At 35.6% G+C, this 132,860-nt stretch overlaps 11 protein-coding genes, 2 long non-coding RNA genes and 2 pseudogenes across 20 annotated transcripts; 4 read left to right on the top strand and 11 right to left on the bottom strand.

Annotated features, from left to right (window-relative positions):
- Positions 1-1,539: 1,539 nt before the first annotated feature.
- On the bottom strand, positions 1,540-3,336 carry LOC143453016 (general transcription factor II-I repeat domain-containing protein 2-like). The gene has a single exon (XM_076954167.1). The coding sequence runs from the start codon at positions 3,334-3,336 to the stop codon at positions 1,540-1,542; it is 1,797 nt and encodes a 598-aa protein (XP_076810282.1).
- Positions 3,337-15,208: 11,872 nt separating this feature from the next.
- Positions 15,209-33,610, top strand: LOC143452684 (putative ATP-dependent RNA helicase TDRD12). Its single transcript, XM_076953737.1, has 32 exons — positions 15,209-15,323; positions 15,433-15,576; positions 15,677-15,807; positions 18,155-18,274; positions 18,556-18,614; positions 18,723-18,805; positions 18,873-18,973; positions 19,082-19,148; positions 19,436-20,160; positions 20,427-20,655; positions 21,150-21,404; positions 22,846-23,051; positions 23,479-23,614; positions 23,690-23,803; positions 24,407-24,584; positions 24,843-24,970; positions 25,222-25,334; positions 25,741-25,861; positions 26,074-26,217; positions 27,035-27,195; positions 27,297-27,435; positions 27,499-27,630; positions 27,735-27,833; positions 28,232-28,398; positions 29,365-30,158; positions 30,886-31,175; positions 31,460-31,627; positions 32,124-32,320; positions 32,493-32,581; positions 32,663-32,727; positions 32,961-33,060; positions 33,244-33,610. Exons 1-32 carry the CDS (start codon positions 15,231-15,233, stop codon positions 33,306-33,308), a joined length of 5,613 nt encoding a protein of 1,870 aa, XP_076809852.1. The 5' UTR covers positions 15,209-15,230; the 3' UTR covers positions 33,309-33,610.
- A 3,281-nt stretch (positions 33,611-36,891) lies between these two features.
- On the bottom strand, positions 36,892-39,094 carry LOC143451889 (uncharacterized). The gene is made up of 2 exons (XR_013114918.1): positions 38,331-39,094; positions 36,892-37,826 (listed from the first exon to the last, which is right to left on the bottom strand). It is a non-coding gene; the product is annotated as an uncharacterized LOC143451889 (long non-coding RNA).
- A 784-nt stretch (positions 39,095-39,878) lies between these two features.
- LOC143451868 (ubiquitin carboxyl-terminal hydrolase MINDY-3-like) lies at positions 39,879-43,348 on the bottom strand. Of its 2 annotated transcripts, none has more exons than XM_076952626.1 (12): positions 43,119-43,345; positions 42,851-43,021; positions 42,424-42,540; positions 42,171-42,264; positions 41,952-42,066; positions 41,680-41,753; positions 41,458-41,537; positions 41,022-41,246; positions 40,784-40,856; positions 40,466-40,556; positions 40,309-40,383; positions 39,879-40,233 (listed from the first exon to the last, which is right to left on the bottom strand). In XM_076952626.1, the coding sequence occupies exons 1-12, from the start codon at positions 43,201-43,203 to the stop codon at positions 40,084-40,086; spliced, it is 1,350 nt and encodes a 449-aa protein (XP_076808741.1). In that variant the 5' UTR covers positions 43,204-43,345; the 3' UTR covers positions 39,879-40,083. The 2 variants fall into 2 exon arrangements, 1 of the variants encoding a protein (XP_076808741.1); XR_013114916.1 differs by having other exon boundaries at positions 40,199-40,233; positions 40,449-40,556; positions 43,119-43,348.
- On the bottom strand, positions 43,337-45,427 carry LOC143451867 (pre-mRNA-processing factor 19-like). The gene has a single exon (XM_076952625.1). It carries the CDS (start codon positions 45,334-45,336, stop codon positions 43,828-43,830), a length of 1,509 nt encoding a protein of 502 aa, XP_076808740.1. The 5' UTR covers positions 45,337-45,427; the 3' UTR covers positions 43,337-43,827.
- Positions 45,428-50,600: 5,173 nt separating this feature from the next.
- On the bottom strand, positions 50,601-51,934 carry LOC143452791 (uncharacterized). The gene is made up of 2 exons (XR_013115101.1): positions 51,693-51,934; positions 50,601-51,632 (listed from the first exon to the last, which is right to left on the bottom strand). It is a non-coding gene; the product is annotated as an uncharacterized LOC143452791 (long non-coding RNA).
- A 1,092-nt stretch (positions 51,935-53,026) lies between these two features.
- Positions 53,027-60,171, top strand: LOC143452298 (enoyl-CoA delta isomerase 2-like). Its single transcript, XM_076953210.1, has 7 exons — positions 53,027-57,125; positions 57,206-57,286; positions 57,366-57,511; positions 57,790-57,962; positions 58,080-58,290; positions 58,532-58,675; positions 59,317-60,171. The coding sequence occupies exons 1-7, from the start codon at positions 56,390-56,392 to the stop codon at positions 59,467-59,469; spliced, it is 1,644 nt and encodes a 547-aa protein (XP_076809325.1). The 5' UTR covers positions 53,027-56,389; the 3' UTR covers positions 59,470-60,171.
- Positions 60,172-61,580: 1,409 nt separating this feature from the next.
- Positions 61,581-66,370, bottom strand: LOC143452090 (uncharacterized). Of its 4 annotated transcripts, XM_076952929.1 has the most exons (7): positions 66,027-66,150; positions 65,499-65,948; positions 65,222-65,402; positions 64,761-64,906; positions 64,120-64,237; positions 63,621-63,701; positions 61,581-63,446 (listed from the first exon to the last, which is right to left on the bottom strand). In XM_076952929.1, the coding sequence occupies exons 3-7, from the start codon at positions 65,364-65,366 to the stop codon at positions 62,746-62,748; spliced, it is 1,191 nt and encodes a 396-aa protein (XP_076809044.1). In that variant the 5' UTR covers positions 65,367-65,402; positions 65,499-65,948; positions 66,027-66,150; the 3' UTR covers positions 61,581-62,745. The 4 variants fall into 4 exon arrangements, with proteins under 4 accessions (XP_076809044.1, XP_076809041.1, XP_076809042.1 ...); XM_076952926.1 differs by lacking the exon at positions 65,499-65,948 and having other exon boundaries at positions 66,027-66,370; XM_076952927.1 differs by lacking the exon at positions 65,499-65,948 and having other exon boundaries at positions 65,228-65,402; positions 66,027-66,370.
- Positions 66,371-67,949: 1,579 nt separating this feature from the next.
- Positions 67,950-75,110, bottom strand: LOC143452088 (uncharacterized). The gene is made up of 8 exons (XM_076952925.1): positions 74,820-75,110; positions 73,895-74,075; positions 72,530-72,675; positions 71,379-71,496; positions 70,342-70,475; positions 69,483-69,636; positions 69,137-69,220; positions 67,950-68,857 (listed from the first exon to the last, which is right to left on the bottom strand). The coding sequence occupies exons 1-8, from the start codon at positions 74,976-74,978 to the stop codon at positions 68,109-68,111; spliced, it is 1,725 nt and encodes a 574-aa protein (XP_076809040.1). The 5' UTR covers positions 74,979-75,110; the 3' UTR covers positions 67,950-68,108.
- A 7,162-nt stretch (positions 75,111-82,272) lies between these two features.
- On the bottom strand, positions 82,273-88,296 carry LOC143452759 (interferon regulatory factor 4-like). Of its 2 annotated transcripts, none has more exons than XM_076953847.1 (6): positions 87,920-88,296; positions 86,243-86,423; positions 86,000-86,124; positions 85,436-85,625; positions 85,111-85,191; positions 82,273-84,856 (listed from the first exon to the last, which is right to left on the bottom strand). In XM_076953847.1, the coding sequence occupies exons 1-6, from the start codon at positions 88,100-88,102 to the stop codon at positions 84,045-84,047; spliced, it is 1,572 nt and encodes a 523-aa protein (XP_076809962.1). In that variant the 5' UTR covers positions 88,103-88,296; the 3' UTR covers positions 82,273-84,044. The 2 variants fall into 2 exon arrangements, with proteins under 2 accessions (XP_076809962.1, XP_076809961.1); XM_076953846.1 differs by having other exon boundaries at positions 85,424-85,625; positions 87,920-88,291.
- Positions 88,297-89,564: 1,268 nt separating this feature from the next.
- Positions 89,565-95,620, bottom strand: LOC143453128 (glycine amidinotransferase, mitochondrial-like). Its single transcript, XM_076954287.1, has 10 exons — positions 95,383-95,620; positions 95,063-95,140; positions 94,802-94,912; positions 93,900-94,095; positions 92,833-93,023; positions 92,616-92,753; positions 91,078-91,242; positions 90,842-90,905; positions 90,473-90,589; positions 89,565-90,174 (listed from the first exon to the last, which is right to left on the bottom strand). Exons 1-10 carry the CDS (start codon positions 95,449-95,451, stop codon positions 90,065-90,067), a joined length of 1,239 nt encoding a protein of 412 aa, XP_076810402.1. The 5' UTR covers positions 95,452-95,620; the 3' UTR covers positions 89,565-90,064.
- A 4,698-nt stretch (positions 95,621-100,318) lies between these two features.
- LOC143453266 (uncharacterized) lies at positions 100,319-105,753 on the top strand. Its single transcript, XM_076954534.1, has 7 exons — positions 100,319-100,571; positions 100,787-100,973; positions 101,093-101,265; positions 102,967-103,153; positions 103,366-103,524; positions 104,040-104,135; positions 104,892-105,753. The coding sequence occupies exons 1-7, from the start codon at positions 100,410-100,412 to the stop codon at positions 105,500-105,502; spliced, it is 1,575 nt and encodes a 524-aa protein (XP_076810649.1). The 5' UTR covers positions 100,319-100,409; the 3' UTR covers positions 105,503-105,753.
- Positions 105,754-109,710: 3,957 nt separating this feature from the next.
- LOC143457923 (U5 spliceosomal RNA) lies at positions 109,711-109,820 on the bottom strand (annotated as a pseudogene).
- A 3,172-nt stretch (positions 109,821-112,992) lies between these two features.
- On the bottom strand, positions 112,993-113,873 carry LOC143452030 (acyl-CoA-binding protein pseudogene; annotated as a pseudogene).
- A 6,679-nt stretch (positions 113,874-120,552) lies between these two features.
- LOC143451858 (interferon regulatory factor 4-like) lies at positions 120,553-131,399 on the top strand. 3 transcript variants are annotated; one of them, XM_076952613.1, is made up of 8 exons: positions 120,553-120,675; positions 121,079-121,216; positions 123,375-123,571; positions 123,852-124,044; positions 124,550-124,755; positions 124,942-125,167; positions 125,681-125,782; positions 129,364-131,399. In XM_076952613.1, the coding sequence occupies exons 2-8, from the start codon at positions 121,144-121,146 to the stop codon at positions 129,996-129,998; spliced, it is 1,632 nt and encodes a 543-aa protein (XP_076808728.1). In that variant the 5' UTR covers positions 120,553-120,675; positions 121,079-121,143; the 3' UTR covers positions 129,999-131,399. The 3 variants fall into 3 exon arrangements, with proteins under 3 accessions (XP_076808728.1, XP_076808727.1, XP_076808729.1); XM_076952612.1 differs by having other exon boundaries at positions 120,554-120,675; positions 124,939-125,167; XM_076952614.1 differs by lacking the exon at positions 120,553-120,675 and having other exon boundaries at positions 121,084-121,205; positions 124,939-125,167.
- Positions 131,400-132,860: the final 1,461 nt, after the last annotated feature.

Here is a 132,860-nt window from a genome sequence, read left to right as displayed (position 1 = left end):
GGTGTCGACCTCAGCATCTGTTTCGTCCTCTACAATGACCAGGACCTCATCCAAGTAACGTCGGATGTAGCGCCTCTTCAAGGCGCTAATAACCCCCTGGTCCATTGGCTGTATAACCGATGTTGTATTAGGGGGCAGATAAAGGACCCTTGTCTTGCCGTCAGCGCTTACAAGCTTCTCTGCACTAGGGTGCGCTGGGGCATTGTCGAGTATTAGAATCGCTCGTACATCATCAGGAGAAATCTTCAGCACTTCTTCTTGATATTTCCGAGTCGCAGGCACAAAATGCGAGAAAAACCAATCAGTGAATATTGCAGAGTTAAACCAAGCTTTCTTAGAGTTGTAGTAAACTACTGGCAGGTCACGCTCGACGTTTAATCCCTTAAATGCCCGTGGTTTCTTCGATTTGCCCACCACGACTAGCTTCAGTCGGTGAGTACCGGTCGCATTGGACCCGACCAGGACCGACAACCTTTCCTTGCTTGTCTTCTTCCCCTTGGTCTTCTCCTCACCCTGACGGACTTGAGAATTCTTCGGGATAGAACGCCAAAAAATTCCCGTCTCGTCTGCGTTATATACTTGAGATAGGGTGAGGCCTGCGTCACTAATCAGCTTTGTTAATTTTTCGCGAAAGGGGGCCACACTTGCCGTATCTGCATCACCAGCCTCGCCATGCAGAACCTCGTTAAATAATCCGTGGCGATTCCGGAATCGCCAAAGCCACCCATCACTGCCCTTAAAATCGGTTAAGCCAAGACTGGTAGCAAGTTTAGCAGCAGCTGCGATTAACTCTGTCCCACGCACATTCACTCCACTGGACCGTTGTTGAACGTACCACTTCATAACTGCTGCGTCCAAAGATTGTTCCTTACCCATCTTCATATGTTTTCTGTTGCTCACTTTACCACCCTTGGAAGACGCCGCATCAACACAATAAGACGTAGCGTATTTCAACAGCTTGTCCTTGCTCTTCTTAATGTCTGACACTGTTTGTTTTTTGACACCATACTGATCGCAAACACTCGCAACGCTGGCCCCTTTTTCAAGCTTTTTGATCAGTTCTAATTTCTGCATCACCGACAAGTTCACACGTTTACGTGTTTCATTTGGCTTAGACATTATGCACCGTACTAAACACATGCAGGTTCTAACTGATTCTAAGGTGCACCGAATGAAGGCTCTTGCTAACAGAGTACAGAGTACCCTGATAGATCACAATACGCTGGTATTGTGACGTACACAGTACGGTGATAAATCACAATACGCTGGTATTGTGACGTTGTGAGAGACAGCTTTCTTATCGTTTCACGCATTCACGCAAGTAGCCTGCCGAATTCCAAAACAATAAAAACCGTTCTTTTGGTACATTCTTTTACTCATAGATCTGCGCATATTGAGTCCGTTAAATCCGAAGTCCGTTAAATCGAGGGTTGACTGTAATAAAAATCCCATGCGAATCATACAGTTGAAGCTATTTTATGTAGTATTGAAACATAAAATAACAAAAAATAAAAAGAAAGATTTAATAAAGTTTCTTGCTTAGTGAGATTTTTGGAAATTTTTTCTCTTGACTAAGCGTTCAATATTAGGTCGAACCGACGATGTAGCAACTCTCAACTGCATACTAAGATTTTCGTCTGTTAACCTCGACCTGTAACGACTTTTTGTAATGTTCAGTTTAGAAAAGAACTGTTCGCATAGGTACGTGCTGCCGAAAACAGATAACCATTTGAGAGCGAAAGCTCTCAAGTTTGGAAACTCTTCCTTTGTAAAATATACTCGATAAAATTCAAGCAGTGGCTTGTTCAGATACATCGCTTTTAGCGCGTCATCACTCTGTAGTTTTATCAGTTCAAGTTGGAGCTCAGAGGGTGCAGAAGCAGGTGTAACATTAAAGGGGATGGAGAAGATATCAAGCTCCAGTTGTTTGCTTTTGATATCCTGAAATCTAGCTTTAAAGCTCTCCAAAAGACTTGAACATTCCAAAGCATACTGAGTACATGAAGTTGGATTGTGTTGTTTTAATGTGGGAAAATGTGTGCAGTTGTTATCTTTCAACTGATTTTCCCAAAGGCTCAGCATTGACATGAAAGATTTGATCTTGGAAAACATCGTGTGCAACAGTTGATTTGGCCCTTGGAGTTGTACATTTAATTCGTTTAAATATTTCGTGAAATCTACCATAAATCCTAAATCGCACAACCAGTTTTCATCTTCTATCTCAGTGAGAGGACACTTCTTCAAATTTCTAAATTCAATAATTTCTGGTAGAAGAGAATAAAAGCGTCTGAGCATATTACCACAACTTGTCCAACGAACAGCACAGTAATAAAGTAGATCATCATAGTCAGCATCAAAATCTTTGAGAACTTGCTTGAATATGCGGTTGTTTAGATCCCTTTTTTTAATGAAGTTAATACAGTCTGTAACTACCGATATCACATGATCAAACTTCACCGATTTTGCACAAAAGATTTGCTGGTGAATAATGCAATGGCAAAATACCAATCCATCATGTCTAATTCCTTTTGCACCCATTTCCTTCTTCAACAATGATACCAACCCTTTATGTTTCCCAACCATTGCTGGTGCGCCATCAGTAGCAACACCACACAGCTTATCTAATGGCAGGTTGAACTTGCCTAAAGCTTGGAGAAGCTTCTGTAGCAGATCCTCTCCACGAGTAGTTCCGTGTATCGACTCGAGAGATAATAAGTTCTCTTCAATATGGAAATCTGATGTTATCCCTCGAAAAAAGATTGCCAGCTGCGCAATGTTCTTGATGTCTGTTGTTTCGTCGAGACACAAGGAGAAGTTAACGAATTTCCCAGCTCTTTTTTTGAGATTATCTTCAATATCTTGGCCCATTTCTTGTATGCGTTCACAAACAGTGGGCCGGGATAAACTCAACTTCTGGAACAAATGAACCGACTTAGGAGCCAACTTTTCAGCTGCTTTTACAAGTATTTCCTTGGCCCATGTCCCATCGTCATACGGCTTGAACTTGTTAGCGATCATTTCCGATACTTCATAACTTACAGTGAGCACAGCATCATTTGTGCTGCAAAAGGAAGTCATGACACTTTGCTGAGCATGCAAATCTTTCTTGAGTTCTTTTATCTTCATTTTTCTGAGTTCCCCATCCAAGTTTTTTAACTCAGAGTGGTTGGTCTCGTAGTGACGTTTTAAATTTTCTTTCTTCATGACTGCTAATTCCCTTTTGCACTTCAAACAAAATGGTTTTTCTTTTTTCTTGATAAAGAAAAACATATCAGTCCATTCCTCCTGAAATACCCTTTTCTCATCTGCAATCTTTCTTGTCTTTGCTGAAGACATTGAAATTTGTATTAAATTGTTAAATTAGGTTAAAATTTTGCAGAATAATGAATATTATGTTTAATCTGTAAATTAGTAAAAAATTGGCTTTAAAATGTTTAAAAAAAAATAAATTAGTAAATGCAAATTTGCACCACACCGACCTGACAACTTAATACAGAAACAGAAATAGGCTAAGCCTAACGTACTGCCGCTAAGCCTAACGTACTTAACTTCAATAAACCTAACTCAATTAATTAATTAACAACTCAATTCAATCAATTAACTTCAAACTAGGTTGTAGACTTGTAGTCAAAGCTTTTCAACTGACACTTCACAGACTTTACCCTTGCCATGAGAATGCAGTCTTCTATTAAAAGAATCATTCATTATGCTTTCTTTGTGACGCGATAGTAAATTTCACTCGTGCATTTTACGAGTACCGTAGTTGAAAGTATAAGACAATAGAAGTGTGAAAAAAGGTTTAATTGCGCTCAGCGGGAGTCAGACTCTACGTAACAAAGAATGTTCAAACTTATTAAAAAGTGTAAAACGCATAAGCAACGATACTCTTTTAACCGGTTAACCGGCAGATTTATATCCGGATATATATGCCTTGCATGTATGGGCGTTTGTCAAATCGTTTGGTGGGCCGCACAAAATTGTTTGGCGGGCCGCAGGTTCGTCACCTCTGCTATAGACGAAGTCAAGGTAAAATGGCCGCAGATGACTACAGTAGAACTCGCATATAACAGACCAGTCGGGACCAGCGAAATTCGTCCGTTATATGCGATATCCGTTATATACGAGGTATTTTACATTGTTTTCCTCAAAGGGACTTGAGAATTAGTCTGTTGTATACGGTTATCCGTTATATACGTGTCCATTATATGCAAGTTCTACTGTACATAGCGATTGTTGAATCAGCTACTTCAGTATGGTACAATACAAAACTATACAATAGGCTACTGTCAGAGCTACTACTTTCCGCAGCTTTCACGACTTCATATCTTTCCTTCAACGAATACGTTCTTCTCTTTAGTGGCATTGTACAAACTTAGAAATTTGTGCTAGATCGACAAACTATACAATGACAATCAACCTGGCTTATGCGGAGAGAACTGAGATCACAACTCACAAGAACAAAAGCCTGGAACTAGCCTAGCAGCCACAGTAGCCTACGCTTTTGTTACATCACAATTATGAAGCCTGCTCATAAACCTTTTCTATCATCTTGCTTGCGCATTTATAAAGTATATATTATTGCATCACAAACTAACGAGTGTCCTTATACAGAAATTTTTGAGCCCAAGGGACAGAAATGTGGTGTCAGTGTACGCAAAGTGTTCTTATACACGAAGTCACTATAGGCGAAGTCATTTCTACGCAAAACATATGGTTTGCAAACGGGACTTTGCAACAGGTGTCACTATTGGCGAAGTGTCACTATAGGCGAATTCTACTGTAGTATTTAACAGTCCATTCCTTATTGAAAACACGACTTTCGTCTTCAAACTTTCGCTTCTTAACAGCACTCATTATTTTAACAGAGTAAAAACATAAATCTTTTATTTTTTAACAAAAATCCTGTCGAAGTAGAAAACATTAAACTGTGCGTCTCAAATAACAATGAAAAGCTATTTGGAGGAAAGTAGAAGTACTGGTAGGCCTACGGTAGCCGCTACCATATTTGTATTTTATGATCAAACAATTGAATCAAACAATGCGTGAGAGGTGTACGGCTAGTTCAGGGGTCGGCAACCTGCGGCTCTTTCATCCTTCTGATGTGGCTCTTATTAATTTTATTGCTACAGTAGAAACAAACAGAAGAACACTCGCGTCTTTATCTCACTGAGCACATTATGGTAAATGAAAGCATAATCATTCTGGTCGTGACGTCATAATTAGTCGATTAACATAAAGGTTGTTTTTAGCAGTCTACTAGCAGCAGTTAGACTAGTTAGATTAGAGCAGGGGTTCTTAAACTTTTTGGCACACGCCCCCCTTGACGGTACCTAAAAATTTCGCGCCCCCCCTTCATTGCAAAATAAAAAAGCATTAAACAAAACAGCAATTTATTTTCAATTAACTTTCATTAATGAGAAGGATGTAGTTGTTTTTGGGAAACCAAACGTTTAATTCGAGGCTTTGTGGAAGATAATGCACATCTTAGGTCGGCTGCACAGTCAAGTTTGTTCCTAGGTTTTGTCTTTATATTCATGAAGATGACGCTGCAAACGACTTGGTCTCAAAACGTCGTTGCTTAGCTTTTCTAAGCATATCACGCATTGCGGTACGACTTTTTCGTTCACTGTGGTATCTATACAGCCATACGTCAGATAATTTTGGTCATACTTTCTCTTTTTTCCACTCAATACAATTAGTTTAATTACTAAAATATCTGGTTATTAAATCAATACTAAATTTAAGTTTTACTTCATTTTACGGTTTTAATATTGGCTGACGTTGGTTTTACCGTATTCAAACCGGGTGCGCGACATTTCTATTTTTATTATGTGTGGCCGACACTGCACACAAGTTTTCAATCGTTAATGACTCGAAAATTATACGTCGTAAGCTGATCGGATATTTACAGGTTAGTAGCAAAAACATCTGGTTTCCTGTATACATCATTATTGTAAAACTAAAGAAAATGCATTTAGTGTAAATTAAGTATTTCTACAAGTGATACATTTGTAAAAGTTTTTCTTGTTACACCGCCCCCCGTTGTGAGAAAAACAGGTCGCGCTAAAAGAGAACAGTTAGTCGAGCTAGGATTGCATGAATGAGTAAAGGAAAACAATACGCTTCAACGCGGAGAGACACCAAATATTATGACGTAACAATTGACGTATTTCAGAATCAAATTTCAAAAATACAATTGCCATCGTGACACACTTTAAAATTTTAGTAAAAATGAACCTATAGCGAAAGTCAAGAAAGCATGTTTAGACATAGCTCATATAATAAGACAGTTTGTCATCTCTCGCGCCCCCCTTATGAATGTTACACGCCCCCCAATTTAAGAACCACTGGATTAGAGAGTGCGCAGGCTGTAACAGCCAACCAACTATAAGTGAAAACGTTTTTGGACAGCAAAGAGCTTAATTATCCTCAACTGGAACAGGCGGAATGGCTGGAAAAACTACACTTTATGGTAGATATGACAGCTCACCTAAACGCGCTCAACACAACTCTTCAAGGGAAAGGACGCACAGCCCTGCACATGCTGGAAGATGTTTTGGCATTCGAACGTAAGTTCATGGTATATGCCAGAGATTTACAGAGAGGTACATTATCTCATTTCCCTTGTTTGAGAGAGTTTAAACAAACTCACAGTGGCATTACAATAAATGTGGAATATTTGCAATCCGCAATCATAGCAATGCAATGTTCATTTGGGAAACGCTTCTGTGAGTTTAGAAAAGAAAAGAAGACTTTATCCTTCTCTGTTTCTCCCTTCAGCAGCGATCCATCGGAACTAAATATGATTGCATTATCAGTAGGGCAAGTTTTTGCAACTTTTGCAACTTTTTTTTACAGCTTCCGGCAGCTTCCTAAATACTCACAATTTACGTAGAATGATGTTTTAAGCTGTTTGTAGGAATTTTATATTGCAACTTTTTGCAACTTTTTTCATTTTTTCATGCAACTTTTTACTGCAACTTTTATCAAGTATTGCGCAAAACGTAAAGGAGTGATTTAAAAAGCATGCTATAAAACTATTTCTAGTATGGTTCTATTCCTTTTAATTTGCATAACAAAGAGCTATGTGATGGATTAGCTGCATCTCAATGTTATCTATGACGCAACACTTGGCTTACAAGCTAAAAGTTCACCAACCCGTAGAAGTTCACCAACACCGATTGTTGCGCAATAATGCTTCTGAGACTGATTGAATGAGGTTAGAGTGCTAGTTGTCAGTTAGGACACTTGTTTTTATAGTGCAGTGTTGATTGACTGTTGGTATTTTTTAAATTATGTGTTTGCCAGGACAGGGTAAGCATTTAGCCTGTCTAACAATTTAGTTTGGACATCCATGGTCTAAGGCAGGGGTGTGCAACCCGCGGCCCGCGGGCCAAATGCGGCCCGCAAAGGAAAAATATGCGGCCCGCGGAGAAGTGACAATTTTGAACGGTGTGCGGCCCGCGAAACGAGTTTTAATTTAGTTTAGTCTGCTATGTGCAATCAATTCCAATCCCCTTGCAGTGCTGAATCAAACCTTGGCTGAATGTCTGTGACGCAACAACACCCTAACCGTTAGGGTATTGTTGCGTCACAGACAGACGATTAGGGCCTAACGGCTAGCTTGTGCAAAGCAAGAACGCAATTCACAAAGATGTCAATTGCTGAGCAGTTAGCATTTCAAGGAAAATGTAGACGCTGTTAAATAAGTAAGAAAGGGCAATTGAAGGTTAAGCAATTAGTAAATAGTCTGAGAGATACAGTAGCTAAAGTATGTAACAGTCTTAACTAGCACCTTGAAATGACTGACTTACTGTAAACTGGTTTTCAGGTACAAACTTTTCACTCTGCAAATAATTGTAATATATATCAGATTTACTAATCACTCTGCAATGGCTAATTTTGTAGCAAATTTGCAGCAGACAAAAAAGAGAAAGTTGGAGGATGGGAATCGAATGTTTCAGACAAGATGGACTTTTGAGTACTTCTTCATTGAAAATACAGATAAAAGGCCTTTATGTCTTATTTGCAAGCAAATTGTTAATGCTACAAAAGAGTGCTTCAAAAATGGCACTTTTTGGCTCGACGTATTTGTGCGAACAATTTTTTTCCAAAATGGGCTTCATGAAATCCCCCTATCGATCGGTTTTGACAGACGAACACTTGGAAAATGGACTTCGAATTGCTAGCACTTCCTTTGAAGCAAATTTGGAAAAAGTCGTCGGGAAAATGAGCCAGTTGCAAATTTCTCACTGAATTCGTTTAAAGCGGGTGTGACAATAAATTTAAATTGCAGTTTTCTTTAGAAATTCCTGCGTCTTAACTTATATTTCTGCAAGGAGATAACCCCTAATAAAGTCACAAGACCAATAACGAAAGAAACTGTTATTGATTTTGTGCTTTTAACTACGTGTATGTTAATTAAAGGTGTGGCCCGCGGTTTCAACCAGTTGTTGGGATCTGGCCCTCTTGTACAAAAGGTTGCACACCCCTGGTCTAAGGAATAGAGCAGTCAGTAAAATCGACTTTTTAGGCTACAGATACCTTTTTAGTAAAATATTTATACAAGAATGCCAAAAGAAGCGGAATCGTCACTTTCCAAGGTGCGAGCCTACGTAGCACGCTACCATGCGGAATTCATGGCCACTGCTCGTGGAGAACTATTTTGTACACTATGCTCTACAATTGTGTCGCATGACAGGAAATTTTCAGTAGACAAACATCGTCAGAGTACAAAGCATCGCAAGGCCATGTCGTCAACATCGCAGCAACGACAGCAGTCGCTAAGCATACCAACAACTAGTTTCGAGTGGAATGATTATGTTGGCAAAGTGACAGCTGCTTTCCTTTCAGCAGATATTCCCCTCTACAAGCTTAACAATCCTGACCTGCAGGCCCTATTTAAATATATTGGTCAAAAAGCTCCATCTGAGTCAGCATGCCGAAACCGAATTGATAATATGGGTAAATGTGAAGTTAATCGAATTTGCAATATTCTATTAGATAAGCTCATTTTCATGGTCATTGATGAATCTGATATTTCAGGATCCAAATATTTAAACACCCTTGTCGGAGATATAGAACAGCCACAAACAAGTTATCTTTTGCATTGTAAGATTCTTGGCACATCACCAAATCAGCAAACCATTGTACATGCTGTAGAATGTAGATGATGCAATACGCACACTACAAACAGACAGAGATAATTTTATCCTGTTCCTCACAGATGCTGCAAGGTACATGACAGCAGCAGGTCGTGTTGTTAAAGAAACATTTCCAAGGCTGTTTCACATCACCTGTGTAGCTCATGCGCTACATAATGCAGCCGAACGAATCCGGAATAATTATGAGGATGTTGACAACCTAATTGCTGCAGTAAAAGCTGCAGTGGTGAAAAATAAAGATCGACGAGCAAAGTTTTCAGCAATCAACAGTCCCCCACAACCCGTAGTCACCAGATGGGGAAGTTGGCTGAAGGCAACAGAATACTATGCCAAACATTTTCCGCAAGTTCTTGAGATTGTTAATGCTTTTGAAGGTACAGGGCTGTTAGTGATGAAAGCGAAGAAAGCAGTTGCGGCTGAAAGCCTTCCTAGAAGCCTAAGAGAAATTTATCAATGTTATATTAAACTTGTTGATGAAATACAAAGAGCAGAGAGCACAAAATATAGCGTTGCTCAAGCCTATGAAAGAGGTTACACATTTGAGTTTGGCAGCGATCCATCTGGAATAAAATTGTATTTGGATCATCGATTTGAACTGAACAGTGATCTAAAAGCAATTGTGGAAATGACCCGACCAAACATCAGTCCAGAACTCTATACCAAATTGTTAAATTGCCAAGCAACTTCATGCTCTGTGGAACGAAGTTTTAGCATGCTACGCAAACTGTTGGCAAACGATCGCCATTTCTCCCCAGACAATGTGTGGAAATATTTGGCACTATATGTAAATAGATCGCTTGATTAATTCACTATCGTTTAAATTTGAGTTATTGTTCAGTTATTTGAGTTATTGTTGAGCGTTATTTTCTTGCTGCGTACCGGCAAAAAATGAATTTTCGGCGGTCTAAAATAAATGCAACTTTTTACTGCAACTTTTGTTAAAAATAAATGCAACTTTCTCACGTTTTTAGTGCAACAAAAACTTGCCCTAATTATCAGGTGTGAGTCAACCAGATTTTGAACTGGAATTGGCCGACATAGCCATGTGGATATCCAAGTTTAGACGCCTGACAGCTGACCTTGAGGATGTAGCCCGTCAAAAGGCCGATCTTGCTCAGGATCACAATTGGAGCAAAATTGAAAACCTCCCAAAACCAGACCAATTGATTTTCGAAACATGGAATGCTCTCCCTGATACGTATGATAAAATAAAAAAGTATGCTCTTGGGACCCTGTCGATATTTGGATCCACATACGTATGTGAGCAACTTTTCTCTAACATGTACTACATTAAAAATAGATACCGCACACGTCTCACAGATGACAGCTTACAATCATGTGTGAAGATGAAGATGACATCCTACAGCCCTAACGTACAGATGCTTTGCAATGAAATGCAAGAGCAAAAATCACATTAATTAAATCTTACTGAATTAACTGCTTTAATAAATGCGACACATGACAGTTTTGTTACAGAGTGTCGTTTTCGTTTTATTGTGAAAATAGTTTTGCGGCTCCCAGTGATTTTTATTTTGTGGAATATCGGTTAAAATGGCTCTTTAAGTGCAAAAGGTTGCCGATCCCTGGGCTAGTTGCTGAGAGCATGTTGCAATACATGCGCGACTGACGTTTGTGTGTTTACGCACTGAAAGTGAAGAGAAAAACACACTCGTAAAGGGAATAATATTTTGTCATGTAACCTGTTTAATTAAAACAATAAGTGATGAGTAGGAGTTTCTGCAAGTGCCGGCGGGCCGTAGTTTGCCCACCCCTGTTTTAAAGGAAACAAAAACGTCCGGAACACTAGGGAACCTACATATCAGCCTTAAAAAGCCCAGTTGTACTGACGAGACCTGATAGGTTGAAACAGTATAGGCCCTGCTGTCTACAACTTTGAATAAAATTTTTGACACTTTTTATCCAAATGCTATACTTGTTCTAATTGAAATGAATTAAATCAATACTGTGAAAGCTCGCGGGCCTGTAGTTGGACCACGCTGGGCTAAGCCATGCCTTGCTGCAAAACAGCAGTATCATCAGGCCACGGAACTGAAACTAAGTTAATTGCTGAACCTAAAACTCTCACCTGATTTCATTAGTTAATTTCAAATTAACACTCATTTGGTCACAACAACTGCACCGTAATATTAAGACGTAGCTGTTCAGGCAGCAAACAGATCTGAAAATCGTCATGATAATGATTATTGTTATGCAGTGAACCGTGACCGTGTCAAATGCTAAAAGTTAATAAAAGTAATAAAAATGACGTCATGAGCAAAAGCGAAGTTTCTAGTCATGTGTTTAAATCTCTTTGGTGCGACCAATGACAAATAAACCAAGACGAGAAAGTTTTTCAGGTACTCTCGTTTTCCTTCTTCACGGTCACGCTCCAGTGCATACATGGATCTAAACAAATCGGTTGTCATTAAAGAATGTTCCAACTCGCAAATTCATACACATTTTTTACAGGAGTAAAGGTTGTCACACAATTGTTATTGTTTGGGGCAAAAACTCATAATTTTATCAAAAACTTTGGGGGCAGGGCCCCCTTGAGCTACGCCTATGTTTCAAATAATTGTGACAGAAGTAAAAATAGATAATCGAACCCCATTTTGCTGACATTTGTTGTTGGCTTTTAGCTTCGTTGAATGTAATAAATGGGAAAAATTACACCAAACGTCATAAAAGCCACTTTGGTCGTTCTACAATCTAGGTAGTTCAAAGTTCCTTTCTTGCTCTAATCCTGAAAAACCATTCGATTAAAGACAATAACTTATGTAGCGTCTCTGATGTCTGTTGACTCATTAAAATCATTGTAAACTTGGTGGGTTCATTCTCATACATTACAGTGTTTGTAGGTAATTGTAGGTCTTATCTGAAATTTCTAAAAAGCATTCCTTTAGTATTTCTCCTTCCGAAAATGCTTTTCCTTTTTTGCCAGGAAACGACTTGCTTTGAATGAAGCTAAAGTAGTTTTTCTTGACGAAGTACACAACCTTTTTAGACTATTTTGCTGTCCAATTTTGGATTTTATGAAATTTTTAATTTTAAAACTGCTAGCCAACAATTGAATGTTTTACGTTTCGTCTGCCCTGAAAGAACACTTGTGGCGTCCAACGCCGATTTTATACGCTTTGTCTCCAATCTTGTAGGCTATGGAGTAACTGAACTTGGGCAAAGCGGTCGGTTGATGTTGGTTAGTTTTTGTTGCTTGGGCACAAAAATCAAACATGTTTGTTCCCAAGCGATTGGTTGGATTACGCTTCCAGTCGGGTCGATAGCCAAGTGGTTCAATAGCTGGTCTCGCAACAAAGGTGGCTTGTGCTCGATACCCAGTTGCGCCATATCGTTGTAATACCGGCAAGGCATTAACGACACTTGCTCCTGTTCAGTGCACCTGGCAGACGTTCTAAATTCGAACAATACTACACAAAGACGAGTGAAAATCGCAGCTTGCACAGAAGCCTAGATCGGTTAACCGGGGTTCGACCGATGGCCAGATTTGAATCGTGCAAAGACTTTCTTCAGTCCTAGGATAAACATTACCATGTTGTAGTCTCGTTTAGTATACAAAGAAAATTGTATTGTTTATGAGTTTAATGTCCGTGCTAGTTGTTATTATTGTTAAATCAATGAGTGTTGAGCACGTTTTAAGCCTTTTCGGCTTTTTCCCCGTTCCTTGTCGCGTGCTAGTAGAAACTGGATTGATTTTAATCCCCACCACGCTTTTGAGGAATATTAAAAAGATTTATAGTTTATTTCCGCCATTGACCGTGTGAAGCAAAAAGTAGGCTATGGTGTTACCCTCGTTGTAGACTGGTCAAACAAGAAATTGTAACGTAATCTGCCGCGAGTCATCGCAAATGACGTTTTTCATGCGAATTGCATCTAATGTGCAAGCACGTTAAGATTTCCATGAAAAAATTGAAATTTCCCCCAACGAATTTTTCATCCACACACGTGTTATATTCTCCTTTTTCTCTTATTTCATTGGACTCCGCCCCTACAGCATTTTGCTACAGGTACCTTCTTCATTCTGATTCCAATAAATCCAATTTCGTTGTATTTCAACTTAGGTTGGACAGCTTTTTTCGCGGTACTGTATTTGATTCAGATACTTACTATTACTAGTCTCGCAGTTATAGGAAGTGAAAACGGCGGTAAACCCAGTCATATGAAGGCAACCCCTCTGTAAGGCCCTACTCATCTACTGAACAGTTTGCATTCAGTGCGCCAAAAATTGTAATGCCAATATTTGCGGCCTACGAACGTATAGACTAAAGGACAAAATGGCAATTCTGCGTCAGAATATTGGCGCGTGAGCAAACTTTCCAGGAGTGTTTTAAGGGCCACAGAACATTCCGGTTGATTTGCCTATTTAGGTTATTTGTACTTCTCATATTTTGGCGCATGCTTAGGGCGTCTAGGCGATTGTAGTTACATTCAATGAAATTCAAGTGGTATGGTACCGTCAGAGGTTCTAGTGTACAAGTGCACAAACAGATTAAGTCACAAATTGAGTACCTGCTGGAGTCTAGCATACAGAAGCATCTTGTGGCCGTGCACTTGGTTAGAGGAGGAAGTGTGGCACAGCACATGCATGCGTTGAACTGTTACACATTCGCACCAAATTTTATTAAACAAAAAAGATTTAACGCTTCAGTGCATGCAGGCATAAAAATTGCCATACTTTCCACTAAGGGGTCGAAGATAAATGTGGAAAGAATTTGTTTGTCTTCACCATTGATTAACCTAATTGTGGAGTGAAAAGGGTGACCAGTGATATCGGTTTTTCAATAGTGGTGCAGGTTTTCATAACTAGCCGAGGTCTGTTGCAAAATGATGCATGCCAAGAAAACCCATTGTAGAGCTAAGAGTATACAGAAGTTACAATCATTTAAGACGAAAAGTTACTCGACACATCTACATAATGCTGTGTTTACGTCAGGAGTGCCCAATATGTGGCAGGCCAGCTCTTGCAAAAATTCATATTTTAATTCTATGAAGTTTGTTACACAATTCATTGTTTTGATTTAATAGACTCTTTCCAAGTTAATGTGTCGATGGCAATACTTTTTCAATCACCTATATTTAACAATGGAAAATTTTGACCCACTTTGATTATTTTTTAAATTACGAGCGTTCTGGGCATTAGAATGTAAAGATTTTCCTCGGGTGAGTTGCCTATGAATTCCTTTCAGCCATAAAATTTGAATATATGTTGCATAGTTCTTTACTTGCAATGATTTGAATTCTATGTACTGGACTATTTCGATACGAAGTCACGTTCATATCGAACATGTCCAGTGCGTAGGTTTTTCAAATCACTGTAAAATAAGAACTATTCAACATTTTTGTAATTTTTTTTATCACGTAAAAGTATCCATATGCAACTCTCCTGAGCAATATCTTTACAATCCAATGCCCAGAACGTTTGTAATTTAAAAAAGGATTAAAGTGGGTTGACAATTTCCATTAAGTATAGGCAATCAAAACTTTGCCACTTTGGGTTACTGTGTTGTAATATAACATTTAAGTTAGGTAAACAAGAAACTGTAAAAATTAGCTTTGAACACATGAATTTTCTATGAAATAGTGGCAGCTAAAGTGCTGGCTGTTCTTTTGTAATAGGCTCGACTCAATTTTATGCAGCTAGAAGAAAATAGCGTTTATGATATTTTTGGCTTTTTAAAAAGTACTGCATGTAGAAAAATCAAGAAAAATAAGTTATATATTGTGGCAACATATCACATCTGTAGTACATGGTTTCGTGCTAATACAGTGAACGAAAGACATGCACAGCTTGTATAGCAATTCTAATCTCTTGCATTCAAGGTTTGTTGAAGCCTTAGTAGAAGAATAAAACATGTAAAGATCTTAGTGCGCTGGTTGATGCTTAAAGTTTATAGAACGGAAAACAGCAACTTGCGTGCCTCAAGCAATTTGTGACGTGTGTAATTTAATCATGACGGGTACTTGATCGAATAATTTTATTCTATTTTGGTTTTGCCCCATTTCTATGTAACAATAATAATCTTCTTATACGTTTACAGGCTTAAGTGATCAATGGATTTTGATTGTTTTACTCGGCTGCACAGCTTATCCTTAAGAAACGATGACAATGCTGATGATGCTAGAATACAAATAGTCATAAAAAAGGTGTAGTGCTACCACTTCCAAGTTTTAAAATACAATTAATTACACAAAGTTAATTTAATGATTCTATGTGTACTTCAAGTTTGTTTATAGATAGTATACAAAAATGCAGGTTCAAAATCCATATGACTTTTGGGGAGTCCAAGTTGATAAGCCCGAAACTTCAGCCTTTCATAAGCTAAAAACCGAAATTGAAAGTTACTTTGGTGACGAGCAATTTTTTAAAACTATCCTTCCTAACCCAGCTGAAGGCAAGGTATTTGAAATATGCTGTATAGGTAATACCATAACATTGTGCTTTTTTTAAAATCAAATTTCCAGTAAGTACATACCTAAGGAATTTTCCTGTGTTTAAGAAATGTATAGCTTACTGGTCATCTGGTTGGCATCGTGCAAGAGTGGAAAAGGTCCTGGTAACTCATCGTGGTTGTCGTGTCCGTTGCTTTCTTGTCGATAAAATTATGTCTATTCTTGTACCCTCCACAAGGTATAGTATTATATCTGGTAATTGCAATTGCAAATCTTTAATTGTACTAATGCATGGTAAAGGTATATTGTTCGTTATGTAGTTATGTGCATTTTTGTATACACGTTACTAAAAGCTATATTTCAAGTATAAATTCAAAATTTTTAATCTTATTTATTCAGTCGTAAAAACAAATACAGCAGAACCCCGGAAAGCTCACTACTATTTGTGGGACCGTTGTCAAAATTAATGGTCATGTTAGTGTAGTTGTTGCATTAGTGAAAGAGAATGCTTTACATTGCAATGGAACAGAAGATATTCTGGACCACAATTAAGTGGTCGAGAACCGGAGTGGTTGTCAACTGGGGTTCTACTGTACTAACTCACTAACTTGGTATAACTGTACTGCGTTTTACCCGTGACGCGACACTTAATCGAAAGACACTTTATCGAACGACACTTTATCGAACGACAGTTTATCGAACGACACTTTATCGAACGACAGCTGATCGAAACGACAGATGATCGAACCGACAGTTGATCGAACGACACTTTATCGAACCGACAGTTGATCAAACGACACTTTATCGAACCGACAGTTGATCAAACCGACAGTTGATCGAATCGACTGTTGCTTCTCCCGCACACAGTCATAGCAAAACGTGGCGTACAGTTGCATTGTTTGCTGTAGAAAATTGAAATTTGGTGACTTTTCATAAAAAATGTTCAGCTATCTGTCCATGTTTGTTTGATAAAGTTGGATTTTGTAATTTTTGAGATATTGTGATATTTATATAATTTTGCTCTCTCTCCGCATTGAAGCGTATTACTCATTTACGCACCAATAACTTGACTAACTATTCTCTTTCGTTCTCTTCTCTCATCAGTCTACGACGCATAGTTTTCTAGTAATTTACGATTGCAAATGTGTGTGCGGGGTCGGCCACACCTAGTTTTTTAGTAAACTCGCGAGCCTGGTTAGGATAGGGTTAAAAGAACCACAATTTAACGAAACAACTGACGATATGCACTGTTAAAAGAACGACAATTTATTAAAAGAACCACAATTTATCGAAACAACTGACGATATGCACTGTTAAAAGCACGACAACTGACGAAGTGCACATTTTAATCGCATTCATTTAATTACAAGTTGTGTGCAATTGCTCGAAGATAACTTTTTATGTCAATTTTCGTTGAGTCATAATTTTCGACTATGCTCTTCAGCCGTTGGTTGACAGCGTCGTAGCGCTTCTTCCGAGGTGGGCCAGCAATTCCAGCACTCAGTTGCTCAATAAACATTTCGTTGGAACCTTGTTCCCGCTTAATTTTTTTGACGAGTCTGCGAAGCGTCGGATGGGATATTGAGACACGCTTGCTGAACGCATTGTGCCATCCTTCAATGCTATTATTCGTTCGTTCTTTTGCGCTGTCGGTCAAGCTGGGATAAAGAACACTTTCAAGAAGCTACTTTGTGTAAAAGTCAGGCAGCGATATGCCCCTTGCTATGAAATTTTGCCTTCAATTCCTTACTCTTTGTATCTATAACGACTAGTCTAGTCTACTGTACAGACAATCTCGTACTTAGTGATTCTCGTGCGTATTCTTGTGATAACTTATTAATATGTTTCGGGCCGGACGATTTCGCATGGCGGGCCGGCCGCCATGCGAAATCGTCAACTTTATGATACAAATCTAAAATATAGATGTAAAATATAAATCGCTTTACGATACAAATATAAAATATAGATATAAAATATAAATCGTCAACTTTATGATACAAATATAAAATATAGATATAAAATATAAATCGTCAACTTTATGATACAAATCTAAAATATAGATATAAAATATAAATCGTCAACTTTATGATATATACATCACAATTCATTAATGTACACCATTACAAAGACCGCACATCACAATGGCTTATTGTCTCAATGTTTGAGAAACACGCAAAAATCTTGCTTGAAGCTATTGTCAAAGTTTGTCGTTCGATCAACTGTCGGTTTGATCAACTGTCGGTTCGATAAAGTGTCGTTCGATCAACTGTCAGTTCGATAAAGTGTCGTTCGATCAACTGTCGGTTCGATTAACTGTCGTTCGATAAAGTGTCGTTCGATCATCTGTCGGTTCGATTAACTGTCGTTCGATAAAGTGTCATAGTACCCGTTTTACCATCTACTTAAATTTCTAAAAAGCTAGAGTTAAACATTTTTATGCAAAATCAGTTATTGAAGCATTTTTTGTGTTTTCTTTTCTGTGCTGAAAGTAAACATTGAAGTAGTTTATATTTTCTGCAGTAAGCTATGGTATATTGACATTATAATACTTATATTTTTATGTAATAAACCGCAATCGCTTTCAGAGTATTTGTCAGTCCACCCTGGGTTTGGGAGATACCCAGTGTAGGAATAAAGTTTTCATTACATGGAGTGCATCCGGTTGGTCTCTGTACCGATTACAATCAAGACAAAGTTCAATTTAGGTAAGAATTTCTTGTTTCATTTGAGCCCGAATAACATACACAAATACAGCACATACTGTGTCAATTTTTCTTGCTAAGGCTAGTACTAGTAGATGCAGTTTAAATAACAGTGCACTGTGTATGCTTTATCATTATATAGAAATATGTATGTATGAATTTTTAAAAGAATCATATGCAGCAGAAACATTAATTTACTTAATCAAATGTATCGTATATGTTTTTATAAAAACATGATAATGTGATAGGTTCTAGTTATGCCTTTAGTATTTTTAATATTTTAGGTCATGTTCAAAATGGCATTCCAGTGCAGTGCAGTATTTCATCCAGCAAATACAAAAGAGTAGGTAGAAAAATTAACATCAAAGTTTTCCTGCTTTTATTTCTTTTAGCTTCATGGGTGCTATGTTGGTGGCATACTTTTTTGCAAAACGTTTTAATTATATTTTAGCCAATGGCGTTGCCTGTGCTACAAAAATCCGAATCAACGAATCCGGTATTCATTTTGTTCACCTGTTCCTTGAACTTGAAAATGTAAGTTAAGTTATAGGCCATCAACGTTCAGTGTTGGTAATTACACCTATGTCCATTTGCGTTGAAGGAATTCAGGTGCATCAACGACATGCTGATCGAAAAAAACTTTGCAGCAGTTGTCGAGGAAGAATCGCTCACTGCTTCTGAAAAGGAAAATTATGTTGCCAAGTTAGTTGTTGTTAACAACTATGTAGTCAACAATGTGATAATATTGTTCTATAAATAATGTCTGATAATATCAGATGAACTTCATTTTCTAAACTTGCAATTTTGCAGCAATGTTGGCGTGTCATCGAATGAAAAAGAAATTTGCCGTGACCGCATGGTTGAAATTTTCAAGCAGGTATTTTTACTAGGTTTGAACTAATTACTACTTAAAGTAAAGGGTAAAGTCAAATTTGTCATAGAGGTAGACTAAAATTTCTAATAATGATGTGATTTTTCCAATTTCTTTCCCAAATTACTCAAAAGTTCTATAAAACTTTCTCCAAATTTTGTGTCTAACTGAATCAACCTGATCAAGATTTCAAGAGTAGAATTGAGTTTTTTTTTTGCTGCATAAACTACTTTTATCAAAACTTTGTTAGTTAATAGTTCACAATTTACTAGTTTAAAACTTTATTTTAATAGGGCTTGGCAGATTTAAAATTAGACACTGTAACTAACCCCAATGAAGAAGATTTAAGTTCAGATCATTTTGACACCAGTTCTGTCTCTCTTTCATGCCAAGGTGATGAGAAGTCTTCAAACTCTGCTCATGATTTTTCACATAATATGTCTGATTCTTGTCCACAAAGGACTAAGCAATTAAAAAACAATGGAAGTGGTGCTGGAAGAGGAAGAAAAAAATTGGAGATAATACATTCTGTTGGTGACCATTCTTCTTGTGGTAACAGTCCTCAAAGAACTTGCAGAGAAACAGAAAGCCTTGCCAATCCATCAGCTGTTGAAGACAGAAATGAATTTAATAATGTTACACCAAGCCTAGAAAAGAATGTGAAAATGCAAACTTCAAAAACTGATTCAAGTGATCTTGACGTTAGTAGCATTTCAGAAACCATCGATCGAGTTACTTCAGCTCAAGAACTGCCGGATCAAGATAAATCTGACATCTCCTGCTTCTTGAAAACTTTATCTGAAACATTAGCAGAGCCTGAAGGCAAAGCAGGCCAAGAGTATCCTGGAAAGATCTCTTCAGTGCAGAGGAGGATTTTGCTCCTTGAAAAATTTCTCATTGAAGCAAAAGAAGAACAAGCAGGTTTTAAAAACCACTTGCAAAGTGGGGTTGGTAGAGGGTTGCTTCTTTCCAATAAAAGGTCAAATGTAAAAAGGCAAAGCTTTCCAGATGATGCTGAGTAAGTAAAAAAATATGCAGCTAATGTATATATTAATTAGTAATTACTATGCTACTAAATGTTAAATTTATTTCAAACTTATGCATAATAATTAATAATATAATTATTTTAATTAAGTGTCACCAAATGATGTTAGAAATTGTATATGCATTAGTTACTGCGCATACCTATTCAAAATATGAACATAGGTTATATTTTAACTTAGCAGTATACAATACTTAGAGAGTAAAACAAATATAATCTTAAATACTAACTTAACTATTCAGGAGCCATCTACCCACTGCAAAAGGGAAATGCAAATACAATAACAAAAATGTTCAAAAATCATCACCAAGCCACAACAAAAAACAGACATTTTTTACGTCAAAAACCTCGCTTGTGAATAACTACCGCAGCACAGGAACAATTTTAGTTCAAGGAGTAAATCCTCCCAACCCATTCGGTCTGTTTTGTGATGTCCCTTTTCCATCCAATTTTATTGCGTTAATGGAAGAAGTAAGCTGAAGATAATTTCATTTTGTCATGTGTTACTTATTTTCAATACATAATACATATATCTGTTTATTCTAATATATCATATCTATAATGAACGGCCTAAATGTAATGGCAGTAACATACATGTCACTAGAGATGTGCCGATGCTGATGTGAAACATCGGAAAACTGATCTATCAGCTACTTATGATGCATCAGTCTATGTTTTATATAACTTTTGACTTATTTGTGGAACTGCTTTTCTGTCTTTTATTAACTCATATAATGAAGACCATTTACTCGTAGTGAAATGAAATTTCTTAAACTTTTAACGATAAAGGGCTACACATCTAGAAGGTTTAGAAAAATCTAAAAATCGTATATTACATGGCGCAGCGCGCAAAAAAAATACCACATCGCATTAAAGGTTGCTTTTTTGAAAGGCCACAAACATCAGCATCCGTACATTTCAACATGTCACATTATCAAATCTGTGTAATTATGGTCTTTACACAGAGCTTGAAATACCGTGGGCCATACTTCATTCAAAGCCATGCATGGGCAGCCATTCTTGAAGGACGTAATTTGGTTGCACTAGCACCTTCTGGTGGTGGTAAAACCCTGGCTTATGTTGCTCCACTGGCTTCGTCACTTCATAAAAAAGATAATATGTTTGTCGACAAGACATCGCTCAACCAGTTTGAGGCTTCTTTTTTCACCTCAAAAAGCCCGATTGTCATTGTGTTATGTTCAACATGGAAAAATGTTCACGTAAGTACTGTTTAATGAATGCTTTACTTTAGCTGTGTGGACAACTACAATAGTTTCAGTATAACACAGGGGTGGGCAAACTACGGCCCGCGGTCCCATTTTATGCGGCCCGCCGGCACTTACAGAAACTCCTACTCATCACTTATTGTTTTAATTAAACAGGTTACATGACAAAATATTATTCCCTTTACGAGTGTGTTTTTCTCTTCACTTTCAGTGCGTAAACACACACACGTCAGTCGCGCATGTATTGCAACATGCTTTCAGCAACTAGCCGTACACTTCTCACGCATTGTTTGATTCAATTGTTTGATCATAAAATACAAATACGGTAGCGGCTACCGTAGGTCTTTGTTTGCGTAGCTTTAAACGTAACTGAGTGTAAAATGCAAAAATTGTGTTTAATATGAATATGCGTTTATTTACACATCGGGTAAATTTTCCTACTTTGTAATGAGAGTGTGCGGCCCGCCGACTGCAACATTTTTTCTAATGCGGCCCTCAGTACAAAAAGTTTGCCCACCCCTGGTATAACACATTGACTGCCAATGACAAGATAACTCATGGTTGAAATTCTGGCAATAAAGAGTTATCTCATGAGTCTTGTTTATCGTCCTGCCAGTAAAGTTGAGTTTTCTTTTCACACACACTGAACTGAACCCAAGTGTGGCATCTGGGACAAGAACAGGAAAAACCCTGGCTACAGAAACAAATCTTTTTTGATGAGAATTGCATTGAAAATTTAGAAAACACGAATGAACGAAATATTGCTGGTACCAGAGACCAGATAGGCAAGTCAGACCTTGGCAGTCAACGTGTTAATACCTAGTCAGCCCAGTTTTTTTTTAGTTGTCCACATACCTGTTCAATAACCGTCAAAAGTTGTTGTGTAACTGTCATGAAACACAATAAAATATTACAATTTACCAGAGACATTTGTTGATTTTGCAATCAATAACTGTTGTCTAATACTAAAATCGTGTAAAAGTGACTACGAAAGCAAAATTCAAGAATCCTTCAAGAAACAAACTTTCTTGTAACTTCCAACTGACACCTTTTTGACTAACACCTGACTGACTGACACCTTTTAAGTTGCACTACTGTTTTGTGGAGTGTTGTATTTTCTTCGTAGTCCATTTCATATTGTTCACACCGATATCTGTATTGTTCAAACCATTTTATGTCTTAAACACTCTGAAAACTTGCACAGGTAAATATCCAAATGATGTTTTTGATGCTTGAAAAAGTTCATGTTGGAACTCATTTTATTTTTGAGGTTCCCACGTCATCAAAAATGTGGATATATTATGTGAACACATCTACTTACATACAGTAGATTTACCCATTTGAAAGCCTACATCCCTTACCCAGACAAGGCTATGTTTTATCGAAGTGTCGTTTAAACATGGAACAAAATAAACCCTTATTTGTATTGTTACAGATGGTTGAACAGAGATTCAGGCTTTTTTTGGGTTGTATTTCTTGTAAAGATAACAGGAAGCCATTACACAAGGTAGTTGGTATTATTGGAGGCCCAAATGCTGAAGAATCTCAAGCCATAAACCTCATTGCTGGGTCTAGTGTCCTTATTTGTTCACCCCATACACTTTTAAGGATATTAAAGCTAAAATACATTGACCTGAGCAGGTAAAAGGCCTTCAGAAGTATTTACGAATGATAGGCTATGTAATTATAATACTAGAGAGCCCACTACATCGTGTTGGCATCATCGTCCAGCCCAAACCTTTGTCTTTACCATTGTTGTGTATTACTACTGTATATATATAGGCCTTTTAGATGTTTTATGTTCTGGCATTATACTGTTCCCATTAATTTGTCGAACTTAAATTTTTACCATGAACCCGTGCAATATATCATGATTCAAGAAATTATTTGCTATATGATAACAGGGTAAAGGGTAAACCAAATTTACTGTGGATGCAATCTTAAATTAGCTCTTTTATTATTACTGTATTTGCAATGATTTTTCCTTGTTCAATGGATTTGCTTGATGGTTTTCCAGGAAAATATTACACATTGTTGGTGACAGATTTTGGTGGTAACATTTCCGCAGGTTGGAAAAGTTAGTTCTTGATGAGATGCACGTTCTGATTGAAGACTTCACTTCTCAGATTCGAGATATTATGGGATTGTGGTCAGAAACCTTGAATGATGTTGACAGACCTACCATACCTAATTACAAACTTCAAGTAAATATACGGCTTTATACAGTTGATGAATACATGTAAGGACAAACTGTATATTTTTCATACTTCACCCTAAAGATCCTTGGATTTGGAATACAGTGGACAGCAGGCATAGAAAGTTTTATGAAGAAATTCATGAATAAGCCACTTCTCTATATCAGTGATCCCTTGGAGGCTGCAGTTTATGGTGAGGTAATGGAGACTTTACATCTGCTTCTGTTGCAGTTGATGTTGTTTGTCACTGAGGTCTTGTAAGTCAGTTTGTACAGATATTTTGTTATTGGGGGTGTTAAAGTGGGTTCTTTAAACCACTTTTATCCGGTTAATCAGAAAGTTTATTAACTAAAATCTTACGTATGAAACGTCTTCATTAAAAACTATTTTACGATTTTAGGTTTTCAGTCGCCATTTATAAAATAAAGAAAGCAAACTGTTTAGCGATTCTGTTGTGTACTAAATTGATTTGGACAATTTGTTGATGAAACTTAATCACTTGGTGTTAAAACAAGTAGATTTGAAATTTATTGATATCTGTTGACTTTCATTTGCATGATATTCATGGCACATATGTGATAGTGGCTTCAATCTTACTTCTTTCACAGCCATTAACGCTCGTTTTGGTTTGTTTATGTTTTGCTCATGCACTGGGTAAAAACAAAGACGGGCACAACTTGTGTGCTAGTCTTTGGCATCTGCATCGAATCAAAACTGAAGTAATGTACCTTTAGTAGTTTGACTCCCTTTTGCTTTTATTAACGACGAGTGTATCTCAAAAATAATTAATGATAAATTCAGGTACAACATGAAGTAAAAGTGTTTCCAAGATCCGTGCAACTAAACGACTTAGTCGCATTTCTCCGTGACCAAGAGAAGAAGAGCAGAGAGGGAGGAATTGCCATATTTGTATCATCTGTGAGGGTCATGAGAGCATTAGCACACGGTTTGCAAACTATGAGCTTCTATTGTCAAGAAGGTACGTTTGTTGCACTGAATTTGATTATTATATAATTGCTATTTCTTTTTACTGTGTATAAACATTTTCACCTTAATTTTATGATAAGTGTAAACTGTAAGTGTTTCTAATATTCTAGTTTTCATGTAGGAATATGTTAGTATCTGTAGTCTACACCATGATAAGCATTCTTTAAGTTTCGGTCATGGCAGTTGATTGTATTCATTAAGTTGCCGTTTACCTGCTGCTTGTCTTGCTTTTTGTATATTTTCCAACCAGCATACAATTGTATGCCTGATTCTGAACTGCAAGAAATCCAGAAGGCATTTGAAGAAAATCCTTCTTCTGCTCCTATCCTTGTAGTGTGTGATGATGTCTTATCTGTCTTGGAAATAGAAACTGTTGAGGTGTTTTTTAATCAAATTTTTCATCTCATCCTGCATTTATAAAAGCAACGTCATTTCTTTTTTAATAAGCAAAAGCAAAATTTGTCATTAACATAACATAGTATTAATGTAACACTGGGCTATTGGTTTTTTTATAAGTACACATGTAGTATGTAATTTAGTGAATTAGTGAATCAGTTCTAGATGATGTACCAGATGTACTGGGAAATTCTTTCAACTGTTTTTCATCTACATTATTTTGCTCTACAAAGTTTGCAGTGCATTTTGAACTTCCAAAAAACTCACATCAGTTTGGACTTCGTCTTTTTACCATGAAGGCTTTTTTCAACATAAACAAAGATAGGGACGAAACTATCTTGTCTAAGTATGTTATGTATTTTGGTTTAGAAATATACGATGTAATCCATAATGTAAACATTTGTTGCTGTATGTAGCAAATGATCATATTGTCTACTCTAGTTAGTCCTGTGATACATTGAAATAATTATTTGCAACCTGAAATGCCAATTCATTGTGCTAGATTTGTTTATTAATATTCATTTTAGTACATATGTACTATGTTTGCTTTTACATGGGAGGTTTTGTTTGTAACTGGGATTTCCGGAACGCATTTTGATTTAAATGAACTTTTTTTGGCAAACGTTGTATTACTTCTACCTAATAACAATTGTGTTAGGCGATAACTTTCAATAGTATTAAATACTCATAATTTGAAAGCTATGAATGATTATCTATATTCTATAACATATGGATATAAATGTAATATTAAGGTCTATCACTTATCTCACTGGACATGATGTTGCTGAATTACTTGAAATGGTGAAGTTGTCATCTAGAGTCTTGCAGAAGGTTCCTATGTGGTTACAGGAACTTGCACAGGCAGCTGTTGAGGTAATAACATTCCTAATATAATAAGGTACAAATTATACACAAAGTGGATGCAGTAAAAGCTGCAAAAGGGACTAGAAAGATTTCATTGAACCAACCCAAAAATTAAATTTATGATTATGGCTCTTACTAGGCTATCTTCTGGCATAGTTATAACTTTGTCAGTAACTCGTGCATGTATCTCATAAAGTACATATTATAACTACTTTTTATAGACCAAAGAAGTCTGCAATTTGAAAAAATCTTTGTGTCCATACTTCCAAGCATATGGCAAATGCAGAGACGTCAGAACTTGTAACTATCGTCATTTTATAAGTGAGAAGCTTGACGCACCTAACTTGGATCCAGCATTTGCTAAGGTGATTATCTGTTGTAATTTCTTGACTACTTGTTATAGCATTCGTATTCCATTTTCGTTGAACGGATTATAATTGTGTTGAAATGATATAAAGTGAAAGCTTGTTCACTTGAAAGCTGAATTGATCCAAATTATTCAAAAGATGAGTTTTCTAAATTTGGTAAAATTGTTACTGAGTAAACTCCGCTTAATTTGACCACTTTTAGATCTGAATATGAATTTGCTAGAAGTAGACCCTTATCAACATACTAAGCCAGAAAATGACCAAAAGCCCACTTAAACTCCATCATAACAGCTACATCATAAGAAAGAATACATTTGGCCGTGCTATAGATTGATGCTAACTTTCATGTGGCACGCATGCAGAAAAAGCGGCATAATGATTCATAGTGACATTTATGGTACTAAACGGTAATGTCTAAATGCTGCGACACGGTGCATGGAAAAAAAGAAGAAACTATGGAAGCAAAAAGTGTCAGAGTATCCTAAGTTTGGTTAATAAGCAGTGTTTATATTTAACAGAGATTATTATATGTAGAAAAGTTTGGGGTCACAATGAAATAGTCATATTTATCGATGGTTACATTAAGCGGTTGCATAGGTGGCATTCCATTGGGCTCACTCACTATATTTCGAATTTGGATGAGTTGAGTCTGTGAGCTTTCACTGCGTTATTGGATTGTAATAACAAGTTTCTACCTGATTTGTTGTACGTAGTTATATTTGCAACTGTATTCAATGCACAATTTATGTTTTATGTGCTCGATCCCGAAGAAAGTTTAGGATGAAAGCTTTTTAAACAACTCAATTTGGTACAGGTTCCTGAATATGGTCATGTAAGGGTTATCATCACAAGTGTGTACAATGCCACCTATTTCTATGGAAGGTTGTTGAAATATCGACCAGATACTGCTGCTCCAGCAATAACCTGTCCAAATTTATTTGATGAAATCTGCAAAAGACTTCTTGAATATTACAGGTTGAATGTTATATGTCTTTCAGAATATTCATTTTCCCCATTCTTCTATGAGAACTTTATATTGAGTTTGCTGTTTATATTCTAACGTTTATTTTCTACAGTGTGGATGCAAATTGCTTGTCCATTGAGTCCGGTTTAAAACCTGGAGATTTACTTGCAGTGAAGATATCTGGGCTTTTTTACCGTGCAAAGGCTGTTTCTCCACCACCAGCTAGTACGGACAGTGCTTCTTCACAAAAGGTATTTCAGCTTAACAATGTAGCATCAACAATGCTATCGCATACAAACATACTGGTTTATCAGGATGTTTGCTGGAAAACTCCCGCAGGAGTTACAAAACTTCGAGTTCATTTGGTCGACACTGGAGCATATCACATTGTTAACATAAAGACAATCTACAAACTCCCAGAATCCTTCCGTACTGATCCATTCCAGGTAAGAAATCACCAGTTGTTCCAGTGGCCTCAGAACAACCATAATTTTGTTTTTTGTGAGTTACTGGTTAATTCTATTGATGGTAATATAGTGTATTTTCTAAGGCAATCATAATTCGTGCCTGCAATATTAAGCCAGTCGACCTGGACACAGAGTGGCTCTTTGGTGCAACAGAACTTGTTCATCACAAAATTAATGGGAAGGTAATAAAGTGCTTCTCAAATGCCAGTAAACTAATATTGTACCACTAACTTTTTAAGTTCCTAGTAGGCTCATAAGCAAGTCTTAAATGTAACTTTTGTGGTTTAACTAGAATTTGTCATTGTGTAGCTTGTAATAGTGTTATATGTGTGAGTTTGGCCGATTTAAAATTTCGCATTTTGGAGACTCTTTGTTATATTAAGAGTTTTTGAAAACATTGCATTATTGTTATCAAACAACAGGCAACTGTTGTTTTCTTTATAAATTTCTTATCATTGGCATTGTTCATATTATATATTATGCAAACTTAGTAATTATACATGATATGTTACTCGTACAATATTTAAGTACTAATTTGGTTATGTAACTTTTAATGTGCACATTTCTTTTCTTTTTTTAGGAAATTGAAGGAAACGTTGTTCTTGCTCTCGGTCATACAATTTGGTTAAAACCAGTTGTAATCCGATCAAAGCTGCCCAAATCAGGACTTTATGTAACTGACTGCAATGTTGTTAATGAACTGCTGAATTCATCATTGGCTGAAAAGAATCCACAACATCTAACTAAGTAAATATACTGCCCTGACTCATTTTATGATATACTGGGGAGCAGATAATAATTATTCAATTACGTAATTATTTTAGTAGAGGTAATAAATATTTTTCGTCTTGATTCTCGACATGTTGCTATGTCACTCAGAGTAGATGCAAATATTTTGATTGTTGACGTTTCAATCAGTAACTACACTCGTTCTCGATGCAAGATAAGACTAACTAGAGTAGACAATGTGATCACTTGCTACTTATAGTTTGAAAAAAATTGATTTGGAATCATAAGGAATAGAACCGTTAGATATGATCACTTGAGCTCGTTTTTATCTAGCCTTGTATTAACATTTTTTTGTGTTTGTCCAGTGTTCAGGGCGCCGTATGTGAATTTTAATTGAAATAATATGGCTTGTACTGGGTATCTTCAGTGTTCTTGTATTTGAAATAGTGATCAAGGTTTGGTGCCTTGTTGGTATGAACGAATTTCATATGCTGGTCTTATTTTTCATGTTTAGTTGGTCTTACTTTCACATTTATTTCTGTGCTTAATGAAACTTTGGGTTTTGTTTTGATTCAACTGCAGTCTTTGTTGTAGGTAATGCTGTGAGTTTTGGTTGGTCCAAGAATATGTTAACATGAAAAGAAATAATTTTAGTTGGAAATCCATTATTTTTAGGTTGTTTTGTGATCGTGTTTATGTCGTTAATGACTGAGATTCTTGTGTAATAGGCTCGATTTTGTGGATTCTCAACAGGTTGACCTTGTATTTCATGGTTATGAAGCTTGTCCATTCGGTGTATAGGCCTGCATCCATATTTTGCGTTATATGTAGTGGTTATAGTTAGTTCTACCCTGCGTTGAGAACGAGTAGGATTACAACCAAAGACTTATGCAATTAAAATATTTGCATTTACTCTGGCAGCCTGGACTCTGGACTACTGTAGTCTTTTTGCTTCAGAATAAGGTAATTTGTTGTAATTTGCAGCATTATAATGGAATGTAAGGGAAGAGGAATTTTGCCAGATGAGTCCACCACCGAAAGAGAAAACGTAAATGCTGAAATGCCATCTTTACAACAAGGTGAAATCAATGCCGATTGTCTACATTCACCTCCTGCAGCATCAAAAGAAACTAACGCTGCCGACTTGGAAGATGTGTCAGATTCAAGCACTGATGACTCTGACATACCACCTTTGGTACTCAGCCCACCACACAAGTCCAGCAGTGCTGTCTGGAATAACTCTGAGACGCCATCACTTTCAGATTCTAGCACAATATGTACAAGCAATGACACTTGCCAAACAGACGTGGAATGCCAGAGTCTTGACAAAGTTCTTCACTTTAGAGAAAATGATTTCAAAGAGGGCAGTGACCTCCAGTTGGCTGGCATTAAAAAGGCTGTTGTTAAGTGCAGTCCACAAATGTTTTCACAAAGAACAAATCCTTCAAAAATCGTTCTCTCTTCAACGCCTGTAATTTTAACTAAACCCGAGTATTCTGAAAAGAAGGAACCAGTTTGCTCCAAGAGGATGCCTTCCAGTCTGAGCACTCCACCCCTTCAGACACAAGCACCTTTGAAAAATCTCATTCCTAATCCCTCTCCAAATCACACACCCAACACTTCACTTAATTCCATTGGGACCATTAAACCAGCAGATGTCGAACAAAAACATGGCCAGAGGCAGACAGACGATGCACGGGCATCTGCTGCAGATTTGTTAAGAAATAGATTCGATGAAGAACATGATCGTCCCCATCTTGGTGTGTCATTACCTCTCGGTAAGTTTTGTTTGCTTTGGTTGTTGAGCCTGTTAAGCAAGATTGTAATAGTATTTCTTCAGTTGGCTTTAAGCGATACATTAAGACATTGTATATTTTATTTTTATCTAAAGCAAGGCGATAATGGTAATATAAGTAAACTTTATACCAAAAAAGATTTGTCATTAAGTGTGTGGAATTAAATATGTTTAAATAATATTTAATGGAACAACAATTACCGCCAAAAGTATGTCGCAAATTTTAGTTAACGAAGCGCCTTTGATTACAACAGGATTTTTGTTGAATAATGAATAATAAGTGATTGCTGGTAGTTAACAACCAGTAGCCCAAAAAAGACTCCATTTTTGCAAAGTTAATCGTTAAAGTATTAGATGTTTTCCAAAAGTTCAATTACGATCACTAGTAACTAACAACTTTTCCACAACACTGTTCTTAATTAATTCAAACAGTCTGATAACTACTTTCTTTCCGAAAGAGTGAGTTTCTTAACTACTTAAAATCGGTATCGATATGAATTTAGAAAAACACTTGTTGCCATTCGCAATGTTGCCATTCGCAGTCACAGTACTTCAAAGGTTAAGAACCCCAGCATTAGTGGTTAGCGCCATCAATTGTGATGAGTATCCTACACCGTACCAAATAAATCCATGAAATACATTTCCTAACAATATACATTAAAAAGCAAATTCTTGTATACAATGCAGTAAATTGTACCGAATTATTTTAGATGAAAGAAAATCAAGTGCCTGCATCAAAAACAACCACCCAGACAGACCTAACTCAAGTCATTCACTAGCCTTGACTAGACCAATGTTGGCCCTTGAATCAGACTCAAATGGCTTGTTATATCCCCAATGCAAGCAGCTTCTCCGCTGCAATGACCATAGAGTGAGGATTAGAATCTGCGAAGATATTTATGTCACTTGCTCGGAATGCTATGCCAGCATAGCAGAGAGAGATCTTAGAGGTTTGAGTGATGCTCTGATGACGTCAAGACAAGACAGAGAAGCAGTCTTGGTAAGTTTTTTTATGAAATTATTTTCCAACTATTTCATTTGATATACTTTACTTTCACAAACATTTGCACCGAAAAAATATTGAGTTAATATTTTTTACTACTGTACCTTTTTGTTGTCCGATGATAATTTTTTATGTTAAATAATTTTGATTCTGCAATTGGTTTTTATCATCTTGAAATAATATGAAAGCATATCAGAACTTTAATCAATGTCATTTTTGTTAATTTGATCACTGTCATGAGGAGTTCAAAAACCACTTTTAATGCAAACTTAAATATGCAGCTTACTGGTGCAGCCCTGGCACTTGCTAAGTTGTATGTACCAGTCTTTGAATACCTGTCAATGTCGGATTTGGTGCAAAAGTGTTGTCTAAATCATCAAGAAGTCAGTTTCACGTTGCCTGAAACGGCTCTCACTTTATGCACAGTTTTGCTGAATGAGTTTATGAAGGTGAGATGCATTAATATCAAAAGCATGTGATGATTAATACTTTGGTATTGAAAGATATTGGAATTTCCAGGACACGCTAAAAGCCTGAAAGGCTGAAATTGCAAACAGTGTTTCCCAACTAGGCCTATTTTCTTCATTTCAGTCTTTCAAGATTTTAGTGAGATTCGAATTTCCAATCTGAATTTTTACACCTTTGTTTTGCTTTGTACTCAAAATAAACGCGAGCCAAGATGGTAAAAAACACAGTAATATATTTATTAATTATCTTGGCTCAAGTGTTCATTCTGTGTATCAGTCTCTTCCATCGTACCTTCCAACACTTTGCTCCTAAGTTTTGCTTCGGTTTTTAAAAATGCTATTTTAACCATTACTAATTATCACTATTGTTTTTAGTTACTGTTACTTTTTATCAAAATTGTTCTTGTTTTAATTTATTTAACTGTTGTTTTACCATCAATGCCTGAGAATTACTCGTTTATTGAACTTTGTTTTGCAGAATCAGAGCGAAGCCATTTTAACAGTTTGCAAACATCTTGTGTCGTATCTTAACCAAATTTTGAACAAAGGTCTCGATCAGGCTAAAATGCAACCAGTTATTGTGAAGACACTAAATCTCTTAAACAGCATATTTGCTCTTCATCACATGTCACTTGTTGAAGCCCGAAGTGAAAATGTCATCAGTACATTGTTAAGGTTTGGCAGAAGCACATCCGGTTAATATCATGCATTAACCAAGTTGATGAACCATCAGATATTTTTTCACTGTGTGAAAAATTGCTTTGTGTGCATAATTTGTTGGTTGACAAAGTTTTTAAACATTACTTCATACCCCATACATTTAATATTGCTCTGTGTACTTTTCCAGACTTGAACCAAGCACTGAGACAGAAATCCTACGTAAAGATTTATTCCTGAAACTCGTTGCGTATGGAAATCACGAAGAAGAATCGGATGGTAGCTGAAATAACTAATGATAACTTGGCAATGCAGACTTTATACTATTAACTAGAAAATCTTTAAAGTGCAACTTTTTAGGTGAGACGGCTGATCTTCCGCCATTAAAAGAAGTGAAAAATGCAAAACTACCTAGAAGAAAGAAGGTAAGATTTATTTATATATTTGTTTAAAAATGAAATAAGCTTTTTTCTAACACCTAACTTTAATAAATGTGTTAACGTGCAATATCAACTCAGTAATCGTGGTTAATCACAATCAGCAACAGATTAGCTAGAAACCATAGCCTGGATAATCGTTCTCCTGATCTACAGAGATTAAAACAACACTGGCAACCCTTTCGACTGTATTATTATTTTTTGTGAAATTTAACGTCCAGGTCTTCGATGCTCTCGATTACGACCGATTTAACAATATCGACACTGATACCGAAACCGGCAGCGTTTACCGACCATTCAGCCCAGTATACGTTAAGTTTGGTAAGTTAGTTTACGGTCTAGTCGTCACTTGTTACTATAAAAACGATAAATTTTCCAAGACTTTTAAAACTTTTGTGCTTGATACTCCAGCAACATATTGTTTCCAATATTTTTATTTTTTGCTTGTGCAGTTAAATGGATATCTTGTTGTTACTTAGCCAGTTAGTTGCATTTACTTGTTAGACTCTGAAACTGAGACCTGTGAGACAGAGACTGATGGAGACATTGATTGCTTTCCTGGAATATGATAGTGTTCTTCTTGGCATCTCTTATAAAGTTTCCTTTTCAATCAGCACACTATGCTCACTATCAATTATGTGTAGATACAAATTTTTGCCGTTTTTTTGTCGTTCTTTTGTTCTCATGGTGCAACTTTCTTATTTCATTCCAAGGGGCTCTTTTACGTTTCATATATGTGTATTTCTTTTTCGTTCAACGCAATACTGCAATTCAGTCGGTTCTTTATATGAAAGTCGTTGATTGTGTTCATGTATTTTTCTTGCAAAAAGGTCGTGTTTTTCGAATTTGAAATAAACACCGTTCGCAGTTATACTACTCGAATATTCAGATTTCAAGTTGGAGACTTGGGCCTAATTAGAAGCAACGAATGAAAGTAGGAACTTAAAAGGCATTTGGAATTGTATCTCTGAACGAAAGTCACACCATGTTTTCTTTGACAAAACTAAGTGTCATAGGCACGAGTGTTTTATGCAATACTCGGTTACTTTTACTTTCGTATCTGAGGTCTTAATAGATTTATGAGATGATTACAACCCAGTGATGTTTCAACAACTTAGTAAGCAAGGTGTTGTCATCGTCTCTCTTGCGTAGACTGTCCGAGCCATATGCTCCACACTGAAAGTTTGTTGTGTCGGGCGTTGATAAGGAGTAACAAGTATCATGTAATGCATTCTGACTACGGCGTTGCAATCAATAGACTATCAGCGAGATATCCTTTTTTATCTGAAATAATCATAGTAACTTTTCTTGTTTATGCAAAATCTGGTAAGGACGAGGCCGCTTTTTTTTACATTGCCGATAACGACTTTGGTTCCTGTTTAATAGACCTAGTGAACAGTTCTAAATTTGGACAATACTGTACGACAAGTCAAAAAACATGTAAAAAACGTGTGACACAGAGGCTAGCTCGGTAACCGTGGCTCGAGGGATAAGTTTAGGTCATGCAAAGACTTTCCTTAGTCCGAGGATAAAGATTTTTATACAAATTTTTTAGTATTATGAAAGCAACAAATTGAGCTTTAAAACCGTACATTTATGATGAACAATATCTATAAGGTATAAGCTACTGGTAATAATGTGTGCCATTTTTTGGAAGTACAATCTGGTTTTTTAACCAAATACGATAAAAAAATGACTTTAAAGATGTTTGCTGAAGTCATACTTACAAGAATATTAAACAAAAATATTTTAAATTTCTCACAGGTTATTAATCTAAGTTTTTCAACATTTTCGGCTTGATAGAATTCACAAACTTAACGATTTTTAAGCGTGAAATTTTGGACTCATGAGCGTGGTGAGAAAGTTATAACTTTCAAAAATTCTTTAGCAAATTTAGCTTTGATTGATGCAGAATTAGATTGGTCTATTTAACTTGAACTTTTTAAACATGACCAAAATATAATCAACTCTTTGATCCTTCTTTACAACACTTACCTCTGTCAGATGTCGGCATGCATTCATTTAGCACGAAGTTGAACTAAATCACGCACAACACAAGTTCGGTGGTCAGTGCCACATGAATATCTCACATTCTAAAATCTTTTGTTTTCAATAGATAAATGTACACATTTCTCTATAATTTTAGCATTCTTTTGTGCGGTTCCACGACATATGGCCGCGGGAAAGTGGCCGCGAACAAACTCACCGGGGTCAACTGAACGTGACGTAAATTGACCGCAGACAAACTGACTGTGACATAAACTGGCCGGCGATCAAATTAACCGTCGATAAATTGGCCGGCGATCAAATTAACCGACGACAAATTGGCCGTCAAAAGGTCAAAATTCTAATTCACTATCTAGTCACTATCCAGTATGTGTATTGCAGTCAAGGTTGCCACTCGTAGAGTTTTTTGGCCCCTTGTACGGTGACCCATATTCATAGATTTCTGATACTGATAAAACCGACACGTCCATGTTCGGGTGTTAAATGGCGAAGCCAGAACCAACAACAAAGTTGAAGGTCACCACAGTCTAATAAACAGGATGTTATCAATGCAACACCCAACCATTTGGAAATTTATAGAAGCTTTAAGGAAATTGCAGAACATAAACAAAAACAAGATTGAGGCGCTCTGTGCCCAAGGGCCTCCTGCCAAAAGGAGAAAATACAAGGATCTGGATGCGCGACTTCAAACCATCGTTGAAGATTTTGCAAACCGTGACATATTAGATTTTCTCAGAGGCATCGCCCACAACCTACAATTTGCGCAATAAACTTCCTTGTTTGTCAAATAACAGCTTGTGTAAATTTTAGTGCCCATATTATGTAGTGTCATATGTGTTTTGCAGTGAACGTCTTTTAATGTTGTTACTCGTATTTCTCGTATTTCCGGAAATATTTCTGTTTATTTCAATAAACGTTTCAATGTGTATTGAAATAAAAAACAATTTTGTTAAAAACAAAGGAAATAGTTACAAACAAATATTTACTTTACATATCATATACTACCGAGTTTAAAATTTTGACCTTTTGACGGCCAATTTGTCGCCGGTTAATTTGATCGCCGGCCAATTTATCGACGGTTAATTTGATCGCCGGCCAGTTTATGTCACAGTCAGTTTGTCTGCGGTCAATTTACGTCACGTTCAGTTGACCCCGGTGAGTTTGTTCGCGGCCACTTTCCCGCGGCCATATGTCGTGCTCCCCTTTTGTGCAACCTTTGTGTTCTTACGTAATCACTAGGGCAACCAAAAGTCAATATGGTCAATTTTTTTAACCTGCTCAGAATGCTATGAAACAAGCACAAAACAAATTTCAGCTTTGTACGACATGTGGTATAGAAGTTATTAGGTCAAATAAAGTCAAAATGTTACGTTAGGTCAAAATACGGTCAAATTGTTTCTTTAGGTCTTCTTTTTAGGTCAACATCTATTAAACTTGTAATTTTGTAACCATTTTGTAATATTATTCTTCCGTTTTTCTCTTTTCTTGTACCACAAACAATTCCAGTGCCCCAAATTATACTTAGAACCAAAGCCACAAAGAGAGGGAAGGCCTTTCAGCCCGTCTGGTGACGTCACGATGTGAAGGCATTGCATTTTAAACTGCAAGTTGTCAATCTTAATACGCAGAAACGAAAAAAAGTCAACACTAGAAAAGCGTTTTGTCAATTTTAAATGCAGCTTTAGATTAGAAAGTTGCTGTAGACAGTGTAGAGACTATCAATATAGCGTTTTTCAAAATAAGGTCAAAATTTAAACTTTTTAGGTCAAAATAAAGTCAAAATTTAAACTTTTTAGGTCAAAATTTGCAAATTTTAAGGTCAAAATTTAAACATTTTAGGTCAAAAAACTGGTTGCCCTAGTAATCACATAAACCAGTTTCGCGTGCACGTAATAACGAGATCGTTTAGATTTTTCTGAACGCCAAAGTTAAAAATTAGTTCGTGCTCTCTTAGGTAATAATACCTAGTCATAACTTATTGTAGGCCTACCATATTTTCAGCACCCAAAAAGAGGACATTTTTTTTGCCGGCAAGAAAAACGAAAGTAGAAATGTTACGTTTGAGTTTGATGATGTTTTACATTTCCTTGGTAGTTGCAGGCAAAAGTTACAAAAACAAAGCAAAGCAAAAGTTACAAAAACAGATACAAAAACAACAAATCAAATTTATTTTTCAGATTCAGCCCATGAATACTTTGCGGTTCCCTTAACTTTTGCCAATAAAGAATGGTCATTTTTAACGAGATCGTGAAATTGTTTACACGAAATATCATTGAAATTATATACAACCGTCAAGATGCTCGAAACTGATCCAACTAATAAGCTGTCTCTTTCTTTGCACCATCGTTGCTGCATCAAAGAAAAAATGCGTTCAACATTTGCATTATGGGCCATAATGCTAAAGTAAAATTGCGCGATTTTTAACAGTTCACTAAACATTTCTTCGGTTCTGGAATGCTGGAAATATTCTGTCCATTTTTCATGTGCCATCATTTTAGAAAATGCAGTTGCATCAGTTTCATGCCGCCTTTGCACAAATTTGCACAAGCCTTGGTACTGGTCGAACAGTTTAGCATCATCAATGTCAACGTTTTTCTCTGCCAGATAATTTACACATGGCTCAACGTTAGCCCATTCTTTGGCGTTGGACAGAAGCATCCAATCAAAACATTTGAATTCAGCAAATGAATTGGTCCATTCATCCAAGTAGGCAACACAAGAATCGTACAATGAAGATACATCTGACATGAACAAATCACATTCCCGATCTTTTCCCTCTTCTCTGAATTTTGTCAGTGTTGATTTTACTTGAATCGATACGAACATTTGTCTTTTCCTTTCTAGAATGTTTTGTCTTTACAGAGTTGAGACTAGCTACAACTTCAACAAGAGATATTTTTGATTTCTCGATGTTTTGAACTTGTTCATGAAAAACAGCCACAAAGGATTGCATGTGTCTCAAATAATGCTCACCCAATGAATTTTCAAAAAAATGTTTTAGAACAATAGGTGGCTTGTCAATGGATACGAAATACGACTTTAAAGCTGGATACATCTGGAGCATTCTAGACAGGCTAGGTCTAGGATAAAGTGAAAGCTGGTTAGCTGTGGGAAAGAAGTTTCTTGTACTCTATATCCACAAATAGACAGAAATCTTTCAACTCTTCTGTCCAAACAGTATAAATGGAAAAATGTTGGTAGGTTTTGTAGATAATACTTTCAACATCAAGACTGATATGATTTGCACCATGGTGTAAACCAGGGATGTCCAATCTGCGGCCCGCGGGCCACAGTGCGGCCCACCTGAGATTTTTGTGCGGCCCGCTAGTCATTTTCACTCCAAGTAGTATTTTGAACTTTGAATCTTAGCCTAATTAAAATGTACCAGTCAGCTCTTTATGTATCCATTTTTCTTGAAATTTAATAGGTTATGCGGCCCAATGAATTATTTCAAGTGACAATGCGGCCCACTATAATAAAAGATTGGACATCCTTGGTGTAAACAGTTACTCAAAATGTGTGCTGGGCAACCAACACCAACTAAAGCAGGAAGTAATTTTTCATATGAGTAAAAACGTTGTTACCTTTCTTTCGGCGCAGACCTCCAAAATTGGTGTTGCAGTTGTCACCAGCAAACGAAATACATTTGTTAAGCAGTTTTGTTTTTTTCAGTGTTTCTTTAATTTCATTTGCAATAGTCAAGGAAGTTTCATTTTTAGTGCTTCTGACATCAAGTAATTTAGACTGCAGACCTCCGTTTTTCCAGTCAAAATATTGTATAACTATAGGTAAAAGTTTGGTAGATTTTGTGATTACTGCCATCAGTGGCTACTCGAGATACTTGATTTCATGTTCTTCTATATCATTTAGCACATACTGAACAGACGTGGGAGCAAGTACATTATTTACGATAGCTTCAATCTTGGTGCGAGCACAAGAGTACCTTTTTGTAAAACCACGAACTTGTCGAGACGACTAGCGGTACTTTCGTTACGGTCTGTTAAGTTCGAACTTGCGCCAGAAAAATTGCGACAGATCCTCGCATGTAAAAAGGCCCAGATGTAACAGAGAACGTCGAACAATGTTTGCAATAACAATCAAGAAGGTAGGGCTGGTAGGGAAATTTGTTGGAAAACCTTTTTTAGACCAGCAATTCAGCATGTTTCATGGCTACAGTAATTTTTTGGAAATAAATACAACGTCTCGCCTAAAAGTCTTGTTGAAAGTATAAGCAACTAACTCGAAATGCGAAAAAAGAGGACATTTAGGCATTTTGGAGCGTCCTCGGAGGACCATTCACTTTTCTTGAGAAAAGAGGACAAATCCTCTTAAAAGAGGACATATGGTAGGCCTACTTATTGGGATATGCCAAATAGTAGGCCTCGAATGAATATTGCAAAGAAAAAACGCTTAAAATTATAATTGAAAATACGATATCTATCATAGATAAAAATTCGAAAAACGGCATTTAACAAACTATGCTTTTTCTAAACAATTTAAGCTCATTTGGTTCAATTCTTTGTTTATTTTGAGACTTCGATTAATTCCATTACGTTACTTTCGGTTTTGATTTTTTCAGCTTTGCTGGTTTTCATGTTTCTGTATTCCTACTTTGTAACTCAAACATTTTTTTCCTTTCAGTATATCTTAGCACAGTTGTTCTGTTATTACGATCTTCATTCTTTATTGTTTGCAAATTTCTTTCTTCAGTATTCCGGATTTTTCTTTTCTTTATTGCAATCTCAAACTTAACAAATTTTGTACTTGTACGTCGCATGTGGCTTTACTTCACACGATTTTTTTGATTCACTACACAAAAAAATGGTCCGCCCTCGTTGTTTGTGTGGTATTTACGACTCAGATCAGCCTACTTTGCAACATAAAGGCTGTTTGAGTAACTGTAAATGATAAGTAGTATATTTTACATCTTTGTCAAATCATCGACATTTTTATTGCTTTCACTTGCAAAATATAAACCGCGACTTTCACACCTCTTCACCTAAGCTTGGCTATAATTACATTAATTAGCCTAATCGTTTAACATTATTTCGAAGACTACAGCGAACCGTTCCCCATTGCTCTGATTCTTAGACAGCACTTTTGTCTGCAAACGCAGAAGTGACGTTAACAAGCAGAATGTGAAATAAATTTAATTTGACTAGTTTAATAATTTACTAGCAACTGAATAAAAGTTTAAAAACACATCAAATCGTTAAAAATATTAAACGGCAAAGAACATAAAAAGAAGTGGGACGCTTGACAACGTTTCAATACGGAAGGAAACACTTTTGAACAATTTAAAAATGAAATTTTGAATGAAAAATTACAAAATTCATATTAGTTCAAGGATGGTGCACTGCCATCTTCCCAAGTGATCCACAGTCCGGGCCATCTCAATTGCAAGCAGCTTTCGACCAATGAATCTGACGTTTTCCCACAGTTCTCTTGCCAATCTACATTGCGCGCTATTCCTTTTCGAAATTTTACCTATTTACATGTTTCGTTTAAAACCTGAAAGTGTTTTGAGAGCTTAAAGTAAAAATATGTGACACTTATACTCACAATATTGTCCTGGGATGACTGCATTAAGCCGTTGTAGTGAAAAATTTCAAATGATTGTGGCATGGAATTTTCATTCTAAAAGAAAAAGATGTTTTGGTGACATAATTAATTTTTTACAAAATACAGTAATTCAAGCTGACTTTAATTAGAAAATTACATCATCGTCGCCGAAAAACTCATCGAAAAACTTCGATCTAACAATAATTCCAAGATCTTCTGGGTCCAAGTTTTCAACCATAACCTGAACACTGCAATACACACGTACATTGAATTTCCATATATAATATTATTCAAAACTAGCAACATTAGCACAAAAAATGTTTCTGTGTGCCCTTAATCGTGGTCAACAATTTTCAAGAAAATAAATAAGTTTACTGAAATAGTGTTGCACACACAACACACTTTGAAAGAAATATTCCACACACCTAGAATGCAGACAGCAACTAGCTAGAATACAAAATGTACTAGCACTTACTAGTCAGGTTCGTTTACTAAATTCATTTCACTTAAAACATCAGGAAGCAAAGAGTTATGAATAAACCCATTGTCTGAAAAAAAGGTAAAATTTTAGAAAAATCATAATTATCATCAATTAATTGTAAGTTTCAAGCAAAAGCATTCTAAGAAAGCAAACTCTTATTTGAGATATCGAAAATTTCTTACAGCACTTGGTTGGTATACTCAAGGATATGGCATGAGAGCTTGTACAATACCTTCAGGATCAAAACGATCAAATATTTTATGAGCAACATCAAGTGGAGAATCAGGCGCAACCAGTCTCCTCTCCAATGAAAAAATCAGTGTTAAATGAGTTTCGCTGGCAACGATCCAGAACGGATATCGGGGTCTTTTCAGGTAATCGCCCACAGTGCAGTAACGCAATTTCTCCAGCAGGGTCAAGAATCCTATTGGGCAGGTGCTGGGAATTCCCCTGAGTTCTAGTGGGTAATCAATAAATGCAAATTGATCGGTGGCAAAAAGACATTTTTGGTTAGACTACATCTCATATATTAAGACCGGATAACCATAACTTCATTTGACTCTAAACGGTTTCACAGTCAATAAAAGAGAAATTCTGCTTCAAGCTTAATCACAACCCAATACAGAATTAAGTAGATAAAAACATAATCTTACAAACTTTAATCTCACTTAAGCCTCCAATATCACAATCTCCATTGAAAACGTTGGACACAGCTTGCCCACATAAGAAGAGGTTAATCAAACTCTGGCTAAAATAAATTGATTGGAAGTTATGATACAAATAGATATAATTATACAATATAACAGCACGTAATAAACACTACATCATATTGTTTTTTATCAACTGGATAATATTCAGATGGTGAAGTGCACACACTGCACCAGTTTCACCTTCCATGTCCATGAATGGAATCAACGAGAGGTATTTCGGGATTATCCAACTCACTTTCGACAGAAGTGATAGACTGTACAAAACAATAGACTAACAAAACATCTTACATAATTATGTAGTATGTTGATTTGTTGAGTAACATGAAAAATATAATTTTTAATATTCATTGTATGTGAAACAATTCTAATAACTTTTACTTAATTTTACCGTGGTGGTGAAACTTATTAATTTATTAGGTCTTACAGACTGCACTTTATTATGCAAAAGTTACCTTTGACATAATAGCAGAATAAAGCAACCTTATCACACCAAATTGTGTAGTAAAATATTGAAGATTTTTGCTCAGTTTCTGTTTTAATTCTTCTCTTTTACAGCACCTTTCAAACCTGCATTGTCAACAAGAGACAGGGCTTTAACAAAAAATAAGATCGATTAGATGACATAAGCCATCAATGAAGCATAAGCGAGCCATAATGTACTGTATAAATACTGTATAGTTGCATGAAAGTCTTCAAAAAATGCATCACAGGCATTTTCATGTTCGGAAAGAACAGCACCTGTTTCCTCTGTACAGTAAGAAACACCTAAAATAATAACGTTCGATAATGCAAGTCAGTTAATTAACTCACACGATCTTGTAATACTAATTTAATAACCATTCACTAATACAAATGAAATATTTTACAATATCACCAGTTTACTATTTGATTGCAAAGCAGCTGCAATGACATTGGACTACAAACCTGAAGAACTTTGTGATGATGAAGCACAAACAGGAAGACACAGCAACCATACACTGGAATTCATCATTAACAGTATTTCATATAACGTTTCCACAAATATCATGTCTCTTTCCCGATCTGCTCAGCGAGTAAGAAACACTAAGTTTTTATGCAGTAATTTTTGTGTGTCATGAATTAAAAATGTTCCACTTGCGAAACTTTTACTGAATACTGACATCTGTTTATACTAACAACCAAATCCATCAAGTAATGCCAAAACAAAAAATTTTAAGATTGTCAATAACAACTAAACATGAATTTACCAAAAGCATTAACACCAAAATATTTATTGTTTGCTAAACACTTTGTTCACTGTATAACAGAATATATGTATATTTATGTCACGAAACAAATACTAACTGCTAACAAGTTCAGCAAGGTGAGATACCTGAAAGTATGTTGAATTCAACATTGCTCAACACAGGAAGACCATCTTCAAATGTGTCCACATCAAAGAGAAGGCGCCTTAGAAAAAAAGCCTGAACTGGTACAATTATAGCGCATGGACCACCAAAATCCTGAACGAGGGCACATTTTTCAGTCGAGCTCCATTGAAAACCTGATATTAATTAATGCTAATAAAATCTATCACGTGATAAAAAAGTTAGAAATTTTTTTAGTAGCAAAGTTAGTAAATATTACAAATAATCATGAACCTTGTGACCATCTTTGAAAGACTCCTTCTGAAAGAGATGAGCCCCAGATCAAACTTTTCAATTTCTTTATCTCTTCAGGCACCATTGTAAATTTTGAGGACAAACCAGTTTGCTTACCATCACTTGTGAATGTGAGTGTAAAACGTCAAAGAGTATCTAAAGCAGTATATACAATGCAAGTATTTTTCTTGCATTTACAACAGCTTTGAGAAACTACATCTGTCAAAGATGCACAAGTCGTTATTCCAATGCTAATCAATATAAATTTAGGGCAAAAATTAATCAAGTGGCTGAGATTTTAATATTATGCACAATTTTCTTGGAAATGTTTCACAAAAGATTATGAGTCGTCATGGGCAAAACCAAATTTCCAACTGTTTGACAATAACATTATGTACTTCGTAACTGGTAGGCCGATAATTTCAAAATTGATACAAAAATCCAAATTAACCAAAAAGAATCAAGATGGTGGCAGTACTGACATCAAAAACTATATACACAATTTTGTTGTCTATAACATATACACAAAAAGTAGCCTTTCACACAACAAGTCAATGTCTTTAACAATCCAAGTATATTTCGCTTGGTCTATCATGTCAGCTAGTTTGATAGCGCAAGGCTACCTCATTCAGCAGGACTTGAATGTTTTACAGTACTTCAGGGTATCAGCATTAGTGTGTTTAGACTTATATGGCACTTCAAGTTAATCTCACATAATGCCATAAAATTTCAATGATCTGTCCATAGATGATGAGGCAATGAAACGAGCATTTTTTCCAAAGCAAACGCCTGTCGCAACACCAGTATGCTCGGTGAAGGTCTTCAGTTCTTGCCATTGCTTGCACAAGTAAACTCGGATGTCAGTTCCAGCTACAGCTAAGTAAGTTCCGGATTGATCAAAGGTTAGTGACTTTACTTCATATCTATCTTCCATAGTCAGGGTCTTGAAATTCTTTAGCTTCCTCAAGTCCCAAAGCTTGACAGTCGAGTCTTCGGCTGCAGTTGCAAGGTAGTATCCATTCTCAGAGAAAGCGATGTCAGTGATTGGGCCAGAGTGTCCTGGAAAGTTAGCAACATTTGTGCGTTCTTTGAGATCCCAAATCTTAATTTGGCTGTCAACCGTTCCAGTTCCAAAAATCAAGCCATCAGGGTGAAATTGAGCACATGTCAGGGCACTTCCAATTGCATCGTCAGTGACACGACACAATGTACGACCTGTGCGAATGTCGCTAAATGCCCAATGTTGATCATCACTGCAGCTGAGTAAATAGTCGCCCAAAGCATGCAAGCTAATTCCGGTAACAGCTTCCTTATGAGTGCGAATAACCGTTGAGCAATGACCATTTTGTACAGACCAAATACGAACAGTTGCATCAGGGGAGCAAGTAAAAGCAATATCCTCTGTTGGGTGATATATGACGTGAGTGATCTTCTTGGAGTGGCCTTTAAGAGTGCTTATTACCTGTTCAGTCTCCTTGTCAAACACAACTGCGGTCTTATCAGCTCCTCCAGTGATGATGCGGTTCGAATCAGATGAACAAAGATCAAGGCACAAAATACCAGGAATTGATGCAGAATGAAGACCAGGATGGGAAGCGACTTGCCTGTAATTGCGAAGGTCATCTGCAACAGCAAGATCCTCTGGCATTCTCTTACCACGCTTCTTTCTTTCCGTTGTGAGAACACTGGCCTTATCTTGCAACTTCTGGATGACATCCTCTGTTAAACCGATCGGCTCCCCATCATCCTCAGTTTTGTCAACTGCCATCTGCTGTGCAACAGGAGGAGCAGGCTGTGTTATTCCAGACTGGGGTTTCAAAGTAGCCAAAGCTTCCCTAGCAGCGGTGGCTTCCTTAGTAAGACGAGCAATAACACGACACGCAGCATCGTGCTGATAAAGAGCATGGGACAACTCTTGGCGCGTTGTGTGAAGCTGCTGTCGTAGAGTGTATGTCGTGAGCATGCATGCATCCCACTCATCTTGGAGTGACTTGAGGATGGCTGGAATACTAGTTGCTGATGGCGGTTTCGGTCTAACCACCGGATTTGCCTTGATATCAATAACTTGCTCCATCGACAGGGGTTCATTGTTGGTAGGGTCTGCACCATTGGTTTGTACAAATTTTTCCAATAATCTTCTTTCAAACACACACCCAGACACTGGTGATATGCAAGGTGATTCAGGGACCTCCCCAGAAATAGAACAAATTAATGACATATTGCAGTTTCACTCAAAAAGTTAATAATGGCAAAAGAAAACTTAATGTCAGGTGTTTGCAGCAAATCTGATGAATTAAACATTTTAGAATAATTAATCATTAAAGAATAGTTAAATCAAATCTAGAATTTTAAATCCTATTCTAGAACAATTTTCAAAATGTTAAAAACATGAGGTGATACCGTGCCTTTTTGTATCAATTTAATGAAAATGTGCTACTGTAAACTAAATACAAATTCATAACTGCTGGACATCTTGATTATTTTCCCAACTTAGCCTACATCGCAAATCATGTCTTTACAATAATAAATGATACAGTACTGCAAAAAAGAAACAGCTGCTCACGCATGAGGCATCGATGATCGCAGTGATAAGGGGTAGGGAGAATATCACACACAAATTTTCTCATTGTCACGCTCGACTGCTCGCAATTTGCAAGAGTAGAATAGAAAAACAAATCAGCTAAGTGCACTAATTCTATGGTGAATGCGTTGAAGAATTCTACAAGCAGTTAGTGTAAGAGAAATGCATGTGGCTGTTTTGATTTATATTTCAGTTTATTGGTGATTGCGATCATTTCGGTTCCAAATATTCAAAATAAATTGAAAAAAAAAAAATTTCCCACCCTCGGGCAAGTATGTTTTCTAGTGGTGAGTACACACCTATCTCCAAATCTGATTGGCCCGTTTTGAGGTTATGGCACTGTCCATAGCACAACTATGTTTACATGTTTCTGAGTTTGTGCAAACTCGCCAGTTGTTCAAGTTTATAGTTGCTATCATTACATTTTGTCAAAATGGAAGTAATGCCTAAAGAGAACACAAACATGGCCGGATGTCTTTCTATATTCTCTTTTAAGAAAATTAAGATGCACATCACTGGGTATTTACTTGATGTCCAACTTATAATATTCATGTCTTTCGTTTGTATGCATGACCTGGAGGTGACAATGACAATTGCTTTGTTTTTAAGCAATGTATTGGCGAGAATGAAGATAATGTTTTCCCGCATAATAGATTCGGTTTTACAACAACTAGGCTATCTGTTCTCATACATCATGGCTTTTTTCTTTTCCTTTGTTTTTGCGTCTGGACTATATAAAAGCTTGACATAAGGTGGCATTATTAGTTGTAACTGGCAAAATTGCTGATTCGTCTAAAACGAAACCGATGCACAAAAACCAACTAAAACCGTTACACAAGATCGGTTATGACTTGAACATCATTTAATAGACAAATAGATTTGTAGCGGCCATTGGGTGTCTGTTTGTTTAGTCGCTGGTTGGCGCCCTTACAATGCTCCCAGCAGGAGTTGATTTCAGCACTGCTCGTTCGTTTTACCGACCCATTTCGTTTTGCACCGCTTGTGCACAGGACGCATGAGTTTGAGTAAAGGTTAAACTCAGAACCGCGTGTTCATTTATTTTAATATATGAGCGAAGGAGACAGTGAACAGAAATAGCAACCTTCTGAGACAAGGAGTCAACAACGCAGCATCGTAACAACAACCTACCTTCGCCATATATTCTGGTGGCCCCGACGTGATTTGAACACACATCAGAAGGTTGCGTGTTCAAATCACGTCGGGGCCACCAGAATATATGGCGAGGGTAGAAATTGTTGTTGTTACGATGCTGCGTTGTTAACTCCTTGTCTCAGAAGGTTGCTATTTCTGTTCACTGTCTCCTTCGCTCATATATTAAAATAAATGAACACGCGGTTCTGAGTTTAACCTTTACTCAAACTCATGCGTCCTGTGCACAAGCGGTGCAAAACGGAATGGGTCGGTAAAACGAACGAGCAGTGCTGAAATCAACTCCTGCTGGGAGCATTGTAAGGGCGCCAACCAGCGACTAAACAAACAGACACCCAATGGCCGCTACAGATTAATAGCACAGTTAATTACAAGAGTATAAAGGCATTAAAACAATTTTTTGAAAATGTATTTCGAAAATAAGTGTTTAGCGTCAGTGTGTCAAGTGTGTTTTGTTTAACTTGCCTTTCTCTTTTCGAGCTTGTTTTCTCTTCTAACTCATTGGTGTATGAGAAATTCACTTTGAAGCATTGCAAAAAATATTCTTGGCACTTGCGGTTTGCACACTTATTACTAGGAATTTTTGCGTCAAACCAAAAGAATGTATTATTTTGTTCAAAGCTGAATCTATAGGAATTAACATAAAAATCATCTTATTTTGTGGAAGCAACAATAAAACTTACTTTGCGGTTTGAGCTTCAGTGGCGCACTTCAGGTGCGTTATTTTGCACTTAATGACCTGGACAGAACTTATGTGCAATCAATTTTCCTTTTTCAATTATTTAAAGATTGAATAAGTCAAACTGCATATGCATTACTGGGTAATTGCGCACACCTATTGATTCTGAAAATTTGGCGCAGCACAGTTGTTGATTTTGTTTGTTTGGCGCACCCAAGATGTTGCTGAAAACGGCCTTACTCTGCACTTCGGAACTAGGCCTAGCCTAATTCGGGTGTAGTGCAATAGTGCACAACCACAGGATGCCTTTGTATACTAGAGCCCAGCCACTCAAATTGCTATGTCATCTGCGGTTGTGCACTTCTGAACCAGACTCTCTAGCCTAATTCTTAGTTTAACAAATGGAGCCGAATGGAAACACGTTGGCTCGTACTTGTAATATTTGTATGCTTGTTTCTTGAAATGCCACGCTAGAAAGATTGAAGCTTATAATTACGCCAGTGGCGTTACTATAGTTCCTCCCTCCACAAGCCAGAGTTCCCAGCGGAAGAAACCAGCCCACAATTGACAAAACGTGATTTTGGATTGGATAAGGGTCAATACTGAATTGGATGAGAAAGAGAAAAAATGACAAAAAAATTAAATTTTAAAATTTACAAAAAGTAAAAACACTTTCTTGAAAATTATAACACATTTTAGCGACAAACGTTAAGAAAATTTCAGTGTTAATTAAACTAAGTAAATATCTACAAATTTGAATTGAAACTAATGGTAATCTACTAATGAGCGATCTAGTGTTTATGTAATATCTATGATGATAGCTTTTGATTTAGTTTTAGCAGTACTTACCAATGTGTCACTCAGTTGATCAATCACCCTCCCTCCATGGTGAGAACAAAAAAGGTTTCATGAAAAAAGAAAAAAAGTCATTATAGTTATTCATGGTCTTCTCAAATCCCGTCCTTTGTGCACTCGTTTTTTCGAGCGTTGTGCGACGAGATGGGGCAGAACACAATGGGATTCTCTTCTATTCACACATCCTCTGGCACCAGGAAAAGTGCTGGAGAAAGTAGCTAATCTACGAAATGAAATCGTTTTTTTTTAAATAACAGAATCATAAGCTCGCGGATCGATCCAGCGGCAATAAATGAATTGTCAAATTGCTATTCTTAGCCGATCTTTTTAGCCATTTAAATCAGCTGAACACTTCAATGAAGAAAAAATATATTCTTGGATGTATCGGAAGACATTGACGCATTTAAAAATAAAATGAAATTGTGGATAAGTCGAATGGAAAGGGGTAAGACAGCTTCTTTTGTATGCGTTTGTAGAAGAAGAATTTGATTTGCACAGTGTTCGTCGAATTTTTCTTGAGCACCTTCCTTTCTTTCCTTGTTGGATAGATAGATCCCTTCTCACAAATACAGTAAAACATTCAACTGGGTGCGAAGTTCTTTTGAGGTTTCGGTGCTACAGGTTCATTCAAAAATAGATTGCATTGCTGAATAGCTGGTTAGGCTGCAAAGTCCACAGCTGTGGAGAGACAAATTTAAAAATGTTTGTCTGACTCAATTTTGGGAAAATGTACATCCAATAGAACCAAATCTCTCTGATTTGTGTGGCAGGCACAAAAAAACTCGTTGCCTTTTCCAACGAGATACTTGTGTGAAGATGGTTTTTCAACACTTGCTATGGCTAAAAAGCAAGTAGGGTACTGCAATCAATTTCAACCAGAAGACGACATCAGATGTGCGTTGACGACAATGGATCCCAATTTCGACGAACTTGTGAAGCAAGTTCAGGGAAAAGGTTCTCAATAAAAATTGCTAATTAAATGCGAGCAATAAGTAAACCAATTTTGTAATGTTAATGTTTGTACAGTTAAACCAATTACTGTTGTACCGTGAGTCCGCGAAAGATTTACGCTGGTGCGATAATAGCCCGTGCCTCAAAAAGGTTAGGATACATTGCCCCAGGTCGATACCGTTGTAATGCCCTTGGGTAAGGCATTAACAACACTTTGTTCCTGTTTGTTGGACCTGGTGGACAGTTCTAAATTCGGGCAATACGATATCAAAAAATCCAAACCAAAATCGTTTGATAATTGGAACTTGTACAACAGCTTGCTTTAGTAACTCAGTAACCATTGATGGAACGATGACAAGTTTTCGCTGGGTTTAAGACGTGCAAATAATTGTTTCATTCCGAGGATAAAGATTGGCATACCATTCCACTCAGCAGAAAAGGAGTAGTAGCCTGACCAGCCGCTAGCGCAGTTTGGATATTGAACTCTTCGTCCTTCATTTCCTCAAAGAGCTGAGTTCGCAGCATTAAATATTAGTATACCATTCCAAATTTTAAAATACCTTTGACTGCTGATCACATAAAGTATAAGTTTAGCACTTTCTTTGCTTGTTTAAAAAAATGTCAACAAGGCTTAAAGGCTATTTGTTGGGCTGCTAACTGTAAGATGGACCACGTCCACATACGCATGCAGTTATTATGAATGTTTTATCCGAACTACTTAATTTGGTTTAATATGCTAGTGTTTAAATATTCAATTAATTTACTAAGTGCGGTAGCACTCGTTTTCTGCTGATTTAAAACTACGGTATAATCAGAATGGAATGTAGGCTATGACGTCGCAAGGGCCATGTAGAGCGCAATAATAGCAAAAATTAGGTAAGCTCGTTGTTCCTAAATAACTTACTATACATAATTTATAAGCAGCCAGTTGCCACCACTGTCAGTTTAAGCTCTTAACAGATTTTAATCAAAACGTCATTATTCCAGTGCAAGTCAAAATCAGACAAAAAATTGGAAGGTTATGACAAAGAAATAATTCGCTTGTGCACTACTCGTGTGAGGTATTACACAAGAAACATATCTGTCATAAAGACCGCGTATGCTGGCGGTTATTGTTAGAATGTGAGCGAGGACGATTGATGGTTGATAACTTGTTTTACTTCTGCTTCGATGGATGAGTTCTCATTTCTCAAATTTGCGTGACTATGCTGTTAGTTGCTTGATTCTGTCTATACAAATTACTAACTTATAAAGTTCCCATTTTATTTATTATAACACAAAAGCTTTTGCCTTCGGGCAAATCTTGCTGAATGTTACATCGCGCTCAGTAACACGTGAAACGGTAAAAAGGAAAAGGGGAGATTGAAAACATTGCATCGATTTATATATGGCACACCAGTTCAAGCGAGGAAATTATCTGACGTCATTAAGGAAAACTCAAGTTTGATAAACAATTGAATTACAGGATTCTAAATTAAATTCCAAACAGCTCAAAACAACTAGTGACTCGTGACGTAATCGTCACATAGCCTTCCTACCCAGAGTAAAGCTTGCCTGAAATGAAATTGAAGGCAAGGTTAACTCGACAAAATTATTTCTGTGGTTACAATATTCATCACATTTGTTAAAACAAGAATTTGGTACAGTACAATGACAGAGTTCGGCAAATATAACAAATATCGATACACCGTTTCACTTGAAATACAAAACATGAGACATAAGCTGACAGAAGTGTCGCATTCCCTTGCGTGTCGAAGGTAAAAAAATGAGCGATCACGTCTGCGTGTGTCGTTCCGCGGCTGTAGCAAGCCTTGTTCGCGGTAGAGAGATGCAGTTTGTTGCGATGTCCAGTGGACTTTGTCTTGATGCGTAAAAAATATATACAATAGTTTTCTCATGCTCTTGGAGATGTATAACACGTTAGTTAGGCGATCAAAACTTCATCACATCAACCAGGTATCAATGCCATTAGTACTGTTGTTTCCGAATATGTCTCGTTGCTTATATTGGACATAGAATTTCTTGAAAGCTTCCTCGTTGACTAGCGTTCGTAGTTGGCTGATCTAGCTGTTGAAACTTGGTTATCAAAACTTCATAAATAGCCGGTAACAGTCTTTTTCGCTCAATGTGCAACTAACTCAGCAATTTCGAACTTGTCAGGGCACCAATTTATGACAAAGAAATAGTTCGTTGAATTGATATCTTGTTTTTCTTCTCACTCGATGAGATGGTTGTTATTTCTCGAACGGTTTGCTTCTGCTGTTTGTTTAATTTCTGTCTATATATATCACTAATTTATAAAGTACCATTTTATTTATTATAACACAAAGGCTTTTGCCTTCGGGCAAATCTTGCTGAATGTTACATCGCGCTCAGTAACACGTGAAACGGTAAAAAGGAAAAGGGGAGATTGAAAACATTGCATCGATTTATATATGGCACACCAGTTCAAGCGAGGAAATTATCTGACGTCATTAAGGAAAACTCAAGTTTGGTAAACAATTGAATTACAGGATTCTAAATTAAATTCCAAACAGCTCAAAACAACTAGTGACTCGTGACGTAATCGTCACAAGGTCATCATACGTTCCCTTATTTTGAGGAGTAACCTTTTTGACTTTATTTTTACTAATGCTGTAAATTTTTTACAAAATTTTGTTTTAAGAACGATTTTATAACATATACATGACGTTACTAACGTGGTATAAATAAAAAATTTGATTAAATAAAAGTGTTAGCTTTTAGTTTTGTGGTGTGCAGTGTCACATGGGTAGTAAGATTTCTTTGTAATTTATCAATCATGTACTTTTGGAATTGTCGTTCTTTATGCATGTGTAGTCCAGCGTGGCGCCTCTTGAGTTCAGCATTTTACCTCCTGTGCAGAGTATAAGTCGAACCGGGATTTTCGGATCGGGTTCGGGCATAAGTTTGTAAAAAAATTTGAACCCCAATTAATACTCACATTTTGCCACATTTGCGTCGTAATTTCTCTTTCCTTGCACGAATGTGCATGTGCGCATTGCGCTAAAAACTTTTCGCAGAGAGCAAAGCGCAACTTTAAAAACGATGACAGTCAAAGAATGGCATCAAAAAATGACTTTGATTCATTTATTGAATAAATTTCACTTTGGAGCTTAACTCAGGCTTCAAATAAATTTTGGGGTTAACAATATGAGGCGAGTGTGCAACTCTGCTCTTGTTAGGCTGGTGTGAATACGCCCTTCAAAGATTCAAACAAATCGGAATTTTTAAACATACAATGGCGCGTCTACGCGTATCACATCTGTGAAATACGTTACACTTGTGAAGCCCGCAAAACCAGTCAATTCACTACGAATTATATCTGCCATTTTCTGATTTCTAAAAGATAACACACTTTTTAACTTTTGTGTTATTACTAGCAAGAAGGAGCCGCAAGCCTGTGCGCATCCCGCTTAATAGACCTCATTAAAATTAATTAATAGGCTGACCTGATCCACCTCGACACTGGTCAGCTGGTACGACACCGGTGGCCTGTGTCGTTAGAATTCTGCCCCCCCCCGTAAAATTTTTTCCTGATTGTAATGTAAAACGCATGGAGTGACTTAGCGGAACGCTTCCATTTTCAAATCCTTTGCGAATGCCGCAAGCCGCCACGTTTGGAGAAATTTTAGTCTCAACTTGCGTGGTCACGAGCAGACATGGGAAGTTGTTGTTTACCGTTATAGGCTCTTATACAGCCGCACCACTAGGTGCTAGACCTATGACTTAACCCTACAGCCCCAAGGCATGCAAATACCGGTATGTCGTAGTGGTGTATATCTAGGCTACTCTTGCAGGAGACGATAGAGAAGGTTAAAGCGTTGCTATTTAGGTTAGAATATGACGGGATAAATGTATGGGTTATTGGTTTATATAGTATACAACTGCTCAACCGCGGGATGCCTTTCTATACTAGACCCCAGTTACTCAAAGTGTGACGTCATCTGTTTGCGCACTAACATACGAGACCCAAATTAATTCATTAATGTATGTTAGTCTTAAACTAATTTGAACTTATGAACCTGATTTGTCGCTAATTCAACAGAGATGAAAGACATTACATTAGCTTCATTTTGTCACAATTCAGGTCAACAGTGAGCAAGTTTTGGGGATTATTTAGTCATGAAAGGTTTAGGGGGTCTCTTTTCAGCTTTTCTTTTGCACTCCTATTTCATGATCAAGTGTTGGCAATTTTCGATCAGAAATCATGCATGCTAACGCTCAAAAAATTTACGCGATTCTTTTCATTATTTTACCATACATAATTGCAAATCATGATTTCATGCTTAATAAATGTAGTTTTACACGCTACCATGGCTGAATAAAAGTTGAGCCAAAATTTAAAAATTCTTACAGGGATTCACGAACAAATAATAGCATGCATCATTGCTGTTTTAGCTTAAATCACATAATTGTTTTTGTAGAATTTTACATCTTGTTAGAATAGCTTAATGTGCAGCATTAAAAATTTTGAAAAGGCATGAAGATTTTTCCAAAACAAAACTAACATTTACTTTCAGAAAATCTTGTGGTTTTTAGCATGCAATGATTAGTAAAATTTAATGAAAGAAAATATAGCACTTATAATATAAGTTTTTATTTAAACATTCCAGAAGGAAAGAAAAGATCCAGCTAGTGAACTAATGAAAAACATTTTGGCCAAGCTTCAAAACAGTTATTGACGTTGAATACAGTGTATGATACTGCATAATGTATGACTAATGCAAATAATAACGGATTAAGGTTACTATCTTGATTAGGACCAGTTAAATAGTGTATCCTAAACTAAGTATAAGAAGCTGTTCAAAAATACATATACACCAGAATTTTGTCCATAGCTTTATTGTCATCGTCAGGAACATCAGCATGTATTTTCATACTTCTAATGCTTTCTTTTGTCACTATTTTTCTGCCTTGGTGTTTGAAGTATTGCGCCCTAAAGCAAATCTAGTTTTCAGTGTCATTTTTATGGTAATTAATTTTTCTCTGGTCAATTCAAGCGTGACTGACAAGACAAAAGATAGAATTTTTAAAATTATAAATGCATTATTATTAGTTTTATATAAGGTTGGAAAAAAGGAATGTGTTTTCAGTTATGGTAGTTGCATGTTATCAAATGGCATCATAAATTCTTGTAAAAGAATATGAAAAAGGTTTTGAAAACCACCTTATGTTAGCATGACTGACGTGACAGAAATTAACATGCATTTTTTGGACAGTAGTCAAATTTCTATCTCATTATTTGATGAAATCAAGGTATTTCATTGTTGACCCGAACTGTGCTTTAAACTAATTTCGAACTTTGGCTGCAATTACTAAGTATAAAATTACAGTGTATTGTGTACGTGACAGACGGGACATTTTGTATGTGACCGACGGGACAGCATCTGAAGTAATAAAAGGATACTCGCAGTTTTTGGATCAAGTATTAAATAAAATCATCAACTCAATTTAACAACTGAAACTAAATAAGATTTAATTAGTTTTTTAATCTGAATGACAAATTTTTTGCAAGACATGCAGTAAAATACTGAAAATACTAATTGACACTTCAAACAACTAACAAAATGACAAGCTGTAAAAACATGACAATAAACTTCTATAGCACTGCATAAAAATAACGTTGTGGTCCATAAAATCATTTTAAATTGCAAACTTACTTACAAATAAATTGTATATGCCCTGTAACTTTTGAAGAAATGCATCTGAACTAGTAAATGTCAATAAAACACAAACAACAACCGTAAACAACTCAAATATAGAAAACTTTAAAATTAAAATAACAATAAATTTTAGCATCTGATTTTTAAATGTTCTAAACTATTTTATACATGCCCCGGCTTTTTATAAGAATTGGTACATTTTTCAGCTGATCTTTGTTGAGAATGTAATCTTAACCATACAGTATCATGATCCAGTTCTAGTTTATGAATTAAAAACAAACTATCTGATTTTTTTAGGCATTGTATTTTATATTCACTAGTTATTTTATTTATTACAAACCCATAAAAGTCTTCTGCTAAGTATTTTACTTTAACCCAAGATCTAATTGCAAAATCTTTATCATTTCCTCCTTTTGGCTGAAATAACACTTCATTTGACCCAATAAATGAAAAACAGTCCATTTGTTCATTATTCACAAACAAATACATGGAATACCTTATTTCGTATAGCTTAATAATTTCATAATTTATGACAATTAAGCCTTATTTGATCCAAAAAAAGTGTTTGTCGTTTTTTAACCTTAAATTTGTATCCAGGGAAAGGTGAGTAGAACTTGGCGGATGTTTTATTGCAAACACTTACTTCCATAATATGTGCAAAAAGAGTAATAATTGTCCTATGTACTAATAACTAGAAAAAAATTATGTTATAAGAAGAGGTGGAATTACAGTTGTATATGAAGACTTCATATCAGATACACAAATGCTTTTAAACATAAAATACAAAAAGTATAACAATACAGAGTGTTTTTTTCAGAACGGCAGAGGCATATAATATAAACATAAATTTATTTGTCATTTTTGTTGATTCAATTTTTGCTACTTTGCAACATTATCATGGAATTGACCCTCTGTCTATCATGCCTAGACAGATGGACTCTCATCACAAAACAGCTTAACAAACAGTGATTGACAATGCAGATTTGTTTAGAATTGTATGTTTGATTTCAAAATAGCCTAGTTTTAATGAGTAGCTTGAAGAAAGCGAATGATGACAGAACACACCAAAACACCGCAACAACCTCTATTTAAATCGATTGATCATTAACCTACTTTATTAACGGAAAATTTATATTTAATTTAGCATTAATGTAATTTAGCTAATTTGTCATGTTCAAGATCTTTATTACAGATGTAGCGGCCTGTTAACTCTATTATTATTATTAGACCAATCTTATAAAGCATTGATTATCGTTTTTAACAGAGGAGTGCAAAAGTAAAAGTGACCGAATTCGCAGCGAGTTTGTGACATGAACGGTATGTAACAATTCTGCACTCAACAAATGTTACTATGCCAGGATCTGTGAATTCTGAAGTTGTTTCTTGTGAAAGTTTTCCAGTTAAAGAAGGCTCCAAGCAGAAAAGAAAATTAAAAGAACAGTCCTCGCATAACAACAACTTGGACTTTAGTCCAGCAAAATGGACACGTTCTCTGAGTTCATGTGTTGTCGGAGGTCGTGCTCTGCGCAAACGTAATGTTACAAACATTAGCAAGGGTACATTGGCAACTAGCGACACCAGGCGTAAATTACGCACTGAAAAACACAATTCTCCAAAAAATTCAAAACAAGAAAAGAAAAGTTTTGAAATTCCTTTGAAGAAAACCATACAAAAACCAAAAAAGTCTTTTAAAGTGGTCACCGAAGATGCTTCCATAATCGGCCACTTGAATGACAAAGATTTAAACACTGTTGCAAAGGTTGTTAAGGTTAAGAACTATGCATTGAGACAATCTGATAGATGCAAAGGAGAACCTCGAAAACAAAAGAATTGTAGCACTTCGGCTTCAAAACAGTTTGAAAGATTAAGTTTTGAGCCTGTACGGGTCAAAGTCAAAGCAGAAGAGTCAAATCTTCTTCAGCTTTACTCAACCTCCGCAGATCCATCCAAAGGAAACAGGCAGCCTCTGACTTCAGATTCTGTTGCCTCTTTTACAACACCCACTGTGAAAGTTATTCTGAAAAATTTATCCCCGAATGGTTTAAAGAAAACTGCATTGGCAGTGAAAAAAACAACAGCAAAAAGTGGTGAGCTTTTATGCTGATCCATAAGAAAATAGAAATGTAGTGTTTTTATTTGTTCATGGGTTTTCTGCTCTATGTTTCAGTCGCTCGAAAGCAAAAGAGTGAAAAAGCATCATCACTTTCTGTTCCTATATTCACTGAGATCAATGTAAAACATTTTCAAGGTGATGTTTAGAGGATTGCTTTAGTGCTAGTAACTGCAAGATACATAAAGCAGCAGAATTGTAACATTTCTGTTTTCAGGATATGTTCAAATTTGTATTTGTCCAAAGAGAGAACGCTACGTGAAAATAAATTCGTTAAGTCTAGATGGTTGTGGAAAGTCAGCTCGTCGCAAAGCAGATGGAGCAGACCGTTTACCGTCACATTTTAATCCAATTAATTCTGATGTAAGCACCAGTTATATTTTTTTCTGATACAATGACGATTCAAGAATTACCTAAGTGGATTAAATGAGTTCACCATCGTACTTACATTACCTTCGAAATGATGAATGAACTATGTCGAATACTATATAGAATGATAAAGCTGGAAATTTTAACCATTAAATTTGCAGTTTTTCATCCTAATTTTTATTTGCAACCTTGAAAATAAACAGTTATTAGTTGAAATATTCAATGAAAAAAGTTTCAAAGGAAAGTGTAAACCAATTTTTTTCTACTCGCAGATGTTAGAAGAGCTTTGCGTAGCATTAGAAAATGCCCAAGATAGCAATTGCAAGGCCATCTTACTTCGCTCAGTTGGCAAAGTTTTCTGTTCGGGTTTGGATCTTCAATACATTCTCCATCACGCAAAGCAAGGCCATAGAAGTGAATTGTTTTCATTACTGGATGGACTAAGGTGTTTAATTTATAACCCAGAATACAGCAATGTTATATTGCTTATAGGAACCTTCGTTTTTAAACAACAGTCACAATTAATTTTTTAGTGGTAATTAATGTGATCACTTTTTTTCAGAAAATTTGTTAATTGTCTTATACATTTTCCCATACCGATTATCGCGGCCATCCAGGGACCAGCCGTTGGTCTGGGGGCGGCAATGTTATGTCTGTGTGATATCATCCTTTCTTCTGAGGATGCGTGTTTTCATCTTCCCTATCCTCAGCAAGGATTAACTCCAGATGGATGTTCTACCTTCCTTCTACCTCATGTAGTTGGTCAATCTATGGTTAGTGGTTGGTTTGATTAATATTATCCAGATATATTTTCTTTCCAAATTGTACAGCTGGACATGAAAAGTAATTAAAAATTGCCTGACCTTCCACTCCAGAAAGATATATGTGTAACAGATACGTTGCACATTGTTTCTTGCAAAGGTGATAAGCATAAAAAAGAATCAAATAAAACAGTACTGAAATTGTTTTCAAATGATGTTTCTGCATCGAATTGTTCTATTTACCTCTTTCTAGGCAAACTCGTTACTGTACGGAAACAAAACCTTATCTGCCCTAGAAGCTTTCAAGTGTGGTTTGTTTTCGGAAGTGTTACCTCGTGAGACTTTCATGCGCCATGTTATTCCTCGTATGAGAGACATTTGTTCTTCTTCCTCACTAGTGAGTGAAAAACTGGAAAATCATAAAATTTCACTAAAACGAAAATATCTTGTTTGTTTATTGTTTTGTAAATACGGTTATCAACTTATCGTACACTATACAGTAGAAGCTGCTTAGTAAATTCCACGAATAGTAAATCCACCCGTCAATTAAATCCAATTATGTCTGTGAAGGAGATTTCTGATTTAAAACAATTTATACAATTCCCAGTTAAATTAATCCAAACTCCGCTTTATAAATCCATTTTCAATTTTATGTGCATTTTTAAATGAATAAAGGCTTATTTTGACGTTTAACTGACTATTTACAAACACATTACCAGTGACATGGTATAATAGACATTGGTATAGTTAATGCTGTGAAAATCGAAATAGATTTTCATCTACAAACGCATTTTCATTGAAACCATGTTGTTACATTCTACCTTGTTGAAAAAATGATTGATTGTAATTTTAGTGCAGAATCGTTGTTTCGCTGCTGGCCTAGGTGCGCTGATTAATATAATCGCCGCCTTTAAATCGGCTGGGACCATAGTGAATTTATTAAGCGCCGTCTACTGTAATTATCGTCTTAAGCATTAATTTTCACAATAGCATGAAAGAAATATAGTTTGCCCATGTTTAACAGACATTTCTTTTTAGGCACTGAAAACTACAAAACGCATGTTGCGTTCTAATCAATTGCAGCAACTTGTTTTTGCAAACGAATGTGAAAATCGAGCTCTTCGACGATGTTTATCATCTCCAGAATGTTTAAAGACAATGGCTACTTATGTTCGACAATATATGACATAAGCTGGTTATTTTTGTCAACACAAACACCTTCATTTCTGCTTAACGTCAGCAGGCTATCCAGTTTGCATTGTATAAATGCTAACTCTAAAGTTTTAACCTTTTTGTTATTGCTTTGCTTCCACTGTCATTGTTCCATCTTAGATCAGCCAAAAGCTGATTTGAATTCAGTCTTGCTTACTATTGTCTAATCATATTTACGTGAATAACTTTGTATACTATATGTATACTAACCATCTTTGTAACAATGTTACTTTTTTTTCGCATACCATTTCACTTCCTTGTATTTTTTTAATCTTATTTATCTAAACAAATTTTGTCTTGCATTTCAACAACCAGTAGTATTTTCATGGCAATTATGTTGAATTATCAATTTAATTCAAACCCATAACCCATGATATTTGAATTTTTATCAACTGGCTAAATTCAATATGGAACGCGTAATCAAGCAGCAAACCAAGATTATTTCTGATAACAAAATTTGAATCTTCTTATCAGTTTAGAAGTATTATGAATTGTTATCTATTTTATTCATAAATCGTTCAAATGTCACATATACTACGTATGCGCACAATGACTGGATTTCTCTACCAAGTTTTTAAAGCTTTTGTTGCTTTGAGACGTTACTGTTTATAAAATACATTTTAAGCCATATGTTAAGAACTTGCATGAATAACTGGCGGTCACTTCATTTTTCATAAAACGAATAATGGCAACCGTCTGTTGAGGACAGGTTAACAGTGTTGCCAGTAACAACGAAGAACGAGAAATTTGTCTTATATTGAAAATTGATACAGTGTAAGCAAAACATGCTGTGCCAAAGGAGCGTGGCTCGTGCTTTTGTAAAGAAAGAGCTGATTTTGGTACCTCCCGCTCCTTCTAGCAATTAAAACACATTTTCACTCCAGGGCAGTTTTAAACATCAGTCGCGTTCAAATGTTGCAGATTTACATCGTAAAACATTTGTCTAACTGCAACTGTAATTGCTTATCATTATTTGTTGTAAATGTTATAGGAAATTAGATGAAATCCCATGCTTTGGTCACACCTATCACAAATGATTAATAGACGAGTATATACAATAAGCGATTAGTTTGGGAAAACGTTTGTCAGAAAATAAGTCCTATTGAAAACTAGTCACGGACTCAGGACTACAATAAACTGGATTACCCGCCATCCACTGGATGGCACCTTTCATAAAAAGATTCTTTTTATTTATCGTGGTATAGCCAGCCCAAGTTACTTCACATATAGCGAATTTGTATGTTTATCCGCTGTGTCCCAAAGCGTCTTTGTTACCTCAGTCTTTGTTGATAATTATAGTAACATCGTTGGTACGTTGTCAATTCTCACCACTAAAGCGCCAATCTTTAATAACAGGCCTCGTAGTGTACCTGTACGTACGATGAAATAGCCACTTTCAAAAATTTAACGCCTAGCAATAAACCTTCAAGCATGACCTTAACGTGTGTATTTCCAATGCTTATTGCTGTTGACGCTGTCCCAAAATAGGCTATATCGTGGTGGAGTTAAAGTTTCCTAAACATCGCACATTCACAACTACCTATTCCAAGCGTATACATCGCATATTTGAGGCAGACTGGTAATTGTGACGCCACGTCACAAAAGCGTGAGATTTGCAAGATCGCAACAACGCTTGTTTTGCTTTGCCGGCCGGAGTAAAGCTCCTACAGTATATGTTCGATTTCCTCGGTTGTTGCCGCAGTGAAACAGAAAGCGATGATATGGTTCTAAAGAGGAATGTCTCTTCATGTTAGAAATGTTTTAATTGTCGAAATCGACCCAACATACGTCGAGTAATAGCGAAAAGTTCAACAATTTTCAGACCGGATCCACAATCGTATGCGCACTTTTTTCTCTCCGAAGCGGCCGGAGAGAAGGGTCGTGGGGCGGGTTTTTCGCTCCTTGCGCGGCCCCGGGGGTTCGATCGAAAATCGAAGGGCGTTATAAGCTTTCCGGTATTGAGCTACATCGTCTGTCAAATTTGGCGTCTCGACCCGGCCGTTGAAGCCTTTCCGGTTTGTGAGTCACAAACTGACAGAGTAAATCACAGATATATATATATGCTGTATAGTGTATATGAATAATTAATATATAAAGATAACCTTTATTTACATTTCAACTTCCCTACATAAAACAAGATTAAAAGATAAGTATTTTTGGGAAAGTTTTAGTGACTGCCATTAAGAAGAAACGCAAATTTTTCGGCATTAAAACTTAATATTACGCCATTGCTTGTGATGTAAATCTGCTTTGCCAGTAAACAACAATATCACAGCATTCCATAGAACAACGCGCATAGTGGCAGAAAAAATTACGTAATTACTTACAGTCATTTGGTACGTAAACTACGTAAGTAAAATTTGAGTTACATGCAACACGATTCTCAAAGCATACATCTGTTTAGTTATAAAAATACCGGCACCCTGAAGCAACTTACGACACAATGATGACAACTCTGCTCATTGTTGTCAGTTTAAAAAACAAAGCATTTATATCGAACCGCTACAACATGTGTCTGACGTGCTGTGCTTTGTATTGTGTATTATGTTCACATCGTTTCTTTCGTGTTGTTAATTCTTCACCATTAACTTTGCAGAGCAAAAATGGTGTGTGAAATTACTCTCAAAGCATCCCTTACCGCAGACCAAAAACCTAAACATTTTCCAATCCAATCATTTGTATCCATTTTGTGCGTCCACGTTGTTTAAGCAAAAAATGAACGAAGAACGAATAATAACCTTTAAAAAGGAGCGCGCTCATGGCTGTTCCTACGTTAAAAAAATTGAACGCGCTCGTGCCCACCTCTGAATAAATGAATGTCTGCAACAACATACAGTACTAATTATGCAAAACAAGTTGAATAATAAAATCTATAAACACATTAACAAACAAAATGTTTGAAGCTGCGCAAAATTAAATTAATTTAAGTAAGACGAAAGCAAAAAATACGAGCCTACCCTCTAAGAAGCAGGTCTAACTGTATTTAAAAAAAGGAATTGCACATTACGTTAAAATTCAATTAAAATTCTGTAATCAAGTAAATTTATAAAATCTACAAATTATCTATACAGTATATATAAAATCTACAAAACAAAAAAAAACACTTCATATATCAAAAATGATTTTTGTTTATTCTGGATCGAATAACAAATATTACAGCATATAAATGTAGGTTCATGAATCATGACCATAGCAGTGAACAATTTTAACAGTATGTGGTTAGCATCATCTTTGTTCCATTTAACACACAAAGTTTTATGAATCAATTTGGGCACCATACTTGCGCAGTAAGGATCTTAGCGATTCACTGGAATTAGGATCACTAATAGCAAGCTCAGGAATGCTATCACCTTTACCAAACATTTCTTGAAATGCAGGTGCAAGACAATGCTCCAGAGTAATCCGAACTAAACAATTTGAAGTGATTCTGTTAGGTTGATTCCCCACAACGATATGTATCTTGCTTTCAGGCTTTACACTTCTCTGTTTGCCTCTGTAATGGAGCAGATTTTTACGATACTGCTCAAGTGAGAAAAGTTTAATCCTTTGGTTTTGATCAATTTTTGTGCTACCGCAATTTACTGAAGGATCTTCAAAGTAATACACACAACTCAAACAGTTCCTTGTTGCGTAGAGTTCATAGGCCTCATTCATACAAAGAAGGATTCCATCCTTAAATTTTTCCAACGCAATTCTAATAATAGTATTTTCGAAAGCCTTTTGCTCATTGATCATGGTTGGTTGAGGAAGGTTTAGAATTTTTGCTTGAGAACTCTGATTCAATTGAGCAGTAGATTGTGAGGTATCACTATAAACTAGTTGGATGCCACCGTGCAGATTCACCTCATGCCACTCATATGACTCCTCTATAATTGGCACATAATAGTCATTGTGGTCATTTTCCTTGTACGAAACACTTATATTAAAAGTGAATAACTCTTCTTCAGGCCATATATCTAGAAATAACAACATTAAACTCGTAATGAGCTACAAAAGAACTAAGTGACTAGCCGGAGTTGAATAAATGAAAAAAGATAAGGCAGTTAAATGGGTCGGAAACTTGGTTTAAAAGAAGTATATCAATGCAATAAATTGATCTCATACACAAAGATATTAAAGTGTGTACATACGCAGAAACTGAAACTGTTGGCTAAGCATCTGTAACTCCTGGGGAGTAGATTTCATGTTACGATCAACATTAAGACAAGAACCTGAAGTTAAAATGGTTACCAAGGAAACGTTTGCTTAATCTAACAAAATTATTAGTAAATTCTTAACAAAGATAATTTTCAAATATTTCAAACCAAAACTGAAAAAAATGGTGGAACTATGGGATGTAGATAGACAGACAAAAACATACAATAATCACAAGGCAGCTTGGGAAACTGCTTCCTTTGTGATACACATTTTTGTTTGCATTATTACACCAGTATAATTTGCTTAATCTGACTACATAATCTACTCGTAAGTTCAAATTTTGGCAGAAAGATACTTCACTTTTAAATGTCTCTATGCACTACTACCAATCTCTATGCAAAAAAAACCCCATGCGTTTCAAAGTCCTACTTTGAACTTCAGCAATAATACTCCAAATGAACAGAAACTTAGATCAGATAGAGAAACACTTACCAAGATTTTGACTTATTTTTGGTGGTTCACCAGTTGGAAACTGCTGTGCAAAAGATTCTTGATGAATTTTATTAGTTGCAACATGTGGTTGAACACAGTCATTATTGGCACGCTCCATCTAAAGTCAGTGTAAGCTTAAGATGGGGCTTTAACCAACAAAATTATTGACATTTTTAAATTGTGAATTAATATGACAATGCATTTTTTTGTTAGTGATTTTTGCTTCTTGCCTCTTTTACTGCAGGAAAAAGATAAAATGTTACCGAAATTAAGCGTCACAGGAGGCCGGCACGCTACACAATAACCGTAGGCATAACTAGGCTTGCAAAGATTGACAGCAAATTTGGCATAACAATATAAATGTTTAGTTAGCTATGAAAAAAAATCTCTGGTAACAACATTTTGTACTTCTTGTTTATTTGCACAAAAAAACTACCATGCACATAAATCTGGGAGTAAAGCGCTTCCAGAGGTAGGTGAGAACATTTAAAGTTGGTGAGGCTCTTTCTGAGCCTTTAGGCACATGTTCGGCAAATCCCTAGTAAATTTTAAATCTGTGTTGTATGATATATCCAGTAATGATCACTTCATTTCAAATCCAATGCAGGACACGTAAACTAAATGCAAAAGCAAACATTCACCTGTTTTTCTGAGTCCCCACATACCCCATGTTCAGGGAATGTAGGGTTCTGAACTTTTTTAAGGGTAGTTTCAAATGAATTATTTAAAGACGGATGATCGCTGGAATGTGGATGGGAGCGTTTCTGCTTTTTCATCTTTCCTGGATCTTGAAAACAATAAAACACCCAGTTTTACTGACCAGTACTTTATTACGACTAAAAGGAAGCTTAACTCTGTTTGCTTTTTGATAAAAACTGTAGAACTGAATGCAAATTGAAATAATTTGCCATATGTAACATAGTGGTTAAGGTTAGGCTGCTGTTGAGCTAAGTATGTAATCTTGCTAAAGATTGAACATGCAAACATTTGAATGCTAAATTCTTAAAGAAACACTGCAATAAAAGATATGACATTTGCCGTCAAGAAAGTAAATAACAGCATGTAATAGTGTACTGCAAATAAAAGTAGATGAACAAGTTACCATTACTTTTGGGTCTTGATAAAAGCTCATACACTACGAAGTCACCAGACTGACGCTCAATTTTATCCAATTTCTTCAAATATCTTGATTTTCTCAACACATCTGCAAACCTTTTTTTCATCTGACTATACTTTTCCGTAGTCATTGGTTCGGTATAAGTTTCTCCATGCTTAGCCCAAGCCTGTAACCACATATGCAGACTTTGAATATTTTGAATATCAAATGAAACTTTGAATATTTTTGAGGACTACAAAATCTCTGAGTTATCTGTAGTTACTTTTTGATCTTTTTGTTGGGTGTTTCAGCAAGACTAGTATCGTTGCTTTGAATAATAAGAAATCTTGAATCAGGCAAAATTGTATAAAAGTTAATGAGCTTGCCTTTAACTGCAGGTGTTTTAGAGTAAGATATTACAAGCAGTTTTTGGCAATTTGTCAAAAATAAATGGCTGTTTGTAATCCAAAATTTGACCATTGAATGCTACTGGAAAGTTTGCCTTCAGTGAGTCGGATAAATGCACCAATCAATTTAATGCTAACTTTTGTACCATGCCAATGTAATACTTATAATATAGATTATAGAATATAGGGCAACACAGCAATTCTGTGCCAGATAATGGGTGCTGGAACAAGCTTTATGTGCAGGAAAAAATTGGCACATCATACAAACTTTCTACTAAGGCGGTTGCATTTTACGACTTCCAACCCTGAGTCACAACCTAAAAACACTGAAACATATTTACTTCCAGACTTCGCTCTGCTAATCATTCAAAAGTATGAGGAAATTTTATTCTACTTGGTCTTACCACACAAACTTCTAAATTTTGTTCAAAATTTGGATCACCAACTTTCGGCCATGGTATCTTGATCCTTGTTCTCTCTTCATTATCCCAACTCAATCGGAAACGGCTTTGATTGGTGTGATCAACAAGCCATTGTTTAAGCTTTTTACCTTGTTCATCCATATTGCTGTATCGGTGTACTTTCCACCACAATGAAGTTGGTAAATGAGAAGCCAAAACAATGTGTCTGATAACGAATTCTGTAAATGAAGGAATTTATAAAGCAATAAGGTAAACTTGAACTAGTAAAAAAGCAAGAATCTGACTAAGTGAGAATGTCAAAAAATTAAAATCAGTTCCTCTTTTCACATTTGGGACTCTCAAAGCTGGGTTATTCCCGTGGTAAATATCAAACAAAATTTACACCTATCGACATCTTATGTTGTTTTAATTTTGCTTATGCACATTTTACACTTCTCGTACTGTACAGAGGAACAGTCCACTTCTCGTAACAATGCATTGTACTACGCTTTTCCTTTCACAAACGAAAGTGATACAAGTTAGGCAAACCTTGTCAAACGCCTAAACCAAGCGCTCTCGTTGGCCGCTTTGTAACTAAACTCAATGAATATTCAAACTCGCTTTTTGGAATGTTAGTTCATATTTCATTTTTAAAATGATACATATGATCACGATTTGTTGCGTGATTAAAATTAAAAGTATACTATAGGCTAACAACTATTACTGCACATTTTTATCTCCTTAAAAATTGGTGGTATAAAACTTGTATAATGTCCTTTTACATGAACTTGATGATGTAATCAAATATATTATATTTGTCAATTAGTCAACTTCTGTACATATGTTTATTTGGTTATTATCAGCTAGTATTCGAACCACCTACTAGTGGTACTCTACTTTTGCAATATACATTGTATCTTACTGTATGATCGTTATGTTGTTAATATGGGTGTGACAATGGCGGCATAATAAGAAACACACATCAAATGATTTGTGAAATAAGAGCTAAACACAAAAAAATATAGGAACCGACAGCAGTCGGAAAAGCTTTGGAACTTTTTGAAACGTAAAGTACATTTCTAGTTAATAACTCAAGTCTACATATGTTTTGATCTGTATCCAAATTTTGCTGAAAACACTGTTGGTTTCTGAAAATATGTTTATTTGTTAATGTTTGTTATGAAAAAAATCGTAAGAGTTAGTTGTCCAAAGCGCTAAGGCTAGAAAAGAAATCTGTAGAATAATTGTAGTCCACAACGTTAAAATTTTAATATACAAGCAGTAGGCTAAATAATTTCAAAAGAAATAGAGGAAACCATAATTAAACATGTCGTAACACGGTAAAAGTGCTTTCATGGAGGCGGTCACGTATTCCTAACAACCATCGCAGACAAGGAAACACAAGAATCAGTGACTTAAGATCTTTAGGCTTAGGCTGAAATAGAAATGAATTAAAATAGGTGATTTGCGCTATTTTAAAATTCTTTTCTTTAAAGTTAAAACCAGGGTTATTCAACAGGGGCGATATTGTCTTTTAAGGGTTAATTGTGATAACTTATGAAGTTGGGGGGCGATTTTTTTAAGGGGGTGGAAGACGCGATTTCCATTGTCTTCCAAGTTGTGATGTTATAATTATGTATCTGCTATCTACCGCTCTATTATTGCATGATGTCATACCTGCCATAAGTTCATTCTCGGTTCACGACACAGTTGTTATCCAATGGAAAAATAGTTGATTGACAACCTGTTCCGAAAACATGTTATCCACCTTGCACTTTTGAACTCATTGTACTAAGATAACCTAATGAATTGCCATCCTATTTTATAAACATATTATCTACATTGCATTATGAACTCGCCGAATTCGAAATAAGTTGCTTACATCGCAAAATATTTACGTAAAATTTGAAAAAAATCCAAAAACGATAAACAAAAATATACAAGTTTATTTGCATCTGTCTACCTATTTAGTTTGCTCAAAACAGCTGAATACTAAATCACTAGCACCAAAAAATAGGAAAAGCAGATGTTATAGGCTATAAACATTAAACAAACCAAGTGGAGAGACCTCCATAAAGTGTATCATTAAAGGTTCTGTTTAACCAACATGTTAGAAAGAATTTCTTCAACGTCCTCCAGAAGTGATGAACTTAAGCTAGATGAATTATGTGATCCAATGGACAATGGATTGCTAAGTGCTAGTTCTGGAAGACTATCACTTCTTCCAAATCTTTCTTCTAACATGGATGCAAACACATGCTCTACTGTAATTCGAACAAAGGCGTTTGAGTCTAAGGTTTTAGGCTTATTACCGATAAATATTGGTATACTTTTCACTGGTTTCGAAGTACTTTGTTTTGATCTACATTGAATCAACTCAATGATGTAATTAGCAAGAGAAAATAGAATAACGGTTTCTCCTTGATTAACTTTAGTGCTGCTGCTACAACTATTGACAGGATTTTTAAAGTAAAAAACTGTGCTAATTTGGGGGTGTCTTGTTACATAAAGATTGAGTTTATCATCCACGATTAGGGAGATGCCACCATCAAAATTCTTCAATACATCCCCCACCATAGTTCGGCATAGAGAAACTTCATGATCTACGGTCTTTGCAGCAGGTAACACATACTTCTGTTCTTTGGTTGTGTTCAAAGATGGATAACAGGAGGATATGTTGGCATCTTCATAGACCAGCCGGAGTCCTGGATGAGAAAAGTCAAGTTCTTTCCAGTTATCAAAGCTCTGCTCTATGACTGGTTCGAGGGTTTCCCTGCTGATTTGCCTATAGTGGACGCTTATCTTGTAACGGGATAGTTTTTCAGGGTGTTTTTCTGCAATAAAATATCTTTCTACAAGTGAATGATTTAATACTAAAATCAAATCGCATACAAAATGTCAAATTCTGTTTTAACTTTGCTGTACCGTTACAGAGTTATAGTGTTTACTCATAACAAAATAAAAACATTTAAATTCAAATGCTGGACGATATATTAATCACTATTCCCTGAAAATATCTTAATTTAAACAGTTAAAGCTGCATAATTTGTGCCACAAAAATTGCTTTATAAATGTTTGAGAAATTGGTAAAATGAAAAATTTCGTTTTTATACCAAGAAAATCCAATTTCCAGTTAACAAGATTTTCCTCTTGTGGTGACATCATAGGAACGTCAAGTCCAGTTCCATTTCTTGTGCCTTTAAATTCAATTAAGAAATTTTATTTTTGGATCAAAGTTGAATTTCAAAAGGTAAAAAAGATTGATGAATAGATGTTGCACTGTTTATGTATATATATTGATAACTTGTTCCAAATAAGTTCCGCTGAAACGTTTTCAGTAATTGTTTTTAGCTGCCAATGGAATCAGCAATGTGAAAATGACAAATAAGCATTCAAACGCACTTAGGTTTACTTTCTAAAGAAGCAAAACTGTTGAATTCTAATAAAAGTTTACTGAACTAGAAAGGAGGTCTTGTTGCTGTTGTTCTAGAATGTGACACTGGGGAAAGTTTGCTTCAATCGGAGCTGGATGATAAGACTGTGAACCACTGAAGTCATCGGCTAAATCCAAGTTTTCTATCAATGTGGGGGGGTTAATTGGTCGAGATGTCGCCTAAAAATAAAATAGCAATTAAATCAAAATAGGCCAACTGAAGACATAGAGGGAAATAAAGTTAACATGGCAATATTTTCAGCAGAACTTTTTTATTATTTCACCAAAATAATTATAAATGGCCATAAATTGCTGGCTAGTTTCTACTTACGCTGTATACTAGAATTAACCAAACCTGATAGACTGTAAAATTCCTTAAATACTGGGATCACTGACAAAATATTTCTTTATGCTATCTGAAAAACTATCCTAGGATGAGTAAGTGTCATCTTTTCTTAAATTAAAATCTATATACTGCTATTTTTCTTAGTTCTAAGTGAACTAAATGAACTTATAGGTTGCGGTTCTCATTTAACATCAAAGATAAGACCATTGGGCAGATAGAAACTGTATGTCTGAATAAATTTCTTCAAATGTTTTTAATGTGTACAACACCGTTGTTCAGAATGAAAATATAGTAAAAATTACATGTAGTAAAACATAATAATTTAACCAATTAATTGGCTCCAAGTTGTGACTTAAATTAGGACCCTGTAGTGATATATGCTTGATTTTCAATAACCAAGGCAATAAGAAATGTAATGTGCAGCACAAATAGGCCGTAATATATTAAGTAATAGCAGATTAACATTAACAAGAATTTTTCCATAACTCCATACTGCAATGCATGAACTCTAGAAATACAATTAGGTGGCCAATACTTACAAAAAATTCACTTCTCCTATTCCTAAGTGGTTCAAAATTGTCAATTTTGCATTGAGGTGCTTCAATTGAATTGTTCAGAGATGGATGATCATCTATACATGGATGAGGCCGTTTCTGCTTCCTACTTTGAACACCTAGCAACAATGAATGAACTTCGCTTCAAGTATACAGCGAATACTTACATTACTATTTAATACTGATCACTCTAACTGGTAAGACTTAAATAAAAACTGGCTCAGAACAGAAATCATAGTCCAAAATCAAGTTTAAAGTTAAAATCTTATTATCACAATGAAATAACTTTGGAAAACTTTATCATGATTACGCAGCTAACATTCTGCAACTATTTGTGAAGCAATTTTCTTCATTTCACTTTCAACGGAAATCACTATTGAATTAGATTATAATGAAGTACCAACTCCAATTTTTCACTAAGCTTAGTTGCAATTACAAACATTAAATCTATATAATAACATGATGAGTTATTTTAAAAGTGACTAGTGGTCAATGGTAATATAGGAGTTTCACCTATCATATAATCAGAAGAAAATGACATAATGCCACATATCTGACTTGAGTGTTATGACATTTATTCGATTCAGATAAACTTGAAAATCAGTGTTAGTTGATTATACTCTATTAAACAAGTAGCAAAAATAATTTTACTTTTCAAAGCAACTACATTTACACTCAGATATATTAAAAACTTTTGAGTGGAGCTTCTATTTGTTTTTTATTTTCTCAAGTTTGGAAATCAAAATCAGCAGAACAAACAACCGATTGTACATGAAACAAGTGACAATTTTTCTTAACTTTAATTTGTCCCGATGCAAGAACTTTTTTAGGTTTAAGACTAGTACAAATTCTTATGAAAACTTGAGTTTATGTCCCTATATCATTTCGACAATATAATTTTTACAACTATACCACTGCTAATTGCTGCAGAAATTCCCAGCCGTTTGAAGGCCCTAATACAAACTCCAGCAATAATATAAACTAAATAAACAGAAACTTAAATCCGATATAGGAAAACTTACCAAGATTTTGACCTATTTCTGGTGGTTCACCAGTCGGAAGCTGCTGGGCAAAAGTTTTTTGATTGATTTTATGAGTTGCAAAAGGTGGTTGAACACAGTCTTGATTGGCACGCTCCATCTAAAGTGCCAGTGTAAATTTAAGATTGGTTCTTACACAATAAAATCATTGACATTTTTAAATTGTTGAATAAGATGATAATACAGATACACAAACATAAAAATGTTCCAACACTACTCTGCCTCACAATTTTATACAATTTGCAAATACATCATTATGTTGGTGCTATTCCAAGTTTGTTAATTGTTTCCATAAACAGAGCGAACCTGTTGGGTAATATACTTTAGGCAAAATTCATTTATTGTTTAGTTGTAATTGCTTTTTTAGAGACGTGGAATATTAAGAAATACATGAACTTGTGCTTTTTTCTTTAATGTTATTGAGTACTTGAACTGAGCTAGAACGTATGACATCATAATAAAACAAACAAAGAAGTTTACATTTGAACAAAATGTCATTGTCGTCATTATGTAAGCTACGCCCACAATCCAGACTGGAGTATACCTCCCTGGTCCATGTACATTTAAATGGCTGCATGAAGTGAAAACAATTTTACAATTACAATTTTACTGGCATAAAATATAAGATTGATCTTTCAAGAACATAAACTGGTATATAGTATATACTCGCACATGTAATTCATAGGTTAGTAAAACAAATTAAAAGATTGAGCGTGATATGCATGACTTTCTGCACACTCTAAGGTTTTTTTTTCACACTTTTTTCATTAGGGACTTTTCTTTTTTTGTCTTTTTTACTGCAAGAGAAAAACCAATTGTTACCAAAGATAAGTATCAAACAAAGCCAGCATAATTTCGCATGGCAATATATTATTCTTCAATTCTCTTTGAAAAAATATTTCTGACAATAACATATTGCACTTTCTTTTTATTTGCACAAAAAACAAACATTTATATAAATCTGGGAGTGAAGCGCTCCCACAAGTTGGTGAGAACACTGAAAATTGGTGAAGCTCGTGTTCAGCACATCCCTAGTAAATTTTAATCTGTGTTGTATGATATATCCAGTAATGATCACTTTATTTCAAATCCAATGCAGGACAAGTAAACTAAATACAGAAGTAAACATTCACCTGTTTTTTTGTGTCCCCACATGCCTCATGTTCAGGGAATGTAGGGTTCTGAACTTTGCTTAAAGGTGCTTTAAATGAATTATTTGAAGACGGATGATCGCTGGAATGTGGATGGGAGCGTTTCTGGTTTTTCATCTTTCCCGGATCTTGAAAACAGTAAAACACCTAGTTTTACTGACATATGGTTTATTATGACTAAAAGGCAGGTTAATTCTGATTAATGAAATGGGAACTTAAGGCGTTCATGAAGTTAATCTATTTTCCAAAAAAGGGTAAAAATTCGTTGATTCCGAAAATGTAAACAAAATTTCTTTATCTTTTTCAGCTTTTCAGTAATATTCATAAATGCAGACTTTTAGATCTTACCAAATGTGACAAAACATTGTTTAAGATAAAAATTGCCTAAATGACCAAAAATTAGGTTAACTTGATTGTCAAGTTGCAGGACTGTGAACGAAAAGACGTGCAGTACCACGTTTTACATTAGCTACTTCAGCTACTTCAGCTACTTCACCTACTTCACCTCTTTCAGTCAATTTGTTATGTCAGGTTGTTCGGCACTACTAGACCCAACAGTTGAGTGAGAAAGTGTTTTGAATTGTAAGCTAAAGTTTCTTTTTTAAAATAAATGCCATGTATTTTTAATCCACGCATTATCTCGTTTTGAAATGGCCTTAAGATCAAAATAAAAATAAAAATTATTGAAAAGCAAAAAGCCAAATAGGCTTAATAAAACTTTATATATTTTCTGAGGGCTAGGCTTGGAGCTAACGTCACACAACGCATATTCAGATAATACTTGTTTCATTAAAAACACATCATATAATTGTTCAGTCATCCATTATTGCAATGACATAAAAAATGTTCAACATGCACAATAAATTTGTCAAAACAAGTCATGAAACAGCAACTTTCCATTGATCTGACATGATTGATTGAACCATGCTTGAACACCAACAACACCAGTAACGTCACATCCATTCCCGGTAAATTTTTTTGAAAACGATTTTGCCAATAATAAAAACTCGCCAATAACAAAAAAAAGATAAAGTAATTTCTTCTACTTTTAGGCAATCAACATATTTTGTCCATTTTTAGAAAGTATGTAGAAAATGATTTCAATTTCCTTTAAACACATAGTTCAAATGCAAATTGAAATAATTTGCAACATAGAATATAGTGGTTAGAGTTAAGCTGCTGTTGAGCTAAATATTTAACCTTTCTAATTTAATAAATATGAAAACTTTTGAATGCTAAATTCTTAAAGAAACACTGCAATATAAGATATGACACTTGGCACCAAGAAAGTAAATAACAGCACGTAATTTAACGTAATGCAAATAAAAGCAGATGAACAAGTCTCACCATTACTTTTGGGTCTTGATAAAAGCTCATACACTACGAAGTCACCAGACTGACGCTTAATTTTTTCCAATTTCTCCAAATATCTTGATTTTCTCAACACATCTGCAAACCTTTTTTTCATCTGACTATACTTTTCCGTACTCATTGGTTCGGTATATGTTTCTCCATGCTTAGCCCAAGCCTGTAACCACAAATGCAGACTTTGAATATTTTGAATACCAGTGAGTTATTGTGTTGTACGAGATTAGGCTAGACAAAATTTTGATGCAGTGCTGTAGCAAAAGCAGTAGTGCCACATCATAATACTTGGCCTAAGTTTTGTAAAAAATTGGAATCGTTTTTAAGCCCTTGAAAGAGTTCTATACACTGTATGTGGCCTGCCAGATTAGCAGTTTTAAACTTCAGGATCATGACAGTTTTTACATGAGCTTATACAACGAAAAATTAATGTTCAACATTTCTATCCTATAACAGCCCATTAATGAAGTGAATGGCTATGGTGTTTCTGTTACAATGAATGATTTCTTGATGAATTTCAAGCAAATAAGTGCTCTTTTTTCTGAGGATGTCTAAAGAACATGATATTACAAGCAGTTTTTAGCAATTTGTCCAAGAAAATTGGCTCCTTGTGACCTAAAATTTTACCATTGAACCGTAATGGAAAGTTTGCCTTTAGAGCACCCAATAAATGCACCAACAAATGTAATGCCAAAGTTTATGCCATGCCAATGCCAATGTCAATGTCAAGGTAATGCTTATGATATGGGGCAATTCTGCAATCATACACACTTTCCGCTATGGTCGTTGCACTTTACGGCTTCCAACCCTGGGTCACTACCTAAAGACACTGAAATACATTCACTTTCAGACTTCACTCTGCTAATCATTCAAAAGTATGAGGAAATTTTATTCTACTTGGTCTTACCACACAAACTTCTAAATTTTGTTCAAAATTTGGATCACCAACTTTCGGCCATGGTATCTTGATCCTTGTTTTATCTTCATTATCCCAACTCAATCGGAAACGGTTTTGATTGGTGTGATCAACAAGCCATTGTTTAAGCTTTTTACCTTGTTCATCCATATTGCTGTATCGGTGTACTTTCCACCACACTATACTTGGTAAATGAGAAGCTAAAACATTGTATCTAATAAATAATTCTGTAAATGAAGGAATTTATAAAGCAATAAGGTAAACTTGAACTAGTAAAAAAGCAAGAATCTGACTAAGTGAGAATGTCAAAAAATGAAAATCAGTTCCTCTTTTCATGTTTGGGACTCTCAAAGCTGGGTTATTCCCGTGGTAAATAACCTACAAACTTTCAATCTATAAACATCTTATGTTGTTTTAATTTTGCCAATCTCAAACTTTACTCTTCTTGTAGTCCATTTTCAGGCGTGGTCATAGACACCTTAAATAGAAGGACTAGTAACTCGCACTCTCGGGTTACGGAACTTGGGTCCCAATCACAGATACTAGTGCGCCGTCACAGATTCTCAGGTGTGCCGCGAATCTTTTGAATTTTGGAAAAGAACTGTATAAATATTTAAAATAAGGCATGCAGACAAGCATATGTGACTTTAAAGCTTTCTAACTGCTTCAATAGCTGATAAATAAGCACATGTGACGATGAAACCAATTATAGGCTATGGCAATGCCGATAGAGTAGGGTAATTTTTTAAAGCAACTTTTCTTTTTTTCTATTTCATAATCGGAACAAAGTTTTTTCAGGGGTCTCTGTTAATAACACACAATGCCTAAGAAATGTAATGTATATGGTTGTCGAGGCAATTACAGGGAGGAACCGTACTCTAAAGTGGTATCATTTCCAACTGATGAAGTAGAACGAAACCGCTGGATTGATGCCATGCCAAATGAACGTTCTAGTTTGCTACAGCTTAAGCAGATCTATGCTTGTGCTAATCATTTTGACTGTAAATGGATTTCAGTTAAAGGTGGAAAAAGACCAAGCCAACCACCGTCCATTTTCCCTGGAGTTTTAAAGTCATGCTTAAAGCAGGTCTCCTCAGCACCCAGAACTAGGCCTAGAACTGCTTCAGCAGAGGCGAGAGCTGAAAAGGAACGATTCCGTACTGAAGGCCTGGATAAGATAGCTGACTTTTCTTCTTTTTGTAATGAAATCAAGCAGCATTTCTCAAAGGATCATCTTTTTTTTTGTGATAGTGATGACATTTACATTTCTAAAACTGATGCAAAAGGACGTTCTGTTATTCAATTTCTTCATTTTCAACGCGTTCAATCGTTCAATCAACAAAAATCTTTATATTCTTGCTGCCGAACTTCATAACATTTCTCCAGCTGCATATAAAATGGTACGAAAGTCCGGTTCAATTGTTTTACCGAGAGTGGAACTGTTGAAAAAACTACTCTCCTGTAGTTTCCATGATGAAAACTTAGAGCAACTTTTCCAAAAGCTTCAACCTCAGCAGTGTCTCGTCAACATTCTTTTTGATGAAGTAAAGCTCACAGAAACACTTAGGTACTCAGGTGGTCGTGTTGTTGGTTATGCGCAAAATGGTTCTGGTGATACCGAAGTTCTTGCAACACATGCTTTGGTGATTGAAGTTGTCTGCCATTTTGGTGGCCCTAGATATATACTACGCATTTACCCTGTTGCAAAACTTAATTCAGATCAACTCAAGAAAATTCTATTGGAAGCTCTAGTAGCGGTAAAAAATGCTGGTGGTAGTATAATTTCTTGTGTAGGTGATAATTGCAATACAAATGTTGCAGTTTATGGTAAATTACATGGCCCTGGTAAAGTCTTTATTGATCGATATTCTGGTATTAACATGCGTGATGAGTGTCGTCAACCATGGACCAAGAACTGCACTAGTTTCAAGAAACTTAATGAAACTTGTGACATTATATCCTCTTGTGCATGGTCAGGTGGTCGAGGTCGGACGCAGAAGCTTACTAATCAAACTGCAGAAGCATTTGTAGTGTCTACAAGAGCCAACATCGAAGCCGCAGAGTTGCTACTGACTCAGCACAACTTCATCTACGTTCTACCTGGTGTGTTTGCTGATGAGGCCCTTGAAAAGTTCTTTGGTCAAGCCAGACAATGCAGTGGAGGTAATTTCTATATTGACATTGTAGATATCAAGGCAGCTGCAAAAACCAAAAATCTCCATGCACTTTTAAAATATGAGTCAACTCCGTGCGAGTCTCATGATGTGCCTTGCACCTCTAACATTTGCATTGATGATGATCAATTTGACATCACCATTGCTGACACTGAAGACCTAGTGCAATCTAATGACAGTGTCAAGCATAAATGTATTTTTCTAGCTGGATATTTGGAACACAAATATCCAGCTAATATCTTGTGTATCGAAACTGAAAATGATGACGACCATCGGATTAATTCGGAGTTTCTCACAAACTTAAATAGAGGTGGACTAACTGTACCTCTACTCTCAACAGTACATTTTGTACACTCAGCCTATAAACTGTTTGGTAAGTGCAACTTGCATTGCTGCCGAGCTCATCTCAGCCATGCTTTGCGTCGTATCGACAGTCCAATGGTTGTAATTCAAGGAGCATGTCTTACTTTATCAAACATTCTTTTGAAAGCATTTGTGCTTGACAACAGTGACAAAGAAAGACAACTCGGCTGTTTGAGAAGAAAAGAAAAACTCTCTACTAAAAACTGAACAAGTATCTTTAGTATGCCAACAAGTATTTTGATTACTCATTTCTACAAATTTCATTGTTGTTTGTTGTTGTTTTTCATAGTTGTTTCACAAATTTCATTGTTGTTTGTTGTTGTTTTTCATTGTTGTTTCACAAATTTCATTGTTCGTGTTGAAATATTCAGGCTAAACTGTCCATGAATACATTTTAATTCAGTCACAGGGGAACATACTGTGTGTTTCAGTTGTTTAAGTGGGAAAATATGCAATATTTTGAGTGATTTTGGACTATTTTTTCGTGATTTGACCTTTAGATGACCTTCAGATGACCTTGTAGAAGGTTAAAAGTATGAAAAAGTAATTCCTCACCCTTCAAAACCCCCCAAGAGACACCAGAATGAAGGTTTTACCATGTATTTGACACAAATTATGATGGGACCCAAGTTCCAACTTGGGACCCAAGTTCCAGATACCGAGCATAGAAGTTACCAGTCCTTCTATTTAAGGTGTCTATGGGCGTGGTACTAAATAACTAAGCCTTTCCTTTCACATATAAAAATAATGCAAGTTACGCAAAGCTTGTAAAACACCTTTTAATGAAATGGGTTGTATATAGTAGCTGAACTTGACAGTTTAATTCACTTCACTACAATGTTTGCTTGTTGAATTGTTTATTGCGGGTGATGATGTATGAGTATCATAAGGTCGTTGTCTGCTTTTCTCAACCTTGGACTTAATTGTTCACCTTAACGAATTATTGTCTTGTGAAGATGACAACAAAGTTGTCTAACTTGACACTGAACTTCTTTAAATTGAATTCACAATTGTTACACAGGAATGACAACTGTAGGCTATAAGCTGATTATTTTGAAGCGTCTTTGAACAAACACATTTTCACAAATAATTAGCACAGCAACAGCATTAAGCTGCTGCTGCAACCATGACGCTGCTATTTTCTTAGTACACGAATGAAAAAATAACTCACGCAATATAGGCATGATATTTAATGCTACGAATTAAAACGATAAGCAGGAAATCATTGATACGTTATGTTATGCTTCGCTGACTCGATACTCGAAGACGAGAATTTTATATCGTATATGTTCCGTGTATTAATGTCATCACAACCTTAACTGTGCTCTCGTTGGTCGTGCAAAAAAGAAGACGTCCGTGTTCTAATGCAGGAGTTTTCAACCTTCTTATAGTCGTGGTTCATTTTTGTTCTGTAAAATCTTTCCTGTTCCACTTCTCAATGTTCTGAGTAAATGGGATTATGGAATTGATAGTTTTAACAAAATGCCTCGCTAGTAAATTTACGAACCTTTACTTTCTAACCTAAGGTCTGTGTCTGCGAAAACAAAAGATGGCCAACATCATTTCAAAGAATTATTATTACATGACATTCTTTGAAAAGTCGCATATAATTCAGAATTAATGGAATACGTCTGTTCAGAAAAGAGCCCCCATTAATGCTCGCTGTGCAAAGACTATGTTACAATTTATGGAACGTCCGAGGGTAGTTGTAGACCAGGGGTCGGGAACCTTTTTGGGTAAGAGAGCCATGAAAGCCACATATTGTTAATTTTATTTCCGTTAGAGCCATATAATATTTTTCAACACTTAATGCAACTAACGTGTGCATTTTTAAGCAAAACCAACTATTTTAGACAACGGTAAATGTCTGAATTTACTCTTTAATAACATGCTAATTACTGTTAATGCGATTTCTGGTGCTGCATGGTACAGAAATTACAAAACTACAAATAACAGAAAAGTTTTATTCGTAACAATTGTGCTAAGAAATGCCAGCTTAGATTTATCTGCGAGCCAGATGCCGTCATCAAAAGAGCCATATCTGGCTCGCGAGCCATAGGTTCCCGACCTCTGTTGTAGACTATCTGAGGAAGTAGGAAGGGTACGTGGGCATGTTCAATGAGTAAATTTTGGATGTACAAGGCCTAGAACTGCATAAAATCCATAGAATTTTGCTTCTCTTTTATAAAAGCAGATTGCCTGGAGACTAATTTGCTAAACTGTGCAACCTATATTTGCATCCTTTCTTGCGCCAATTGACTCATTTTTGTTCCCGTTGGAAGCCGCTGTTTCCATCGCCTTCCAAGTTGTGTCGTTATAATTATATTTCTGCTATTTACGCGCTACTACCTAACGTCATGCTTGCCATACGTTCATTTTCAGTTCACGGTTTAATTGTTAGCTTATCGAAGAATAGTTGATTGACAATCTTTTCCGTAAACATGCTATCTACCTTGCTTTTTTGAACTTATTGTACTAAGATAACCCATACTTGTCATCCCATTTTGTAAACATGTTATTTACATTGCATTATGAATTGCCGAATTCGAAAAAACCCCTATGTGATTGAAAACTTAATTGGTAAACATGTTTATCAGCACGATTGACCTCGAATTAACAGCATTGTTTTTCTAAAAATAGACAATGTTGATTTACATTTATTTCCCTTCATTAAACATTCTCTAATTGGAATTATCACTTGACCTGTAAAACTTCAAGTCTAAAAGTCCAAATCATTTCCTGTTATTGATAAATGCATTGCGCCTCAATTTGGAATTCTGTTTCTTTATCATCTCCTTCAGCGCATAAATGTATCGTTGCATGCTTATGAATTTATTAGTTTAGTATTAGTATATTAGTATTAATACTAGTATTTAATATTGAGTTCTTCAGTATCCAGTACAGAGTTTTAAAAGTTAAATGAATGAGAAGAAATAGATCGTAATAACTCTGTGAAGAATTTCCTTAAGTCATCGTGAAATGTAGATCTCGAGTGATGCGCTTTGATTGCTAATGAGTTCTTAAAATTTTTTTTATATAAATAATAATATTTCTGTAATTTTTAGTGTTTGTTTGAAGTAATAATGAAGAGTATTAAAAGCGATATGATCGATCGTCTTAATCAGATCGTCAGTGTTTAAAATTATATAAACTATTCAACGGAAGTTTAGGAATTTCTAGACAGAATTCGCAACCTTCTGATTGACCTTAAGAGTCAGATTGCAATATATTAAATATTTATGGTATACTGTATAAAGTATAAACCAATAAACCCCACCGTCTCTACCGACTGACGATGCTCCGGACGCTCTACCGACGAACAGCCTTCTATCATGAAAGCCGACAGAGCTTTTTTCATAATCGTCAAAACCAAGAGCGCGAGCATAACCCACCTTGACTCCTTACGAGGTGGCATATCTTTCTCGGTAGCACTTTCGCAGGGATCGATTGACCAATACGTAAGAAAATAAACTGTATTGAACTTGTAGCTTAAGAAACAAATGAACGACTGAGTGAACTGACAAACGGTGAATGGATATAAAGTAAAGCAAATAACGGGAAATTTACTAAGAAATCTAAAGACAGCAAAGCAACGAAATTATAGCCAATTCCGCGGCGTTGACATGGAGCCAACCTAAACATTTTCTTTAAGTATTCTAGAATATGTGACATTTTATGCCTAAGCCAATATCTGTTATAACTAGGGCAAGTTTTCTTGCAACGTTTGCAACTTTTATTACAGCTTTCTAAGTACTCAGATTTTTATGTAGTACGATGTTTAGGCTGTTTTCAGGAATTTTATATTGCAACTTATTTCTTTTTTACAACTTTTATAAAGTATTGTGCAAAATTGTATTTGGATCAACGATTCGAGCTTAATAGTGACCTAAAAGCAATTGTAGAAATGACCCGGCCAAACATCAGTCCAGAACTGTATGCCAAATTGTTAAATTTCCAAGCACATTCATGCACTGTGGAACAAAGTTTTAGCATGCTACGCAAATTGTTGGCAAAAGATCGCCATTTCTCCCCAGAAAATGTTTGGAAACATTTAGCATTATATGTAAATAGGCCTAGATCGCTTAAGCAAATCACTCTCGTTAAAAATGCCTGTGTATAAATGCAACTTTTTACTGCAACTTGTGTTAAAAATAAATGTAAATTTCTCACGATTTTAATGCAACAGAACTTGCCCGTGAGCTGCTGTATATAAAATATATGATGTTTGTCAACCTTATACTAAAATAAGACAAAAATTCTGAAATAAAGGAACAGACTGAGATTTGATGAAAGCTCTGTGGCTCACCTCAAAATGCTCCAGGGCCCAACAGTTGCACAGTGGAAATGACCCACTAATGGTGAATCCCTGGTCTTACGGTTGGGTGTAGTAATCGAGTTCGCTGGACAGCCAAACTCACTCTTTGGCACGTTACGCTAACAGCTAATACCACACTGTTTTAACCCGTAACAAATGGATATCATCAAGTATCATGCATTGATAACTGTTGCAATTGTCAATTAAAACTTCTGTTTTTAAATATGTTCTTTGTCATAGGGACTCTTTTACCGTTCTGCATTGAGTTTGTAAATCGCAACATTTCACTCCGGAAGCTTGTCACAAATGAGAATGTTAAAACCCACTGTGAGCGTCTATGTCTGCGTCTCTATTCCTCAGTCCGACGATACAAAGGTTATAACAATCCATTTTGCAATGCTAGATAGGCCTCGTGTTGAAAGCAAATTGTCTCTAAAGCACAGGAATAAATATGAAGGCGCCACTGTATATTAATGAGGATTAAAATCGACTTCGTAAAAAAAGTTGAAAATCAATTAGACTAAAGGTCGTTGTGGTTCTAGATAACTTTACTTTGCCGTAACTTCGATGTGGCACTTTACAACAGACAAAAGCGAGTAAAATCAACACTGTATTGTCATAGTGCTTAATGTACAAAACACACATACATACATATAATAATAATATATACAACACATACATGCAGTTTTACCATAATAGGGTAGGCTATAATATCCGATATATTGCAACAAAACATAGAAAGGCACTGCTGGTATAGTACGAGTGCTTGGCAATTAGTTTACCGGCCGTACAGGTCAGAAGCGGATCCACAAAATGCGTTGGGGGAAGCGCGTTTGTTTAAACATTATTTTTATTATTTTTGGGTATACTGTATATGTAATAACTAAGGCCCGCAAAAGTCAATAAAGTCAAAAATTTTTAAGGACCTCGTCTGACCACGAATCAAAGAAAAAAGTTGTTTTCAGCACCTAGGGGATTGTTTCTAAGAAGTTTATAGGTCAAAATAAAGTCAAAATTTACAATAAAGTCAAAATTTTCAATAAACTCAAAATTTGTCAAAATATGGCTTTTTACAAAGTTTTTGTGTTTCTTGAGAGTAATTCTTGTAAAAATCCTCGTGGAAGCATTGTAAATCAGGAACTGCGACACAATTAAACCATATTAACACATAAAAGCAGGAAATAAGTCACAATGCCCACTTGGATCAGCAGTAACTTTTATCGCAAATTGTCCATTGTTTATTCATTGTTACGTATTTAAATAATTCTTATAAAACACTTCCTCTTCATAAACGTGGTATTTTCGAAGATCAACAGTTTGGATTTTAGGAATAGCCTACTGACATTCTGTAATACAAAAATGCCTAAGCAAGCTAAATCGTCTTCAGCAAAAGTTAGACAGATTTGTCGAGATTTTTCTGATGAATTTAATGCAACTCCCGGGGGTGATTTAAGGTGCAATTTTTGCGAGGTTATAGTGAAGTGCGATAAAAAGTATTTTGTTGAAAGCCACAGGAAAAGTAAACGCCATCAAGCTGGATTGGAGCAACAACAAGCATTCCCTGTTTAATTTGCTGTTTATTAGAATTTACCATGCGGAGAAAATCGAGGCAAAGTGCCCTTTTCACAAGGACAAAATAACACAAGCTACCTAAATCTATCGCCAAAAAACACGACGCACTTTTTATAATCCATAAAACACCTTGACTTTTCGACAAAATATTACGTTTGGGTCTGAAATCGACAAAACATTATGTTTGGGTAACTGGAGGAAGAACTGTGGCCTCTACAAATAAGCAATTTCGTTAGGTCAAAATAAAGTCAAAATTTGATAAAAATAAAGTCAAAAAAAATTTTTTTTAGGTCAAAATAAAAATGGCCCTAGTAATAACTAAAGATAGTCAGTCCATAAGCAAACCTTCCATGATTAAAAACAATGTGTAACACAAATACATAATGCATTTTTGCAGCACAAAATCAAGTTTACTATGTTGGAGCAAAATTGCAATAACATGATTAGTCCCAGTAAGATTCAGAAAAGATTTCTATATGAACCAGTTTCACGTTTGCTCTAAAAACATCGGTACTAAAAACACAGCCATACAAAACGTGTGTACGGTTGTACTGCAGCAGACTACCACCCAAGTCTCTACATCTCTTTGAATTCAGTTAACTTAACACTGGCATATTTTCAAAAATACTCAATAAAAGTTTTTTAACTTTAAAGCGGTTGATAAGGACGCGAAATATTCAACATTCAAATAAAATACAAAATCATCAACACATCAAAGCAGGTGACATGTAGATTTTATCAATCATTTCTATTTCAATTGTAGAGAATTAGCATTTATATATTTTCCGTGTTTTATGTTGCTGTATCTATGTTTGCATACTCATATAGACTTTCTAGGAATGAGTTCAACTCGTCTAATTGGTGAGATGCATTAGGGGATTGGCGCGTAAACGTAAATTCTGGCAAACTGTCATTTACCTCTAGCATTTTTAAAAAACCAGCCGCTCGATTAGATGCATTAGAGGGTGGATTACTAACAGCAAGTTGTGGAAGGCTGTCACTTATTCCAAACCTTTTTTCTAAGTCAGAGGCGAGAACATGTTCAAATGTTACTCGAACCAAAGCGTTTGAAGTCAAGGTTTTAGGCTTGCTGCCAATAACAATTGGTATGATTTTTTCCGGTTTGGGTGCACCCAGTTCACGACTAAATCGAATTAATTCATTGATGTAATTCTCCAAAGAAAACAGTATGATTGGTTCACCCTGATTCATTTTGATGCTGTTGCTATTAATGGAAGGATTTTCAAAGTAAAACACTTGACTCTGACAGTGCCTTGTTACCTTAAGATTGTGTTTTTCATCCATACAAAAGGAAATGCCACCATCAAAATTTTTCAGCACTTTGCCAACCAGCGTACTTTCCACAGCTATTTCAGGGTTTATGGTATTTGCTTTTGGTAGCGGATAAGATTGTTCTGGGGCCTCATCAGCAGCCTGAAAACCAGAGGTTGTGTTGAAGTCTCCATATAACAACCGGGCACCTGAATGAGAAAGGTCCAGCAGCAAGTTTTCCTTTATCTGCTCTATGATGGGCACATTGTATTCTCCAACTTGTCTGTAGTAGACACACATCTTGTATTGGGCAAGTTTTTCAGGATTCTTTGCTGAGCAAAAGAAAACAAACCATTTCAAAAGCATACATTTACTAATAACTATAATAACTTGTTCACGTTAACCTCAGTATTAAATGTATTTAAAAAAACGATTCATGGTGTATGTATATTGAGCTCATTGTCATACTTCACAGTCTTGTCTGAAAGTTAACACCGTAACTCACAAGTTGTTTGTCGGTCTAACTACTTGGAATAGCAAAAAGCTTTAAATAAGTTTATGTCCTAAAAAACTAAAATTTTCTTACCAACAAAATCAAATTTCTGATTCAAAATCTTTTCATGCTGTGGTGTAACTGGAGTAAAACCTATAGTTCCATTGCTTGTACCTGAAATTTAAAATAGATTTTCTAAACAGCATGTTGGATTATAGTAGACAGGCGAAATGCTACTTTCTCCAAACATAATACTTTTTTATATTTTTCTTATTTCATTGCCAAATCTTGAGTTGTCTCAAATATTGGTAAATGCTTAAAGTAAATAGTAAATAAAGTAAAGTTTATAACTAAACCTGTCAAAACAACTTTAATTTAAATCTTATGTGTAATAAAACTTTTCTACCAAATTGGTTACTAGGTTCAGCATCCATTTCATTAATTTCAAAATTTTGCTGAGATTTTGCCAGAGCTTCAACCGGCAAATAATTTGCTTCTAGCGGAGTTGGTAGATATAAACTGCTATGGTACAAATCATCAACTGGTTGTTCTATGTTTTGCATAAATCCTTGGGTTAATGCAAGTGGATCAGCTGGGTTAGAAGTCATCTAGAAACCAATTTAGTGGAATTAAGAACAATTTTAGTTATATGTTTAAAACATTACACAAACAACTGTAACAGAAAATGTATGAAAATATAGAAGTCAAGTGTTTTAGTTTATTAGAACCATTATGTACATCCTAACATTGTTGTGACATAATCAATAGCGCTTGGGTTTAGAATTACAGTATTAAGCCTACTTTCAAGTAACTCCACAACATACTTATCCAACTAAAGCAGGTACATACACTGTTCATTGTACTGCGTATACTCTTTATAAAAAAACGTTATTCACCAATGATAAATTATATGTAAATAATAACATCTGAAAATAATTACCGTAAATCTTTGCGCAAAACTTAATATGTGGACCTCACTTACTGGAATTAGACAGTTTCCAAATGGTCCCAAATTATCCTTGCATTGAGGTGCTTCAATTGAATTGTTCAGAGATGGATGATCATCTATATGTGGATGAGGCCGTTTCTGCTTCTTTGGTTTAACATCTAAACACAACAAACATTGAAAAAGTAATGTGACAAGAGCATGCTATCATTATAAATTTATGAACGATATCGGTGTTTTTAATGCAACTGCTGAACATTTCCACACTTGTATATATACCTTTGCTTTTAGATCCGCTTTTAAGCTCATACACCCTAAAACTACCAAACTGGCGATCTGTTTCACTTAAGTCTTGTCTGTAATCAAAATGTTTTGACTTGTCTAAAGCACAACGAAATCTTGCTTTAATTTTGGAATATGCTGGGGGTTCACTGTACTTTCCTCTGTGTTTTGACCAGGCCTGTAACATATCATATCATAGATATAAATATGACATCATGTGTACAGTTTGAACAAAGGTCTACAAACTAAAAAAATTATAACGTAAAGTGTAATATATATAATACACACATATATATATATATATATTTATTCTATTATCATAAATACAATATACATAAATGTGTATGTAATCTAGTGTAAAATTAGGAAGTTAAGTAAAACAGCACTTTAGACTCCACTTATTATTGCCACCTTGGGACCAGACTATTTTGTTTATAATATCCGAATGGTCAAAATAATCAAAACTGCAACGAAACTTTTTTTAACTTTAAGAAGTGGTAAAAAATTTTCGAAGACTGTTCATAGTAAACAGACTTTTTATGGTAAAATTTGGGACCACACCAAAATGATCATATAAAGCATGTGGTCATATTAAGAAGGAATCAGACAGGGTAAAACTAAGATCTCTATGATTCTGTTGGACTCTAACGAAAGCATTTAAATACTTGACTAGACCAATCAGAGGGCGGTATAGTTTGTCTTTGTTTTTAGCCTGGGTATTACCCTAGCAGTTGGCGTGCTTGAATGTTCTAGTTCACATGCAGACTTAGGCTAAAAATTGCCATGAGAATAGCTAAAATTGGGTTTTAGGCCAACAATTCTGCTGTTGATTTTGTGCCTCTGTTACAAAAGTCTGAAAAATGTTTTGAATTTTATGGAAGGTTAGTCCAATGCATACCAAAACTATGTGCAAAATTTTAGAAATTCCATGCGAACTTTTTTGAGTAATTACATTTTTAGTAAATTTACTGCATAATAACACAAACAAGACTTTTATGGCATTTTCTGGTGTTTGACAGCTCCTTAAGTGGATTCTACTTTATTTCCATAAATAAAAGTATAACAAATACTGATTTCACTGATAAGAAAAGCTAGCTTGGGGTTGGTTTGAGAGTCGCTGAATGATAATTTCTTGGTATTTATACAGATCCAATTATATTTACTTAAGTTGTTTTTATTCTATACCAGTAAGGTTTTAATAATGCAGATAATAGTAGTAATAATAATTATGTAGTAAAATAGTAATAAAAATATTATTTTAAAAATAATAATAGCTAGTAGTAATAATAATGCAGGTAATAATGCTGAATTAAGTAAATTGTTGTAACATATTAAATGATTTTGGAGCTTTTTATAATGTATGTTGATGCATGATATTAAACCCATCATACATTTATGCAAACAACAAAACTAGATTTGAAGATGGAAAAGGGTAAAGGTCTATGTGCTTACGGTACTTTTAAAATCGTTCATGTAATTCACAGTTTAATCAAATTATCAGCATTTACGTTCCATAGGTTCAAACAACATAGGTAACTAATAAATTTAAAATGTCAAAAATTTGGCAAACTATTTTCGTTATACATTAATACTGGTACCTTACCATACTATTATTATACACAATACACATAAAATATCACTTGCTTAGTAACTCTTTAATACATTAGCACTCACCACACAAATTTTTAAATCTTTTACTGAATCTGGATGATGTACTGATGTCGGCCAAGGAATTTTGATAAATGTTTTCTTGTCATCAAACCAGGCCAAACCATAATCGTTTTCATTTGTATGTTTAACAAGCCATGGTCTGATGGTCATGCCTTGTTCATCGCTGACAATATTTTGGCTTTCCATTGTCTCTTATCTAGCTTAAATTTTTCTTCAGAACAAAGTAAAGTTGACAAATAGTTAGGACTTTAGCTGTGTTACGTCTCTAAGAATAAGCATACAAAAGCAGACTAAACTAAAAACATCAGAATAAAATGAATAGTAGGCCACTCATAATGGAAGCTTCTACCAGGGAACTAAACATGCAGACTGGGATTTTCCGTTAGTAGCATACTCAACGCCATGGACCCGTAATTATAACTAACATAACTGATCAAACTTCAAAGGCTTCTGCACGATTTAGATTTTAACTTTATTGAAAACAGAAACTTTTCTTTCCATGCTGGGAGTTCCCCATTTTCACTTCTACGAATAGGTTTATAAATGACGTAATGCCATAAATTTTTAGTGTACAGCAGTGTCTGCGCTCACAATAAGAATTGATATTTATTTTATTTCACATAGTTTACTAAAAGATTCATTGCATTACGTCATTCAAAAAAATATTTACGGAAATAAAAAACTCCTGTAGCGGCCGTTGAACGAATTTGTCATTGTTGCTAGGTGGGGTTATCACATTTGCAGTTAAGGAGAAAATAGGACTGTCGTATTATCTCGATTTGTTACTTATCAGATATTACTTAGCGCCACTTATCAGTTTTCTTACATTCAACTTTTCAGACTTTGTCTTGAATATGATAATAAAAAATTCAGGTTTAGAGAATATATGTGCGACTTAAGTTGGCAAGCAGACACCTTCTGTATAGTCAACTGGAGTCTAGCGACAAATGTCAAATTAAGACAGCGACTTCATTGCACTAAATTCGGTCTAGAAAACTCAGGTGCCTTCATCGCACCTCATAAAAAACAAGTCCAGCAAACCATCTTTCCCACGACTCTTAGTTCGCCATACTCCCAGCATGGAAAGAAAAGTTTCTGTTTTCAACAAAACTTTTAAATCTTGCAGAAGCCTTTGAAGTTTGATCAATTATGTTAATCATAGTCACGGGTCCATGGCGTTTAGTATGCTACTAACAGAAAATTCCTGTCTGCATGCTTAGTTCCCTGGTAGAAGCTTCCATTATAAGTGGCCTACTATTCTTTTTATTCTGATGTTTTTAATTTAGTCTGCTTTTATATGCTTATTCTTAGAGACGTAACAAAGCTGAAGTCCTAACTATTTGTCAACTTTACTTTGTTCTGAAGAAGAATTTAAGCTAGATAAGAGACAATGGAAAGTCAAAATATTGTCAGAGATGAGCAAAGCATGACCATCAGACCATGGCTTGTTAAACATTCAAATGAAAACGATTATGGATTGGCTTGGTTCCATGACAAAAAAACATTCATCAACTAACTTAACTGATTTCATGAGTTTAGGGTTAAGTTAATTGCCCCTTTGGTATGCGATCTTTAATCTTTTTGTTTAATTTTTCCTTGTGACATAAAAAAGAAAACACTGAAAGTAAATTATACTTTTCCAGCTACATAAAGTTATTAAATCTTTTACTCAGTTTTACACAAAATCAAAACCTTTTCTATTATCAATACTGCTGCACACAATTGGAATTCACATGACAATGTCAAACTGGAATAATTAATCAACACAAACTAATTTTACAAGAATGTAAAATATTTGGCACTTTTTTAAAAATATTTAACTTTCAAATGATTTTATAAAAATATCAGTTGACACACTGATGTTAAATTTCATAATTGGAAAACTTTGTCTTTATGTACTGTAGATTAAATTAGAGTATTAAAAAATAAAAATCAGCTTTACTATAACTGTTCCGTACCTATGGCTATGCTGATGCACGAAGACGACAATATAAAAATGCACTGCATAAACGTTTGATACAATATAGGAATATGTTACATTATTTAGGTATATGTTATATGTTCCATATAAATGGAAACAATTTATTTAACGCAAATGTAAGATACTCGAACCAGATGAGAATAACAATATTATGTGAGTAAGATCTTTTAAAAGTATGATTTTAACTCTCCCCGCCTCCTGACGTCGGTTGTCCAACAATGAAACGCCCCACCGAGCGAGTTAGCATGCTGTATGTCTACGGGTATTGTCGTTATACCTGGCAAACAACGTTTATTTGAGTGAGAAAGCTTCTTCCAAATGCTTTGGCAACAGTAGTCTTTGCTTATTTCAAAACTTGCATAGTTATACAAAGATAATACCAAGCAAGAAAACCAAGTGTAAAAAGATTTTGAATCTTAAGAAAGAATGAATTGAGTGGATATTATACTGTAGTTCTAACAATTGTTGGTCGCAAGTGGGTAAAACAAGGGTGTAAAACGTTACGTCAAGGGAAGGCTTTTGCATTTTAATGCCAGCATAGGCTCCAATGCGTATAGGTAAGCTGCAGCTATTACCTAATTCCTCAAACATCTTCATAGTTGGGATTTCATTCTTGTCGCACATAACCCTTTCCTCGTCCAACATAAGAACGTTCATGCTGAGCCACTTTGATGACATCCACAACGGAAGATCTACAAAACGTGATTCCGCAGCTTTTAATTTACTTACTAGACTTTTACTTTTTACTACTTCATTACTAAAATCAGTAGCCTGCAGTATAATTTATGGGTTCCTAATCAGGATCAGACTGGAGGAAATCACACCTCACACATTTTGCTAATTTCTTAGAAATGCTAACGTATTTTTCGTCATAGAACACAATTTAAAGACAAATAATGATTGCTCTATAGACTAGTGCCCTAGTTACTATACTGATAACTCACCATCAGATCGAGTGGGTGTTGGTGCTTCTACGACGGTCCAACCAGCTTTCTTAAACAGGTGCATCTAAAATATTCAAAATTATTAATCACAATAAAAAAGGGTTACAGAAGGGCTAAAAATAAATTGCCACGATTCAGACTTTTAGTTGCTAAAAATCTAAATGCATTAATTTAGCTGTTGCTGCGATTGCAAGACTGCATTCTTCAGCTTAGACTGGCTCTAAAGAATTTTTAACCTCGTTGCACGGCCGGTCAGGATTGGCCACCACCAAGCCAGGACCAATGATGTTGAAAGTAGCGTCAATGTGCATTGGGTTGGGATCTTTGAAAGTTAACTGGTGGAGGTTATATTCTGGGCCCAAGTGTCTTTCCATCCATTTGATACCCATCAGATTTGTGACCTTAATTTATCGGTATAGAACATTAAGAAGGAAAGATTAGGCCTAATGCAAATAATAAACAACGTTAAAATTGAAAGTTGAATTTGTAGTTGAAGAAGTGCAAAATTAGTAATCACAACTCGTAAACGTCTTTGTGGTCAGTGAACTTAAAAATGGCGTCAAAACCTTAGATTGGTAATAGCCACGTATCGACAAACTAAAGGTCGACAAACCGGTATACAAAATACTTTTGGAACAACTGCAAACAAGCGATTTAGTGGAATATAAAAAAGAATACTAACTACATAACTCATGGAGTGATCATCTACTGACCATGTAAAGTATAAATGAAACACGAATGAAAACTGCAATACTGTACACATATCATTTTTTTATCCCAGGCAGCATATTACTATACTGGCACACGCTTATGGGTGTGCAAATATTTGCTTAGAACTGAGTCATTATGAACCGGGGATTTATTTAATTATAAGCAACCTTACTATTAGGAAAGGAAAATTACTACATTGAAAGGTCCAATAGTGACCATGCAGCGATCATGCGTTGAGTGCGTGTAGGAAATTTATGAAAACTGCAGGACCAGACAAATTTAAGTTTTTTAGGCCAAGTTGTTACGGGCACGTACCCACATACTAATAGCTTATGAGTTGACGTTTCGGCATGACTTAACTCAAGTATTGCCCTGTATATATCATTTGTAATTCCATTCTGAAATTAGATGTTTAATCTACAAAGTTAAATAGGAAGTTACGATTCTTATACAATTTGTCAAAACGTTTAACTTTTTACAGTTATTTTTTTCAAAAAAAGGACGAAATTCTTTCTTAGAAACTACTACAGTAGAACCATGGTAAATCGACCCCATCCACTGGACCATTGTCACATATACGTGTTACAGTAGTGGATTTCACACCAAAGCATGACGTCATAATTGTGCACAAAACATTAAAGTGAAGAGCAAGTTCAAAAAAAAGTAGTTCGATCCACACGAAAGGCGCGAAATCCTGCCCACGGCTCCATTTGCCTCGCATTAGCTTGTGGTATATTCCATGTTAAAATCTCCTACTAACCCATGGATTTGCCGAAAAACGCTTCGGTTTTTGGTCTTTCTTCTGCTCGAAGCAAAGTTATATGCGCATACCAACCTATTTCAAATGCAAAACTGCGGCCATCACAAAAACTTTATCGCAATTGGTATAAAGACCACTACGATATTGGTATTTGTCTTGCTGATGCTGCGGACGAACATAAGTTGCACTTTTACCCATCACCTGAACAGTATAGCTTCGCTGGGTCATTACTTGCAATGGTGCGTACAGCTAACAACTATATTTTCATGAAATATCGTTATGACGCTTACGCATATATCTCACCTGACTTCGTTGAACAAAAATATCCCGCCCTGCTCTGATGAAGTCGGCAGCATCAAAGCACGGTTCGAATTCCGTTGTGACAAATTGTCCCTTTTTGGCCAATTCATGTCTGTCTTGGACACTGTGCATGGGATAATTCTGCAAAAAAAATTAAGCAAACAAGTATCCTTGAAACAATTTAAATGATTTTAACTTTTAAAGCACTTAAGATACTGACCATGTCGTAGAGTTCGTCGGACATTAATGGTTTAGGGGCTGCCGTCCATTTCGCCCCCTCCGTAAAGTATTCCTTAATAAGAGAGCGATATGCACGGTATTCGAAGAACCTTGACCTCCAAGCCATTGGCGCCTCAATAATTTCGTTACCAATAACAATGAGAATGTCTCGTGGCATTGCTGCATACATACCTAAATAGCAAGCACGACTTCATTTACTGTATATGGAAGTGGAAGTAAAATGAACTTAGTTAATCGACCATGGTAAATATTTTTCTTGTTGTTGAAGATAGTGTATACTGTATAGTATGGTTAATTTGGTTAATAATATGGTTAATATGGTATGGTTGGTTAATAGATCTTAAAGTAAACGCAAATGGTTGAATGCAAATGGTTAATTTCTCTTTGCTGCAATCGGTCGTGTAATTTGACCACATTCCATTTTTTCCTTCTATTCCCGTGCAATATGACATGCAGGAATCTCTTTCTAAGAAAAACCTGCGCGCAAATTCCGAAAACGTCAAAGCATTTGTGGTATTGTGGAACAATGTACATTGCGCAGTGACTTGCATATAGTTATTACTGTTAACAAAACATGGGAGTGCAATAAGTTGTGAAATTGTTTTCGTTTTTACAAATGCCACATCATCGTTCCACGGAACGCAGAGTATACGGAAAATATCTTTTGTCGCTTGTGTACGTGAGTTAATTCAAAGCCTTAAGGGAGGTAATCTGGACCCAGGTTGAAAAAGCAAAGTTCCCACTTGACAGCGACGCTGAATAGATTATATATACGCGCCACGGTCTGAACAGTTAGACTTTGTTAATAATTAAGTAGGCCTTAGCGAATTTTCTATTTAGGACTAATAGAAAGTTTCTGGCAGGCTATACACGCTGTAGTTTTGAGATATATGACGGAGTGTTTACATGCCCTAGTTACTGTGCAGCGTACGTGACATACATATTGTTAAGTTATCTAACCTGTTAAGTTCAAATCCATCTTTAAACGTCAAAATTTGCACACAAAAGTATAAGTATAGTGGAGTTGCTGTGGCGTTTGGCCATTACCTCGTGACTTGAAATCTGGGGTCTCGAATGCTTTCTCCCATTCCACGACATCCGGTCTGCGAACGACAACCCCTTCCTGTTGCAGAATGCTGCACATTTCTTCTACTTCTTCGACCGCCTTTTGTATGTGCTTCTTCGGAAAAGGCTTTCCGCCGTATTTCTGGTAGAAAGGCCAGTACTTTTCATAGGTATTGGCCTGAATATGCATGACATAGACTGGTTAAACTCATTACGTGTGCAACTAAAAAAACAAATATAATTACCTGAAAGCACATAAACCAAAAGTGACTAGTCTGAAACTAACCGATATAAAAATATTTAGGTGTAAAAATAATACTAGTTATCACAAACCAGTGACATGGAAGAATTATCGCAGCAAATTATACAAAACAAAACTTTGTAGTATTCAGAATTCATTTTTGTCTGGTTTCATAACTGAGGGAAATAAATAGTCTTTTTTTAAACATGAATGAACAGTCTTAAGTGTTTTGTGCGGACCGGTGAAAATTCAACGCGTAACGTGAAGAAGCTAAACGTATCCGACGGAAACTGGCCAGTACGTTTCACAAGTAGGGTTTATTATCATATTATGCAAGCGGAAAGTGCTGGCCTGGTAGTGACTGACGGCGAATTTTATAAGGCATTATATTAACTTTTAAATTACTCTTGTAAAGAATGCTCTAGCAGCAATATTACACTTTTTGGGCGATAGAATAAACGTTTGGATAAACTTCGGGTATAGGTGAGAAGACTTAAAAAAGATGACGTTTGTTACAAATGTCCGAGTTCGTACTCGGCATGTCTCGGTACAAGTACAAATACACGTTTGATAAGAATACAATCTTACTCACGTCAATTTATAAGCATTTAAAAGTAGAAATGCGAGTTAGTTTGCGTTTTACCTTGACTTCCGTGGTAAATTCTGGAACACAAGCGTTCTCGGCCCTCCCCACTATAACCTCCTCAAGTAAATCCCATTCATTGTGAGAAGAGACTGGGATTTTTGTTTTCTCCTGCAATGGTATACTTTGTTCACTGACATTGAAATGAAGCCGATTCGTCATAAAATATTACATGGCTGACTTAGAACATCGCGTCCAAATTCCGAATGAATTGAGACTATACATTGACCTAACAATGATCTCTTCTCGGAAATGGTTTACCTCCTGCGCAGACATTTGCGTAGCGACATGTTGCCTTCGAGTTGCCACAGAAACAGCAGAACAAATTTTCTGTAACAACTAAAAATACAATTCAAAGATGTTTTTTGCTTCACTTTTACCTCTTCCTGCATTTATTGAATCATGTTCCGCTTAGCTCTGAACAATTGGCTTTGAACTTTCAATACCGTAGAAAATAACTTAATTAATAGGAGAGATAATATCACTTGTTTAACAAACCTTTTCACTTCTGATTAGGAAAACTTCAACAAATATTGTTTGTTTAAACCTTTAAATTGTATTTTATCAACTACTATACTTACCGGCTTTGAACGAATACAGGACAGTTGGGCTTGCGAAACCAAACGAACTACTGAACCAAAACAACTCATATCAAAACGATACCGACACTGCGCCAATGAAATCAAGTTCAAATGAAACAGGTCACTTATGTATATATTTATTGCCTATAGGCACTAAATTCGTTTTCACCAATTGTAAAAGTGTCCCAACAGCATCGCCTTTTTCTCCTGTTGCAGGACGTCACATGCCGTTTGTGACGTACAAAACAAACGAGATGCTAGTGTCGCTGCTGAGTCTATTTTGTTCGTCGGTTTGCAAATTTCGATAAGAACAGAATTGAAGGAAATGTTTGCGTAGTCTTTTTTCTTTTTAAGGCATTGCAAAAACGCCACGATCTGGTAGGTGACTTTCAGCCGGGAATAAGCCACACATATATTACATGGTGAATGCCTGAACTTTTTTGATATTTACTCGTTGCAACTGATTAAAGCCTTAAGTTCTCAATCGTTACGTAAATATAACATATACTATTGAGGTGCACCGAATATTCGGCAGGCCGAAAAGGTTAAAAACGCCCAAATTCGGGTTTTGGCTGAATTTGCAAGTGCAATAGTAGCAAAACTGTCTGCGAAAGATTTCACGACCGATAGACATGGGACTTATACAGACAGAACAATGCAAGCTTTAACCCTATTCTAACTAGGCTTGGCTTCTCCCGCACACTGTCATAGCAAAACGTGGCGTACAGTTGCATTGTTTGCTGTAGAAACTTGAAATTTGGTGACTTTTCCTAAAAAATGTTCAGCTATCTGTCCATGTTTGTTTGATAAAGTTGGATTTTGTAATTTTTAAGATATTGCGATATTTTCATAATTTTCCTCTGCTTTGCTCTGCTCTCCGCATTGAAGCGTATTACTCATTTACGCACCAATAACTCGACTAACTATTCTCTTTCGTTCTCTTCTCGCGGTCAACTGGTTTTCCGCACAGCGGGGACGCGGCGTAACAAGAAGAATTTCTAGAAATGTGTCACTTTTAGAAATACTTAATTTACACTAAATTCACTTTCTTTAGTTTTACAATTATGATGTATACAGGAAGCCAGATGATTTTTCTACTAACCTGTAAAAATCCGATAAGTTTACGACGTATAGTTTTCTAGTAATTAACGATTGAAAATGTGTGTACGGGGTCGGCCACACCTAGTTTTTTAGTAAACTCGCGAGCCTGGTTAGGATAGGGTTAACCTGACTACTGTGAACTACTGTTGTTTCTCAGTATAATCTGAAGTACAACAACAATTGGTCACAATGAGATTACTGGTGCGGCAATAGCGCTGAGTCACGCGTGTAAAATGAAATTTAATATACTCTTTGTCAACTCCGTGTGGTTAGCAAAGAAATTTTATAACTTTTATATTTATAAATTGCAGTTGGCAAACCGATGGGTGTGTTCTTGTTGCTCGAATTGCGGCATGCATAATGTTCTTAAGTGAGTTTAAGTATTCAGTCATACATTACTTAATCGTGTAATAAATCGACAAGCGTAAGTTGAAAATAACAGCTCAAAGTGGACCTGTAGAGAAAACATTGTTTTTTGATTTGAAAGTTTTTTTCTACTGAAAGCAAATATGTTATTCTGTTTAAAATCGGTTGAGTAATAACGGAAATAATCAGTTATGAAGTTTCTGATTTGTTGCGATAGCTTGTGTTTTGAGTGTGTCGAAAATGTTTGGTTGCTGTCCACGCTATGACGTCAGAATATCCCAAAGAGATCGCGTGCATAAGTTGATTGTATGGAGATATGGTATTGACAAGCAGAGTTTTGTACATTTCCGCAAATTCGAAATTTCAACATGTTAGTTATAGCTGCTCCGTAATCCGAATATTCAACAAGCCGAATAGGGTAGAAATACCCTAATTCAGTTTTTGGCCGAAATTATTTCAAGATTTGGCCAAAAACTAAATATTAAAACACTTCTAAAAACCTGCTTTAAAATTCCTTCATTGCAAGAAAACTATAACAACAACGGATATGATTGTTGTTGCACGTAACAGTAAATCTAAGTATATCATTTACTTACCTTTCCATTTCAAGTTACAACTAAGTCCTATACTATAATTCAAATCTTCTATTTCTTATATAAGCCGCTGTGTGAAGACATTGTTCAGCACAGCTCACTTTTACAATACACGAATAGGTGTATGAATACATTCAATGCTTGATTCGGTCGATTCGGCCGAAGTAATTTGGTTACTTTTCCCAAAAATTTGGTTTCGGACCGAATCCACAAAATATGGCTGGGTACACCCCTAACGTTAATATTTAATAAAATTTTCAACGTTTTAACATTACAGTATAAGCGAAAATTGGCAATATATTCTCAAGATCGATGCCTAGCCATTTAATTTGTTGTTGTTTACCACGTATTTACCTTATATCCTGAGCAATACAGACGTATTTATTAGCCTACTGTATTTAAGTTGACTAACTTCAAGAGTTTGGGCATCAGTATTGTTTTGAAAACAACTGAAGAATTTAATTGAAAACATTTAGTTAAGATGTTTACGAGGCTGTGGAATTTGGTTTATTTCAGGGTGGAAATCAAAATCGGGATCTATGTTCAAAAGAGCTGTTGTTTTAACAAAAATAGAAACACTGATTATTATCGTTATTGTCCAATACTGCTATGTTGTCCATTACCGACATTGTCTATCACCATTGTCATTGTTCATTATACCACCATTGTCATTATCGTCATTGTTCATTATACCATCATTGTCATTATCGTCATTTTCTAGCAAAACGATGTTTTTATGCCGAAAATAAAAATTATTTGCAACGGTTAAAAATAAACGGCCGAAAATAAACATCATTTATAATTCAAAAGAATTATTATATTACCACTAAATGTAGGTTACTACCATACTTAATTATAACACCAGCCATCAAGCATGTTAATTTCACATTCTGACATCATAATCGCCGCCAACTCCGTCAAATTTTGCTTTAAATTTGTTACAATAATATAGGCAAAAACTGCTAAGCTTTAACCTATTAGCTTATTATTGAAAAATTCCTTATCAGATAGCCTATGGCCTACTTGCAGACAATCAATCTATGGATTAAGGTCGACTTGTTTTAGGACTTACCTTTTATTTGGGCTACACCATTTGAGGTGTGGGTCGTCCACATATCTTCTAATGTACCTACATAGTGGCAAACGAGAATCATTTACGCTGCAACGCCAAACTCCAAAAAAATAGTAAAAAACTTGATTTACACTTGCAATATTGACAACAAACAGGTTTAAAAACAAATTTTAACTTTAACAAACAATTCATCGAAAGGCCTTTCTTATTTCGTTAGAATTACGCACGCTATTGAATTCATTTGTAACTTACAGCATCTATTTTTTGCTTCTTTTAGTTATTGAAAACCTTTTTCATTTAGAGGGCAGAGTAACGTTTTACTTTCGGTTTGTTTAATGTCCTTTGTTTTTACGGTATGCTATCTTGGACGGGATTCTGAGCACTAGCATGGTGTTTCTTTTGGTAAGGTTTATTTTAACCATTTACATGCACAAATAGGTTGAACAACTCCTTGTAAGCATGTCCTCTTCCCCCGTCTGTTTCGATTTATATTCTTGTAATTTTGTTACTGTGTGTATTTTTTCATTTTTAATTAAACAATTTTTGGTCAACATAAACATTTGTTAGGTTTGGTGGACTAGCTAACGTTTCACTGTTATAGCACCACTGTATAGTTAACACTTTGCGCGTTTTAAGCTTCCGGGCTTTGCCGCTTTTTCCCGTTCGTTGATTGTTTGTGAGCGTATATCGTGTTATGGTTTGCTATAAGGAGGTTAGCACCATTCCTTCCACTCCCCACAGTCAATGAAGAAAACTAAACAATACGATACCTAATAGTTTGAACAATGTGGTGTGACATTTTCTTATCATGATAAGTTGCGTTTTGTTTTTACTACCTTCTTTAGAATTTCCCCGTTTAGTGAATTTGTTTCCGTTCTGTATACCCTTCATGTCGGGGATTTACGCTGTGTAACCGGGTATTCACCTATACTGGAAACAAAGCGAATCGATAGTGAAGTTTTCTTTTATTTCTACAGTTTCGGGAAATTCTCGTTGTGAAGAGAAGACTAACGATAATGGTCACTGACCCGCTTATATACAAGCTTACCGTGAAAGTTTGGATCTAGTATACAAGTGCACAACCACAGGATGCCTTTGTATACTAGACCCCAGCTACTCACATTGTGACGTTATTTGGTTGTGCACTTGTATAGGCCTACTAGACCCGGAAGTTTTAAGTATTCTCTGATTAAAAGTATTTCTGCTATCAAAAGTGGCAAAAACTTGTATAGGAAAGCGTGATTGTGATAAGTGGAAACTAGGTGCAAGCTAAGTTCTGTAAACTAGAAACTAGTACTGTAGACTGTAGGAAGCTAGATCCTGTAAGCTAAGAAATTAACAGATTTAAATAAGGTTACGCACTTACGCTAAAGTTGTGTTTCCAAGTTGTTGATTTCTTTACATTTATTTCGGTTTGTGCAATCTGATCAGACTTAGCTTATTATTTTACTTTTTGCCGGACTGCATACCATACTGCCATAGTGGAAAGTGTGGCAGCTGCACAAATGAGGTTCATCAACGTGCACGCCAAATTTTTTTATTTTCACGCCACTTTATCATAAATAAACAAAGAAAAGCTGGTTGTTTGAACGCCAATTTATATTAAATGCACAAAGAACTGAGCCTTCAGTGCAGATCATCCCACCAGAATTTATGTCTTTGCATGCACGATTTCTTGTAGAAAACTGCCGTACTTTCTTGTCGGGACTGCAGAGTAAGGCCGTTTTTAGCAAGACAGCTAAATAACCACATTGAAATATCAGAATAATAGCCATTTAATGACACAATATATCTAGTTAAACTATTCTTAATATTTTTCCATAGCAAAGAAACAGTAAATTTAAATATATATATATATACTTTTTCTGTTTCAAATTTGTATAAGCTACACGCCAATGGCTAATAACAACGCTGATGATTACAAGCTTCCACTAAGGCAGTGGCTTCAAAGGAATACTGAACAAGGAAACTATGGGTTAGAGTGGTACAATAGAGACAAGCATTTAATTAAAATACCCTGGACAAAGAACTCTGAACAAACATTAGCTGTACGCATAGTAAGTAGTTACTTAATCAGTTTTAGCCTTTGTGCTATTTAAATCATTAGGTATTGGTTGTTTTTAGTTGGGGATGGTTTTAATCATGAACAATGCTGACATTTGTCATGTTCTGTAAACTGGTAACACCAACTCTATGTTTTAATCAGCTATTCATTAGTTCAATAATAAACATTTTACTAGCTGATTTATCATTGATACGATCAATCTTTTAGGCTTGGGCGAGGCATCGTGGTAAATTTGATGAAAGCAATCCTCCTGATAACCAAACTTTAAAAACAAATTTCCGCGGTGTTTTGGACAAATCAAAACATTTTGAACATGTCAGAAGTCTGAGTGTCACTGATCAACAAATGAACAACTTCAGAGTTTACAGATTATTACAGCCAAGCGAAGTGAAAGGTTGGTCCTTGTTGTGGAATCCTAGTCCGTTAAATTTACAAAGTTTCAGTATTACTTACAAAAATATTGAAATGTAATTCAAGCCCTGAAAAATACGCAATTTATGCTGAATGTTTCAGATAAAGCTGAACGCAAACGCAGTCACCCAAAATGTGTTAAAAATCCCGAACAAAACAATTCGATTGAGGCTCCTGGATACAAAAGAGCACAAGACGTACGAAGGAGTCAATGTGATGAAGGGTTAATTGTAAACACTGGACCAGCTGCAGAAGGAAAAAGTGGAATTTTTTCAGTGCGTAACAGTGTGGTATTTTCATAAAACTATTTCAAATTGTAAATTCTCTTACCAATATTTTTACATCAGAAGCTGTATTGTCATGCACTTATTTACATGAATGTTGCAAGCTGTTGTTGTAGTTATGAGAAAGTATCTTACAGACCCTAAACTGAAAATCCAACTTTTGAGTTTAGACATGGGTGATTATATTAACTATATTTTATTTACATATTGCTTCGTAAAAGATTAAGAACAATTTAGTTTAGTGTTGCACGGGCATTTTCAACATCTATTGGCACCACAAAGCGAACTTTTCATAGTGCTAACAAAATGGCCCATACAAACATAAAAAGGTTTGTAAAAACAATAATTGGAGAGGTTATTACAGAAATTCTTAAAGCAAATGCCTTTATAAAGATAACAATACACAGATATGTTTTAGAATTTGCCACGAAGAAACAAATGTTGTTCAAGATCACAGATTAATCTAATTCTTCACATTTTTTGCACTCTAGAGTAGTTGAACGATTTATCACACCTATCCCCAAATAGTCGGCGTATTTTCAAAGGAAACAAGGAAATGTTGTTCCTTTCACACACATAAATGCCGAAATGATTATGATGAGTGCAATGATAAAGCATGCATCTAAACTATAAATTTTGTTACTGTTTTATCACCAAACTATCACAGTAGTATCATTAAAAGCTTTTTTATTGTTCTTTACTACAAGTCATTGGATTACTTGCTTTGTCTAGAAAATATTCTGATAAAATATGATGCCGTTGCAAATAAGCATGTAAATTAAGGCAACCAGTCTGTGCCACATGATCCATTTCTAAAAATTGGTTGAGTAGTTCTGTTCGTAGGTGAGTGTGTTCGTTGTACTTACATGCAGCAATTGCATTATACGTAACAGTGCAAAAAAAGAACTATTTTTTGTAACGCTAAAACACTATTTTGTCTTGTATAACAAAATTCAGATGTTTTTTAAATTTTACAACTGTCTGTATGAAAGAAGTAAAGAAATACTCGCATATATATATATTAGGCCTATTAGGTGTTAGGGTGTGTTTCACATACACTGCATACCCGTTGAGTACTTGTGTCCAATCTCCAAAACCAAAAGAAGTTAGGCTGGCAAAAGCAAGGTGTTGCTATTCAGTGATATAATTTAAACCTGCCACTTGAGATCATGTGCCTGAAACAAACTGAAGTAAATATGTGTTGTTAACAAGAATCAATTATGATGTTAAAAATATTGTATTTACTTGATTGTAAGTTGTCCTCGATTGTAAGCTGCTTGTATTTGTATGTTAAGCTGCACTCATCAAATGGCAGACCTATATTTGTAATATATAGATGTAAGATATGTTTTCTATTCACAATAAAATACAATAAATAAATAAAAAGAGAGATACAAAGAAGAAAGAAGGAGAGAAAGATTTTACTTCATAAAAGTGGCAAAAAGTGCCAGTCAAAATTTCGGTTTGATAAAAAATGTGTAAGCTTCCCTTGATTATTAGTTGCAAAAATGATAATAAAAAATTTAAAAGCTGCGACTCGTAATCGATTAAATAGGGTAATCTAATCTGAAAGAAAATATAGTTTAAGCGTCCAGCCCTAGGTAAAGGATTGATGCATTTAGTTCGCTACAGAATTTACAGCTTCCATTTTTAACAAGGTCAATTTATATAAAATATTTATTTTTGTTATAGAGCCCTGCTTCCCAGACACTGACACCAAGTGTAGACTTTTCTGTTGCGAGTTATGGAACTCAGCTGTTTTTACCAATGTCTAGCATATCTTCCCCTGAAGTTGGTGATTGTGATACACTTGGAGAGCAGTTTATGAAAAATATCGACTTGTCTCCTCATGACATCCTAGCTGTCAATGCACAAGAAGGTAATTACAGAGACATCCAAGATTTGAAAATTTTTGATTAGTACTGAAATCTCTATTATATCGGTTAATTGGTGTGTCTTTGTTAATGAGCATTGTTTAGCATGAAGAAAAAGTGTTTAGTCCAAAAACTAAGCAATCTGTCACTTTTACCACTTGCAATCTGCGTTTGATTTGAAATACCATGATGGCATTAATATCTATACTATGTGCAGAGCTTCCTCCTTTATCCGGCAACCTCTTTGAAGATCAACCTCAAGACATAGAAACTGTTACTCCTGATGACCTGGAGAACTCATCTAGAAATGTGACCTATTCAGATTTGCAGCAAGAACTACAATTACAGAACTACACAACTGCAGCAGATAGAACAGGTAAATATGCAAATGACATAAAAAGTTTGGCAGTTATGAAATCTTGTTTTACCCCTTTCAACAAATGGGACAGTGGACTGTGTGATGAAACAAAGTAAAGTCAAAAGGGAAAAACTTAACCAGAAGAAGGCAATTTAGCAGTTTCATATACACAGTAGATGCGTGTGTATAATACAGACAGTACTTCCATTTTGAAATGCATTTCAAAATTATTTTGGCAAAGATAAATTAGATCATTACAAATATACTGTACATTCAAATTGTATATGCATTTACGAATTTTACACGTATATAAAATATAATGCATAGTTTTGTATAAATTTTTTTTTAAACTAATTATAACTTTACATATATATATATATATACTAAAAAATTTTACATGCTTGTGTTTAAGCATTAATTCATAAGTAATGCTTGTAAAACTTTATGAAATTAACAAAAAATATTTAATTGTCCACTTTGTAAAAGCTAAACAGTATAAGTTTGAAGTGGTACAAATTGTTGTTTGTTTTCAGTAAATCCTGTGGAAAATCCTGTTTTAATAAATGAAGTTCCGAAGGAGACAGCTCCCATGAGTTGGGTTGATATTTTGAATCAGTCGGGTATTGAAGGTATGGAATTTGCCATTTTCCCATCTAACTTAGTGATTTTGAAATTCCATATACCTTTAAAAATGTTACCACAAATAGATATCCACATTCCACACATGCACCACATTGAGACTACTAAAATTGAATCCATTGTGATATTATGTATAACTTTATACTGTAAAATTACTGATGGTAAACTGGTCTATTTTATAAAATTGTTGTTTACTGATAATTATTATCTGTTGTATATTATAGAAATAATTATTTGTTATTAACATAATTACAGTTAAAACTCTTTAATCTAGACCACTTTGTTTCATCGAAAAATGTCAGTTTTGTTAGTTATCCAGACAGGGTATATAATCAAAATCGAATGATTTTATTATTTTGAAATCATGTTACCTAAGATAGCATGCGATTAGGATTACACTAGATTATGACACGAAAAAAGAGCTTTAACAAAGGTCCAACTGTGTCCAAACTCTAATAATTCAAGTAAAGGATGTTAGAAAATTGCTTAGTCACTGCACCTAAACCGAATTCATATTTAAATATGTGGCGTTTGTAGCAATCTGGGCTAGCAGGTGTCTAGGTAGTAGTCTTGGTGTTTCTACTATCGATTTGGCATATCCACATCTAAATCGTCATGTCATATCGCTGGGATTTTGCTTTTCATGATTCGATTAAGCAAGGTCTGACTGTACTGATATTGTATGCTGTCACTAATTAAAGTTTTAAATTGCAAATTGGACATTAATTTTTTTGCTCTTTCCGCAGAGCACCAGCTTCATAAATATCATGCCTACCTTCGTTACAATGGAGAGCTAATAAAGACATGGATTTGGGATCTTTCAAAGAAATTTATTTTACAGTATGGAGCTGTAGAAGTAGGACGAATGGAAGGCATCGATGCTGAAATTTACAAAATGCCTCCATACGAAGGCAGAAATAAAGCAGTGCAGATGGTGGTAGACGGTTTTCTTCAAGGCGTTCAATTTGAGACTAAGAAAGCAGATGGATCGATCGCCCTTTTTGGCACCCGACTCTGTAGGAGCCACGGATTCTACTTTGATAATTGTGTAGAAGAACCCATTCTTAATGAAATGACGAGATATCATGAGTATGAATTGTTTTCATTCTCGAAGTACATCATGAACCTACGTAAATGCCGTCGTGACGCGTGTGAGTTGCCTGACTGTGAAGTTGCTCTTGCATTTGGAAAGCAGCCGAGAAAGCCAACTTCTCGTGTTCCTATCAGTTTGGTCTTGGAACCAGTTGTGGCTCCACAGCTGCATGAAGTCTTTGCTTCATCGGACAGCATCCCTGCTCTCAGTGCGGAGGACTCCATTGACCGGCTGATTGAGACAATTATGGCAGTTACTTTTTAAAAATGATTATCTCATCACAATGCAGTTATCAATGTAACTGACAAATTATTTTTCAACCACTGTGAATTTTATGCACAATGAAATTTTTCATTAGTAGTTTGCTAAGTTGCTTTGCTTTGATTAATTGCAGTGTTGATATGTGACTCACTTGTAATTGCGTGTACGTTTTGTAACTATCAGTCTTCAGGTTCAAAGTTTTCACTTGTACTTAAACCTGTGTAAATTGCATTGCACATGTAAGCTTACCTGTACAGTGTACACTGCATTACTACAATTTGTAGGCTTAAAAGTAGTAAAACGTCAATGAATACTCATCATTAGACCAATACGGATGCAAACAAAGTATCAGCTTTAAAAGACGTAAGAACGTCCATGGTTTTAAATTGCGTATTTTTTATAAACTCACTCATCAGTTAACAGCATGTGTGCTGCTGCAAATTAGTAACATGCTGCTCATTGAAATCTAGAAACAGTGTTGGGAAACCAACTATTGAAAGATTCCCCTGCAGTAAGTGGTAAACATTGAAAGGCGCACGATTCCTTATTGCACTGGTCCCTAAAACTTGTCACTTGTGATGTTCTAGTTATGTATGTGAGGTCGATAGGACGCACTTCGAACAATAGTTAATCTTAATCCAGATGCGGCTGCGGTGAATAGCAGTGGCAAGGCATCAAAAGTCATGAAAATGCACGCAATGGCTTTGATTAAACGAATTACCGCATATACATGCGTTAGGCCATTTTAAATGCCAAAATTAAGCTATAATGTAACTACACAGTATCAAAACGTATCAGCCAACTAATAAAAGAAAGAAACAAGTTTGTCTAAAAAATGTTATTGACGTAGAAAGGTGACGAAAATAACAAAGTATTTTCTTGATTAAAAGACCCCGTTGAATAGAAGCCGTGCGAATGATCAAAAAAGTAGTAGCCGAGGCTAATATGTGATTATATCAAGTCTAATGTTATTAGCTGACGTGTTTATACAGTATTGTATCTCTAATTGCTATCAAGTTGCCACGTGATTAACGTCATAACCAATGATAAGTCGCCTAGGTAGCCGAGAGGTTCGGGCGCGAGTATACTTGTTCCTGTTCAGTAGACCTGGTAGACAGTTCTAAATCTGGGCAATACGATATAAAAAAAATTCAAAAATGTGACATTTAGAACTTGCACAAATACTAGCTTGGTAAACGGGGATGGGTGGAATCATCGCCGTGTTTAAGCCATGCAAAAAGCATCTTCTTTTCGAAAATAAACATTATCATACCATACACATTAAGTCGCCTTTTAATATTGTGAACCGTTTTATAGTTTTGTAACTCTATTGCAAGCGTATTGCGCAAGCTTAATGCCCTTTTTCCTTCACCAACAGAACATTACAGTATTAAAATTTCTCATTTTTTATAGCAATTATAAATCACTTCAACACCTTTTCTTGATCCAGAACTGTACAGTAGTGTTTGTAACCTATGTAAGTAATTTTGTCGTTCGTAAATGCATTTCTTGTGAATATTGTCTTTTTCGTTCCTAGCTCCATGGCATATCAAGCTGATATATTGCGCAAATAGTTGTGATATGTGATTTTGTGGCCTTCAACTTCTTTCAGTTATATCCATTATGTGTCCTCACGTAAGTTTTTATGATAATTTTAGTTACCTGCCTACTTAGGTTATTGCCTACAGCCTTACAGGGTTAGGTCTACGTGCCTAGGCCTGCTCGTTATTGCACAAGTTATTGCGTTTCTTCCATTCCCATGTTATAGTCAAGTTTCATCATTTACTACAATTCTGACTATTTAAATGGCTCTCTCTCTTTAGTACGACATGAAAAATTTAAGTTAGTGAATAATATGACACAATGGTGTCATAATATAGCAATAATTAAATTACTGAGTCTATGTTTAGCATTATAACAATTGATTCTTTAAACAATAAATATGATTCTTATACTCGGCATTGCGATTGTTAATTTTACTTAGCCGATACAGTTTCGACTTTAAATAACTTCTAAACTGGACACGCATTTAGTAGACCTAATTCAGAAGTCAGATAAGAAATAGTCTATAGTTTATCCTTTGGAGTCAGTAATTTCGTATCAACATGCAATTAGTTTCTTATGAAGAAAACTATATAGAGCTAAGAGAGTCAATCTGATATTACTAAGCACTGAGAGGTATAAGTTATAAGGGCAAATTAAAAACTTTACTGTTCAAATAACAAAAATCAACTAGATATTTTTCCCACTGTGACTTTACCATCGCCGTCGCCAGCTCCCTCATAGCAATTCGTTTTCGGCAATAACTTCTTAACCACAACATATATTATTTTTGAAAGTTGTTTCTCCGTTATAGGCTACATACTTGTAACTTTTCTTTGAATTTAGGTCAACTCGTTTCGTGTGCAACTTATGTATCGTGTGCTTAGTTCATTTCTTAAGGTTATAATCGTATGATAAATTCACAAGTTTTACACGCTTTAGCAAATTATGAGAATGAGCTTTGTTTATTTTAATACAAATAAAGTTGTTTTTCACGTGCCAGAAAAATTTAACCCGATGGCATCAGGTTTTCCACAATAGGGAATAACCCTGGTTAGGGTAAGCGTCATACACACTGTCGTTAATGTTTAGTGAAAATCTTGCAAGCCACCTAAGTTCATGGTTAATGTATAATCGATCTATAAATTGTACTTTGTACATTGATGCCAGACATAGCTCATTAAAAAACGTCACAATCAAACAAGATTTTGCACAAAATGCTGACATGGCTTGAATTGTACAGATAAACGTGTTGTATACGTGATATTTTAAAGAGGAGCATTTTTATTTGTATAATAGATTCTTAGTGATAGCAATTTTAGCATTTTTCAAAATTATGACACTGTAGTCTACATAGACGATACATGTCAAACTAACTGCCGCGGGCCACATCCGGCCCGCTTTACAATAAAACTTGGCCCGCGTAGTTATTTCATACATTGAACTATTTCCGGCACGCAACATCATTGTACAGTATAACTTCCTTTTTTCAAGCAAGTAAAAAGATTATACTAATGACACATATATAAAGTATAAGCAAAACGTATGTGGCAGGTACGGTTAAAGGTTATACATCGCAAGCAACAATTACAACACAACGTTTATCAAGAATACACAGGTTCTAAGTCATAAAAAGTTTGATAACGACGTCAAAGCAACGGCACAAGCGTGGACATTTTTCATCAAAAGCTATGGTTAGGGCGGGGTGAAATACTTTTGCATTGCTGCACACAGTTTTTCAATCTGCTGTTTGAAGGGACCTTCATTTCGCCGGTCCCATGTGCGTCTAGCATACGCGGTCCTCTTAATAGACCTGATAATTTCGTCAGGGTTAAAAGTTTGGTTTTCAAACAGAATCGCGTTTCTATATTTCCAAATCTTTTGTTTTACTACTGTTAGCCAATTGGTTAACATGTCTGCAGATTCGAAATCTGGGCCACCTATTCCGTCGAAGTTTGTTATTGTGGTTGGATCGAAGTTAATATCGTCACTACCAGTTAGAATTTGCGCAACGCCGGAAGCACATTCCCAAATAGTGCTTATTTTTTTACATTTAACTATCGTGTGCAGCACTAAGTCGGGACTGTTGGCGTAAAAACGACATGCTGTTTCCGTGTAGGGGACAAAGTTGGTCATATCATCTCGAGTGGGTAAATCATTCCATATTAACCTGTAGTTGAAAGATCTTTGGGCGTTTGCGAGGATTGCGTTGTGTACTTAGGGCCATGTCGATTGTTCTGGCGAATTAAAATAAGATTGTGGGTCACAATCGCGTATGATACGCTGGTGTATTTTTTTACTTTTCCACTTAAAATCTCTTTCAGTGAGAAACGATGCTTCCTGATTATTCCGAGCATATGTTCATAATAAATCGATGGGGAGGTGGCATGCGGTGTACGATTATTATCAATCTGGAAACCGAGGAGGTTGGACAATTGGTGTTCTATCGTGCGGTTTTCGAAAGACAGAACCTTGTTTTCTATTTTGTCCCTGCAAAATGGGGTCAAACGTTTTAAATAAAACAAATCCGCATACACAGGAATATTGAGTATGTCATAACCGCCGTGTAGTGACGCTGACCATCGAACGCAACCGGCATAAACGTTCTTTTAACATTGTAAGTAACGTGGCAAACTGCTGTGTTTAACTTTTAATTAATGAAGAATATTGCCTCGCCTTGGCAAGGTAGAAAAATAAACAGACTCATTGTATTGCTCCCAAACACGGAAATCTTTAGTAAAAGGCGAAAGATTTATACTGTGAAGGGAAGCCAGAGTGATGAATTCAATATGCAGAAATTGTACTAAAAAACAAAAATAACTTTGCGTTTGTGGTACTTTTGTAATATGTAACATCATATGCAATTATTGATAGTTTCATGGCATATATTTACGTTTTAATTGTGTATAAAGCAGTTTTACTAACAAAATGTCTTTTTTTAGATCACTCTTAAAGATAATTATCTTGCTGTAGTTCAGGCATAAACGTTTGTCAAACACACGCTTCCCCGCCTAACCATAATTGCTCGGCCGGCGTTTGAATAAAAAGCGTGTTTCCGATAATTACTGAACCGTGACTACAGCAGCGTAAACTCAGTCAGACGGGGGTGACCAGCCTTGTTGGTTATGTTAATTCTTATTTCTTGCTTAGTTCTGTATAGGTAGAATAACAACAACAGTTTGGCATTGGCCTGGCTGTGTACTAAAGATAAGACATGTACTGACAAGACACATACTAAAATTAATGACATCATTATTTGTTGTTGTTGTGCAACTATATCATTTCGTATATACGGTTTCGGTTGTTAACATTTGTGTTTTTAATGTGTATAGAAAATATACATGTTATCAATAAGATATCTTTGAAAAATAAACAGCAAAAAAAATATTTTTAAATATATGATGTACGTGTGAATTTCAACTCGGGCACGCGGGCTATCAAATACTTGAAACCAATTTAGTCCACTCTGTTCTGGCACAACCTTTAAGACACAAGCCGACTAAATAAGAAAGAGAACGAGGAAGCTTGTATTGTATTGTATTGTATTGTTTATTTTTCGCCATTAATTGTGCAGAGCAAAAGTTACGATGCTAACCGTTGTAGCTATAGCACGTTCTATAGCACCTATAAGATTCATGTTCACGAACAGTTAACGAGCAGATAATACAGTAATTGTTTTTATAAGGTACCACGAAGTGAAGAAACAAACTTGACATTTGTTATAAACAAAGTGAGACTAATATTTTCGAAGCTGGCAATGGATTTTCCTTGCATGACGGGAACAGACTGAACAGCTTACATGAGCAAGCAAACACAAGCGATGCACTGTGCTCATTATTTTCATCTTTCCAACAGTCTTGATTTAAAAAAGTAATTAATAGTACAGTAATGGCCAAGGTATTTATCGGATCGACCGCCATTTAAAAGTCTATCGAGATAAAAATACAATTCGAGTCTCGAGCACGCGCGTTTTCATGAAGGTCTCGTAACAATATGGTGTAACAGAGTATTTCCCAAGACAACACGCAACATTCGAAAGAGAGGCAGATGATTGTTTCATGGAGGCAACATCGTTTCCTGATGCGGCAACCACGTCTGTTAGTCGCTTTTCAAGACACCTCTAATGATGTTTGCTGCTTATATAGAAACACTGACGAAAACAACTTTTCTGTCTTGTACCCAGTAGAATTAAGGCTTCAGTTCTAATTTTGTTAAAAAAAAGCAATAAAGTACAAAGTGTATAAATTACTACTTATACAAAATATATGTATATTATAGCTTAACATGAATGTAATTTGACATATTACTTGAATGTGACTTGCTTCTACTTTGCTAAAAAGCCTTCAAAGCTAAGTTTTGAGAGAAATACAGCAAGTCAGGATTGTGCCATATTAAAAGTTTTCTTTAAAATAAAAAGCAGTAACTGTGAAACGTAACTGTAAATGGTAAAAAAGAATATCAAGGTAACATACTAATAAGTTGTTCAATTTGCTAAAGCTTAAAAATCATTTATCGCTTATTAAAATGTCACGTATACACAACACGCTTATCTGTATACTTCAAGCCATGTCAGCAATTTTTACAAAATCTTGTTTGATCTTGACGTGTTTTAATTAGTTATGTCTGGCATCAATGTGCAAAGTACAGTTAATAAATCGATTATACATTAACTATGATGATACTCACCAGAACCATCAAGGTAAACAGATATTTCTTTCTTGCTATACATCACACAGAAAACGTGCTGCGATATCGGTATACGGCCTTAAAAAACTGGCAGCGTCTGATTATAATTATAACCCATTTCAGATTGTACACTTCATTTAAAGTAGGCAGGAACAATACTTTTTATCAACAACATTTGTCTCATATCATGTAAATCAGTCCTGCACAATTCAAAACACGAAAGGGCAACAAAAATTAACAAATATTTACCTCGGGAAGTATGTGAACAATCCGAACAATAAACCATTTTGCTGTTTTCGCCACCATATTTTTCGAACTGCAAATGGCGGAGAGAATTTCAAAATCAGCAACTTTAGCCGACTTTTAACCAAATTTTTCTCCAGTTTTGTGTGACGGATTTTGATAATTTTATTATCTAGGAAATTTTACTGCTTCTATCTTTTTTGTTTTGAAATCTTCTCGTGTACATCATTACTGTGACGGTTTGGATAAGATTTGGCAACCAGGGCACCGCAACGAGTACATTATACTCGTTCATCACGAGGAGTTGGCGACAAGCGCACAGCACATACTGTTGCAGCGAACATGTACACAAGCACAGCTAACAGCTATAATGCACTGGTTAAAAGTGATGCTGATTGCATATCCCAAACGCTGGGCAGTTCATTTTAGGCAAATGCTTGCCCAGGACATCCACTTCTCAAACTTGCTTATGGTTCCAATCTATTGAGCTGGGTAATGGAGACACTTGTTTTACGCATAAATGCCGGTCAACCTGGTACGATCGAGCAGAAACAAGATTAAACAAACTTTTTTGCTTTTGTGAAGTGAAGTTACACTTGAATGGAAGGGGATGAATAGGCAAAATTTGTCAAAGTAATTGTGTTATAAGTATGTAACACTTGTCATATTATAATGACAACCTTAATTACAAATTTATTTTAGTGGAGTGCAAAGTTTTGTCAGCTCTGTACAACTCCCTTTAATATCAGATTAACAGAAATTTTCTTGTTACTGGACCTCCAAAAATGGGCACGAGAGTTAAAACATATATTTTCTATTGTTGTATGTAAACGGGCCACCAAAAAAGTTCTGGCGGGCTGTATGATGTGCATGTCTGATCCAAATACATTGTGAGTTACTTAGTGCTAAAATTTGATCATCGAGGTAACAAATTTTAACTTGCGGACAAGTTGGCTCACGTTAACTAGCTATTTAGCAGTTATCATCAAAGAACAACTTTACGTCACTCAAAGCATGCAAGCTCCCTTATGGCTGTTTTATTCAAGATTAAACACAAACTTATAACTGCAAGCCAAAAAATGCTAAACAACTACTATACATCTATTCAGAAACTGACTTTATCATAAGTTTAACAATGAACGACAGTAAAAGTGCAACACCTTCCATTTTCACAATATGCCATATAGGTCACAACGTTGCTTCCGAAACTTCATCTGTTGTTTTATTCACAACAATTATTAGCCGGGTCAAAAGCACACAATAATATTGCAGTAAATATAAATTAACAAAAACAGTCTGGATTTATTGCATAAAATTAGTTTTTAATAACGCCAAGTATTTTGATAAATAGCGTTGGTAAATATATCAAACACAAGTATTGATTATATTTGTGTAGTAATACTGAGCATAATTTGTTAAATGTAGCATGGGACATGAATTGTTTCACTTCGTCTTACAGACGTGGAGCTTTCCAAAGAATTGAATGTATAAATGTCCAATGACCAGCACAGTTAAACGCATACAATCAATTTGGCGTAAATTAAATTCTGATATGTGAAATGTCTATTTGCTTTATTTTCCTTGAAGTTCTTTAACCTTTGCGATATATTTTGCTTCAGCATCTGCAGTGGACATGCCTTTTCTGCCATTCCAAGCGTCCCACTTTGCTTTGCCCTTCAGATCGAACATACCCGATCGTTCCGTGTTGCAGTCGCCAACTGTTGCTTGCTTGTAAAATCCATACAGTTCAAGTAAATCTGCATCACTTGGTCTGGTTGTCAACTGTTTTACAAGCTGAGCAGCCTCAGTGAATTCCTTTGAATTTGTCATTTTGTTATAATTTAGTAAAAATTTTCTGCAACTGTAACCTATCGTACAAACTGAAAGTAAATACACACACGTTAAATTTATACTTCAGGATTCTATCCAGGAAATCATATAATAACAGCTTAATCGTAGTTAGTTTTGAAGTATGCTTTGAAGAAGAAATGCGAGGTTCAATAACGTACACCTTATTTGTAAAAATAAATACAAAAGCCAAGATCTTAACCATCGTCTTATTTTGCACACGTTTCGAGTCATGCTTAATTCAGTTGCAATGTGATACGAGAGAAGCGCACAGTCGATCCGCACTATATATAGGGGAGGAGAAAGAGGAAGAAAGGGAAAAAAGATATATTTCACGAAAAAAGATATACAGACCTGAAGAAAATGAAAGTAGTCCAATCAACAACTATCGCAATAAAAGAACCATCTTAAATATCAAAATGTAACTACTGTAATGCAGTTAAGGTAGTTATGTAACCAAACTTTTTCTCAGCCAGGAAACTTCCCGCTTTACAGCTAGTCAATTAGCTCCATTTGCTCCATTTGCTTTACTAACTTTTAATAGCTTTTCTTTGATAAAAACAACCATCCCACTTCTATAAAACTGAAACGCAGACTGAATTAACACTCGCCCTGCACTTCCAGCCGAGCGCAACACTAATCCAAAACAAATTCCACGCAATGAGAAAATAAACGCGGGACGCTAAATACCAATTAGGCCCTAAGGGTAGCGATGTAAGACGTCACAAGAGATCGACTAAAAACATGTGTACATATAAATAAGTAAAATACGGCAGCACGTGAGCAAACATAAAACGTGACGAGCATGCATACAAATGACAAAATGCGAATAAAAACGGAAGTTGACCCACACATTTGACTAATATAACCTATAAGAGTGGTGCGAATAAACAGTGTACAATGTGATGGCTATGAAACGGGTGCATAAAAATAATCCCGTGACAGTTATGTGGTTTATGCATTAATAGAACATACGTCATTACTGTTACATTGTATATCTTGTATTTATGTTGCCATGAATGTTAATTTGTTTAATTAAAAAATTAAATTGTGTGTTTTAATCACTTGGTTATGCACAAAAATTGCACATTTTGCTGCATGCGAAAATTCGAATTCTCGTTCAAGTTAGTGCCGTGGCGTTGTTTAGATAAGAATATCTTTCTTAACGCATCACTGTTGGCAGCAGCCGTTACTTTTTTATTTCAGTTTATTGAATATTTTTGCAGCGTAGTTAATTTTCGATGGATTACGTCGAGCTTGCTTCACGCAGAAGAACTAGATTCACGGTTTTGCAATGTTCTTTTGAAATTTTTCTCCACGCAGCGGTGTACTCTAAAAAGGTTCTTGCATGAATGACAAGACAAAGAAACCTCATGTAGACGAAAAAACTCAGATTGTTGGAAATGCTCCCGAAATTTTGATCAGGTTCTGTTCAGCGCATTCCACTCGAGAAAGAACCGGATCCAACGGCAAATTAGAAAATCTCATCTAATCATTTAAAGACCTTGCCAGTAGTTCTCTTGAAATATTCTCTGAATAACCGTTACAACCGTTCTTACAACGTTTTCGTGTTGATAGTGACTAATGAGAATGAACGACAACAATACTCCAACTTGCAACCTCTCTTGCACTTAATCGCTTGTTTACCAAACTTCTTCAGCATATAAACCTTTCGCTGATGGTTTGTAGTAATTGACCTAAACTATGTTGATAATTGGCGGACTCAAAAGACTGCAATGGTTAAATGCTTGGCTTCAAGACGCGGCGAACTTGCTTCACAAGGCTTGTTTCGCTTCTCATTGCTGGTTTTCACTCCCACCATGTGACCAGATTGTGCCAGTTTTAAACTTCGTCTTCAAGTAGCTTAACTTTTATCGTTATGCCGTCTCAACTCTTACAGAGTGCGTGTTTATGAAGCTTTGTATAGATATTTCAACTTCGCGTTTAAGTAGCCCATTCTTTCTCGCAAAATGTAAATACTTAATGTAGTGTATCTTTGTTAAAGTGATAGAGTCAGAGTGAGGTCACCCCGTCAGCGCTGCCGCCACACTTGAACAGAAAACTTTACAAAAACGCTTGCGCGGCATCGATTCAAATGGCTCTTGCTGTCTGAGAAAAAATGGTTTTTGAATTTATTTTACACTGATCACTATTATCAGTGCAACTTTATCCCACCATGTCAACTTCTCATAAACTGCAAATGCAATTTAGGCTATATCTTCAACCCAACAGTATATAGAAAGTGTTTGTTGACAAGGCCAACAATATTTGTTTTTATTTCTATACATGGTTGCCATCGGTCTCTACTCAAAAATAAGGACGACTGGGAAACGAAAGACGAATACCACCCTAAACAGTGCACAACAGGAGAAAGCAACCCATGTTCCTAAAAAAAACAAGACACTATCTGCATGTTCTTCATTTTGGTATTACTTTGGTACAAAATTGTATACCACAGGTGTCAAAATGCCCAAAATACGATCCCTTGTCCTAAAAATAAGACGAAAATAGGACAAACATATTTTCTAAGACACGGACCTTTAAAATAAGGACAAATCTTAGAAATAAGGACGGTATGGCATCCCTGCCGATAACCTTATACAGATGAATGATAAAAACCTGTGTTTATTTTATAGTTTAATGACAGAATGTAACATAAACAAACTTTCATTGTTAGAATTGTAGTAAATGTAACACTGGTCAACAAAAATTTTGTTGCATTTCTACCAACACTTGTTCTTACCTAATTTGGGGGCGCTGAATCCGAATCTGACCTTAGTTTTTTTCTGAAAGGTCTAGATTTTTTGCAAATTGAGATTTTTTATTTTTTGTTTACTAAATTCAAATTTTCTGAAAATTACATGATTTGTCAAATGAAGTTCTTGCTTATAGTCGAATAACCAACCTCAAAACAAAAATAGGTTCCCAGAAATTATTGTGTTACCACTAGCATTTGTATTTACAGACAATTAGGCACCAAATGTTTGAAAAAATGTAACAAAGAACATTTTTGCTGGTAAAATACATGTAATAAGCGATTTTTTTTTGCAAAATGACATTGAAATGGCAATCCAATAACTTCTGCGTTTGTACGCTTTTTTAGTTTGCTGCTTTAATTTTATCATATGACAAAGCAGGGAAAGTGTAAAGAAGATGATGAAAGGACTCGTTGTCAGGATTTAGAGCTTTAACAAACTGTGTTATGACTTATGAGACCTAGTTTGATGTGCAGGGGCCAAAAAACAATTTTGTCTCTGCTTACGATTGGGTTGTGTGTTACATTAGGCATGCCAACTTGAAATGTTTCACGTAAGGGCCGCTCCTTCTGTGTCCAATGTTTTTCACGTGCTCTGCTGTCCCACATGCATAGATAACATAGATATTTAGTGTATCCTTTTTGCTGACCTAGCAGAAAACTAACCATTTTGAGGTTAACACAAATGATCCAGTTGTGCTCATGTTATCTTAGCAAATCCATAACAATTCTAATGTCATCATGACGTTCCTTTAAGACAGTGGAGTTACCAACTGGAACAGCTTCATAAACTTTTCCATTGTGTAAAAGGACACACTTGAGGCCGCGCTTGGAACTGTCCAAAAACAATCGCCATTGTTCTGGATCATACGAGGAGATACCCAGTTGTTCGAGAAGACCAGGTATATCGTTGCAATATACCAGCATATTTTCCTCTGAAAAATAGGGAAGAAAGAGTTCTTCTCTTTTTCGAAAAAAGGAAACCTTTACAGATTGATCTAGAACCTGTTTTTCCTTGAGTCTGGAGGCTAAGAGCTGAGCTTCTTGCTTGGACAAATCTAAATCACGTAGGCCTACTAAGTCATTCAGTTCTGATTGATTAAAGTGCTGAACAGCTACTCTGGTTTCACCAGAAGAGTGTTTAGATTCTGTATCTGTTCTTTTATACTCCATTTCCATAACCTCTTCCCTTTCCGATTCAGTTTCCTCATCTTCAGAAAATGTAAAACCACTAAAGACTGGAGGAGGGAATCTATCAGAGTGCGGAACAGGTCGTATAGCTGATGGTATACTTGGATAAGAAAGCATTAGTCGGCTCTTCCTGCCAACACCTTTTATATTTACCATGCAAAAGTAGCAGCCAGTCGTGTGATCTTGGGGTTCACGCCACACCATTGGAATGCAAAAAGGTAGACTCTTCCGCTTTCCTTTTGTTCAGTCTCTGAGCATTTCTTCGCAGTTATGGCACACAATATGTGGAGACCATTTCTTATCTTGATCGCCAAGATGGATGCCAAAGTAAGCTCTGTAGGCAGGCTTCACGAACGATGTTATATTTCATCTTTGACGAAAAAAGCGTGTACACACCACCAGGGTTTTTTTTAAGGTTTGGTTTGGGTGACCGCTAAGTAGTTTTAAGAGACCGCAAGTGTTTCATTTAAATACCAAAAAATAGCCTGTAGTTGCAAGTCCAAATTTTGGGAAACCGCTGGAGAAATTTGGGGGACCGAAACGGTCCCTCAAAACACCTTAAAAAAAACACTGCACACCACTGATATAACAAAATGAATCAGGTTTATTTTAGCATTTACGAGTGTAAAATAGAGCTTATAACCTATCCTACAGCATCTATCCGCAATACCTCACTATAATCAAACTGCTTAGCTTCTTCAAACGCCCTTAAACAGCAGTAGGCTACAACTTAAAAGAGCTGAAAGCTTCTATCTGAAACACTGGTACTGTACCATACAGACAGCGCACACTAAATATGAGCCAGAAACGAAAAAATTTAAATTTTCGATTGCATAAAAACTAGAGCATGCATAAAGAAACTGATTGCAGATTTGAAATCAGCATCCCAAGATTGTGTAGAATCAGTTAAAAAATCTCATGCAACAAAAAAAAAAAAAAAAATTTGTTGACCAGTGAATCAATCCATGCATATGCTACTGGCGGCCCGTCGGCCACAATGCACTCCGCCAATCCAGTCAGTGTGATCTTTAATCGTACTGCAGACCATGTGACACGTGCTCACCGGGGATGTTTTTTCCAAACGGTATTGCACACCAGCAAGCTAAACACCACTTTCTTGCTTTTTTCGGCCGAAAAGCGGCAAAAAATAAACATTCCATGTTTTACAGAAGAAAAGAAAGGTCAAATACACTGTCATCTAACTTTTTAGTGGCAAGCAAAGGAATAAATGTTTAAATAAATTAATAAAAAACGCGTTTTCCTCACCAAAGCCACTAAATAAAATAGCTTTCATTAGATTAGGTCTACACGTTTTTGATTGTGACTGGCCCTTATTTTTACCGCAATTTTTGAAAGTGACCAAAAAATGAAAAAGGTTGCAGCCTCCTGATTTGATCCATCTGGCCAATTGACTTGTCATTCCCCATACAAACTACGCTGCATCTGGTAGTGTGGAAACCATAAGCGAAGAGAATGATAGTATTCTCTCTTTAAACTCAGATTTAGTTTAGAAATACTGTAATCTAAACTTATAAATTAAAAACACGTTGCAAAATAAATTAACTCTTCTCTATAAATATTATATCAAATGTTTCAGATGACGTACAAAAGATACTTTGCCTTAACATTGGCTCATTAGTCATTAGTTGTTAAATCTAAAATCTTGTTTTATTAAAAAAAAATGTCTTATGTAATGGATTGTAAAATGCTTTTACCAAACAAAAACAAGATATGATTTTTATGGCAGGGAAGAAGCAATGTGTTAGGATATAATTACAAAAATATTTTAGTGTTATCGCAATAAAATAAGTATTTAACTTTGGTGTCACCTACCGGTATGTGGTAAAGTTCCATAGTCATTGCACCTACGGAATTGCACATAACGTAATTGTACCCACACGGGACTGCACTTAACTTAATTGCACTTGTCGCACCCACACGAACTCGCATCCACATAGGGTTGCAAACGTTAGAGCTTTGAAGCTGCACTCAAACAAGTACTCTAATATATAAGGAATTAAGAACGCACGTACAGAATTTCTTATAATAAAATAATCAGGCTGCGTAATGCTGCTCGAACGCACGGACGTAATAAAAGGGCGTTACATATTTTTCACGAACAGAATTGATAGTTAGGCTATCATCACCAGAATAAATTCAAAATAGCCTGCATAATTTTATAAAAGCAATACGTTCTCTGGTTTCCGTGCTTTATCTGTGGACTTAATTACGGTAAATATTTTTGACTTTGTTGTTGTGTTTATTTTAATAATCATAGTGCAGGCAAGGCTACTACGTTGTGATAATTTTATCACTGATAAAATTAATATGACTCGAACTCTAGAGAAAAGTGACTTGTTTTTCACGTAACAACTTCATGAATATCTATATATGCGTATTAATTTCATGTATAAATGGAAACACCATTTAGCTAAAGTTTGATTGGTGGACGCCTTGCTTTAATCTTATCTATAACTGAGCTGTTTAGTGATTTCACAGCAATAGCTATTATAGCATAATGTAATATTTTTTGCAAGGTGTTGACGAAAACTTTGGGTGCATAGGTTATCTTAGTTTAAAGTAGTCCTCAATCATCGATGCTTTATAGTAATCAAAGCAAGAAATTTATTCTTCCAACAGTAATGTACCTTGCAAGTAACTCTGAAAATCACAACGATTTTTAACTAATTTTTAGAAGATCGAAATATTCCAGCAAGACCAAAAACACGGAAGGAAATAAGATTTCGTAATGGGGGATTCCCGGTGGGCGAAAGAAGAGTTTTCCTTTGCTCTGAAGTCAAAATTGTGGTATTTGTTACTGATTTGCTAGTGTTAAACAAAGGTTATAAACTTTCGAAACGATGTGGAAAAAAGACGATAACAAAATTTGGTGTATAAGAAGCCAGCACAGGTTTGTAATCTTGATAACTTATTTCAGGTTTGCAGTGTTCTTGTGTTTAGCAAGTTTTAGTCTGATAGAGTTAATACTGCAGGCTGTTTTGCGTAGGCCTACTGCGTAGTCTTGTTATTTCTGTTAGGCTAAGTCTTTGAATTTTTGTGAAGGCATTTACAATACAAGATGATCTATATCTGTTTGAAATTGTCGTTCTGTGCCCCTAACTTTTAACCTAGTTGTAAAATCCGGATCTCAAAAGCTTTCTTCAATTAATTATTTTATTCTCAAATGCATTGGATGATTATTCATGATCATAACTGATGACCTGATACCAAATGCAAAAAGGCGGTGATCAAAATTTTATCTTAGTTAACTTTTGCAGACCGTTTTCAAACAATTTAACTAAAATTATTTTCAGATATTACTTGATGACAAGTGTTGATGTTGAATTTGTGAATTTGTTTGGATATACTGACTTTTCTCATGCCTTATTTTGATCATATTGATGCTGGGCCTCTATCTGCATATCCGGATAGCCACTTAATGTATGTCACAGGTATGTGGCTTTGTTCTATTGCAAAATATTCATTTGTCATGGTTTGAAATATTGCTGTTTGATATTTTAATCGTAAGCTAGTTCATATCTAAAACAATCCATAAAATGTGCTTAACTTCCTATAAAAAACTGTTGTAGGAATCAATTTTAATGTGAATTAGTAGTATAAGACATTTCCGAGCACTGAAATGCTAACACTGCATTCTGGCTCATATCTGTTGCATGTCGTTTTGTCTGTATATAGCATTAATAGGCCTATTATACATATCCTGAATTTATTAATGCTCGTGTAGTGCACTACGACACCAAAACAGCTGTGATAGTTCACAATTGTATGTACAGTGTTTTAAATAAGATAATGACGGCAACTATGATTTAAGAGAAAAGAAAAAAGGGAATGCACCGAAGAAAAAGGTTACACAGACCATGGCTTCATAGCGCGTGCAAATAGAAAAAGGTTTTTTTTTATTTTATGGAGTCAGTTATCATTTGTGTACATTATACATTGATTTTTTTCTCTTTCTTTAGGCAGACCGTACTAAGATAAAAACAGACTTTTAGCAAGTTTCAGTTACGTTACATTTACTGATTTCAAATGTCTATAGCTTGCCAAAGGTTATTGGTACATACTAAAATGTAGCAAACATGAGTTTAAGAGCATGAATTTAGAACACAATGAGTATGACTGTGACGATGTAGTATATATAAATACTTGTTTAGCCTCAGTAGAGCCTTTTTTGGTTTAATTCTGCAAATAATAATGCCATGTATGCAAAGGCAATGCATTTGTTGTGATAAAGTTAATAACATGTCTGACCAAAATAGGTAATTGGAGTTTCTTTGCTGTGCAATTAGATTTTAATCATAATTATAGTACATAATATTCGTAGGCTCACAACTATGGAAAATTTCTTTATTTTTACTTATGAATCACTCATTACTCATTAGTGATTTATAACTATTTGTGATTATATCTCTTAGAGTGATTCAAAAATCATAACAATCTGGTATCAAGATATCTCGGACATTGTTATGCAATATTGTTTATGTGAAACAAAAGTCTTTCAATCGGTTCAAAATATGTTGATTTAGCAATTGCAGTGGTATCGTTTGTCTTCATTGTGAAGTTAATGTTTTACTTTTTGGAAACAAGTAAATATGACACACACGTATACAGCTGATTTACTAATCCAGTTGTGCAAATAGTGAGCATAGTTAGTTGAATGCTACTTACTGAAGAATCGACTCACAGGCTGACTGTAGTTTAAGTTTCCACCAAAACTGTTAAGAGAGGGGAAAAAAGCAGAGTAATGCCCGATAACGTGGTCACATGATTCACTTTAGTTTGGCAACGTGGCACAGTCTGGTACAGTGACAGTACCAAGAAAAGAAGTTTTCATTAAAAAGAATTGGTCAGTTATTGCCGTTGGAATACTCAGCGTTGATGTACACTACCAAACAGAGTGATTTAACCATGAGGTCATTGAAGCCAAGCTGTGTGATTGGTATATAGTAGAAAACAGTTCGAAGAGTTTTGCTCAGAGTACGATAAAATGGAGTACCTGAAAGACTGAAAAAATTGGTATCGTAGTATTCTGGTTTAAGTTTTGTTTATCAAGCTAAAGTTTTGACAGTTTTTCTTTAGCTGGTAGTCGGATGGCATTAGCTTTTAGCTGCCGGTTAGTCACCATAGTCACTAATTGCCAAGTTACATCGTTAATTAATAGCAAAAGTTTTACATATTCTTAACAATCGAAATGAAAAATGTTGTATTGGCAACGTATGTCATGCTTTATCGCTGAAATAAACAAATCAAGCATTAAATCGATTAACAGAACAGCAAATTCCCACAAATTTAAGAACTTTTGCTGCTAAGTGACTATTAGCCAGATAAGTTTTCCCTGCCCAAGACAATGCGCATAATAAAGTTCGGTGGTCTCACAGTCATGCAAACATAATTATGCTTGTTTGTGCAGTAATATGCAATTTGAAAATATTTATAAAGTATCAAGCTTACACTGATATTCTAAAATTTATTTGATTTTAAAATTGGTTGTGTTACTTCAATAGACAATGTTGTTTATTTTGTACATGGTGCTCACTTTAATCAGTCAAATATTTTTAAGGAATTAGTCTTTCAATGTTAATTTTTATTCAGCTTCAGCATTAAGAAAAACTATGTCAGAAGAAGAATTCAAGCTTCCTTTGAGACAATGGCTCAAAAACAAACTGGATAAAAATGACCAAGAAAAATTTCCAGGTTTGCAATGGGTTAATAAAGAAACGCAAACATTCAAAATTCCGTGGACACAAAAGGGTCATCCTGATTGGGAGGCACATTATGAAATATTCAAGGTTTGTTGCAATTTCGTGCAGTTATAAAGTTAACATACAGTGTTCCAGCCAAACTCTTACTTTTAAAACAAAATGGACGCAACCTTTCCTAAAAGCCCATCACCATTTGGGTGTGGTACTTTAATGAAAGTTATATTTATTCGATACCAGTGTCACAGGATAACTTATCCAATGCAAAGGAATACTTGCAGTGTATAGTTTAAGTAAATCTTGCTTTGTAATGTAACCATGGGCTTTAATTGCAAGATGGAGTGAAATATACCCTTTTAAATTTGCACAGGCCTGGGCAATTCACAGGGGTTCAACAGATGAGGGAAAATTAAAAGATTTTAAAAAGCTTAAGGGAAATTTTCGATGTGCTATGAACAAATCTGACGACTTTCAAGAATTAAAAGAGAAAAGCCAAACAGGAAAACAGACTGGAAATTACAAACTCTACAAGCTTTTAACTCCTGAAGAAGTTAAGCAAAAAGGTATTTTAATTTTATCATCATTAACTGCTATACTTAAATGATAAGAGCAGGAATATTAACTCCCCAATTTAACAAAACTGGGCAGAAAGTTACCTTTTTTGTCAAAGTAGTTTTTAAATAACAGCAGTTACAAGCTGCAAAATACTAGATAGTATTTAACCATAAAATGTGTCTCAAGAAAGGAAAATTGATTTTAGATGCATAGTTTTCTTTGAAATAAAATGATTTGACACTTTTTTTCATGAACATATCCAGACTTTTGAAAGAACATTATAATTTTAGTGCAATTTAAATTTTGCCGCGGAGATAAAGCAAATTTTAGGTTTAAAGCGTTTTTCCTAAGACCAATCATCTTTATTTATGAGTATGACATTTTAGAAGTACTGTGATTAAGTTCTCATATGCTAAGAACAATATGGCATTCTGCTATTTTCTGTGCTTATTACATTTTTGCTATAAATGGATAGCATGTCTTACAAATCTTTTGTACATCTCTTTTATGAAGTTAAAAAATCAGCAAAAGCTCCTACTTCGGAAAAGAGTCGAAAGCGGCCACGTTCAACAGTGTCACCTTCACCCCAAAATTCACTGGGCACACCGGAGAGCAAAAAGCCCACTGAAGCTCCTTTAGTTGAGGAAGTGTTTCCCGATGGTGAAAATCTCTCTGAACTTCTTGGATTTGATTCTGATACACTAAACAATGCGTTTCTAGTAAGAGAAATATAAATTAAGTATGGTATGGTATGATGTCTCTAAGGCATGGACATCGCTGTGCTTATCACTAAGCGTAAAAGATGTAGATTTACAATATTTGTAAGCAAAATTGGTTAGTGTGTTAACTTTTATGAGAAAAGAAAGGATTTTGCAGTCTGGTTTTGACCAACAAATCTTTAGCAGGACTTTGATCGTCAGCAAGTAGACGGCGAATTCCGCAGTTTCTTGCAAAGTACACCGCCTGTTGCCCCAGAGATGAACACATTACAGGTTGCTTCCCCTCTACCAATAGATCGCAACAGTTTCGCGGAAGCCCCGATTAGTTATCACTCTGCTATGGTAGAAACTCAATACCAGACCGAGGAACATACGTTGTGTGCGCAGGAAATTCTTGTCAGTCCGCCCCCAGGTATGATCCACATCCTTTGTATTATATCAGTTATTACTGTTCTGTGCATGTACGAGCATATTTTATGAATTGTACAATCGGCGAGAGCTGTTTTTTTTTCGTTGTATTTGAAGTGCAACCTAGACCAGGGGTGGGGAAAGTGCGGTGTTTTCGAGAGGTTTGTGAGGAACTTTAAACATTTGCTTGCTTAAAAAAAGAAAAACAAGAACAAAATCCAATCTCTGTAATGAATTGTTTAAGAGTTGTCGTCTGAATGACTTCAAGATAACTGAAACGCTGCCTTCGACTACGAAAAGTTTCCCTACCCCAGCCCCAGACCGGGTCAGGTCATTATACACACTCGTTGCTGATTTCCTGCCTGTCGACGCCAGTTTGCTAAACTTGCCTGCGTCATGGCATGCATGTTTCTAATAGACACGTCATGTGTGTTTGTTTAGCCTTCATTGAATTATTTTTAGCTAACTATCAATTGTTACCGTAGATTTCTACAGTTTCCTATTCATGTGTTTTCAGCAACATCGCCAGACGTACAGTTTGTTTCTCTTCAGTCATCTCAGCCATCTGCTCTGTACTGTGAGTCGTTACAGGCTTTCCTGGACAAGTTTCAAGTGTCCAGTAAGTTTATGCTATTCATAAAACAATTTAGGCAAAGACATCGTGAATTGGAATTATCTTTCGTTTCAACAATTTGGGCAAGGCATAAAACAATAAATTTAGGTACTGTGCTGTATTTGCGGTTGTTTACGCTGATTTTTTCCCGGCCATTTTAAACACTCTGGTCAATTGAATTCGTCATTCGTTCTTATTAAAACGGTAATGGAATGGAAATAGCAGGGTATTGGTTTAATAAAGCGCTACCCTTCATCGACAGTGAATTTGCATTTATATCAAATTGAATTCCTTTGCTACGAGCATGTGTACGCATTCGTAGACTTCATAATGTTAACAACTTCCTTTGTGAGGCAACGGTTGCCTTGTTTTTTTCCGCGTGCTATTAGCTTATCATAAACTTGGTACTGTAGTTGCTTTTTCTGTCATACTATATGGGCGTAAACCTGTGACCTCTTACCATTGCTCTTTTTTGTTGATGCTGTTTTAAAGCCACCTAAGCAATTACCGTCCAAAGCTTATCGACAAGCGTAACAACAACGAACTTATTTTGGCGTAACCTACGTTTTCAATTATATACGTTTGTCCAGGTTTCACGGCCATTGACGAAAAGAAAAGACACGTAATAGGTATGGGAGTTGGGACATAGCTTAAAGTTGGGACAAGTAAAATTCCAACTCGCAGTTATAGCGGGAGTGTATTTAGCTACTGTAATGACTCAAGGAAACCATAGGCTCTCGGCAAAAGGTGAAATCCTCACTGGGTAGCAATGTGTTTTTCAAAGTAGCGAGAGCTGTAACACGCCCACACTATACGATAGATATTTTGCAAGTCGCACAAGTTTGAACCGTAAATTTTCGGCCGTCCAGTGGGCGTGCTTGCCGATTAAAGAATTCATAAGCGTGAATAACAAAAGGCACGCTTCATTTAAACAAGGGTCACCGTAACGTAAACGTAAGGCAGTATACACGACGTTTTCGTTCTTTTTTATCGTTGTTTGCGAACGCTGTCATTTTGATTGACAATTTGTACAGTGTAACACTAAAAAAACACACTAATTACACCATTCGCAAACTGTACCGCGCGTTTCTTTTGCTACAAAATAAAGCTTTGTAAATATTGGCCAAGCAAAGCGCCGCTATAGAAAAATCAATAGTCAATGTTAATATGAAAGCAGTTTTCAAACATTCTTTTCTTTGTAGTTTAGTTATTTGTGTCTGTGGTAGTTGTGTTTTGGATGAGGCCTTCTAAACCGCGACATCAAAACGGTAGAAAATATGTATTTTGCACACCTTTTCTTACTTCGTTTGATATCTCCACAAAAGTACAAAAAAACATTTAAAAATCGACTTTGAAAAAGTTTTTCAGATTAATTATCCGCACTTGTTGTACGTCAAAACATGATAGTCTAGTTTTAGTATTTGTTTTAAAATATACACGTACAGCATGTGCTGGGTAATTACGAGAGACAAGAGGCTAAAACACAGTTACTGTACACGTTTAAAGATGCAATCATAACAGTTACTGGTGCCTCAGTTAAGTTTAAAACTCTAATTGATTTGTCTGTCTCTGCCACAATCTAGAAGTACGACAATACGTGCTGTTATTTTTGTCTCTGGATACTTTGACAAGTTGTATTGGTAGACGATCACCATGTCGTTAATTTCAAAAAATGATTGACAAATTAGCAAAATATTGATCTCTTGCTTTTGTAGGCTATACGGCTATGGGCAAGTTATGAAAATGTTAGAAGATAAACATAAAGGTAATAAGAACTATTTTACATTTTGATTTAGCTAGAGGCACCATAACCTTTCCATAACAGCCTTGTCACAGCGAGGTAATTTTACGCACCTCTTGTCACCTTGATTCGGGCGATATTTTTTGGCGGCTGGGCATCTTCCCACTTGTTACCAGGCAGATTTCCAACCAAAGTTGATTCTGCTGATCGACTTTCAGAGCGGTTTAAAACTATGTCTGAACCAAGCCCAAACAAACATAATACGCGTGAACTGTACAAAGCTCTCTTGTATACGCTTTAATTGGAGGACACGCGAGGCAAGATGTAGTTACAATAATGAAGCAGACGTAATGATTTCAGTAACGTTTTATTTTCTTCCATGATCTTTAGAAGTCTTAATCACACGCGTAAATAACTGCACGTGTGCAAATGTTGTGATTATTGTAAATTCCGTTCTTTGAACACACGCCGATATAATTTAATTTAAGCCAACGTTTCAAAGTTTTTAAACCTTGTTTTTTAGTTGATTTCATTGCATGGTACGATTTTTCCAAAAGTGTTTGCGGTGTTTTAATTTGTTCATTTTCTAGATTGTAAAATCGTTTTTTTTGATTTAGTGAAAAAGACTAAAAACTTCAAGTTCTAGAACTGACACAGATGAAACTGAATTTTGAACCAATAGCCACCGGGACAAATTTGATCGAAAAAAACAAAATGGCGCACTGCTGATATAATAAGTGCTGTACGGTACAGCGCTGCCAGCCTAATTACAGCAACCAGTGACATTGCGCGCGCAAAAGTTTTTTTTCTTTTGGTTCAGTGTTGTACAGTTAATTTGAGTAACTTTTTAACAACTTTACTTTATAAAATAAGACCGGGACTTGTACATTTAAAACGTTGTTTTTTTCGTACTTTCAAGACGTTTGTTTCAGAAGCAGTGAAATAAATGTTGTTAAATTGTTGAAAACTACTTGTAGTGTTACCCGTTTAATCATTATATTAGTTCCAAAATGAAGCTTGAAAGCAGCGGGAAAAATGCAAAAATAAAAGCACGAAAAAACAGTCCTCAAGTTCTATGCAAATGCGTCACAGTAGGCCTAACCATTGAACGTAATTGCTATGTTTGAGTGTATATTTAGAAGCTTATTTTAGCCAAAGTTTTTTTTATCAACGATTTATGCCAGGCCCACCAAACACATGTAGTACTTTAACAATTAGGCTGTTGTAGTTTCACCTGAAAACATTGTACATTCGACGATAAATCAAACTTCCATAAATTTCTAATTAACAGGAATCAACTTTTTCTTTGTTGTTTTTCCCAGCTTTACCGCCCATCTTTAACACCAAGGTGCGTGACGTGAATAAGTCAATTTCTATTCATGTAATTACATTGACCAAATACAGTATTGTTTTGTCAAGGAATACTGTGGTTTTTACTTGTAACATCAACTTTTTTGATGAAAATGATAGAAAACTGTTTTCCGTTGTTCAAACTAGTAAAATGTCCTGATATTCAGAAATTTGTGTGATAAAACTTACCTCATATAAACCGTAATATTTGTACTCTTTATTTCCCAACTGATTTACCAGCAATTTTTGTTCGAAAACAGAAAAGGAAATACAAGCACCTAAAACACCCTCTGTTGTTGACCAAATGTAATCCAGCTTTAAATTTTGAAAAAATCTGCCATGCTTATTTCTAACTGTTTCAAAATGGTATTTTGTTAGATTTTGTGCATAATATTTTAAACCTTAAAAATTACCGTAAATTTTATTTACGTTTAAGCTTGTTTTTACAACCGTAAAAGCATGCAACAAACTCCATGTAAGAATATTTATTGTTTAGGTCAGCAACTGCCACGGTTTCAAATAACTTGGCGATACGGAAAAATGATTGCTGGCCAAGAGACTCTCGATTTAAATGGCGGATACCGATTACTTTGCGGGAATCCCGATATACAAAAAGCAATGGCCGACGTCTATAAGAAAAAATATGACTGGTTTAACTGGAACACTTTCATCTTTCCCGCCTACGACCGACACCTCGACAACTCTAAAAAGAGCATGGGTATTCAGATGATTCTGGATAAGGCGGATCTGGGCATTTTGTTGAAGTTGGATGGCCACGTCTTGAAAGCTTGCAGGTTGTGCCAAAGTCAAATCTTCTACTTAGATAGAAACGAAGCAAGTGGGCAATCAATTAAAATGGAGCGCGAACAGTGGTATGAGATATTCTCTTACTCGAGATATATACAGAGCTTAATAAAAGGCAAAAATGCGGACAGCGAAATAACCTTGATTATTGGGACAAGGCCTGGCCAGCCCACCCTCGTAACTGTGTCTGTCGAACCGTCAATAAGCGCCGTGTTGAAGGAAAACTTCTCTTCCAACGCAAACCCTTCTCTTTTAGCTATGAGCCAGCAAACTTCTCTCGAAGAAATTATTCGAATGCTGGACGGTTTTGACACACGCTTACGTTGAATCATGTAAGGCAATATGTGACAGTCCTACAAAACTACTGAGTTCTTTACTGTGTTAATATATGCTGTTTTTTGTTGATTTTCGGGCCCAGTGGTTCTCAACGTTTTTTCACATGCCTTTCTTACAAACCTCCAACACTGTTATTTCCTCCCCGCTGTAAATGTAGCGGTATGCCTTGGCATTTTGCAAATCTATATATTTGGCACTAATTTTACAAATCGAAGCAAAAATTAGTGTCACCTCTCTTTTGGAGGCCCGATGTGTTCTATTGCCATACTCTGCGGTCTGGCTGAGTCCATAACGCAAATTAGCAATGATTTAAAAAAAACTTATAATACTTATTTTCCTCCCCATTTCCTCCCTTGAACAAAATTTCTCCTTTCGGAGCCAAATCGCTCCCGGTTGAGAACCATTGTTTTAGGCTGTTTAAAATAGACCGAAAATTTCAGTTAATGTGCTTGAGTTTTTACAGTGGCCACATTAGCTAAAGCGAGCTACTTATTGTCTATCATGATGTATTGCTTCTAGGATATGGTTTTCAGTAATTTCATTTATACATTTGTAAACCTGCAACACACAATAAGGTTTTATTGGAAAAATTATCTTTTAAACTATTTTGGTGAGACGCTAAAAAATACAATTGTTATGATGCATCATATGATACTGTATACTCATGTGATATTATATCTTAGATTTTCATTTAACCGGGTGAATATAATTAAATAATGAAATGTGACATAATTGACGTTGTTTTGCATTAAGATTCTAATTGTTTTAGTTGATGACTGCGATTTGTACTGCTACTAAAAACTGTTAATATTATAATAACTGATATCGTTAATTGCATTATCGTCATAATTTGCATGTTGTTAATTTGATAATACCTGAAAACTAGCCTGACGTCAAAAATAGTTTTAATAAAATGCAATAATTTTAAACCTGAAAAAATAACGCAACAATTTTTTGCGATTTTCTGGGCATTTCAGGTGAAGGTTTTTATGACATGTAATAGTGTTTTCTTAGCATTTTGCTATGGATAAAATATACAAGGGATTTTAAAAAGCATGTGGTATCTTCTGTGAGCTGTGTCATAGTTTGTGAGTTTTAATTTTAGTTTGTTTTGGTTGACTGTCACCATATGTGCTGTTTTTATTATAACATTTGACGGATAAATCCACAGCATTTGTATTAAAACATTGCCTTGATTTTCCATAGCGTTTGTTTGCAGAAATTGATAACACTATAAGTTGTTTGTGCTTGTTTGAGTCTGCATTTAATTACTTATCTTTGCTTGTTGACCTTGACTATCTGCTTTGAAAAGTTCCATGTTTGTACTGGTGAGTGTTTGACGCAAAATAAAACTGCGAAACTAAAAAAATAAATGCTGCGATAGAAAAAATACAGCAGACACGCAGATTAAGCATCTGAAATTAGTCCTGCAATAGAGCAAAATATTGTAACAAAAAATTGTTGTTTACCAAGTCATTTTTTCAACGCGCTGTAGTGATCAGGAACAAGCGTACGTCATAGTCTCACAAGGGAAAGTCATTTATTAAGACCAGTTTCCTTGATTCTTACACACGGCACAGTTGCAGTTATATACAGCGCTTCTTTTTTCTAACATAATAAATAAGGAATTACTCACAAGCTGCAGCCAATAGTGTTGGCCTACAAGCAAAACAACATGATAACATTTCCATCGTTAAATTGGCTGTAACTTGGGCAAATTAATCACGGATGAATCCGAAATAAAACCATCTACCTTTTATGGATAAAGTGAGATTTTTCGCAAAAAATTAAAAGGAAAAAAGAGCAAAGAACACCACGTTTTAATTGATTACAACAAAATTTGCTTAAATACTTGATCTTAACCATTTAATTTTTGATTACCATGCTAGCAGAAATTCGCTAAAATTTAATTTCGCCTTAGGACAGCGGTGGTGACCGGTGTTCAAGGTTTTTTGTTTTGTGCAAGTGGCATCGGAAAAACTGAAATGAAAATCTATTTTTGATTAACGAGATGTGCATTTGAAAGAGTGGAATGACGTACTAGCATATGTGTTAAACATATATTTTTTGTACTGATTAGTAAAAAGAATGATCGATGCTCATTATCAGGGCGTATTTTACATTACCTTAACCGTTAAGAAAACCTTAACCTTTAAGATGAACTACAAAACTGCATTATCAGCTTGTGTACTTTATGATTCCAAGCCACAACATCTTATTTATTTATTTATTCTTGTTCTCATTTTGTTATGTTTCAAAAAAAAGATTTCATCTCTTACTATGACTCACTTCCCATCTATTACAGCTCCAGTCAGAACTCATTTTAAACCAATTAGAATTATGATATATTATGTATTATGAATTATGATACTGTAAGCATTTCTCATTCTCGCATTTTCTTATGAACGTGCAGAAAAATATGTTTATTTCGCAATAAAAAAACTTTTGCTGGTTAACAAAATGAATTAAGTTTTCAAAATGCAAATTTTGTAATAGGCTACATTTAATATTAATTAAAAACCAAAAAAACAATTTTGAAGCTTTTTATTGTCAGCAACACAGCAAATGCACATTATGTACGGTACATAAATGTGTACAATTTAATGAATTTACGTGATAATACGGTGAAGGTTCATTTTTGTCCACGGTAAAGTCATTACTAACTAGACCCAAATGAATTGATCCAAGCGACTTTGCAGCCTATAGCCTACAGTACATGTACACTTGACTGTACAGTGCAAATAACTTTACCATAACGCATTGTGCTTTGAGTTCCTTGAGCAGAGCGTGTCAACTCAATAAATGAAAACAGAGCCTAAAATGCTTTGCAGATCGTGGTTGGGTTTCGGTCAA

Source organism: Clavelina lepadiformis, chromosome 4 (genome assembly GCF_947623445.1).
Source record: "Clavelina lepadiformis chromosome 4, kaClaLepa1.1, whole genome shotgun sequence".
NCBI lineage: Eukaryota > Metazoa > Chordata > Ascidiacea > Aplousobranchia > Clavelinidae > Clavelina > Clavelina lepadiformis.
The sequence above is the reverse complement of the archived record's forward strand: the minus strand, read 5'-3'. Positions and strand labels throughout refer to the sequence as shown.

Excerpts from the sequence above, each read along its gene's own strand:
- LOC143453016 (XM_076954167.1), bottom strand. The coding sequence starts at position 3,336 with ATGTCTTCAGCAAAGACAAGAAAGATTGCAGATGAGAAAAGGGTATTT.
- LOC143452684 (XM_076953737.1), top strand. The coding sequence starts at position 15,231 with ATGGATTTTGATTGTTTTACTCGGCTGCACAGCTTATCCTTAAGAAAC. Across the intron at positions 18,974-19,081 it reads AAGGAAAATTATGTTGCCAA|CAATGTTGGCGTGTCATCGA; the intron begins GTTAGTTGTTGT and ends GCAATTTTGCAG. Across the intron at positions 25,862-26,073 it reads TTGCACAGGCAGCTGTTGAG|ACCAAAGAAGTCTGCAATTT; the intron begins GTAATAACATTC and ends TACTTTTTATAG.
- LOC143451868 (XM_076952626.1), bottom strand. The coding sequence starts at position 43,203 with ATGGTGCCTGAAGAGATAAAGAAATTGAAAAGTTTGATCTGGGGCTCA. Across the intron at positions 43,022-43,118 it reads CTTTCAAAGATGGTCACAAG|GTTTTCAATGGAGCTCGACT; the intron begins GTTCATGATTAT and ends AATTAATATCAG. Across the intron at positions 42,265-42,423 it reads ATCATCACAAAGTTCTTCAG|GTGTTTCTTACTGTACAGAG; the intron begins GTTTGTAGTCCA and ends TTATTATTTTAG.
- LOC143451867 (XM_076952625.1), bottom strand. The coding sequence starts at position 45,336 with ATGTCATTAATTTGTTCTATTTCTGGGGAGGTCCCTGAATCACCTTGC.
- LOC143452298 (XM_076953210.1), top strand. The coding sequence starts at position 56,390 with ATGCCAGGATCTGTGAATTCTGAAGTTGTTTCTTGTGAAAGTTTTCCA. Across the intron at positions 57,963-58,079 it reads TCATTACTGGATGGACTAAG|AAAATTTGTTAATTGTCTTA; the intron begins GTGTTTAATTTA and ends ACTTTTTTTCAG. Across the intron at positions 58,676-59,316 it reads TTTGTTCTTCTTCCTCACTA|GCACTGAAAACTACAAAACG; the intron begins GTGAGTGAAAAA and ends ATTTCTTTTTAG.
- LOC143452090 (XM_076952926.1), bottom strand. The coding sequence starts at position 66,185 with ATGGATGAACAAGGTAAAAAGCTTAAACAATGGCTTGTTGATCACACC. Across the intron at positions 64,907-65,221 it reads ATCAAGACCCAAAAGTAATG|ATCCAGGAAAGATGAAAAAG; the intron begins GTAACTTGTTCA and ends ATTGTTTTCAAG. Across the intron at positions 64,238-64,760 it reads GTGGGGACTCAGAAAAACAG|ATGGAGCGTGCCAATAATGA; the intron begins GTGAATGTTTGC and ends CACTGACTTTAG.
- LOC143452088 (XM_076952925.1), bottom strand. The coding sequence starts at position 74,978 with ATGGATGAACAAGGTAAAAAGCTTAAACAATGGCTTGTTGATCACACC. Across the intron at positions 71,497-72,529 it reads GTGGGGACACAAAAAAACAG|ATGGAGCGTGCCAATCAAGA; the intron begins GTGAATGTTTAC and ends CTGGCACTTTAG. Across the intron at positions 70,476-71,378 it reads AGAAATAGGTCAAAATCTTG|GTGTTCAAAGTAGGAAGCAG; the intron begins GTAAGTTTTCCT and ends CATTGTTGCTAG.
- LOC143452759 (XM_076953846.1), bottom strand. The coding sequence starts at position 88,102 with ATGGAAAGCCAAAATATTGTCAGCGATGAACAAGGCATGACCATCAGA. Across the intron at positions 86,424-87,919 it reads AAGATTTAAAAATTTGTGTG|GCCTGGTCAAAACACAGAGG; the intron begins GTGAGTGCTAAT and ends GATATGTTACAG. Across the intron at positions 85,626-85,999 it reads TTGGAAACTGTCTAATTCCA|ATGACTTCTAACCCAGCTGA; the intron begins GTAAGTGAGGTC and ends ATTGGTTTCTAG.
- LOC143453128 (XM_076954287.1), bottom strand. The coding sequence starts at position 95,451 with ATGAGTTGTTTTGGTTCAGTAGTTCGTTTGGTTTCGCAAGCCCAACTG. Across the intron at positions 93,024-93,899 it reads CCCAGATTTCAAGTCACGAG|GTATGTATGCAGCAATGCCA; the intron begins GTAATGGCCAAA and ends CTTGCTATTTAG. Across the intron at positions 91,243-92,615 it reads TTTTTGTTCAACGAAGTCAG|GTCACAAATCTGATGGGTAT; the intron begins GTGAGATATATG and ends CGATAAATTAAG.
- LOC143453266 (XM_076954534.1), top strand. The coding sequence starts at position 100,410 with ATGGCTAATAACAACGCTGATGATTACAAGCTTCCACTAAGGCAGTGG. Across the intron at positions 100,974-101,092 it reads ACAGCCAAGCGAAGTGAAAG|ATAAAGCTGAACGCAAACGC; the intron begins GTTGGTCCTTGT and ends TGAATGTTTCAG. Across the intron at positions 101,266-102,966 it reads GAAAAAGTGGAATTTTTTCA|AGCCCTGCTTCCCAGACACT; the intron begins GTGCGTAACAGT and ends TTTTTGTTATAG.
- LOC143451858 (XM_076952612.1), top strand. The coding sequence starts at position 121,144 with ATGCCTTATTTTGATCATATTGATGCTGGGCCTCTATCTGCATATCCG. Across the intron at positions 124,756-124,938 it reads CACTAAACAATGCGTTTCTA|CAGGACTTTGATCGTCAGCA; the intron begins GTAAGAGAAATA and ends ACAAATCTTTAG. Across the intron at positions 125,783-129,363 it reads GGACAAGTTTCAAGTGTCCA|GTCAGCAACTGCCACGGTTT; the intron begins GTAAGTTTATGC and ends TTTATTGTTTAG.